This window comes from Manis pentadactyla, chromosome 6, assembly GCF_030020395.1.
Source record: "Manis pentadactyla isolate mManPen7 chromosome 6, mManPen7.hap1, whole genome shotgun sequence".
Classification (NCBI taxonomy): Eukaryota; Metazoa; Chordata; class Mammalia; order Pholidota; family Manidae; genus Manis; species Manis pentadactyla.
Genome location: NC_080024.1, coordinates 34322934 through 34444829, shown reverse-complemented (window position 1 = coordinate 34444829; position 121896 = coordinate 34322934). Strand labels below are relative to the sequence as shown.

At 41.7% G+C, this 121896-nt stretch overlaps 1 protein-coding gene across 4 annotated transcripts; it reads left to right on the top strand.

The window, feature by feature from the left end:
* Nucleotides 1-2562: 2562 nt before the first annotated feature.
* CDK15 (cyclin dependent kinase 15) lies at nt 2563-77409 on the top strand. Of its 4 annotated transcripts, none has more exons than XM_057503688.1 (14): nt 2563-2809; nt 3518-3667; nt 3868-3962; nt 8198-8277; nt 17925-18019; nt 18731-18793; nt 26130-26253; nt 27873-27993; nt 39086-39179; nt 43256-43319; nt 56925-56973; nt 61265-61404; nt 71330-71472; nt 73845-77409. In XM_057503688.1, exons 1-13 carry the CDS (start codon nt 2687-2689, stop codon nt 71437-71439), a joined length of 1308 nt encoding a protein of 435 aa, XP_057359671.1. In that variant the 5' UTR covers nt 2563-2686; the 3' UTR covers nt 71440-71472; nt 73845-77409. The 4 variants fall into 4 exon arrangements, 3 of the variants coding, with proteins under 3 accessions (XP_057359671.1, XP_057359670.1, XP_057359672.1); XM_057503687.1 differs by having other exon boundaries at nt 3865-3962; XM_057503689.1 differs by lacking the exon at nt 18731-18793 and having other exon boundaries at nt 3865-3962.
* The last annotated feature ends 44487 nt before the right edge of the window (nt 77410-121896 follow it).

Sequence of the window (121896 nt, the reverse complement as noted above, 5' to 3'; positions counted from 1 at the left end):
GTATTATTGATATACACTCTAATGAAGGTTTACATGAAAAACAATGTGGTTACTACATTCACCCGTGTTATTGTGTCCCCCCCATACCCTATTGCAGTCACTGCCCATCAGTATAGTAAGATTCCACAGAATCACTATTTGACTTCTTTGTGCTACACTGTCTTCCCCATGTTCCCCCCGGATTATTTTTAATGATTCCAACAAACTTCCTATTATTCCTCATAATATTATCTGCTGAATGCTTATGATGAGCTACAAATTCTAGAAAGGTTATAATTAGGCCATAATTCCTAATAATCCAGCTAAGTTTAATAAAGACAGAATACAAATGTTAGAAAAAGTGCAAATTCACAGCTAAACATAGTAGTTTGATACATACAATTGAGAAAGGAAAAATGACTCCAGAAATGTAAGGTGGGAGATGCTAACTGAAATTATCAATAACCTATAATTTTACTGCTAATTAAAAAATAGCTACCATTTGTCTTAACACAGGTTCCCTAGAAATAGAGCCTGCAACAAAAGCTTACATGCTAACTCTTAATTTTGAGGGGGAGGGGTCGTGTGCAATCCCAGGGAAGTAGAAGTGAGGGGCAAGAGGAAGTAAAGTAGAAAAGGAGGGGAAGCAGATCAAAGCATATTTCTGAGCTGGCCTCATCTCCACAATAAACATTGCTGGTTTCAAAATGTTGGAAGTGTACTCCATGGAACTTCGTGCACTTCTCTACTGGGTCACCTGGCTTTTGCGGGAAGTGGCTTGAGAAGCCAGAGCTTCTGTGGATCCATTCAGGGTAGTAGCCAGGCACAGGGGTCTCTCCCTGTCAGTCAGCTTCACCTGTGGGGGCCCTGTGGTCTGTGACAGCAAGAGGAAGCAGTAACAGTGGCCATGCTTTAAGACAGCCCAGTGGGCTGCTGCCACTATGAAGCTAACCAGGCTGCTGCGGTAAGTCTGGCCAACCTAGAGTGACTCAAACGGTCTGATTCACAATTCAAATGAGATCACCTAAGTCTTCCATCCTTATTCAGAAATCTTTGTTAACAAAAATAGTTTGGACAGAGAGCTAGAAAATATCTTAGGAAGTCATCAATATTTTTCCTTGACTTTAACCAAGACCATAAATTATTTTATTTTTGAAAATTCTGAAGGATATTTTGCAGTTTCCCTCAGTAGTCCACCCAATATCTAAATATGCATTCTAAACCTTAAAAAAACCAGGTTATTCTATTTGAGCAATGCTTGACTTAGGTGAATAACCCCTAGGCTAATAAAAATGCCAGCCATTTAAAAATTCTAAAACTTATAATTATTAGAGGTTGATGAAAAACTCTCAAACCTGGTCTGAGAAATAACTTTGTATGATGAAATTCACCATCTCCTTTTAGGAAGAAATCAGCACTTCTCATAAAATATTATAATTACATTATGATAATTTCTAATGGAATTAAATATTTTGAGAAAATAGCTTCTCTCACTCTCTGTTGATTGTTAAGTCAAAAGCTTAATAGTCTTTGACCAAATACTTTTTTCTGTATTACTGCGCCTAGTCACTATTTACTAAATTTCTTTGAGTGAATCTTTAGAATTGGCCTGTTTAAGATGTCTTGTGGCAATTTTGAAATACAACTTTAATACATGCTTATAATTAAATTATCTGAAAGGTGTTTATAACCATTATGAGGTTCAGGTGTCAAATATACACAAATACCATTGTGGATAACAGACATTAACTTATTTTTTTCCCCTTAATGATAACAACTGTGTGTGTGTGTGTGTGTGTGTGTGTGTGTGTGTGTGTATCCTACATTCTATTTTACTCTTATTAGTACAATAACAAAATATAGGGGCAATAACAGAAGTCTATGAAAGAAAAAAGTTCTGTTCAAAGACTGCAAACTAGCTGGAGCTAGTTCCTGATATATCATGTTATTAATGTAATGAACTAAACATTAATTATATTTATGAGGAAGGAAGAAGTCAGGGAGAAAGAAGGAGATACTTCATGCAAACTCCTCTCCACCACTGGGTAACATTGTTATTTGTATAGTAAGAACAACACAGGTGCTCACTAGATAGTTTCTGAATTGATGAATGAATGAATACCCCTCTATTAGAAAGACTATTAGGTATACTGTTGTTTGGAGGCGGAGAGATGGAGTAGGTATCTTCAACTTTCTTCCTCTTCAATGACTGTGGTTTCTTTGACTAGGAAAAGTTGGCTAGGTTGCAAATTTATTTTAAAGTCCGAAAACCAACAGGGTCTCAGATGAAAGGCAGGGAGAAAATACTTCTCAAGATGTCTACTTTAGTACCAGGGAAGCCTAATAAATATCATTATCATTTACCAGGTTAAGCAATATAAATTCATAAAAACTATGTATGTCAACAGCACTAATGTGCGGCTGGGATAAGAACTTTCACTGTGCCAAATTTTATTCTGTCCAATATTTGCTGCCCTGTTTTCAGTTGTGCACATATTATCGCAGGCAGCTGCCTTTCCGATGTATAGTTTCTTGCACTGAGAAGGAAAAACTGCTGAAGTCATGAGGCTGCTCCAGCAGAGCCCTCATGTGAGCCATATGAAAGCTCTAGCCTAGCTGACCTCTGGCAAAAAGGGAGTGAGCGAGGACAGGAGAGGCACAGGGGAAAAGGTTCAAGTGCTGGTTTTCTTCTTGAACCTAGAAGATTATGGGTCAAGAGCTGTGTGCAAAGACTCTCCAGCCTGGATGCAGCTGCCATCGCTGTTGGGAGGGAGCCGATGCACACAGCTGTCAGAGGAGTGTGCCTGTGACCATGGAGTCTGCGATCGAGGTATTTGTATCCCAAGAGGAGCATCTTTCTCTATTGATAAACCACGGAGTTCAGAGACTCACTTTCTGAAGCAGGGTCTGATTTTTCTGTGGTAGGTCTAAACCAATAATAAGAAAATTCTGTTAAAGTCACAGAGAATTTATGGCTGTTGTTATCAAATTTGGGGATTTTATTGTAAACCAGAAGGGGAAAAAAATCCTATGCTGTAGAATGCACAAAACTCACTTGACTTGAGGTAAAGTATTACTCTCTTGAAATCTCTGTGGTACCAAATTGCAGAACTGAGCCTTAAAAAAGCAAGCTGCAGTATCGTATGCTATGGATTCAAAATTTCAGTAACTACCTCCTGGTTATTAGCAATGCTATACTAGAACATTATTCCCCAGAAGAGATAAGAGGATATGGAAAAAAAAAAAAATCCTGAGTTAAACAAAAATTGGAAACCATCCATCAAAGAGATTTAGGTTAACCTAAGTGTTAAAGAGAGATTTTTCAGTGAAGAAAGAATGTAGTGTTTCTGCAGTTGATAGCATTATGGTCTTTTTTAGGGATCTGACTTTCAGGAAAGGACTTGCCCTATGAGGGTGTAGGAAGCTTGAAAAACATTTGAAGAGTAAAAAGCAGTCAAGTAAAGAAAAAATGGTTTATGCAAACTGCCGAGTCTTGACTTTGCATATATTTTATTCCTGTTCTTTCTTTTTCCTCCAGCTAACAGACCTAAAAGAAGCATCATGTTCCATGACTTTATTTCACCCCAGGGGACTTCAGGCAGTCCATGCCCGGAAGTTCAAGAGTAAAAGGCCACGGAGTAACAGTGATTCTTTTCAGGAAGAGGATCTGAGGCAGGGTTTTCAGTGGGTGAGTGAGCAGCTGATGTTGATCAAGAAGAATTTAATGTGTGCTTGTCTAGGGAGGCTGGCTCTCACTTCCAGGGCACTGACTGAGCATACACACTCTGATAATGCTGCCTAATTTCTCTGGGGAAAAAAAGTCAACCCTAAAAAAAGTGCTCTTTCTTTCTTTTCCACCTCCTACCCCTCCCCACTCCCCTTAAGCAGAGGAAGAGCCTCCCTTTTGGGGCAGCCTCATCTTACTTGAACTTGGAGAAGCTGGGTGAAGGTTCTTATGCTACAGTTTACAAGGGGATTAGCAGGTGAGTGACTCTTAGCTGGGAGAGACTTTAGAGATAATGATCCTGCCCCCTGATTTGACTTTATAAAACCAGGTGACACACAGCTGAAGTTTGGGACCTGTGCAAGACATCATAGTCACTGGGGACAGACATGATGATTTAACAGCCTTGAAGAAAAATTAACTTTCCCTCCCCAGTTAAAATTAGCCCACTAAGATGTTTATCAGCTCTTCTCTTTTGTTCAATGCAAAGTAGACTCTATCTACTACTGACCCAAAGAACAATTACTGCTCTTCATCTGGTGGGAAGAGCAGTTGGTAAGGTGTCTCTAAAGGGTTTTTCATCCCTCCCTTAAACACAACAGATGTTTGCATGGCAACAGTGAGCTTGCTCCTTCATTCTCCCACATTGCCGTCAGGAAGAAACTGAAGCTGGTTTCTACAAAGTATGACATATGTGAAAAATGATCAATCCTTGGTTTTCTACACTTGCAAAATACACAGAAGAATGGCTGAAAAATAAAAAAACTGTTAATCCAAAAGCCAAGTGCTCATTTTGGCACACAAACTCTGTTAAACGTATACGAAAAATCCATGAAATCCTCTGCCTTTTGGTCATGGTAGGAAAGACAGAAAATCTGATTTAATTTATGTTACCCCAGTGGAGAAAAATAATGGCTCAGTAGTGGTTAAATGTTAATTAAAAATGTTTTATATAAATAGGACTAAATATTTATTATTTTGATCTTCATACTTGTGTTATTATTTTTACTTGTTAAAACAGGATTTTAGGGAAAATAGCATTTAAAATAAAATCCCCAAATAAAATTTAAAATATGTGTGTAGAAATAGGATTTAATTCACTTCCATAGACTGTCTTAGAAACTGAGACTATTAAAGATTTTCTCCAAAGAACTCAGCCTAGTAACAGGATGCAAAATACATGAGAAATATTTGTCCAGGTGCACAGAGATATATGTATAAGTGTGTTTATTGCAGCAAAGTTTATAACAGAAAAAGTAAAATCTTGGTGACAAATATCCATTAACGGAGGACAGGCTTAATATCCACCATACATTGAAATTGTGTGTAGCCATCTGAAGTATGAAGTAGATGAACTACTATGAAAAGATGTCCAGTATTTTAAGAGAAAAGAAGTTACAGAACAGTATGTACCCTGTGATCTCGTTTAGAAAAAAAGCACTCGGATGTACTATACATGTATAAATATGTATGTGCACAGAGCAGTCTGGAAAAATACACACAGCTGTTAAAAGTAGATACTTCTAGTGATTGAAACTGGGGTGAGGAAAGAAAGATCACTCACTTTTCGCTTTATTACAGGCATTACATTTATAATTTAAAAACAAGCTAAAAAATATCATAGAAATAGATGCCCAAAAGGCATTTGATAACTTCAACATCAATTTCTAGTTTAAAACTCTGAGCAAGAAAAGGAATAGAGTGATAATTTCTCATTATGATTATTATGATGTAGAATATGCCATATCAACATACTTTTTGTTTGTTAAATACTGGAGATATCAGCATTAAGTTAGATATCAGGCAAGAATGTCCATTATCCTTTATTGTTAAAGATTATCATAAATCTTATAGCTAATGCAGTGAGGAAAAAAAAGACTGAATATCATTTTTGTGGATTAAAGAATTGTCTACCTAAGAACCCAAGAGGATCATCTAAGAAACCATTAGAAGTAGTAAGATAGAATAATAAATAGGATGATCAGTCATAAAATTAAAATATACTTAGCAAAAGTTGTCTCATGTATTAGCAACAGCCATTTAATAGAAAATGTAGTAGGGGAAACTACTCTCACAATAGCAACCACAAAAAGCTCATGAGCATCAAAAATGGGCAGGATTTATATAAAGCTTTACTAAAGGATGTGAAAGACTTGAAGAAAGAGCCAGACAGGCATTCATTCATTCTATTAATATTTATTAAGCACCTACTATGGCCCAAGCACTATTCTAGAGAACAAAGGAGACAAAATTCCTTGCTTTTATGGAATGGACATTCTGTTGGGAGTGAGACAGGCAATAAACATACTAGTTAAACACTTAGTTTGTCAAAAGAGTGAAAAGGGATTTGGAAAAGAATAAAACTGGGAAGTGGCATATGGAGTGCCAGGGTGGGTGGTGGATTGCTGTCTTAAATAGAGCAGTGAAAGGAGGCCTCACTGAGGAGGGAATGCTTGAGCAGGGACTGACAAAGGTGAGGTGTTCTCTGCGTGCTCGTGAACTGCAAGACAGCTTCCTACAGAGGGAAGAGCAAGTAGCAAATCCCTGATGCAGGGACAGACCTGGCTTTGGAGGGAGGATGGAAGGGGACAGGACAGGGAGGAGCTGCAGTTGCAGTAAGGTAGCTGCTTGGGGTCTTGGAGATCATTTGGGTTAGAAAATCAAATAGATGTCATTGATTCTCTATGAGAGTTTCAATGTATCCTAAATGAGTTCAAAAGCTACAATAATTAAAATAGTGCAGCACAAGCATAGAAAAGACAGATCAAAGAACTATGATTTTTAAAAGTCCAGGACAGTCACAAATTCAAGTATTAGTAAGATCCAATATATACTCATGGTGGCATGTCAAATCATCTGGGAAAAGAAGACAGTCCAAGTAATGGAGGGGAGATGATTGTTGGCAATATGGGAAAAGTAAGTATACAATATGAATTCCTCATAGATTAAGTAGAGAAATGAAAAAGAAAACATATAAGAACTAGCAGAATTGGTAAAGGACTTCTGTGTCATCTTTGGACTGGAAAGGTCTATCTATATAGAACACTGAAGTCAGAACCCTTTGTGAAGATTGGAAGTGTCCCTGGTACCCCAAGTACCACATATGTTCTAGCACATTGTATTGATATACCACAACTTTTAAAACTATTCCTCTATCGTTGGACATTTCAACTATTTCTTTCTCTCTTTTGTTTTTCTGTTGTGACTATCACAGTGGAGGATATCTTTCATGTGTTTGAAATTTTAAAAATCTTTATTAAATAAGTTTATTGGGAAAAATTCCTGGATATGGTACTTTTATGGCTTTTCCTATGATTATCATGCTGCATTTCCCCCCAAATGTTACCAATTTACAATGCAACCCACAATAAATAGTACAATTTTATTGCAAAAAAAATCCAACCTAAAGAATTCCTAATAAACTATAGGCTTTAGGCAATAAAAATACATTGGTATTGGTTCATTAATTTTAACAAATGTGCTATACTAATGTAAAATATTAACAATAGAAGAAACTGGCTGCGATGTATATGGAAACTCTCTGTACTATCTTCTCAATTTTTCTGTAAGTCAAAAACTGTTCTAAAAATGAAATCTCAAAAAAACGAAAACAAAAAACCCCTGCCCAGTGTTGGTGAGGTAGTCCTGGAAAAGGCAACCAGTCTCATGGCCAGTAAACGGTGTGATCACTCTGTGGTGTGATTTTAAATTCCAATTTAAAAGCATTTGGAATTGGCTAAACACATTGTAGTATATTTGTATTATTAAGTATCACATAGAATAAGAATGAATAAGAGAAAGTTAAATGGAGGAAAAACAGGTTATTAATAACATGATATGAATCCCACTGCATTAAAAATAACATAGTTATACTTGTGTTAAAATCTCTGTTCTCTGGCACTTACCTTACATCAGTGAACACAAGAATAAGGGACCAGTAGGAGGAGTTGAAGAGAGAGAAAGACAGTTGGGCCTGGGCAGATCAGGTAGCACTTAGGAGGTGATTTAAGAAGTTGGCTTTTTCTCAGAGTGCCATGTGGAGATAACAGTGAGTTTTGAGCAGAGATGTGACTTGTTTTAATTTTCACTTAAAAAAGATGTCCCAGGCTATTCAGTTGAGAATAGATAGTAGGCATACAAGTATACAAGCAGGGAGACTTTTTAGAGGTCACAAAAATAATTCAGATGAAAAGTAAGGATGGCTCAAGTAAGTACACAAAGAGAAACAAAAGGAATAATGTACACCAGAATATTATGAGGATGGATGAGGGGGCGGTTCTGTGCTTTTCTGTATTCTCCAAATTTTCTCCAGTGAGTATATATCACTTGGCAAAGAGAAAAAAATTACTTTTAGAACTTTGATTTTGAGAAAAGTGTAGATTCATATGCTGGAATGTATTAGGAAGGAAAGCTACTTTTTTAAAACTATCCTTAGTATAAATTGCTGCTATAAACCTCTCAATAAATGTGTGCCCTTTCCCTTGCTTCTTCTAGGATAAATGGACAGCTAGTGGCTTTAAAAGTCATCAGCATGAATGCAGAGGAAGGAGTCCCATTTACAGCTATTAGGGAAGGTAACATTTTTAGAGATTTCTATTTGGAGTTGGCTAACCACATTGTAGTATATTTGTATGATAAAATATTGTCATTATTAAACATCATGTAGTACAAGAGTGAATGAGAGAAAAAGTCAAATGGAGGAAAAACAGATTACTAATAATATGATACAAATTCCACTGTATTAAGAGATCTGTTTTAAGTCCTTGATTTGGTAACAGATTCATTAGTCTATCGATTTTTTTGATACGTCTACAAGTAATATGATAATTGCAATTTTATTCTTCATACCAGTTTTCCAACTATATTTACACTATAATTTCATTATTTTTTCTTGAGGAAATTAAGATGCAAAACTATTTTATTACTTAACCAAGACTGAGAACTCAATAAGTATTTACAAAATATGATCTGTGCATTTGGTCTTATGCTAAGTGCTAAGGCTGTTATCTGTATAATTCCAGAAAAATCCATATAAAAGAGAAAAGAAGTAATATAATCACACAAATTTCTCAGTTACCAATGTGTCTGAAAACAAGTTGTTTACATAGTATTTAAAAAATAGTCTGGGGAGGCATGTATGTTGAATGTTGTCCCTATATTTTCTCTGTACCCTGGGCAATATTGCAAGTAGGTGAAGAATCTGGTGTCAGATGGACTTGGGGTTGAATCTTAGACTTATCAATTATTATTGATGTGACCATCAGTAGATTACTTTACCAATTAAGACTCAGTTTATTGCAGAAAGAGGATAATAGTACCTATTTCATTGAGTTGTTATGAGGATTAAATGAAAATATACATATAGAGCGCTTATCACAGAGGCCATTTTCAGAGTTCTATAAATGTTGGCTGCTATTAGTCATTGTTGTTCCTTTCCCTTAGTGATGTCTTGTTCATCTTCAAGATAACTAATCATTTATAATATAAAAATCAAGAAGCCAATATAGTGAAAATAAATGCAATTTTTGACCTTTTAAATGAGCCATGTGAAATAAAATGATAGATTGCTATCCATTTCAGCAATAACCCAGAGAAATGGCTCTTCCCTGGCCTTTCTTTCTGTCCTGTTAACAACTTCTTCTTCCCTTTTTCATGGAGCATGTATTATGTACAGAGCATATTGCTGGGTATTGTGAAGGATGAGAAGAAAAAGCCCTAATCTTTGCTTTTTACCAATTTCAGTCTTAACAGAGCAGATGATTCAAGTTACAAGTGTTATAATGGAGGTAAAAAGACATAAACTAAGATAACGAGAACCAATTAGTATTGGTGGTGTGGCTAGTGAAGTCAGTAGATTTTGAACTGAGCTTGGAAGGATGGGTTATGCAAACAGGCATGAAAAAAGTAATTCAGCAAATGAGTTTGTAACTGAATTCGATGCTATTTTCAAAAGTCTTTCTGAACCCCTGGGAAATACATCAGTTTGAATTTGAGTAGGAGAGCCATTTAGCTGATGGGTTAGCTGGGGATTCATCCTGCTAAGGTCAGGTGCATTCTGGAGGAAAGCATTGTTTTAAGTGTTTAATATAATAAAAGCTGCATTTACTAATGTACCTATTAGTGGTTCCCATGAAAGGATGATTAGATTTAGAAAGACCTGTGTGGATAGGTTAAGAGTATTTCTGAACATGGTAGAAATCCCCAGGTCACCGGACATAAGGGGAGGGTCTCTAGGCCCAACTTGCCCCAATTTCATGGTGTCACTTTAGTGAGTTTGAGCTTGCCGATCGCTTCAGGACTGGCTCACTCAGATTTTGCCCACAGCCCAGTGTTTCAGGTTGACTTATGACTTTAATAGTGAAACCTTTTGCCAGTTTTGCTAACAGATGGTTCTCAGCGTGGTTCAGAAAAGCTGGATCTGTATTGTTCTGTACGCTAAATGTTTCTTTTATTGCGTATTTACCAAGGAATTGCCTCTCTGTCACAGGTGTTTCCAATTAAATTAAGTATTCAACTGTGGACTTTCTTGGTTTTACAGACTTACCTTACTGAATGCTGTGCTTGTATAATATTAAAAACCACAAAAGGATTTTTTACACTTTGGGGGTTGTTAGGCATCCAATTTCCAACAATGAACGTTTCTGTTTCCACCAGTGTAAAAGCTGGAAGCTCTTGTTAGAGGAGCCCTCTCCCCCAAGAAGATATGAGGCCTCATTTGAAAATTTTGGCACTGTCCCATTTTTCCTGTAAGAACTTTAAAGATGTGAGACCAGAGAGACAGGAGGTTAAATGAGAAGGGATGGAAAGCAAAGTAAGAACAGCTGGAGTTCATTAGTTAAAATTCAGGGTCACTAGCTCAAAATGCAACCGAAAGCCATGTGCAGAAAAACTGAACGAGTAATGCAGATTTCTTTAAAAAGACTTGAAGAAGGAATTACTTTTCCTGAACGGTTTGGCTGCTCTGATGGCCAAAGCTTTATCAATACATCAAAGAGAGATCAGCCTAAGATTTACTGAGTAGGATTTTACTACAGGTACAGTCTCTTTCTATACAAGTAGAATACATGTGGCAATTAATCTGGTCATTTGGCATGCTAAGTTGACCTTAACATGCTGTGTCGCCTGAACGTTCAGCACTGGGCAAGTCTACTCTGGATTCAGTGAGACCTAAAAATGACAATGGAAAGTTCTTGGGGGTAAAAGGGTTTATACCTAGTTTTCTGTTCGAGGTGGTAGGTAAAGCGTTAGAATCCTGTCCGCCTTAGGGCAAGTCTGCAGGCAGCAAGCTGGTCTCTGCCTCTGGGTCTCTCCACTGCCTTGTAGCCCTGCAGCCCCACAGCCCCTGGGTGGAGCTCTTTCTATAGACTCAGTGATAACTTGTTGCCCACACGTGTGCAAGCATGCATCTGTGAGCACTGCACATTCCCAGTGGGCAAGCAGACCAGGGTCAGGTGAGAATTCTGGCCATGGAACTTTCATTTTCTCTACACATGAAATATCATGAAATTAGCAAAACTATGAACAAAACTAAGGGAAACATATCTAAATACAGGAGCCAGATACTTTTCATGTGTTACCTCTTCCAATCCTCTTAGCAAGCTTTGGAGATAGATATTGTTATTCTAGCATGTAGCTCTGATTCAACTCAAATCTCTCTGATTCAAAAATCCATACACTCTCTATGCATTCATTCTACAAATATTAATTGAACACCTACAATGGCCACACACTCTGCTGGCTGTTAGATACACAGTAAGTAATGCAACCAACAAATAGGTTCCCTACTCTCATTTCTTTGCTAATTAAAAAGATTAGTTGCCTTCATAGCAACTTAGAAAGTCTTTCATAACTTGCTTTTATTTATATTTTAAGTGTTTATTTTACAACTTAGAGAAAACACTTTCACTAGAATAGGCTAACATTCTTAAATTTTATATAAGAACACACTCCCAAGTTTTATTAAACTGTGTACCATTCTTAATAATAAGCATTATTTTAAACATCTTTCTATAAAAATGGAAATGTTTGGTTTAATCCCAGGATTTTCAGCCTGTTAGCAGTATTTGTTTAGGAAGCAGTCATGTAACTTTTTTGAGAAATAGGCATCTGATACAATTTTCCCCCCACATTATCTTTTTTTTTTTTAAATCCTTACATCAACTCTAGGAAGCAAAGTATATTATTTTGTTGTACAGGATGAAAGATTACAAGCCTCAGAGAATTTAGGTAACTTGTCTGAGGACTCAGAACTAATAATAAGAGTTGTTAGGTATTAGATTCCATTCTATTCAATTCAAAATCCTTTCTACTTTATTATGATAAATTTAGAAACCATAATTCAAGCATTTCTCTTTTAGCAACAGTAAAAATAAAAATGCTTTTTGATACATTTTGTATAAATGTTAAGCAAAATGCAGAACATTTTTAAAGAAAATAATATATAACATATAGTTATCAATTCTGATTCCATCATGTACCCATAATTGCCTTGTTGAAATTGGAAACAATTTCAGCTGAGGCTCTTTTAAGATCATTCTCTAGTAAAAACATTGCAAAGTAATTATTTCCAGTCATATAGGAGAAAACTGAGCCAAAAATAGACAAAGGAAGCTCTCCAAGGTCACAGAATGAGGTAGAGGGTGCCTGTTAGAACTGCTGAGTCAATGGTTACCACAAATAGATTGCAGCAGGCCTGGTTGACAAGTTGTCCTTTGAATGCAATCAATCACAGATACATCACACTTACATGTGCATGGTTACATTTTTATAAACAAAATGATGCCAAGGTGATAGTATGTGATCAGATTATAATTCCAAATATATGAGATGATACTTACCTAACATTTGTCTTTATATTTATCTAAGTTTGTCTAGATGGTGTATTTTCTTGGAATGCATAACTTGACTCATTGATTTGATTTGTGATACCCAGGCCCAGGAGAATGTAACTATGGACTCTTTTTAATTCAATGCCCAATGAGGGTTTGGGGTGGGAATTGGCACCATTATTGACTCTTACACAAACTCATCACAACTGTGTGGTCTTCATTAATTCACAAGCACTTATTGAGCACCAAATGCCAAGATTGCACTAGATGCCAGAGATGCAAAGACAGGGACAGGGATGATCCGTGCCCTTAAGGAGCACACAGCCTAGAGAGGGCTGTGACACTTGTCACTCATGTATACATCTGTACCCTAGGACTCTGAGAGCCAGGCTTGCTCTTCCTTGTCATTGTCATCTTTTATATTTCCTTCTAAACTAAAGCAGAACAGAGCAGAGTAACACTAAAACACCATGACCCACTGCATTTGCAAAACATCAATTTTCCTAAAATTTCACTAAACCACAATCCCAATGGCCTTAACAAAACCAAGAATATTATCATACTGCAAGATGAAATGATAATTTTTTCTAAATTGTTAAATACCTTACATATATGAGAATCAAATTAAATTCCATTTAACATTCAACCAGTTGGTCATACTAAACACTTTTTTGGACATTTAAAAGAATTATTTTGCATTTTAAAATGAGCTGAATAATGTTCATTTTGTGGGTCATTTTTCCTGATTACGTTGTTTTCTTCTGATTTTCTCTTTGGCTTTCTGGATATTGTCATGATCATACCAAGTTAATAAAGACAGAATTCTTACAACAATGCCTGGCACGTGGCAAATGCTAATGAGCGTTAGCTATCGTCATCATCATCATCACCATCATCATTATAAAAGTATATTGGAAGCACTGAAAGAAATTCCATTGTGATTCTATTTGTATGGAGTTTAAAGGCTCCCTAAATTTATCTGTGTGTCTTTTCTTTGAAAAAAAAACAAACACAAGAATAAGCATACTTAGAACATGTGAATTATAAAAACAACAACTTTACAGGAATCAGAATGGTCCAATTTTAGGACCTTTTTTTTTCCCCTCTCAGTTGGCTTTTGCATCCCTCTGCTGATTTGCCTGCACACTATATCCTGCTTGCGAAGCTTATAAGGCAGCCTTGAAATTAGAAGAAAGACCTTTCCTTCCTGGGTGTGAAACACACTCATCTAAGTCTGTAGGCATTTTATATCCCACTGGCTGATGGACCAAGCAATATACCAATACCATGAGATAAATGCTTTAAACATCATTTACTCTTTCATGTAAGTTCCATATTATTACTCATCTAAAGTCACAGTTTCCATATAAGTATTTCAATAATTCTAGGGTGTTAAAAAAACAGTAGAAGACATGGCTGTCACACATACAACATTTACAATCTAATAAGGAAGACAACTGAAATAAACAAGGAATAAAAGCATCTTCAGTCTATGCCAACAAGTTACAGGTTTAGAAATTATATTGGGCAATTACTATTGAACCACTAGCTCAATAATAAATATTTATTGAATGCTTATAGTATGCCAGACATTGTTGTTGATGCTGTAGATAGAGCATTAAGCAAAAAGAATGAAAGTGCTTGCTCTCAATAAAGTTTATATTCTTAAGGATGGAGATAATAAACATATATATGTCAAGTATGCTAAGTGCTGGAGAAGAAAAAAGCAGGGTGCATGGGTAGAGGATCACTGGGGTGGGTCAGGGTCAGGGGATGCTATTTCATTGAGAGGGGCCAGAGAAACCCAGACTTTCTATGTATCATTTGAGCAGAGACCTGAAGGAAGCAAGGGAGGAGGCATTTAGGTAGCTGAGATGAGAGTTAACAGGCAGAGACAAGGGCAAGTGTAAGACCCGGGGAGGAAGTGTGTTTGAAAGTGTCCAAAGAACAGCCAAGGGGCCAGTGTGGCCAGAGCCAAGTGAGCTGACGAGGGCAGGGAGGTAACAGGGCTGGCAGGCCGGCGGAAGTCCTTTGGATCTTACTCTGAGTGAGATGAGAGACCACTGGAGGGTTTGGAGCCAGGAGAGATGTGCCCTGACCCCTGGTTGAGAAAGATCTCAGTTGGCTGGCTGTTCTGTAGAGAAGAGACTTTAGAAGGAAGAGAAGATTAGCTAGGAGGTATTTGCAATAATTCAGCCAAAACATGATGATGGCTTGGTCCAGGATGGTAGTAAAGAAGAATGTAAAAAGGGAGGATTCTGGACATGTTTTGAAGATATTGGCAACAGATTTGCTGATGGACTGGATGAGAGTGTGAGAAGAAAAGTTGAGAGAAGTTGCCATGTAATATAGAGTGGTGAATCCTCATCAAATGGAGCAATGGTTTAGAAAGGTTTCTTTGAAGAAATTGTGGATCAAAGGTAAGACAAAGTAATGCAAATATAAGTGAACAACAGAGAAATGGCAAAAATGACACTTTCCCTACTCCTATGAAACACAAATTATCATGAAACTATGTGAAATATTTACATATACTTTTAATAGTGAACCACATCTTGAGTAGATACTGTTCCTTGAGCTTTTTATAAAATTATAGTGTGATGCTATCATGACTAACAAAACATACCACCATGGTTTTAAAAACAAGCGTAAAGAGTTTTAGTAATATCATATTTAAGTGAGACTAAAATTCTATTAAAAATAAAATTAAAGTATTTTAACAATATTCATAGCAATAGCAATTTTAGTTGCCATACATATCCTTTTAAATCTAATTTTAGTGCATGCTTTGTAGTGCGTGCGTGTGTGTGTGTGTAGGAGAGAAAAAAATGAACATAATTTACAAATAAAAATACATATAAAATGCAAGCATTCTCAACGGATGGTCAGAAGTCATTATAATTGTGGAAGGTGTTGAAAACTCTAGCAGAAACATGACAAACAAAATTTTAAGATATTAGTCTGGGAGTGGAGATTTAGTGGGGTTCAAGGTGAAAGGGAGAAGCGTGAAGTTAATGGCTGGGATATTAATTCTAATTTGCAAATGTGGGATGCTTTACATTTACCAAGCATTCCTCCACGCATGGGATCTGGTTCCATTCTCATGCCAACCCTGTGAAGTCAAATCAGAAAGTGTTAACTCTTTTTCATAAGGAATGAACTGAGGCTTGGGTTGACATACTCTGCTGAACTCACTTGGATAGAAAGTGACAGGGCCAGGATTCATATTAGGGTTTCTGGCTCCACAGTCAGTTCTATTAAGACACTTAATAAATATATTTGATAAATTAAGTGCTTAGTCTTGGTTGAGTGTTGTACTAGATGGTATGGGAGCATCTGAGAGGCAAAGTCACTCTCTCTGTTCTCATGTAGCCTTCAGTCTGGAACTAGGGATGTGAAATAGATGCCCTGTGAAACTGCTTCCACATTTACAAAGCAATATACTGGTAAAAGTGAAATAATAAATTTAGCTCCCAAGGATTCAGGGGGCAAAGAGTAGAGTATTAGTCATCAGAGCAAATCAGGGTTAACAGGTGTAACAGGGTTTCTTTGATGGTAAGAGGTTCCCAGCTGAACTGTCCTAAGAAGGAAATTTCACTAGCTCAGATCTGATTAACTACCAGCTATCAGGGCCCAGATGTGTCATCAGGAATTCAGCCTCTCCATCCCAACACTTTTTCTCTGCCTTAGTTTTATTCCCAGACATGCTTTCGCTAGGTGTTGGTAATCTGGCCAGAGCAGTTCCTGGCTAAATCCTACAAGCTCAGCTCTCACGGTGGTAAAAGAAAGTACTTCTTTCCTGATGGTACCAGCAAAGTGGGGCTCTCCCAGGCTTGGATTTTGTGTCTGTCATTGAACCAATCACTGGCTAAGGGGTACTGTGCTCTGGTTAGTCAGACAGGGTCACATGCCCAGTCTTGAGTAGGGGTGGGCTCAGCCCCACCAGAACAGCATGGACTGAGGAGGGAAAGGATCGGTTCCCCAGAGGAAAACAGAGGCACCACCACTAGAAGCGAGAATAGCTGCAGGGAGTGGAGGGGGCGGTGTGCAAACCAGCAGCAGATCGTTACATCATTACAACAGGGTAAGATTCCTGAAGGAAGTAATTTTGTTCCAAAATTGGAAGGGAGTTTCTGATCTTTCAGAATTTTCTGGGCAAGAGTTGGTACAGGAAATTCATGATATGCAGAACATTGATTTCTTTTTTATTAAGGTATCATTGACATACAATCCTATGAAGGTTTCACAAGAGCAACATTGTGGTTACTACATTCCCCCCTATTATCAAGTCTCCACCACATACCCCATTACAGTCACTGTCCATCAGCGTAGTAAGATGCTATAGAATCACTGCTTGTCTTCTCTGTGCTGTACTGCCTTCCCCTTGGCACCCCCCCTACATTATGTGTGCTAATCATAATGCCCCTTAATCCCCTTCTCCCACCCTTCCTGCCCGCCATCCTCAGCCCCTTCCCTTTGGTAACTGCTAGTCCCTTCTTGGATTCTGTGAGTCTGTTGCTGTTTTGCTGCAGAACATTGATTTGAGTTTTATACTTAACTTCTCCTGTCCTTTAAGTCTTAATGATTTCTTCATGCCAGAGCTGAGACTTATCATCTCCTTATTGGGCCTTTTTTTGTCTCCTAAAGGTGGGATCTGCTCATCTTGGAGCCTCCAATGAAAGCCTTTCAAACCCCTTCCAGCCACTTACTGGCCTTTTGCAGTGACTTACCTTTAAGGATTCCTTTAGTGACCTCAGCCCTCCCCACTCCCAATTCCCTGGGCACCCCAAGTTTGGCCCTGTCCCTTTTCAAGTTTTTATTTTCTCCTTTCAACAGAGGTTTGCAATTCTCCCTTTAAGAAACCCCCTCCATTCTCTATTACATTTCAACAATTCTACATCCTATGTTCTTATCCCTGCCTTCCGCTAATCACATCCATGGATCCTGATGACCCCCAGTGAGACTCTGAATTTCCAAGAATGGTCACATGTTGCAAAGTCCAGCTCCAGGAAGCAGAACACACCATTTCCTGCACCTCCAATAGCCTTTATCTCACCAGGCCTTCTCACTCGTAGCTCTGAAGCAGAGATGGTACAATTCTGAGAGGAAAGCATTTGCAAAGTGCGCTGAGCGCTTTGATGAAATTGATTAGGTAAATGGAAACATATTTTTTGCAACTACTCTAGCCTGTAACAAAAATAAGTTTATGTAAATGCAATGACTCACCATTTAACAAATAATTTTATATATTATTTCACAACAAAATATTTTTTTCCAGGAGTAAAAAGCCAGAATGCTTGATTTGAAATGTTTAGAAACTAAATACTGCTATATCTTTAAAGAAGTACTTTCATTATCAATGACTGATTTAACATTTTATTTAATTTTTCTAGCTTCTCTCCTGAAGGGTTTGAAACATGCCAATATTGTGCTCCTGCATGACATAATCCACACCAAAGAGACACTTACATTCGTTTTTGAATACATGGTGAGTTGCCCCAACATTTTACAAGGGAAAAGCCTAGGCTTGTATAATGAATCTGTTAATATTTTATGGCATGATGAAACTTTCATTACAATGTGGAAAGTGTCATGGAAATTTTCTTTATTATGATTAGTAGAGCCTATTGTTCTTATGCTCATTCTTTAGTTCTGCTTCTTTACCTGCTGTATTTGCTGTCTTTTCCTCCTCACCAGCAATAATAACTAAGCACTTTGAGTTTGTCTCCTAAATTCAACTTTTGCACTTATATTTTAATCTGTTTTTAATCACTATCTGAGCAGAACCCAACATTTTTCATTGACAATAAAGACATAAATCACAAGGTTTAAAAAAATTGTATTCAAGCTTACTAAAGAATAACTCATTTTTGTGTTTTTGAAGGGAAAAACTATTCAAATGTTAGCAGAAATAAATCATAAAGTTGTGTACCTGTCTTGTCTCCAAAAAGAAAGATCCCTGTGTCATTGAGTCCACTGGCAGTCCTTTAAAATGAGCATCTTTCTAAGAGCAGCCAGTTAGAAAGATACATTGTATTTGACCTTAGCAGTGAGGTCTCAAAAAACCTGGTTATGTGCCTTTTGAATCTCATTCTCAAAAATTCTGAACTTTGTAATATCTCTGACAGTCAAGTCTCTGGTTAGCTTTGGGACACTGTCCAAGTACCACTAACATTGCTCTCTCTACCACTTTGTGTAGCACACAGACCTGGCCCAGTACATGTCTCAGCACCCAGGAGGGCTTCATCCTCACAATGTCAGGGTGAGTATGTGGAGGGTCAGGACTCCCCCTGGGCTTGCCCACAGCAGGAGAATTTTGAGACAGACTGCCATCGCAAAGCAAAGTCCCATGATACTAAATAAGAAGATGGACATCATTTGCATTCTAGAAAAAAATTTTTTAAAATAAAGAGAGCTGCCCCCTCAAGATATGGAGCAATGTCTAGTCATTTTCTGGGCAGCCTAATCTTGTCACTCATTGCCGTCATGCAGATGTGTCTTTAGAAGTATAAACCAATTAAAAATAATTGCTTAAAAGGAAAGGAGTGAAGCTAGGCCTCCATCAAATACATACCTTCTTAATGGCAGACTACTGGTCTGTGATAAAGTTTGTGTCATACCTATAGTTCCCTACTAGCATTAGCAAACAGACTGCCTTTGTTAGATCTTAATCAGTTACCCTTTTACCTGTTGTATCAGATCCTATTATATGTGGGACCAACTTCTGTTTTTTCAGTCATTGGAATAGAAATAATCAACTCTTAACTAGCTGTAATTCTACATCTGTTATGAATTTTAAAAACTGCTTGTATTTAATACTTTTCATTCCCCAAGGTTTTATTGGTATTAATTAATTGATTGACTCTTAACATAACTATGTATTTATTTATGATGTACTCTTTCATTTAACTAATATTTATGCATTCATTCATCATTCAAGAAATATTTATTAGTACTTAGTACTATATTAACTTGTAAGGTTTCAATAATGAATAAATTGTGTTTCTTGTTTCCAGTGAGCTTAACACCCAGTAAGATATATGGACTTAAATAGGTAATGAGAGTGAAGTGATAAGGGCTATGGCCATGTTGACTAAAAATACTATGAAAACTCATTGTAAGGGGACTTAGTCAGGTCTTGGAAGCAAGGGGGAAAAGAAAGTGTGAGGACAGGAGTCAAGGAGAGTAAAACATTTGAAAAGAGCTAGTGGAGAATGGGAAACAGAACTCAGTAGGGAAACCACGAAGGAATGGCTAGTAGTGTGTTAAGGATTCTGGGGAGGATGAAAACCATTAAATTATCTGCATGATCAGGGGATTTCTTTTTTAATGGCAGTGCCTAGTAATTCTAACAGAGGATAGGGAAAGTAGATAGCTGGATTGTTGCAGAGTTGGGGTTTTGCCAGACATGTGAGTGGAAAAGACAGTTGGGCAGAGAGTTGAGGAGATTGTCAAGAGAAAGATTAGAGTGGTGGTCAGTGGGTTCTCGACTGAGTCTAATCTGAGGGAAGGAAGTGATGATAGGCAGGTTGCTGATAGGCAGAGAACAGAAGAGTCAAGGAACTAGAGGTGTTGATTAAATAGAGGAACAGTTGGAGAAAGAATAATAGTGGGAAAGATGGAACATTTTCAAGCTGGAGTGACTCTCACACCAGGCACTGTGCTAAATGCTTGGAAGGATAAAGAGACATAGAAGACAGGATACCTGCTCTCAAAGACTTACAACCAAAGTCAGGAAATAAGAAATATACATCAATACCATTACAGGACATTTGAGGAAAATGCCAAGTAAGAAATAAGACCTAATATTGTAGATGTGCAAAGAAGAAAAAGATACCTTCTCACTTTAAGAAGTTTCATTAAGCCAGATCTTAAAAGAAAGACTGCATTTCAAGAAATTAGAATTAGGGGAAGATGTTACAGGAAGAAGGAATGTTTTCAGCAAAGGTACAGAGCAGCAAAGAAGATGTGCTTAAGGAAGAGGATCCCGGAGCCCCAGACTGTTATGATTGGAGGGACCACTGTGTCTTTCAGTCTTCAGGTTCTAACCCATTAGTGGGACATGAAGTAAATTTGGTGAATAGTAACCAATACTTTAAAAACTAAAATGGAATGGGTAAGAAAAGAATAGAAAATATTGGAGTATATTACACTTAGTAAGAATGTGTATTATTTTATACAACTTTTGTTCTAGTTTAAACTCTACCTATATCTCTGTATGGAAGTGAATATTGGATTCGTATACATTTCTTACTGTGAGTTGCAGGTTTAAAAAAAGTGTAAAAAAAACACCGGACTGGTCTAATTTCCTTATTTTGCAGAATTAAAATTCAAGGTTTGAGGAGACAAATATTTTGCCTAAGGTAATGTGCATCTCTGGTCCTGTTGACTTGAAATATAGAACATATTAGAGAAATGGGATACCAAAGTCTGGGGAAATAGATAAATAGATTGCATAGGCAGCTGAGAGCCTTACCTTCTGAGAGGTGAATTTTATTCCTTAGACAGTAGAGTCATCAAAGGGGTTTGAGTTGAGTTGAGAATGACATGATCAGAAGGAAATTTATGTGGTCTGTGGGATAGATTAAAGAGAGGAAGTTGGAGTCAGGGATTCTAGTTAGGAGCTTATTGATGTGGGCTAGCCCAGGGCTTCTCAAACTTCAAGGAACAAACACATGACCTGGGGATCTGATTCAGTGAGTCTAGGGTGAGGTCTGAGCTTCAGGATTCTAATATGCTCCAAGGTGATAGAGATGCTGCCAGTTGGGGATCATACTTTGAGTAGCAAGGATCTAGGCAAAACAAATAAAGGCCTAAATGATAGTAGTGAAGGTACAAATGGAAAGGAATGTGAAAAATAGAAATGAAGGACAGGTTAGCCAGGACAAGGTGACTAACTGGATATGAGCAGGGAAAGAATGAGGCCAAACATCACTGATTTTGAGTTTGTTTGACTAGGAGAATTATAGCTCTATTAGCAGAAATAAAAGAGCAGACTTGGAGAGGAGGAAGAGGGTCCTGTTTTAGACATGACGAGCTTCTAATTGAGGTGGGAACCCAAAGGGAAATGAGCAGCAGGCAACTGAAGGGGAGATTGGAGCCGGAAGGAAGATAGGATGTAGATTTGAGGGTTATTGGTGCATGAGTTTGTAGTTGAAGACAAGAGAGTGGATAACAAGAGAGCAAATACATAAAGCCAAAAGGACTGGTGATAGGACTTTTGTCTTAGGGGATGAGGAACAGGACAGCAAGGGACAAAGGGAAGCAGCTTTTAAGAATGTGGAGGATCCAGGAAAATACATTTTCATAGAAGTCAAGGGAAGAGACAGTTTCAGGGAGGGCATGGTCGAGAGGGTTATAAGCACCAGGAATATAGTTGAAAGTCATATATACCTGCAAGGGCTTTGTGGGTTTGTGAGGGATACCCTAATAAACAGAGGAATTTATTAGGGATATATGGAAGTAGCACAAAGGAAGAAGTTTTCCAGTCAAAGCAGGTGGGAGTAGGGATTACTTCCTCATGGCAGGGGCAGCAGTGAAGAATGCTGAGATGCTGAAGTGGACGCAGCGAGTCCAAGAACCGAAAATGATTCAGTAAGGCTGGAGTTTAGAATTAACGGAGTTGGGTTAGAGATGAACCTGGAGAGGTAAGTAGCAGCCAGATGTGAAGGGCCTGGCTGCGTCATGCTGCTCCATATGAGGAACCATTAAATGGTTTTAAACCCAGAAGTTATAAATTCAGTTTTTCTTCATGAAAGCTCACTCTGATGACACTGTGGTGCATAAATTGGAAAGAGGCAAGACTTTTTTTTGAAATGTTACACTCCCCTGACCTCATTCTTTCCTTTTTTTTTTTCTACACCCACCCCAGACTCTCATTTCCTTTAGTTATTCCCTAAGTGTGGGTGCCTGTTAGGAGTCCAGCCTTGACAGTGAGGCTCGTCAGGATGACAGTGGGGCAGATGTGAAATGATGACAGAGGAAAGTGGTTGTCTGTGTGGTCAGCTACTGAGCCAGAATCAATGAGAGACTGAAGAGCCAGCAATAATTTTTCTAGCTTTGAGATGCTTGTAGATGAATGATGGTGCCATTTATGAGATAGAGAAACAGAGAAATCTAAAATAGATTTTAGAGAGACATAGTTAAGTTTTGGACATGCTGAGTTTGAGGTGATTATAGAATGTCCAGGTTAACTTTAGACTATATGGATCTAAAGTTCAGGAAAGGGATCTGAGTTGGAGATAAAAATTTTGAAATAATCAGTATACAGTTGTTAAGTGAAGCAGTATCAGTGGATAAGGGAGAGTATAAGGTGATAAGAGAAGGTCAAGGATGGAATATCAATATATTAAAGATCAGTGGAAGCAGTGGAACCTATAAAATAAACAACAGCAGAGAGGTAATAGAAACATTAAGAGATGGTGTATCAAGGGGAGAGAGAGCTTCAGGAAGGAAGATAGACAACAAAGCCAAACGCTGCAAAGAGAAGGGATGAAAGGCAGCCATTGGATTTCCATTGCAACAGGCATCAGTGACCACAGTAAAAATATTATGAGTGAAGCAACCATGGCAGAAGTCATCTTACAGGGGGATGAATTTCACATTTTAGAGGGCAAACAGTTCCATCCAATGCCCCAGTGTGTGGATGGGAGAGAGGGGCTGAAGTGGATTTGAGAAACAGATCATCGGAGCTGAGGAGGGTAATTGGACTTGTTCTCATGGGTATTGATGTCAAGGAGGCAGCTGTGGTCCAGGCGTCCTCATCCCAAGTGAATGATGGAGAGTGGTGGGAAGTGCCGTGGGTGACAGCGAAAAGGAGGATAGAGGGAGACAGAACTGGATGGCATGCAAGTCCAAGAGGCAGGGATCTTTGCTTGAGGAGAAGAGAAACAATAGCTTTGAAGGATATTGGGGGGTTGGGAGGCAGTGGACCCCCATCTCACAGTGATTGAAGGTAAGACTAAGTTGTAGAAAAATTAGCATCCACTTGAAAATGCTGTGTGGGAGCAGTGAACTCGAGGTCTCACTTAAGGGAGGGAGCCAGAGGAAATGCATCAGAGTTTGGGATGTAGGGAGTTTTTAAACCAGGAGTGAGGAGTGAGGAGTGAACCACGAAAAAGGTCTGGGAGAGGGAGGAACGGTGGATACCAGGGTAAATGAGAAGCAGCACAGAGCAGTATGGAGATGAGCTTACGTGGAAAAAAGCACCGTCAGAGAGGCTTCTACTATGAGTAGTGGTCATGGAAGAGAGGTTGGGAATCAGAGTGAGGTTAGCCTGAATCGAGTTTCTAACAGAACAAATCTCAGGGATCCCTGGTGAGTGGAAGGACTCAGATTCCCTGCAGGAGTTGACTGACTGATCTGATTGTGTTTTTGAGGGACTCCTACCCCAGGTGGCACTAGCCCAGTGGAATTATTTTTTTCCCAAGACCTTCACTGTATTGGAAACACGACTAACCCCTGGGGTATGGGAAGCCTCTCTGGAAAGAGTCACCTATGATCTGGCTTGATGTTGCCTAAGAAAACATGCTTGGGTTGGGTTATATCAGTAGTGAAGCTTTGGCTGTGTGAAGGAAGGATCCAGGTTGCAAAGCATTAAAGAATGAGTGGGTGGTGAGGTTAGTTAGCAGAGACTGCAGTTTTGAGAAGTGTAGCTATGAAATATCATATGAAATACATTAATACCGCAGGGCTTTACCATTTACAAATGCTTGTAGATGTATGTGACGCCAGGGAGGAAAGGAACTGAGAAGCAAGAATGGGGAGGTGGGTGTGACTAATTAGTGAGAACAGCTTCTACTTGGGACGTGAAAGCATTCAGCCTGGCCTGCTATAAAGCTCTGTCTCTGGCTCAGCCAGCCGACGCTTTCCTTCCCTGGCATGTTTTGATTTTCTGCCTTTTCTCCAGTTTCTCAGGATGGTGTAGTGGAGTCAGGCAAGTCCGACTTTGACTCTTTCTAGACATGTTCTTAAAGTTTCCTTGAGCCCTATTTTTCTCACCTGTGTATTGAAGACAAGCCTATCTTCCTCCCAAAGTACTTTTGAGAATTGCAAAAGGTGCTATGCATTCAATAAATGTTTTTTTCTCTTTCTTTCTTCTATCCCTCACCTGTCACCATCTTTCTATCTTTTGTCCCTCTTAGTACCTTCACATTGAAAAACATATTTTTAAGCACATATTATGACATCTTATCTTCTACCTGCAATTTTTAGTTGGTTCTTTATGTTGTCTTTCCTGTGAGCGTTTATGTTTATAACCGATTGGAAAGTTTAAATGTTGGTATAGGAATTTTCTGTTTGGTAGCTTAGTGGTTTGATGAATGGTGAAGTGAATCATGTGTGAATTGGAAGCACCAAGAAGAGAAAGCATTGGGAAAACTCATAGAGACAGCAAATGTTTGAGGTGGGAGTCTCAAGAAATTGTTCACATTCTTTCATGGCTTATGAAACCTGCTGTGGGCCTGCATGGAACCGACATGGCTGTGGTGGCTGTGCTGGGCAAACTCCCCAAGCTCCTGCTCTGGTCAGACCATGATGCTCATCAGCTTGGCTTCAAGGTCTCCAAGGCACTGTCAGGTCCAGCACAGGCCGCAACGCCTCTGAAGTGCCTGGTTTCCAAGGTGTGATGGAAAAAGTGGATTTATCCACATAGCTTTGCATCTGCTATTTTGCCTGCATTCCCAGAATGCTGGATCGGGCCCTTCCTTTCTGAATTGCCATTACATGTTCTCAGTTGGCATAGGTCTTTGTAAACACTAACACTGGTGTTTGAATTCTCAACTGCCAGTGGCCCTGGGAGAGAGCAAAAGACTCTTGGAATACTAAGCATTCTTTTTTTCCCTTAAGTTTCTCTATTGGTGGGAACCTAATATCATCTCTGGTTTCTGTGCCTTATGACCACATGCAACATTTAAAAATTTGGACCCAGAATATATTACCCCCCTTTCTTTCTTCTCTCTACTGTTTATGCCTTATTCCCTTTTGGTTTGGGGGGAGGATCTAATTTCTTTCCATCTCTCTCCCTCTTAATCTATACTGTATATTCCCTCAGTTTTCAACTTTGAACTTAAGACTTTAAAATAGGTTTAAAAAGATAATGGTTCCTTTATTTCCTAAAGCCACCTAAGAATATATTGCTCAGTCTGGTCTCCTTGTGTTATGTTTTTAAGGGGTTTCATATCAGAGACTCTGGAATACTTAAGAAGTTGTAAACCTTAGAATATCATTTTCAGGTCAACTTTGATCTTATATGCCAAGTTCATTGGTGGGAAAGAAAAATTAAATCTTTCACATCTAAATCAGTAACTAGTGTTCCAAAGGAAACTTCAAAGTCTCCCTTTAGATTTTTGAGGAAGGATAATTCCTTCAGTATCAAAGAAATGAGAGGTCAGGAAAAGCCAGAATCCCTTGATTTAGGACATGGTCTACTTACTTGACTTTCCTTGTCCTTTTTCCCCCTCTGAATGTAAAATCTTCATTTTTTTGGTCCCTCAAGGGACACTTGTACAATGTTCTTTCAGATGGCTGTTTCTGATTTAGAGGCGAAATCAACCCATAGTGTCCCAAATCTGCTTAGATAAAGTGTTCATTCCTTCCAGCTTTTCATGTTTCAACTTTTGCGGGGCCTGGCATACATCCACCACCACCATGTTCTTCACAGGGACCTGAAACCTCAGAACCTACTCATCAGTCAGCTGGGAGAGCTCAAACTGGCTGATTTTGGTGAGTCTCCCCTCGAGCCTCTTTCCAGGCTGTGAACAATGATAGTTTTGTGTGCAGATGTTTAAAGCATTGGCTAATGCTGGCCTTTGAAAAGTGGAGGCCAGGAACATGATGCCCTCTGTGAGGTGTCAAACAACCATATAGGAAGTGTGAGGCAAGAAACAAGGTGAGACTGGTAGCTGCTTAGGATTCTGCCAATCCCCAGTCTAGTCAGACACTACACCTTGGGTGCCCCTACTACTCCGTCGCCATTTTTGATACAGAGACATTTGCAGAGTGAACTGTACCTAGTAGGTTTCCCTAAATCTAAGTGGATGTACAAATTCTATCAGAACAGATCAAGGTCATCCCAGGAAGATAGGATATAGACATTAACCCCAGATTGTAGGATGGATTCCTGCTGAATGGAGGTTCCTGCTCACCCATGTATCTACAGAGGCATGACCATATGGGTACCTGAGGTTTTTATTCCCATCAAAGTGGTGTGGATTTCTCCTGAGTACCACTGTATCTTTCCGTTTTAGCCATAACATAATTTATGATCGTGCGCACACATGTGGGTTTGCATGGTGATGTCTTCTCTTTCACTAGGCTGTAGGCATTAGGAAGGCAGCCTGCGTCCGTTCTTGCTGATCATTGTTCCCTGTGTGCCTGGCACAGTAAGTGCTCAATCAATACTTGTTGAAAAAACTGGTTCTGTGCAAGCCGAGGAACCACTCTTCTCTGGCAGGTGTCACATGGTTCTCTAGTGGCAGTACTTTACTCTGAAACAGGAACTTCCATCTGGACATGTGAGCATTTAACAGACGCTCATCTATCAATTCACCACAAAAGAGAACTCATCTATTGAGTGTTTTTTCCGGTTGTAGATCATGTGGTTCTATGAGATAAGTAGCTGACTGACATCAGAAACCTCATTTTGCAGAGGAGCCCTGGAGAGTGACTTGTCTAAAGTCCCACCAAACTAATTCGGATCAGCAGTCCCCATCCTTCACTCCTGGGGATTCCTGGACTGTGAAAATGGAGGGTGACTGTATTAGCTGTGAACTGAATTCCATTGTGCCACAGAGACCCACAATTACAGATGTGTAGACACCCTAGAAGCTTAACTTTCTCTTGCATAGCAGTCTGGCCTAAGTAGTCAGGGCTTGTATGGCGGTCCGGTGGTGTCCTGGCCCAGGCTTCCTCCATCACGGGACCCCACCTTCCCTAGGTTTTCACCCCAGCTGCATACTCAAGATGGTTGCTGCCTCCTTCTCCTGACAGCCGGGAGGAAGGAGAAAAGGGAAGAATGCTTAATCTCTCCATGAAGGGCATGATCTAGAAGTTCACACATCACTTCTGTTCATATTGCAAAGGCAAGAATTTAGTCACCTCATTATACTTAGGTGCCAGGAAGGCCACATCTAGCTCAAAGTAAGCCAAACTTTGAGAAATTCACTTGACGGAGAGGTACATAAGGATCAAGATAGTTGAGTAGCTCTATTAGCAGCGCCTGAAACATGCTATTATTTTAATAAAATGTGTTTACTGGTCATACCCTCCTTGGTAGAATGCTTCACAGTGGCTCTTCAGGAAGTCCCAGGCCAATGAATTCTGTACTTTTCCTCTTTGGTCAGGTCTTGCTCGGGCCAAGTCCATTCCCAGCCAGACCTACTCGTCAGAAGTAGTGACTCTGTGGTACCGCCCTCCTGATGCCTTGCTGGGAGCCACTGAATACTCCTCTGACCTGGACATATGGTAAGAGCTAGTGCCAAGAAAATGTGACTCATCCTCCTACCCATGAGGATTGCCTTATCATTTGTGTTATGTTTTTAATAATAATCCTAATAATGGCAATCACATTTATCTATGGAAACATAAAGTGCTTTCAAATACATCATCTCATCTGACTTTTAAAATCATTCTATGAGTTTTTACAGTTAAAGTAATCTTCTGAATCAGCTTTTTGCCATGCTTCTCCTCCTAATTCGTCTCTCCAATCCTTTGTCTTTTCCTCTTGTTCTCAGAGAAACACACATACACTCTTAAACTACACACATGCACACACACACACACGCACACACATTGTTTGCACACTCATGCTCATGCATGCCCACATACAGTTCAGAGCTTGGTGAAAAAAGTATAAAGACCAAGACTCAGTAGACCTGATTTTCCTGCCAATTCCATTTCTAATCAGTTACTGTGGATTTTGTTATCTGGAGATGTCCTGTATTGTCTCTGTGTCTCTGTTTCTTGGTTTTTAAAATGAGGGTAATAAACTCTCCTCGTGAGAGGTTAAATGGAATTGTAGTGCAAGTAAAGAAGCAAGTAGATGCTATAAAGTAGAACCGCATCACTGGGAAGGCTCTTGGATTAGTGGAGTGCTGTAGTGAATATGAGATCACTCATCCTCCTAGAGCAGTGGTGTTCTGTTACGTGAATCTTAGCTCTGGAAAAATCCAGTCATTTGGGGGCCACAGTTAGATGTGTGGTGATTTTGTAGTCATAGCCACCTCTTCAAAGGTAGCAAAATGTGTGAACTTCATAATTGCTTGAAAGTTCTTATGTAAACATAAGGCCCTGTTTCTAAAAAATTAATAACAGATTAAAAAAATTAAAATTACCTAAGTGTCCATCAGTAAGTGAATGGATAAAGAAGATGTGGTACATATACACAATGGAATATTATTCAGCCGTAAGAAGAAAACAAATCCTACCATTTGCGACAACATGGATGGAGCTGGAGGACATTATGCTCAGTGAAATAAGCCAGGCAGAGAAAGACAAATATCAAATGATTTCCCTCATTTGTGGAGTATAACAACAAAGCAAAACCGAAGGAACAAAACAGCAGCAGACTCACAGACTCCAAGAAGAGACTAGCAGTTACCAAAGGGAAGGGGGGTAGGGAGGATGGGTGTGGAGGGAGGAAGATGGGAATTAAAGGGCATTATGATTAGCACACATAATGTAGGGGGGTCACAGAGAAGGCTGTATAGCACAGAGAAGGCAAGTAATGACTCTATAGCATCTTACTATGCTGATGGGTAGTGACTGCAATGGGATGTGGATAGGGGGGACTTGATAATAGAGGTGAATGTAGTAACCACAGTGTTGCTCGTGTGAATCTTTCATAAAATTGTATATCAATGATAACTGAATAAAAAAATAAATAAAAATAAAAATAAAAATAGATTCAGAGAAAAAAAATTAAAATTACAAGGCTAAACTAAGCTTTTGGATTTCCCGAAGAATTGAGAGAGTTTGCAGAGAAGTGTTCCTCCAATGTGTCTGGAGTCTTTGATTTCCCAGTACCCTGTGCCATGTCTAGAAATATCACTGCTAGTCAAAACCTTCCTGAAACTGTCAGCTCTCATTGCTTGACCCTGTCACTTCAAAGGCCTGTGGCAGGCTCTGGCTTTCTCAGCCCTTAATGATCACTTTCTAGCTGCGCTTCACAAATGAAACCTCTATTCACCACTTTTAAACTTTGTTTTATTATGGAACATTTAAAACATTCAAAAAATGTGTGACATGTATATACATCAGTGGCTGTGCTGGCCCCTAGTGGGCAGAGGCCAGGGATGCTATTAACATCCCATAATGCACAGGGCAAACCCCTCCCCCCAGCAAAGATTTATCCAGCCCCAAATGCCAATAGTGTTAATATTGATAAATCTGTGATTAAGAAGCATCATAAAATGAATTCCAAGAACCCAATACCCAATATAATAACTAGAACATAATCAATACTCTCATATCGATGTGTGCCCCTTTCTCGTCAAACTGTCTCTCCACCAGAGGAGCTTCTATCCTTAATTTTTTTTTCTTGTCATCATTCCTTCACCCCCTTAAAAAATAGTATTTTTACATTTTTTAGGAAATCTAAAAAATACTGTTTAGTTTTACCTGCTTTAAAGTTTTTATAAAAATGATACTATAATATTTTTAGTTTTCTGTGATTTGCTTTTTTTTATTCAGTATGCTTGTAAGATTCATTCATGTTGATCTATGCAGCCACACTTTATTTCCTGTTGATGGGCCTTTCAATTATTTAGTTTGTTTTGTTTTGTTTGTTTTTGCTGTTATGAATATCCTTGGTACTTTACTGGTTTATAGGCATTTTATATTCTGGATACAAATCTCTTATCAGTTATGTGTGTTACAAGTAACCTCCCCCAGTTCATGGCTTCTGTTTTTGTATCTTTACATTGTCCTTTTGAATTTTAATATTGCTGACCTTATCAATCTTTTCTGTTATGGGTAGTCCTTTTGTTTCTTGTTTAAAAAATCCTTTCTACCCTGAGGTTGGAATGATATTGTCCAATACATTCTTTTAAAACTGTAAAGTTTTTCTTTTCTCTTTAAATCCTTACTATATTAGAAATCGACTTTTGCCTATGCCACCAATTGCCTCACCCTCATTTCTTCAGTAATCTGCCCTATCAGATCTCCCACATACCAAGTTTCCATAAATGCATAGGTTGGTTTCTGGGCTCTCTGTTCTGTTCCACTGTGGTCGATTTCTCTGTCCCTGTACCAATACACCACTGTATTAATTTCTATAGCTTTATATAATGCTACTTGATATCTGGTAGGATAAGTCTCCTCACTGACTTCATCTTCCTCAGGAGTGTCTTGGCTATTTTTTCCCTTTAACTTTTCATATAAATTTTAGATTTAGTGTTTCAAGTTTCATAAAAAATCCTAGTGGGCTTTGCATTGGAAATACATTGAAGTCATAGAACACGTTGAGGATAATTAACACCTTTGTAATAGTGTCTTTCAATTTTTTAGACAGGGTGTATCTCTTCATCTGTTTACTTGGTCTTTAATGCCTATTCGTAAAGTTTTAGTTTTCTCTCTAAGCTCTTACAGATCTAGAGCAAATGTCCTTATAAGTCTATTTCTCTTATTTATTGTTTCTTTTGTTTCTTGAATATGGTATCTTTTTTCCATGCATGTTAGATTGTTTTCGACAGTGATATGATATGCTAATTTTCCTTAGAATTTTGTTTGTGGAAGATTTTTTTTTTGAGATCTTGAATGAGATGAGTTCCCTTGGAGAAGATTTGCATTTAATTTTGTTAGATGCATTTTTTTAAAAAAGAAATTTATTGTTGTATTTTATGTAAGTGTTGATCTACCACTCAGATCTTAGATTTCTTAATGTCATTCCCTACTAAAAAGAACTAGGACTTTTTGGAGAAATGGCCAATTCTCAGGCTGGGGCAGGGAAACCATGAGATAAGCCAGGGATACCTTCTTAAGCAGAACAATTTTTGTAAAATGATCAAAAAATGATGGGCGTATGTTAAAAGGGTATGGGAAACAGCTGGAAGAGATTTCCCGCTGGCCAAAGCTGGTACAATTCGAGCATCAAAGTAAATAATGAGAGTAATGGATTATAACCCACTGAATAAAGTAAGAACATGTAAGTTAATAATAAAGATAGATAGCTAAATGGACAGACAGATAAGAAGGGACAATCCCCCTTCCAGTAGAATGCCAACTAATACCTTGGAGAAGAAATGATAGAATTAGAAAACCACTCTTTTGTAATATAGTAATGATTGGTTCTCACAAGAATCATCAGTGTTAAACTAAAGAGGAAATGTGATGAGGACTAAGATATTTACATTGTCTCAAAGTACCTCTCCACAAATTACTAATTAATTGCAAAGGAAGGAAATAGTAACTTTATAGTAGAGACACTTGGCAGGCACTGCCTTAACCAAGTGAGGAGAGTTAGTATTATCAATAATGGAATTAACTGACATCATGTGTCTCCTAATAGGATGCACTGAGAAGGATACAATATAACTTATGTGGTTTTCCTGCAAAAACAAAAAAGGAAAACCCCTGAATCAAATGATAAACTCACTTTGAGGGATATTCTACAATGTAACTAGCCTGTACTTTTTAAAAGGGTTGTAGGGGAGGAAAATTTTCCTTTATCCTCTTAGGTTTAGTGAATGGGCCTGTGAAATAAACTGACAAAAGACAGGTTAACAGGAGAAAAGCAGACAAATTTTATTTGACGTTAAAAATGTTACGTGACATGAGGTAGCTTCATGGAAAGAAGATAAAACCCCCAAAGGAGCAGCTAGGCTTGGAGGCTTTAATGGCATTCTGACAAAGGACGATCAATCTGTAAAGAAGTGACAAGGGAAGGAAAGGAGTTTCTGGACTCTTTAGGGGTGGTAAATTGTGGGAAGGTAAGTATATGGGGGACCGTAATGGTAAATAAGGGTAACTTAGCAAGGGTTATTTATGTAGATTCTTCTTGGTGCCATCTCTGTCTCTGCTAAGGTTGTCCACCTCTCCTCATACGGCAGGGTGAGGAGGGCATCTTCACAAGGGGAACTTATACCATCTTTCAGGCAGATGGGGGAGACAGAGAGCTTGTCCTGTGTTGTTTTTTATTTTTATTTTGTCAATTGTGTTCAGCTAGAACTAATCCTTATACCACAGTGATATATTTTGGGGTAGCATATTTTGATCCCCAATAGGGCCAAGGTTTTGAAAGACAAAGAAGGACTGAGGAAGCGTTCCAGATTAAAGGAGACTAGAGAGACTAAATGCAATGCATGGTTCTAGATTGGATCCTGACGGAAATACTGCTAAAGAACACTACGGGGACAAGAGGTGAAATTTAAATATGGACTATGGGTTAAATAGTAGTATTGGATAAATGTTAAATATCCTGATTTTTATAATTGCTCTGTTGTTATGTAAGAGAATGCTTTTGTTCTTAGAAAATACATATGGGAAGTACTTAGAGGTGAAGTCATATTTAGTAGGGGTGAAGTCATGATCTGCAATTTATTTTCCACTACTTCAGAAAAAAGTAGATAGATAGATAGATAATAGGCATATAGATAATGATACTTAGATACAGAGAACATAATGAACTGAAACAGGCAAAACATTGGCAACTGGTGAATCTGTTTGAAGGGTATTAGAGAGTTCTTTCTACTACTATTCTTGCAACTTTACTGTAAGTTTGAAATTATTTCAAAATTAAAAATTACCTCCCCCCCCCAAAGTGAGAAAAACCTGGTGTTTCACCAAAGATAGTCTAAGAATCACTGGCTTAGAATGTGATCAGTGTTTGCAGTTATTTCCCATGTGTTTGTGAAGAATGTGTATTCCCAAACTATTTGGTACACACTACAGGTTTTGATTTTTACCATGTTCCAAATTTTGAGGTCGTTAATTGTGTCATCCAAATCTTCTTTATATCATTTTTGTCTTTCACCTATCAATGAAAAGTGTGTTGAAATTATTCACTGTATTGTTGATTTGTCATAATTTTATCCATTTTTTGCATTGTATACTTTGAAGCTATTTTCATTAAGTGCAAATAAACTTCAAACTGTTCATTATTCTTTCATGTATCTTAGATCTTACTTTTGGAATAATTTTCCTGTCTTTTGAAGTAAATCTTCTAGAATTTTATTTAGTGTAGGCCTATTGGTGGCAAACTGTTTTTGTGTCTTAAGATAAACTCTCATGGTCGAAAGGTGCTCTTGCCGGGAGGTAATAAAATTGATGGTTATTTATTTTTTTTCCAGAACTTTGAAGAGATCATTCCCCTGCTTTGTGTTCTGTTGGTGTTGTGAAGTTCACTTTTAGCCTAATTATGGAGAAGTTTGCTTTAGCCTACTGTCTTTCTTTTTGCAGGTGATCTCTCATTTTATTTGGGTGTTTGAAAGATTAAAAAAAAAATTTTTTTATCATGGATCTTTCACTATCAGGTGTCTAGTGTGGATTTCTCTTTATATACCCTGCTTGGTATATATGGTGCGTCTTCCAATGATGAACTGTCTTTCATCAGCCCTTTTCTTTTTGAATGTTGTCTCTCTTCCATTCTCTTTTTCTGGAGCTCCAGTGAAAGATTATTAGACCATATCTTTCTATTACTCACAGTTCTTATCCTCTCCTTTATAGTTTCTGTCTCCTTAACTTTCTCTACTGCATTCTGGGTAATTCTTTCAGCTCACTTACCAGTTGTTTAAGTCTTTCTTAAACTATGTATCACTTACTTCTTTACTGTATATACAAAAATGTATGTTATTTCATTGATAAGTATTTCATAAATTTAGCTATGAAGAATAACACTTACAAAATGAAAATTCAATTGTAAGTTAAAATTATTGTCATTACTCTTATTTATTCTATTGTTACTGTTATCTGCCCAGTAAAACTCAAGAAGTAATGTAGAAATAGAACAATAGGCATCTTCCTTGAGCTTACTGTATTTGTTCACTGTACATAATTGTTAGGCCTTAGGTGTTTATATTGAGATTCCTCTTCCCATTTTTTTTTCTTTTCAGAGTGGTAAGAGGGGAAGTGCATAGGGAGAAGATTCCAATTGACAAAGGAGAAAAAAGGGGAGAAATCCTATCTTGCAACCCCATAGGGCACCAACTGAATGCCTTTAGAGGGGGCATACGACTGTGGGTGAGCATTAGCGCCTTTGTCTTAAAGAAAATAATTATAGTATACAGTGCAAGAGCCTCTTGTTCACAATGAGCCCTGGAAGCCACAGGTCAGCAGAAGGACCCAAAGCAGATTATGGCAAATAAACAAGTAGGACATACGGGTTATTCCCAGGACTTCCAGCCAGCATTCTCTAATCTCCCAACATCTTTTCTTCTCTCTTTATGTAATATGCTTGAACTTAAAAGATTCCATTAACTACTTCAGTGAGGAAAATTCCTATTAGGATTTTTTAGGATGGTTTTTAGGACGATGATTTTTTTTTGTTTTTGTTTTTGTTTTCACTTTTTTGTACTATGTTCAAAAGTTACCACTTTCATCATTTTCAGATGCACAACTCAGCAGCATTGAGTGCATTCACATTGCTGTGCAGCCATAACCACCATCCATCTCCAAAATGGGTCGTCATCTTCAACTGAAATTCTATACCCATTAAACCATTACTTCCTATTACTCCCCTCAACCCCTGTCAACCCTTATTCTACTTTCTGTATCTATAAATTTGACTATTCTCACGTAAGTGGAATCATACAATATTTGTCCTTCCATGTCTGGTTTATTTCACTTAGCATAATGTTTTCAGGGCTCATCCATGTTGTTGTAAAGTGGGTTTTAAAGAAGGATTCATTTTGACACACAAAGTCCTCTAGTCAAAACTGACCTCAGGCAGGTGCTGGTTTTAAGACTAAGGAAAGTTGTCCCTGCCCTAGAGGCTGCAGATTTCTTGCTACAAACTTCCAAATGTAAAGAGCGGCCCAGGGGAAAGGAAACGGAAATGTCATGTCACTGCCATGTATTATATTGTTCTGAATTAATTTCAACAGTGAAAAATGAAATACTGATTCATTTTTTCCAACAACACTTTTATATGCTTCTTACACCTCTGGAAAACCTAAAACTCATGAGATGGTTTATTTCCCCAGAGATTGCCTCAGGAATTTGAGGAATATTTTTCTCTCTATGAAAGAATTTGTTCATGCTTAGAATAGAGAAAAGGTTAGGAAGATAGCCAGAAAAAGCAGAAAACATGTAAGCTGTTTCCTCTAACTTAACTGAAGAACCACAGTTGGAGCAATAAAATGACCCCGTGTGTCTCTGCTTTCTGGAAGGTTCACTGTTTGATTCCACCAAGTCTTTTTTTCCCCTGCATGTGAAGTTCCCCTTCATCTACATGGGCTGCCCCACGGGTAGCTCCACAGAGCAAAAATTGTCTGAGAAGCCAAAGACAAGCAGGGTGAGAAGAGCCACAGGAATGAAGATTTAAGAACAAAACAGAGAAATAAAAAGAAATAGAAGCTGGTTCCCTATTTAGACCTGAATGTTCAGGATATTTTAAGTGTTTGCTTAAGGCTAGTCTGAGGTGGGCAGAATAGATGATAGCCACACAACTTGGGTAAGAAGTAAATCAAAAGTATGAAAGCCATACAACTTGTATAAGAAGTAAATAAAAATATTAAAGTTTTGAAGAACAAATTTAAAAATAGGATGATGAATCGTATAGTTCTTAAAGAACAATGCTTACACCTAGAAAATACCTTTCATCTTTCAAACGTAAGATTCACGGACTTATTTTCTTGTCAATGCATTGATATTTATGGTATTTATGGATATTCCAGGAACTGAAGTAGAATCGACTTAGGAATTGTTTATCTATGTTTTAAGTTCATCCATGCCACACAGGTGCACACGCACACATGACATGTATAGATAAAAATACGCAACCTTAGACTCTAGATTTGTTTGGTGAGAAATATTTTAACCTGCCCCCAACTGAAGCTTAAAAAGAAAGGCTCAAGAGAATGCCTATAAGACACCAACCATATAAATACAAAGGAGAATTTCAACCAAGTAATATCATTTTATTATGTAACACAAACATCTTTTGTTACTTTGTTGTTCTTGCATAATGGCCTTAATATCCAGCTTTCTCCAATATATTTTACATAATTTTGTATACCATCCTGGTGTACTAGAAAGTAAAGGACATTAAGAAATTGTGTAAAAAGGACATCTTGGTTCCCCACAGTCACTAATAAGAAAAAACATGAAAAGACAACAAGCTTTTTCTAAGCACTGAATGCCTTCTGAGGGGAAGGGAAAAAGGGGACTACAGGTTTAAGCCTAGCGGTGATTCTGATTTTGAATCCTACTGATGCCCTGGGGCCTTCTAGTGGGTGGAGACCATTCGAGGACGTTCACCGACTCAGTATCTAGCAACCAGGATGCTTTTTAAACATTTGACAGTTTTCCATTACTTTGATTCTCCTCCATATGTTGCTTAATTTATACCTTTTATATTTGTTGCTTTAAAGAAACAAAAAGAAGATAGATATTTAACTACAAACTAATGAGGAGCCTGAAAATGACAAGAATTTTAAAAATTCACTTCAGCTATTCACCAGATTCTTAAGTTATATTTGTCTGATCAAAATTCTTGTATCTTGTGTCTCTTGTACATGAAAAATCAGTAAAAAGTAAATCTGGTGGCCATTACATCCAAATTGGCTTCTTTGAAATTGGGGATAAAAACAACCTGATGTTTCAGGGAGGAAAAAAAACTGCTTGAAAAACTTAGGCCATCTTTCATTTATATATACATATATATATATATATGTATATATATATATATATATGTATATATATACGTATATATATATATACACACACAAAATTCTAAGAATAAGCTAGTTGATTATTATAAATGCAAACCAAATATTAGGTTATAAAAACAGGTTTTGTCTCTTTTGACATGAGAAGATACAGCTAAATTTCAATCTTTAAAAAAACTATTTATTCTCTTCCCAAATCAGACACAATATAAAAATTATCCTTAAACTTGTTTATCAAGAAATCTTTCTCCTACACAATTTAAAGTAAATTAAATAGTACGTGTCTACAGTCAGATAGGAAAAGTAAAAACTTATCATGTGTAGTAAATACATATGAGTAATATTAAGACCATATTTAAAATGAACTTGATAATAAATCTCTAATAATATGATGATCTATAATAAAATATTTTTCTTAAATATCTCTCTTTGTCTGCCACACAAAAAAATGTTAAGTTGATTAAGGCAATTTGCAAAATCATGTGTTATGGTGAAAGGGATTTGGAGTCAAGTACTGAACCATGGGGATAATCTCTGTAATCAGTCACCTGCACCATTTTTATCACTCAAAGACTTATAAGAATAAAAATGTGCATTATTAGCAAAATAAATCTTACTCCTTTCTGGGAATTCCTTACTACTGGAAATACCTTTCCAGTTTGACTAGATAGGAAAGAAAATTTATATTTCACCCAATTTGATCTATCTTAAGAAGCACATTCTCTCTTAAATCAGGATGGGTCTTACAATCAACAGCATCTTACAATAGCCATCAGCCAGGTGGCAGCTGTGACTATAGTCACCATTGCACATGTGTGAACATCAAACATGCCAGCATCAACAGTTGCAGAATGGGTGGCAGCACTTGGAAGAAAGTTTTGAAGACAGGAGAGCTTTTTTTTCCTTCTTCTTCTTTTTTTAACCCCTAGGAACCAATGGCTGCGGAGAGGGAGTGAATCAGATATGTTTGGCAACATTCTTTAAGCAAGAGTAAAAAGTAGACTAACTCTACATAATTGCAAGGTCAGCTTAGGAGCCCAATATCAATCGCTCTCAGTTTTTTTATGGATTACTTTAAGAAATGCTGCATCATCAAACTCCTCATATATAGGACAATACTGTGGATAAACACAGGCATCAGAGTCTGAGTCAAATGCTCCATGCAAACAAGTTTTAGGAGTACCTAAACCAATTTATTTCACTTCATGTTCTGTTTTTTGCATGTGCAAGTATGATATATGATAAAATAATCTAAGTTTTTAGATACTTTTGATGTATTGTTTTTTCATACTTAGAAGTATGAAAGAAACATTCTGATCATGTCATAGTTAAACTTGGAGGGTTTTTTTCATTTCTTAATAGTACATACAATAATGGTGCCTTTTACAGTGATAGCATCTAGATTCAGAAAAAAGGAGTATTCAATTTGGAGATTCAGTACTTCCCCCTCTTCCCATAAAATGGATAGTTAATGAACTTGAATGAGCTAAAATGCTTGCTATCTATCTTGTGTTCCTAAGTGCTGGTTGCATTCCATTTTAACAAAAAGCTGCAGGCTGTTCTTATTTTTGTTGGACATAGAGACTTTTTTTTCCTCATGTAGGAAAAAAAAAGCATGTAGCCCCTATTTAACTGTCCCCAAAGTTTTTCTTGGGAGGAGGTATGCTAGTAGTTCAGGTCCATATGTATGGTTTCCTTGAAAGTGTCCGGTTGACTCTTGTTTCCTTTGCTAGGGGGGCAGGCTGCATCTTTATTGAAATGTTCCAGGGTCAGCCTTTGTTTCCTGGAGTTTCTGACATCCTTGAACAGCTGGAGAAGATCTGGGAGGTAAGAGAAGAATTCCTCTTAAGGAGAAGAAATGTCTGCATTTTGAGCTTTGACTCAAATTTGCCTTAGAGGTGGACGAGGCAATCCATCTGTGCGAGATATTAAGGTTACCGACACTGTGGTATTTGTCACAAGTATAAGCACCTTGGAAATGAGTGGTTAGGAAACCCCCTGGTGTCCTGTAACAGCACTTGAATCTACCTGCTCCCCATCATTATTGCCTCAAAGCTCCCAGGGCAATTTCTGCCCTTACTACTCAAGCACAATCCTGCCCTGCCACCCCCAGCTCAAATTCACCCATGTATTTGGTCCTGGATCTTTGTCAGCTGAAGAGAAGACACTGTATTTTCATAGAACCCTAATAAAACAAAGATTTACCATGTTAGTGTGAGAGAAGTATACTATTTATTATGACCCAAAACCAGTTCCTAAGGGGTCAAGGTGCTTTTGTGTGTGTGGTTCCATTTTTTCATTAGTCATCCCTACCTCATTTGCACCATGTTGTGTTTCCTTTTTATGTGTCTTCTAGCTTCCATGCCATGTACTATAGTCATCTGTATATTTCCCCCCCTTTTTTAGAGGTTTTGTTTTATTGTGGTGAATTATACATAAAATTTACCATTCTAACCATTCTTAAGTGTACAGTTCATAGGTACTAAATATATTCACAGTTGTGAAACCATCAACACCGTCCATTTCCAGACCTTTTTCATCATCCCAAACAGAAGCTCTGTACCCACTAAATAATCACTCCCATCTTCCCTTCTACCAGACCCTACCTTTCATTTACTTCCTGTCTCTCTGACTTTGCCTATTCTAGTTATCTTGTAGTAGTGGAATCATACAGCATTTGTCCTCTGTGTCTGGTTTATTTTACAGAGCATAATATTTCAAGGTTCACCATGTTTTAGCATGTGTCAGTGTCTTAAACTGAGGGGTTTTATCACTGCTTATCCTGGTCCTGTTCCCTCTCAAGTTTGCTTGCTTCAAGCAGGCATCTGGAGCATCCTTGCTGACAGCCACTGATGTGGGTGTCTTGGGAAATATTGCCAGAGTGGGGTTTTGTGTGCAGGGGAGGAAACTTGTCTTTTCTCGAACTCCTCTATCTTGATTTAGTAGCCCCAACAGGTAGAGATCACAGTTTTGTTATCACATCTACGTTTACATGCTCTAGAGGAAAAGGTGGGGAAGTCACCACATTCAGCTGTGTGTTGCCTACTATGGCTCAAGCAATTAGAAATTTAAACTTTACAAATAGCTCCTGAATTTGTATTTTATTAAATCTGGTCTACACAGATGAAAATAGGAAAGCTATTTTGGGTTCTGTGATATTTGATGTAGGAATTGCTTCTTTCAAAGCAACTGGTCCATTCCAATCTCCCAACCTTTAACCACAAGGTTCCTCTACATTTATCCTGAAATCTCACTTTTAGAAATAAAGATAACAATGAGAAGTCCTGAATCTTTATTTTACCATCTTTCTGGAATACCTCTGTGTGTGTGTGTGTGTGTGTGTGTGTGTGTGTGTGTGTGTTTATATCTGAATATCTGTTACCTGTTTCTGATCAATTTTTTAGAAATTTAGTTCTTTCAATAAGTGTTTTTAGCAAATAAACCTCAATACAGTTTTAATACCAGAATAAAATAAACTATGCAGTCTTTAAGTCTATTAATCAAAATGCTTTCAGTTTCCATTCCAACAAAGGCAGAAAACAGCCCCCACAGCCCACTGTGGTTTCAAACATAGCACTCACGAGCTGCTTTTTAAGAGCCATCAGGGAGAGAGTAAATCAACAATTTTTGGTTTTCAGTTTCCCAGACAGTGAAATGGAGATTTAGTGATTTTCTCAAGTGCAAATGAACTCAGTAACTTTCAAATAGGGGCTGAGCATCAAATTTCCAAGTAAAGAGTATTGAATTTTTGTTTAAACTTTTAAAACCCCAAGCTTAAAGCTTTCAGCATAATATTAAAAAACTTTTGGTATCCATCTTGTTGGCTTTAATTAAACATAATACAAAATAACTAACAATTCTGGTAACTTCCACCTTAGAGAAAATATGATTGTGGTGATTATTTATTTCTTTGATTGCTTTCTCTTCACTAGCTTTGCTTTTTCTCATTGTGCTTTGCCAGCCAACAGAAGCATATGGGTAAATGGGAATCCCACCCACAGGCACATCAGTGCAAATACATAAAATGGGAGGTTCAAAACAAAGAATTAACTTCCCATCCTCTGGCCCTCTCCCACAAAAGAAGAATTCGTCCAGTTGGTTTTTCAAAATGGATTCCAGGATCCCTAGTGTTCCCTCAGGTTCAGGGTAGTTGATAGGAAAAGCCTATAATCATCTCCATAGCTTTTCAGTTTGTTTAGAGAATGGATCAAAGAAAGATTTTACTGGGTGGCACAATTTTTTTCTTCTATGAGGGAAAATAGCACTTTGGTGTTTCTTGTTCGAGACAAGCTCAACAGGCGCCACAAAGTGTGCCTCTCAGCCAGAGTCCTTGTCAGCAAGCTGGGAGATAGTAAGATTCTGGATTCCCCATTCATTATCTTTCATTGTTGGTGTTTGACTTCCTGTCGTAACAATTGGACTGGCATCTATATCCAGCATTTTACAAATAGATACACTAGATTTTTTTCTATAAGAGATGCCTCTAAAAAGAGTTATATTGAGATAATGCTTCTAAGAGCATTACACTCTTATAGTGGTGTAATGAAAGCTACCAGTATTTTACTAATATTTCAAAAAACAATGTTATTCTAGCTCCCACATAGAACTGACACTGGGATGGTATGATTATCTTAAAAGAATGGTAAGATGATGCCTACCAGAGAACTCACAGTAACAGCATTATCCAAAATCTGACTTCATCCAAAATTTTGACTTTATACTCCCAAATACTTTTATTTTCATAATAATTAGAAACTAGAGCTTCAGTTTGGTAATCTAAAGCATAAATAAGCTCTTTTTCAAGGGATATTGTTACTATTACAACCCACCAGTTAAAAACCAAATACCTTATTCCAAGCTGCTGAGCCACAGAGAAAATGAACAGATGAGATGAATTTGGTAGAAAGGACTAGCTAAGTTTGGAATCATATTTAGTCAATATTCCACTGCCTAAAGGTCAGCAATCTGAATCCTTCCTAATTTGAGCACATCGGGAAACAGCTGAGTGCCCATGCTGAGGCATAATTTAAGCTAAATGTCTCCTGTTGAGATATACATACATACATACATTTATTTATTTATTACACAGTCACACACACACACACACACACACATATATATAAATCATCCTGTGCATATATTTGATGCAAGGCAAAAAGACACTCAGTCATTTCTGCCTCTTTATATCCCCAGCTCCCAACGTAGCATCTAATCCATGGTGCTCATGTAATAGATATTTAATGGTGAGACTAACTTCAAACAAAGCTGTATGATCTGCCTCAGAATAACAAGTGAGTTAGTGAAAACACAGTCTCAGGACCTATAATATGGCTCACCAGACAAACAGAAGCAATAGGATATTTAGAGGTATGTAAGAAGAGATTTATTATAAGAATTGGCTCATACAGTTGTAGAGGTGAGACATGCTGTCTGCAAGCAGGAGACCCCAGAAAGCTGGTGGTATAATTCAGCTGGAGGCTCTGATGTTCAAAAGCAGAAGATGGATGTCCAAGCTCCAGTAGAGAGAGAGAATTTGCCCTTCCTCTGCCTTTGTGTTCTGTTGGGGCTCTCAACCTGTTGGATGATACCTGCCCACATTGGTGAGGGTGGATTTCTTTACTCAGTCTACTGATTCAAATGCTAATCTCTTCCAGAAACACCCTCACAGAGACTCCCAGAAATAATGTTTTATCAGCTATCTGGGCCTCCCTTAGTCCAGTAGACACATAAAATTAACCATCACAGAACCATACGAATACACTATAGTTTTGCCCAAGAAACTACAATAAAGTTTCTTTCTTGTGTGTATCAGCTGGCATAATGGGATGTATAGCAATTTTTTCCCTCTTCTTGCCTAACCTGTCCATGTCTCCCCCTTCACCTTTGTCTTTGGCTTTGTATAGGTGTTGGGAGTCCCTACAGAGGATACCTGGCCTGGAGTTTCCCAGCTACCTAATTACAATCCAGGTAATATTGATTTGAGCTTCTGAATGATTTGAGAATTAGCAATGTGAGAGTATTGTCCACACAAACAGTGTCCTTTTATTGTTAACAGTGAAGATAGGTCTAGATGAATTTTTAGATTTGTATATTCCTTGACTAATCGTTTTACAAGGATACTGAAATAGTAGCTGAGGTTAGGTCAGTTCTCCAATTCTATAAAACACAAGTAGGAAGCTGAATAAGAACTTGAAATGACTGTTACTGTGGGTTCTACATTCATTTCGAAATACACAGTGGCTCAAAAGAGCAACTCAAAAGGTGATCTCAATTTTGAGCCCCATGACTATTGTTGACTTTATTTGCTAAACTCTCGTACCTCATAAAGTAAAAAAAGAAAGCTAATGCAACAGAGGAGAAGTAGAGGCTCACTAGGCATAGGACAGTCTAGGTGTGATGTCTCTAGATTATACAAAACAGTACCTGTTATCTCTAGACCTAACACTTGGCCATTTTCTGTCACACAGTTGGTCCTCCAAGACTGGCTCCTAGGGGTGGATCTGGAAGTGTTGGAAATAGTGCCCAAGGGGAAAGTCTTTGCAAAATGGTCCCAAGGCCATGTTAGACAGAACTGATTAGTCACTTCAAGGACATTGAGACAGAAGGGAGAAGACAGGCAATGAAGTACAGGATGAAAGGCTGTATCAGAGGCTAGAGAAGCAAAGCTGGACTCTTGCTGGCAGAATTTAAGGGGAGGTAGCTATGTACAAGAAGAACAAAATTAGGGTGAATATGGCCCAAGTCAGATTTTCTAGTCTTTATATTCTTAAATGATCTCATTACTAAAAATAGATTTTCTCTCAATTGTTGTCATTACGAACTTTGGTCTGAGATTATTCTGGAAGGGTTTCATGAGAGGAAGAAATTGTAGGGAAATTAAAAGGGCAATTAAAGGAAACAAAAGACACAGGAGGCTGGGGATACTTTTTCTTTTCTCTTGATTCTAATACTTTTGCTCAAGCAGCTCTACATAAGGATCAGGCAGCTTGAACTGACCAGGACTATGGAAACCTTACAGCAAGCTAAAGACTAACTGTAATGTCATTTCTGCTGCTTTGTAAATGACCATATGCATTGCTAAATGGCCAAAAGGTTCACCATTTCTATTTTGTTCAAGTTTGGCACCTGAGAAAAATGCCACTTTGTGGCCACAGGGCATGGAATGGTGCCTTTCCCTTTAGCCTGAGATAGGGGAAAAAACCCTGCTTCTTGAAGAGCCCATGGTCCAGTCTACAATAGGTCCTATTTCCAGTTGTCATGGCTTCTAGGAGAGCCTCGTTCTCATCTTTTCCAACCCTACCTATACCTCTTCCTACCCATTCTCTCCAGAAGAAATTGAGGCCTCTCAGCTTTGTAACATGGTTGCAAGCAGAAGTTCAGGGTCACAGATGGTTATAGAAGACAATTTGGATGATGTCAAAACGAAGCTGCCCTGGTGAGCGTATACTGTCCTCCCAAACTTCAAACATTTGGGTTTCAGGTTGGTTCAGGCAAATAAACAGTGATCATATAGAATGCCATGGTGAGAACAATCATGATAGAAACTTGTCCAGAATGCTTCCCTGCCAGATGTGTACTAAATAAGATAACTGGGTTCCAATAAAACAGTGAGAAATATGTTGCATTTCTCATTTTGCTGTTGCTTCAAAGTAATGTGCAATTTTTTATTTATGAAGAGAATTCTCCAGGCCTAACATCAACAGGATTCACAGTTTGTATTGTTTTTCTAGTGAGAAATCAATTTAATTCAAATAAGTCAACAATTTTTGAGCACCTACCATCTTCCAGGTGCTATGTTATGTGCTGGGTCTGCACAGATGGTATGGTGTACTCTGGAGTCTCTAAGAGCGTGGATTTGTATTCATTCATCCCACTCTCTCACCAGTCCTCCTCATTAGATGGGGTGGAGAGAGTCTCATTTGTGAGCCTTGCTTGGATGGCTTGGGCAGTGTGTAGGTGTGGGCCAGGCTGAGTATATGAAAGGAAGGGCGTTTTAACCTTAGGTGTCTAACTTTGCATTTGTAAATCTTGAAAGTCCAGTGTATCTTGGACATGGGTTAGTACTTTGGTAGCTTAATCATAAAGACTATTTTTAAAAGGCCATCTGAATAAATAAATAAATAGGCCATCCACATCTGTGTTCCAGGAACACCTGTATGTGAATCAGGAAGCCCCTGTGAGCCACCTCCCCGGGAACCCCATCCCCAAGCTGCTGCACTGCTTCCACACACTTGAGTTCCAATAATTCAGGGAACAGAAGAGGAGATAGGGGCCAAAAAAGTGTCATAAAGGAGTACTGTTAACATCATTCTGGATGAAATTCCCATTCCTTTCCTTTTCATTCTAAGTAGTAGTAAGGGCCCCCAAACTTTGAATTCAGTCATACAGCAATTTTGAGGCAGCCGGACAACTCAGAACTTGGGAGAACCATCCAGTGTCCATCTAGGCCCACTCTGCCCTTCCCAGAGCTTGTCTGCACCATGTCTAGGAGGACAACAGTTTCTGTTTGTACAGGTTTAAAACAAAAAACAAAAAAAACACAACATCTTGTGTAGACCCAGCTGGACAAGTTCCTCCGACTAGTTACCTGTTTTCTTGGGATGCCGATGAGCAGGGTTGAAGGTATTCTAGCCATAAATTCAGACGCTTGTGCCTGATTAAATCTGGGCAAGGGAAGAGAGGTGTATAATTTTAGACACTGGCCTGCCTTTCTTTCTTTTCTTTTCTCCCTCCCTCCCTTCCTCCTTTCCTTCCTTCCTGCTTTCCTTCCTTCCTTTCACTCCCATTTTAAGCAAGCTGGCTGAGAACTCTGTGTCCTCCACTTCAAAGGGCCAGTTGTCTTATTTTGATGTGGGCAGATTGAGAAGTAGACTTTAAAGTAGGCTTTTTTGTTTCATCTTTTCTCCTGGGATAGCTTTCAGAGCACTATCTCCCCGTGTCAGTGAGGGGCTCCGACGAGCACAGGTTCCCAGGCTCTCAGCAGATCTTTCCCTAACAGGAATATAAAAGTGAAATATTAAAAACCCTGGAACGTGAACTCCATCTGTGGAGCAGCCAGTGGCCTGCCTGGTTGCACCATGGGAAAAAATATCTCCTTGAAAAAACGAGGGAGGAGAAAAAAAGTGCTTTGAGTAAGAGTTTTACAGGTTTAGTAGAGCATAGTAACATCCCCTCAAAGAAGTGGGTGTTGCTCTGTGACCCCCCAAAATGCTCCTCCTTTGACTCAGCCGCCAGAACGCTCACCCTCCCCTGGCAACACACCCCCTTTTCACAAGCTAACTGAGATGCCTGTGATTGGCTGAACAATAAACTGGTCACACTTGCTAAAGGCCTGCCATCTTTCACACAATTAGCCAAGACACATTAATCAAACTAGCGTGAACTGGGGCTGTGCTGGCCTCCAGCAGTGGGGGAGGGGAGACGTTTTGGTGATCTTTAGTAAGAGTCCACAGGAAGCAATCATAAAGAATGGCATGCTGGACGGGATTCCACTATGACAAAATCCAAAAAGGTTTACAGCCCCAGCTGATGCCTTACCTGGGATGTCCTGGGTTTGTGGGAGAGAGGATCCTAGAAACTTGAAGGAAACAGGATAGTGATCTTGGCTAAAATCTGCTAATACAACGCAGTGGTGTGCATTTAAAGGACAGACGCTTGTAGACATTTTTACAAATTCCCTCAGCCCTCTTAGCTTTCTCTCCTGCCTCCAAGAAAATGCACTCAAGAGTCCTTCCCTTTTGAGCTCACACCCTTCGGGTCCAACTGGAACCAATAGGAATAAAGCATATAAAAGAAGTAGAGAACCATTTAGAATCAATGAAGAGAAGTATTGACTGCAAGGTGTTGGTCCTAAACTAAGCATTTGGATGACTTGAAACATACTTAATTTTGAGAGGGAAAAAACAAGTTAACATTTGTACTTTCAGTGGTAATATCTTTTGACTTTTCTTTTCCAAATTCCCTTCAAATAGATTTTCCAATGGCAATATAGAGCTAATAAGATCATACCTTTGAGACCAGTTTGCTACAGAATCATGTAAAGCTTTTAAGAGAATCAACCAAATATTTAGACATTTCTCAGCTAAAGTAAACGGAGGCCTGACTCCTCTGGAGGTTGTCCAGTCACCATCTCATTAGATGCAAAGATCCTGTGATAAAGAAAAACTTCTTTTTCTGCCCACATGATTGCAGCCCAGTTGTGGTTTTTAATGTGCCACTGATTGTTTAATCCGACTCCGTTTGCTCCACTGAAAGGGTCTGTCCTAGCTGTTTGCTTCCTTAAACACGGTTTGTGAAAGCCCTCATGCTGTGTGAGCTCAAATCCCAGCATTAATGTACTGCTGGGTTCATTTCACCACACTCAAAAGCACTGAGTTTAAATCCCTCTCAATTCCATTCGAGGCACCAGAAGACTTTATCCTTCTCCGCTAATGGTTCCAAGTTTACATCTAGATACTGGGGGTCAAGGACAGGAGAGGATTTAGAAATAACAGTGCATGACATTAGTCAATGCATTTGCCAAATTGGCAATTAGTTCCTGAAGTGCGTGCAAAGCATTTTACTCCTGTCTCTTTGATGCTTGTTCCCATTGAGAAGGGACTGGAGTCCACAGAGGCCTCCAAACTTTTAAAGAAATATCTGCTGAAAATCATGCCTGATCTGTGACATGAGCTCAACTGCAGGGAGGCATCCGGGATTATCCTGGGGCTTTCAGCCCCAGAAAAACAACACTGCACATGGAAAGATTTTTCCACTGGAGGAACTTAGTGAAAATCAAAAGGCAGGAAAGCAATCCTGAAAGCCCTGCAGGAACCCAGAATCAGACGTACTATAAAACATAGGCAGAGGGACCCTGCTGACGCCCAGTTAGTTTCAGTTCGCCTGCTTTTTCAGCCTTTGACCACCAGGTGGAAGCAAGAAATAACAGGGACAGAGTACTGACATCTGACGGCATTATATCCTAGCTATGTAGCCTTACTCCTGGAATGTTTTATTTTGACCTGAAATCCAGTGTGAGAGCTCCCCTTCGTCTGACACCACTGTGGGACAGGTGACGATTATAACCCCAAACGATCCTTGTCCCTGTCGGACTGGTAAAGAGCTACCAGGCTTTGGGCTCAAAGGAGTTCTGAGCGTGTCTGTATTTGCTGTGAACACGGTGTAAGATGTGCATCAGCATCGGCTCTGTCATGTGAGCTGTTAGCTGAGGGAGTTATTCAAAGGGCTGAACTAAGGGGAAAGATACTAATAAGAAAAGTTTTAAATCATCAGCTCCTCATGGAATGGCAAGTCCAAACTCCACGTTGTACTGCCTGGGGCACTTTGAGGAAATACTGATTTCCAAGTTCCCTAATCTGCAAAACAGGAACAATCATTTAAAAAGTGTTACCTATGTGCCAGTCATAGGATGTACGCAATTGTACCAGGGTCCATGCTGGTGGGAGGGGCACAATTTTACACAGGAGGAAACAGGCTTTATCCCAGGTCCACATGGAGGTAGTGCCCAGATGACGATGGGTCATTCGCATCCCAACTGTGTTCTCCTTGCATGGACCATGTTGTGCCCCTCTGTCTCATTTTGCAGGACAGCTCTGAGAAATAAATGTAATTATTGAATGTCACCTTCCATGGTGCCTAACTTGTAGGTGCTCAATGAAAGTCAGTTCCCATTCTGTTTTACACAGCGTGAATGTTCACTCAGCTGCCCGGTGAAGGTGCCAGGGCTCAGACACAATGTGCTTGAGGATTCTTGGCTTTGCTCTAGCTGTCAAGCATCCCTCTGAGCGCCAGAACTGACTTCTGTTTTTGCTTGCTTGGGCCTAAACTTTACCTGAATTCACACTCCCTAAAAGCTGACCCTCAGTTTTCAAACTTCTACCTAAGTCAGTTTGAGCTGTTAAGGCTGCCCTTTCTGGTGAAGGCTCCACTCTGCTCCCCTTACTTGAACTGCCGTGAGATGCCTGCCCACTGTGGATATGGGAGAATGCTTATTTTCGGCACGCTTCATAATGGGTATCTGGGAAGCGCTACTAGATCACAGAGGCATTAGTGCTGTCACTGTTGATTTCGCCCCAAAGCATGGTATGGTGGAAAGAGGGCTGAAGTTCTCTGCAGAGCAAACTTGACAATGTCTTATATTTCTAGTGTATTACACATGCCCTGTAAATGGTGCATAATTGTCAATAAATATTTGTGAAATGAAATTAGTGGCCAGGAGTTCCTGGGTTCTAGTGCCAATTGCATGCTCTGGGACTCTAACAATCCTTGTCCTGTGTGCTATGCCCAGAAAGTACATGTAAGTTATTAACCTTATTACCGAATAATAATAACTACTGTTTACTGAGCACTAACTGTGAGGTAGGCATTTACATACATGATTTTACTTTGATCCACAGGAGCCCTATCAATAGATGCAATGTTATCATCCCTACTTGATAAATGAGAGAGGAGAGGCTTAGGGAGGTGTCTTGCCCAGAGTCACCTAGCCAGGAAAGGGTGACCCAGAACCTGTTGGACTCCAAGGTGGTGCTCATGGCAGTATTCCACTTTACCTTCCACTATTAGAGGGCAAATATGATGATTTAACAATTAAAATAATGCCCGAGACTGGGGATCAGCTAATAACCCTTTCTAAGTCTGTTTCCAAATGATTATGTCCATCCACCTAGACTTGATTTTAGAATCTGTAAGCCTGGCAACATGTTTCTGGAATGTAATATGAGTGGCGTCTCTACCCTGGGACTCCACCAGCCCTCCCTTACTTTACAGCTTACGAAGCTACCAGCGTTCACCGAATCTATGAACCCTGAGTGGGCTCATTACTGTCGCACTTCTGCAAGGCTGCAGAAAGCTCCTGAGGAGTTACTAGTAACGTCTTTATTAACGCATCCCCCAAATCAGTCAGTGAAATTCATTTAGATACACAGCCCACTTTGATCTTCATTAATAGTTTTTCCTACTTTCTACAATTTATTTTTAGTTTTCTTATCTTTAATTTATTTGGTGGCAATTACTAGTTTTTTTGAGGGTGATTAGATGATCCTAAAGCAGTTAAGATTAGGAAAAATTGCAAATGAATGAAAACAGGTAAAAAAAATTCTTTAATTTAATTTAATTAAAAAAATTTTTTTTGCCATGTTTCTTCCCAGTTCAAGAAAAGGAGCCATAACATTCTAAATATCACAGAACTGGCTTAAACCAGAGGCTCCTTCCCCACCCTCATGGCCAGTGCCCTGTTCTATCCATTTCTGTTAGACATCGAGCAGGATATGTGTGCAAGTGGGCTTTCTTGAGTTACTTTTCCATTTTAAGAATAAGGCTTAGTAAATTTATTTCATTTTTATTTTTCACAAAATTACCAATTTTTTGCTCATTCAACAAATATTTATTGAATGCTGGGTGCCAGGAACTGGGAGAATCAAGAATAAATAAAGCACTGATACCTGTCTTCAAGGTATATAGTCTAGAGGGGAAAAAATAAACAATACAATGTGAAAAGTATTATTATAACAGCATCCCCTGGGTACCTCTAGGAACACTAGGAAATAGGCTTCCTTAGTCTGGGAAATGTAAGGACTTGGTCTCAAAGATGACTAAGTGGACTTTTTCCAGGTGAGCAAGAGCGTAAGGACATTTCAGACAAAGGAATGTGATACAGAGGATGCGAAAAGCGGGTATATTTAGTACTATAGCAAGCAGGTAAATTGCTCAAGGAAGCTTAAGTGTTGGCTTGGTGGTGGGATTTTGCTGGAGATTAACCTAAAAGGGTAGACAGGGACCAGAAGGAGACCAGAGGTGCTTTGTAATCATCCTAAAGATTTGGACTTCAACGATAAACAAAGAGAAGGCATTGGATGATTTGTGGCAGGGAAGTGATGTAGCAGGATTTAAATTTACAAATTGCTTACAAGACCATATGCAGAATTAAACTGGCAGTGGTTGAGACCAGAAGCAATGTGACAATGCTCTTGATTGTGGAAGACAAAGAGAAGTCTCAACTAGAGCAGTGGCGATGGATAGGGAATGGAGGCAACAAATCTAAAAGGCATCTAGGAGGTAGAATCAAGGGAAGGTTGTAACTGATTGGACTTGTATTGTGAAGGAGAAACCTATTTCCAGAGGGTGAGGAAATGATAGCACCATTTTCTGGCATAGGAAAGAAAAAGGAGGAGGGACAGGTTTGTGGGGAAAGTAATTAGAGTATAAGGTTTGAATGTTTTGAGGTTAAGGTATCTGCAGGACTACCAAAAGGAGATAACTGAAAAACATTTCAAAATATAAGGCTGTGCTTTGGAACCACACTTACTAGGGTGAGCACTTAATAATGTGGGCCACTATTGAATCATTATGTTGTTCACCTGAAACTAATTAATATAGTATATCAACTATACATTAATAGAAAAAGAGAAAGAAAAAAAGGAAATACAAGCTTGTGATTACAAGTATTCAATCAAGAAATACAAAAATTGGAAGTCATCTGATGTAAGTGGTATTTAAAGCCCCAGGTGTGAATTTAATTGCCTGAGGGAGAGTGTTCAATAGAACACTATGAGAGAGCCCTGGGGAACCAGTACTAAAGGGTCAGGCAGAGGGAAAGAGGTCTTGGGAAGCTGAGAAAGAAAAGCCATTGGGCTGGAGAGGACCAGAAGATAATACTGATCATAATACCATGGAAATCATAGGATCATAAGCTAATACCATGTTTGTGTATTCCCAGTGCTGAGCAAATGTGGTAGCCTTTAAACATTTGTAGAGACTGCAGGGGAGTGGTCAAATGATGCATCATTAAGTCCCATAAACACCCAATGATCTGATCAAGTTATAGCTCAACATCATTTGTGGGGGTGGACAGATATTAGGCACCATGCTGCCCCTGGGGGATGGGAGGCTCCTGATTATGACCTCTCCCTTCACTCTCTCCACTCACCAGGAGTAAGGCCTGGCCTCCCCTTCCTCTACAGAGACCATTACTTTAAGAACAAGCTTCCGAAGATGGAATAATTTCTTAAACCCAAAGGAAGTTTTGATGCAGGATTAGAAAAGTGGTAAGTTACAAAGATGCGTTGGAGAGCTAGGCTCCAGTGCCAGGGAGTGCGGCCCATGGGCACCTCCTACTTTATTTAGCCTCCTGATGATGACACCCAGACAGGAGTCTAAAGCCTGGTAAAGTGCAAAGCACAAGAAGAGCCAGTTTTAGACTCCTTGAGCCAAAGGCTCAGGAAGCAAGCAGCTATGGGGGTGTGAGTGTGTGCATTTGGGGTGGGAGTGTGGCGGAGGTAGGAGGAGAGCCACAGATTTTTGCAATGAAGTTTTAAAGTTACTGCCTGAGATAGTGAAATAAGGCTAACAACATTATCAACTATTTAAATATATGGTATCTCAAGAATGCATTGTATTCAGGAAATTCCAGAGGTGTAGTTCAGTGGACCCACTATAAGATAACCTTAGGGTGATTGTGGTAAGACCATAGTAAATAGAAAATGTTTTATCTTGAGCTAAGACTCAAAATGGTCCTGGTGATGTATCAATCAGCCAACAAATCTCTGTTGACTTGAATCAGCTGTGAAATGAGCTTTCTTAGCATTTATGAAAGAATGCATTATTTTACTATAGTAGCAACAGTTCTGCCTTCATTTGGGTCTTACTCAAATATTAGGAAATCGAAATGTTCAGCTTCTTAAGTTTCCTTTCACGATTCGCTTTGCTTTCCCTGCCTCTAATTCCAATTGAACTCAAATGAGAACTCTTAAAAGAACTGCAGATGGAGAAGATGGAGAAAAGTCTGGTCTAAAGATTTACATCCCCTTTGGAATTTAGCTTCTTAGAAACATATTATTTTAGAGGGTACTAAAGCCGGAGAAAAAGACTGCTCTTGAAACAGTGCTGTGTAAAAATGCCTATCTGCCTGTGGCTCATGCTTTCATTGATTGCTTGCAGCTTAACTACTGGGAAAAATCAATGGAAAAGAGGCAGGGTCATTCAGCATCAGGTTACCTGCATGAGAGCGGGAGGGCAGGCCACAGAAGGGCTTTGGGCCCTGGCTTTGCTTCATAACAGCAACCTGATGGTGTCCTGGACGCATCCGTTCCTCTACCTCAGCTGATGTAGCTAAGAAATCGATGTGGGAAGAGAGTCGGGCACAGTCTATGCAAGTCATGGAACTTCAAGTTCAGTGTTGTTAAATTAACATTATCTCCTGGGCAACTCTTACAGGTCATCCTTTGCTGGGAGATTTTATTAAGGACTGATTTTTCCCTTGTCAGGCTTCCTCTTTCACATCCTTGAAAAACATTTATGTGTGCATCAGACCCTACGTTCCACCATTTTTATAGGCATTGGTTAATTGAACTTCCACAACAAGCCTGCTTGAGGAGATGAGCCTGACAGAAGTGTGTGTGAGTTGCTGGTGAGGGGTCCACCCTGCCCCCTTGCTCGGCCAGCCCCCCTCTGCCTCAGCTGGTGCCACACTAGAGACGTGAAGACCACTGAAAACAATAATAACAGCACAACACAGGACCGATGCTGGGCCCTCCTCAGGCTCGTGAGTCAGATGCTGTCGGGTGAGCCAGGGCCCCCCTTTGGTTCAGAACTCTCCCGGTTGATGCTAGTTCACAGCTTGGCTTGAGAACCACTGTTAGGCCATGCTACCTCTCCAAAATGAGAGGTAAAAATCAGAAGAAGAAAAAGAAAAAGGAACGGGACTAATAGTGAGCCCCAACTGCACACCAAGTGCTGAATCTTATCTGATTCTCCCAAGTAACTGGAAAAAGAATTCCCATTTTACAAATTTGGAAACTTCTGAGTTACTTAACCAGAGAGGTTAAGTAATTTTTCCCAGATCCCAGAGCACAGCAGCAGCAGAAAGGAAGATTTGAGCCCAGGCTTGTATTCATGTTACTACATCACATAGCTGAGAACATGCCTCTGGCCTACACTGAAAACTCAAAAGACATCAAGCCAGGCTTGTAAGAACTCAAGCATGGAGCATGTTAGAGTTTCAGTAGAATGAAAGCAAATTATGGAGGGTTTCCAAGGAGAGCAAGTTGGCAGAAATGCCTGAGAGGAGAGAGAAAATTAGGTACATCAGACAAGAGAGCAGCAGAAATAAAAGAGGCCCAGGGTAATGAAATACTTATATTATCCTTACTATCCTAATTCTCCCAACCCTAGGCGGTAGGAACTATAATATCTCTCTTCTGCAGATGGGAAAACTGAGGGCCGGTGAGGTTACACAAAACCCTCAGATTACACAGCTGGTAAGTGGCACAGTGTGGATACAAAACCCAGGTCCAGCGTTCTAACCTCACACAGTTTACAATGCCCATCACTTTGAAAGGATGAAGAAGAAGATCAAGGAGGATTTATTTTGTTTAATGCTCTGAGGCAGGCACTTTGCATTCATCTTCTCACTGGATCAATGAATTCAGTGAATCACTTCATCCTTGTGAGGCAAATACACTCTCTTTATCTGGGTTAAGGAAACAGGCTGACCATCATTAAAGTATTTTCCTTAAGGCCTCAGTGAACATGGAGCAGCAGTTTCAAACCCTAGATTCAGTGTTCAAATCTTAAGTCAGCTAATTCCATGAAATGAATTCAAGTTAGAAACAATATTAAAATACTGAAGGCTAAAAACTGCAGTGCGTAGAGCTTCACGATAGGAAAAACAAAACATGGGGGAACATTGAAATGGATTTCATTAGGTTGATTGTAAATTGGGGTATGACTAAATGAGGAAATATTTTAATTTTGTTTGACCAGGTAAGAACTGTAAATAGGCAGCAGAAAGTGGTTTGGAAATAAACATTCTAAACCAATGCCAGCTATTCTTATCTTTACTGGTTATTTGAATTTAGGCACAATCATCTGAAGAGAGCGTAAACAGCCTGTATATACAAGTGCTTGCCTTAGTGCCCACCTGGGACTATAAAATGCTAACAGATTGGTGCACATTCGATTACATCTGACCTTGAAAACACAGTTTAAATCATCTTCTTTGAACACTCCTTTCACTCTACAACTCTTAACACTGTAAGTTCCACTTTAATTGAACTTACTTTTGAAGTTACAAAATAGTATGTGCTTTTTTTATAAAAATAAGTTTAAAAAAATAAGCATAGAAGGAAAAAGGGTAAGCCCCTATAGCCCTTACCACTCTCAGGTGAGCAGCCTTTCAGGTCTTTTTCTGTGCACATACAGACATGCATATGTCAGTACTATCAAAATCATTTTTAGCCCAACTATGATTAAATTTTTTGTTCAATAAATAGTCCTGGTGTCTTCCATTCCTATAGGAGACAGGAGGTCTTTTAAAAACTAAACAATTAGATTTCAGGCCCATGAAAAGTATAGCACAGAAACATCATTTTAAATGAGAGTTGAAATACTCTTTTCTGTTTGGAGTAGGAAATAGAAGGATTTGATATGGAGAATCACATTACATCCCCTGTAACTCCTCTTATCGCCCTAATATAGAGTAAGCATTTAATTAGTATATCTTGAATGAATGAGAAATTGTCCCCTTTGAGGGTGGTTTTAATGTGGGTTAAATAGTGTAAATACAAAGATAATAGAAACACAAGTATTCACATGTAAATGTTACAGAGTGCTCCAAGGAAAATTACGATCTTAATATCACCCATTTCGATTATTCAAGCCAGAATTCACTTCCCTCTTTTACTTGAAGTGACATATTTAATTAGTCCCATTACTTTTTACCACTTTTGAATCTTTGAGATTCTACCCCATCATTCATCACATGACTTTGTGTGTGTGTGTGTGTGTGTGTGTGTGTGTGTGTGTGTACAAAGGTACACTTTGTTCTCTCAAATGAATTTTAAGCTCTGCAAGTGTGGGGAGGATTTTTTCTTCTTTTTTTTTTACTTCTTTTGTATTCTCCCTAGCACTTGGTATGTGATCTGCACATACTAGATGTTAAATAAACATTTGTTGACTTTACTGAATATTGTGACTGTATTAGTTAGCTAGGGCTGCTGTAACAAAGTACTACTAACCGGGTGGTGGCTTAAACCACAGAAATATATTGTCTCACAGTTCTGGAGGCTGGATCTGAAATTGAGGTATTTGCAGGATAGTTCCTTCCAAGGGCTCTGAGGAAAGGATATGTTCCAGGTCTTCTTTTTCCTTGGTTTGGGGATGGCCGTCTTCTCCCTGTGTCTTTTCACATAGTCTTCCCTTATACATGTCTATTTCCGTGTCCAAATTTTCTCTTTTCACAAGGTCACCAGCCATATTGGATTAGGTCCTACTTTATGACTTCATCTATTAATTAATTATATCTGCAACTACCCTATTTCCATTTAAGGTCGAATTCTGAGGTATTTTTAGGTCTTTGACATATGAATTTGGGGAGACACAATTCAACCCATACCAGTGACCCCCACAGAATGATAAAAATCCAGAGTGAGAAGAGGCCTTAAACACCATTTAGTTTCTGAATTTTCTCTTACCCCTAGGCAAGAAGAGGACTTGGGGTTTTAATATTTTAATATTTTTGGCAACAGAATTTTAGGGTTGTTTTTGTTTTTTAATGTGTCTATGTATGCTTTCCAGAATGGTTCCCACTGCCTAAGCCTCAGACCCTTCAGAACGTCTGCAACAGGTGAGCACCACCTTGGAAAGCTTATGTTTCAGCAAGGTTGAAGGGACATTTTCCTGGACCTTAGTCCTGAACATTCAGATCCTGAGCACCCTAACTTGGGGGCCCTAAGGCCCAGGAAGATCCCCAGGGACAGCCAGGCACCTGTGAGTCTGTGAATTTTTCTCTATGAACCATTTTACTTTCAGTGAGATTGATCATTAAAATTGTTTGTGCCCCTCAACCATGCCCAAGGCCCTGAGAATGAGGGAATGCTGGCCTGTAAGAAAACCTAGTGGGTTTATTATTCTCCAACACAGAGAAACCACATAACATCATTGAGTGGCTATTGGGGGAGGGGGGACAACTTGATTCACGGAGGTCATGCTTTCCCAGGCCCTTTCTACGCAGTCTCGGCTCAGACCAGGGCAGACTTTTATTACCAGCTTTCAACAAATCCCTAGTTTCTTTTACAAAGTAAAACAGATAATAGAGACATTCCCGGAATAGTTAGCTAACTAAGCTGTGCCAGGCAACCTCAGGGCTAAGAAGAACTCAGTGTTTTCGGACAATGACCAATTACAATAACCAGTATTATTTGATCTGAGAGTAATTAGCCGAGGCTCTGTTCTTTTTGCTTCAGTGAGGAGGCAAAAAGGGCAGTGAGGAAAACATCAGAGACAGGGGAAATGAGCTCAAATGTCAAAGGAAAACATGCTCTCGCAGGTGGGGAGAAGGGGACAAGATCCTCACTGAACATCTGGATGTTGTTCTTCTCTGAAAGTATAATAGGGTTTAACCCCACCAGATTGTTTGATTTTTCCATATTTAACTGTTCACATGCCTTAAAAAGCCTCCATGTAGAGTGCTATCTGAGCACAAAGAGTAGAATAGGTTGGGACAGAGCACTGTGATGATAGAGCTCTAACCGATGATATTTGAATAAAGAGCACTATGGACTGCTGAGGGCTCTCCTGTTGGGAGGGATGGGTCCCCTCAGGACATCCACACACTCCACTCTGATTTTCAAGCGCTCTGTATCACCTGAAACTCCCCATTCTGGAGACAGGTTAGGGGAACTGCTGTTCATCATTACATTCAAGATAGGCAAACTTTCTCTTGCCAGTGCAGTCAGGCTCCCTAACCCCTGGCTAGAGATATTCAGAATTTCGTGCCTCCCTGTGGCTTTCTCCCATTTCACTACTGGCTCCCAAAATACATGGTGATTCCCACAGCCACCTACTATGCTGCAGCTGTCGACCCTGTCGCACGGCAGAAGGAAGTGCCCCAAGTCCCCCGCTGCTACCCTACCAGTCCTTCCTTCTAGGCCGAGGGGGACTTGGATTCACTGAATATCCCTCTGGCTTTTCCAACCACACACAACACCCACCACCCTTGCCCATTGCCTTGCTCCCAGCAACACCTTTGCCTTAGCTCAGACATCTGGCTTCTCTTTGCTCAGATCCTCAAAGCAAGGAGTAATGTCTAGAGATGTGCTGTCTAATACAATAGCCACTAGCCACATGTGGCTATTTAAATTTAAATTAATTAAAAGTAACTTTAAAATTTAGGTGCTCAATTGCACTCGCTGCATTTCAAGGGCTCAATAGCTACATGGGGTCATGGCTACCATATTGGACAGGGCAGAAAAAGAATATCTTTGAGATCATTGGAGTTCTGTTGGACAGCACTGATCTAGATTATCACATGAGAAAATCCTTGGCTTGGAGGATGGCTTTGTTGTTGAAAGAGGACTAAAGTTCAGTGTGATGTTTCCTACGTGCCTAGCAGGGTGCTGTGTGTATTACTGCTTTTATTCCTCACAAATCTGATTCCCATTTCAAAGAGGAGGGAACTGAAGCTCAAAGATGTTAAGTAACTTGGCCAAAGTCGTCAAGCTAACTAAGTGGCGGGGCCAGGAATCATCAGCTACACAAGTCTCTGTGGCCCTGTCAGTTGAGTCAGGTTGAATATGTGGTGAGTGAAGAACAGCGAAGGTGTCTCTGGCTTTTCTACAAGATGCCTGCAAAGTGCAGAGGACCCCTGCACGGGCTGTAAGAGCACCGCAAAGCTCTGCCTGGGGTTTGATGGTGACCTGATTCACGGGAGCCTGGTGAAGGCACACTCACTTGTTAGATTGACTGGAAAATTATAGGACAGTTTCTTTGATGCCATTTCTTCCTAGTGTTGGATATATTTGTTAGTTCGGGTGTCTGCTTTACCCTGTCCTAAAGTGGAAGCATTAAAAAAGTACCCACTCTCCTGGAACAACAACAAAATGTCCTTACTGAAAAAACTGATGATATTTGAATAAAGTCTGCAGCATAGTTAATAGTATTGTACCGATATTAATTGCTTAGCTTCGATACATTTACTATGGCTATGTAAAATGTTAGCACTAGGGGAAGCTGGTGGAAGATAACTCTCTGTATTACTCCTACATCTCTTCTTACAGCCTAAAATTACTCCAAAATAAAAACAAATTGAAAATAGAATTGTCTGCTCAGTACCTGCCCTTTTTATCTTCCTATGGATCTGGGAGAAAATGACAAAGACCCCAGATGAACTAACAGCGGCCAGCCTTGCACTGCAGAGAAAGCCCTTCCACTGTCCAGGCCGCTGGCAGCAAAGGCAGGCCTGCTGGAGCAACACCAGGCTCCAGTGACTTGTACCAGCTTCCCTGCTTCAAAGCCCTGCTTCACAGGCCCTGAAGACTGTTATTTGGGCAGGGGACCCTGGATGGAGAAAATATGTGCCAGCTCTTCTTCAGGCCAAAAGCTAATGAGCAGGCCTCCAGCTGGGGTTCCCTTCTCCCCTGACTAGCCTGGAAATTGGCAAGGGCCAGGGATTTGCAAATTTCTTCTCTGTCATATGTCTATGAGGCAATTACTCCTGAGTTTGAGGGTAAAGCTATGTGTTTGTAGAAACAGTTTGCTGTCATGGGAATCAGATACCTGAAAGTGTTTTATGTAAATCTTATGCAAAAATTAGGCAAATTAGAACTCTGGGCCAGACTCCAGCAATCCTGCATCGTGGCCCTGGGGAGGGGCATCAGGGTGGTACTTACATTTGACATTAAATAGGCCCATCTATTTTTGCTTAGTTGGGGATTTGCATGGCCATGAAACTTAATTCTGAATGTCGGATATCAGTCCTGTTGTTAAATGCCCCTGGATTCTGTGGTTTTTCATCACGTGGCTTTCCACTTGTAAACTGTCTTTGGCTCTAGACATGGGTGTACTTAAATGATTGGCACTAGATTAACGAAGACTTTCAAACATTATAAGAAAATAGGACCCATGAAGACCCACAAGGGCTGCAGGATCAGCCCCTCCCTCCCTCCCCAGCTTCATATCTGCCCCCTCACACCCTCTTTGTCCCAGGCCAGCCAGCAGGCCTGTCTTCCCCTCTTTAAATTCATTTTTTTCTCCCTCCCACCTCAGCCTCCCCTGGCCTACTTCCTTACCTTTCAGGCAAATGCCACCGCCTGAGGGAGGCCTTCCCTGACCAGCTCCTCCCATTCTAAGTCAGATATCTGGGTCTTTTTCTTCACAACTATACTTATGCATTTATATGATAATTTGATTGTCTGACTTCTCTACTAGACTTCACTGCCAGAAGGCAGAGTCTTGCTTGTACTTCCCAGAGCCAACCACCTACTAACACATGCTAGTTGCCCAGCTAATACATCTGCTCATCTCCAAATTTATAATTCAATAGGAGGTCAACTTAAGGATTTGTCCTCCCTGTAATTTGAACAATTACCTCTCTTCCTTTGCTCCATCTCAGGGGGACCCAAGAGAGCCTCTCAGATAATAACCCTGAGGGCTGAGCTTCAGAAATGCTGTAAATAAGGGTGTTTTCCACCCATGCTTCACCCTCCAGTATCCCTCTCCTCCTCTTCCCCTTCGAGGGTTCTATGCTTGCCGCCCTTGAAGCATATTTCCAGTCAGGCTTTTCTGCTTGGTGGGGGCTGCTGTATCTCTAAAGAAGGATCCTTAGTTATGTATTTTTTGCTTCTATAATTATAATTGTGGGTCCTTTATGTATCCATGATGTCTGGAGACATGGTGGGGGGAAAGGGAACTGAATGATAGAATGCTGAGATTTTTCCCTTCATCTCAGTAACAGGATAGGTAAGAGTTTCAGTGCGGAGGTTGTATTTCCACTTGCCATCAACTTTACTAATCCTAGAAAAATTCTTTTTGCGACACTCTTCTAGTCATCTCTTTTTCTTTACTTTTCTTCTTTCCCCTTAATTTTTCAGAAGGGAGGCCTCTGGAGAAACTCTGTTTTTTCTCTCCCACTTTGCTAGGTTGGGCAGGGTTCCTGAAGCTGAAGACCTCGCCTCCCAAATGCTGAAAGGCTTTCCTAGAGACCGTGTCTCTGCTCAGGAAGCCCTGGTCCACAATTACTTCAGTGCCCTGCCATCTCAGCTGCACCAACTTCCTGATGGTGAGTGATGGACTATGTGTGTGTGTGAGCACGTGTGTGTGTGCACACGCATGCATGTACACATTTAAGTCTCTGTGTCTAAGCATTTTCTCTGAGCACCGGAGAATCATAGACTTTGCAACCAACCAGAAGTGAGCTTAGATGTCAGTTTACCTGGCAGAAGCAAGATGGGACCCAACCTTGCCTGAGTTTTGTATGAGATTCTCCGGAACTGGAAAGCTCTGGTGGGTTGAGGTGTCACAGACCTCATTGTAATGATCCCAGCATTTCACATGTACATGCTTACACATAGAAATTGAATGAGGTGAAAGTTGCCTCTGAGTTGTTTGCTTTTGCTAGCATCTGCCTGGAGAAGCAGAACCAAACTTCCTAACAACCCCCTTCTCTCTTTGCATGGAGCGTAAGATGATAGGTAACAGGGATACATCACGAGAGGAGAGCTGGGCCTGTCCTGATGGGTAATCTGATGCTGCCGAAGGAAGTACCAGGTGGCATGCGGGGCGGCAGTGGGGGCATCCTCCCAGGCTGGACACCCACGGGAAGTACAAGTTACCCTGAGATGGGCTTTGCTGCCTGGGCCCGAAGTCATCCTCCAATCTGAAATCCGCTGAGGAGTCACATGGCTGGAGCGCTCCTCATGTTTCTCAGAGTGGCAGGAAGGGCTGATGGAGGATATGGGCAGTGTGGTTGGGGCCCAGCTGTTTAGGCAGATTGTTCTTAGGTGGGGTTTCTGTCAAATATCCACTATTCAACTGAAGACATTTTTTAGAAGCCCTAAGCCAGAGATAAGAAATCTAACAAGGAAGGTCTAGGGGCTCAGTCAGAGAAGAGGGCATTCAGAGGGCATGTGGCTGGTGAGGGTGGGGACTGGTCGGGAGCTGCTGCCCTGGAGGTTTAGACACACAGTCTGACCAAAGACTGCAGGGTTTGCAGACATGGCCCCGCTGTCTCCAGGACATTGTCCTGCAGCAGTCCAAAGCTCTTTGTTTGGGACATCTTGAGGCATTTTATTATGAAAGTGAGTCATTTAGGATCTCCAAAAATAACCACAATCATACAACTCGGGTTAATGTCTTACTTAACCCTCTAAGAAGAGTCAGTTATCAGTATTTATTAAGTTGCCTTTAAGTGTCAAGAACACATTAAGTGCCATAAAAATTGAGGAGAAAAAAAGAAACTTGTCGTTGACCTCAAGGGTCCTAAGGAGTGGGAGGAAAAGAGGGTGAGGAAGAGGAAACAGGGCACCCTCATACACACATTAGCACAAATCACATCTAAACAGCTGAAGTCTGTGCATAATCAGCTGCAGATGTTCAGGGAATATGTGTATGCTAAAGGCAATTCTTTGGAGAACTAGAATAACTCAAGTGAGATGGACTGGACTGGAGGTGAATCTGGAGTGGAATTTGGAAGGAGGGGAGGGTCATTGTTTGGCTATGGCTGGAATAAAAGACATTCTAGGCAACCTACAATTCTTACTCCCATGCTGCTACCTCACCCCTGACTTAGTCCTCCTCTGCCCTCCACTTCCCGCCCGATTCCCAATTCCCTCATCCCAGGCTGAGCCCCTAGATCCTCCTGCTTAGCTTCCTTCTCTCAGGCTCAAGACCTCTACCTACCACTTCCAGCAAGTATACACACCTGGGGGCGCACACACACACACACACACACACACACACTCACACTGTCTCTCTCCATTTCCCTACTGGCCCTCCCCCAGGATCTATTAGTCTACATACTGAGACCCACTGGGGACCTTTTTGGGGGGCACCAGCTTTTGCCTGACAAGGAATAATTAGGAAGAAATGGCCACTGTCCAACCAATGTGTTGTGAGAAGCTTGGGTCTGATTCTGCCTGGCCGTCCAAAGCACAGGCACCAACAGAGGGGCTCTGCAGCGTGTCTCTGCTTGTGTGGTGGTGGGGTGGGGGAGTGTGCTCATGCTCATGTGCGGGTGTGACAGAGAGGCCCATCTGTATTCCTTCTCTGTTCACCCAGCCACAGAGCCAAATCTACTTTGACACTTTTAGAAAAATGAAAAGATGGAATCTTGCAGGAGCCTGCCTGCACTGGGGGGGGAGACGAGGAGTGCTCGCAGCAGGAGGGAAGTTGACTTTTCTTTATACATATAGGGGTTTTTCCATGCAGAGTTTAAATTATGCCTGATAAAAGGACTTTCGTGGATGTTTCAGTTCTTTCAAATTCTCCTGGCTTCCTCCCAATTAAATGAGGTTTGTCAAAGCCACAGGGCTCTGCTGCTGCCTCGGCCGACAAGCACTTCCTGCAGCGACATCTCAAATCCCCAAGGGAGAAGATGAAAGGGCCAACGCCAAGAGACAGGGAGGGGGGTGCGAGACTGGGTGTGTGTGTGTGTGTGTGCGCGCGCGCGTGCGTGAGAGAAGGGGTGCAGAAATGGGTTCAGAAACAGACTGACAGATAGGATGAGTCGACAGGGAAGGTAAAGCTACCAGGAAAATTGGAAAGAAAAATGGAGGAAGAGAGAAAAGCAGTGAGGACCAGTTTGTGTACCTTGATGACAGGGCCCTCACCAAGGACACATCTGCTGAGGGATGCAGGCCCTTGGCCTGGCAGTGATAACCTGCTTTTTCACTGCTCATAGCAATGAACCTGTATTAAGAGTCTCCTTTGCAGGCAGGGAGCACCAGCCCCCAGTTATCACAGTTCCCATTCTGTAGGGACATAGAATCTCCATCCCCAGGGTGGGCTGCCCCAGGCATAAGAACTGTGAAAAAATAAGACATGCTCTTGTGAGGAGTTAATAAAGAGCATTTCTCTACCATAATTATGCAAGAAGTCCTGTTCTCTGGTGGCATTTCAGTATGGAATCATTTAGGAGCTTATATTTATATCCTATTATTCTGGTTTTATTCTGCTTGCAGGATAACAAAGTTGTCACTTTAAAGTATATTCTGTTCTCCCTTTGGTCTGGAAGATGCTAATTCTTATTGGCTGCCCTCTGAAGGAGACAATTTAAGCATGAAACCTGTGGCTGGGAAATATGTGAAGAGTGCAAGGACAGCCTCAGTCCCAGTGGAAGAAGGGCAGAGAAATTCCCCACAAAATGCAAGAATTGCTTCCATCCATCCATGTCTAATTTTCACAAGGCTGAGAATCCTAACGATACTTTCTCTAGGTCGTGGCAGTAAGCTTATGGCCAGAGGAAACTGGGGGGTTACTTGCCATGAAAATCCAAGGATTCCAGGATTAGTTCCCTTTTGGAGAGTACTCCTAAGTGGAAAGCATGAATATTAGAATGGCAAGCATGTGGGAACTTCTGCCAAGCCCTGACGTTTTCCCATATTGCCTCTTGAACACCTGAAGAAACATTTGTTGAGGGAGAAATTATTGGTAGTCTCTCTCAAAACACGCCCAACAGCAACCTAATTGCTTTTGCAGATGGCCAGGGAGCCGTTCTTCCCGCTCGGTCACCGGCTTCTGGCCACACTTGTGGTCCTCAGGGCTGAGACAGCAGTGAAGGATGTCAGCTGGGGCAGCTCGGACCTAAAATTAGGCCCTTGGCAACTCTCTAATCTTAGCTGCAGGTTCACCTTCTGCATTTAGTTCCTTTTGCCCTCAGCTTGAACTTGGGCTCTGGAAGAGGAATGCTGCGCAATGATTTGGGGGGTGGGAGGAGTAGAAAAGCATTGAGCTGCCCCTTCTAGAAGCTGGCTCCACTCGGTTCTTTCAGGGAGCCTTCCAAATCTTACCCTTGGGAAGTTAAGACTGATTTTGGAACCTGGCCATTTTGAACCACAGACACTGATCTGCAAAAGTATTTTTTTCTCTGGGGCAGTAAATGCCACGTGATTTAAGAGTCTGGTCCTTAAGCCCCAGTCCTTGATCGTCACGACATCAAAGGCTGCCTCTCTCTGTGGGTTGGTCACATTTTGCTTTCCAAATCCCTGGCTTGAGTCTCTTCCATTCCTTCCTGGACTAAATCCCCCTTCTCCTTTAAAACAGGTTTCAGCATCTTAGGAAAAAAATCCTAAAACTTAAAAGCTTGCAATTGCTTCACAACCAATTTTGTGAAAACAATTTACCAGAGCCCTTCTTGTCAACATATACTTTCATATTTGTAGGGATGGAGGAAGGCGTGGCCTTTGCCCCTACTCTCTATCACAGCACTCTAATATTTATGCTCTGGAAGTTCTTCAGCAGGACCTATGCATATACCCCATTAAAATATGACTAACTTTTTGTTTGGCTCCAATAAAAAATCTTTAGGCCTTCTTTGAATATTATCTTTTTAATGTATTTGAAGGTCCCTCAATACCACTTTTTCAAAGCTCGCTTCTCTAGGCTGAATTCCTTTGACCTTCCCCTCCCCCCAAACATAGACTCCATTTGTCTCACGTTTTAACCATTTTGTTTCATTATCCTATTCTGAACCTTTGCCAATTATTTGGCTTATCTTTGAGTCTATGGTCCCAGGGTAAACTCAGTTTTTTAATATTGTGGATGAATTATGTTCCAGTTCATTCAGCTGAGAGTCTATTAAGTGTAATATTGAGAGATACTAAAATGAATTAGTCATGGACCCTGTCCGCAAAGAGCTTATAGTCTTTAAGGAAATGAGACAAGTATATAAACACAGCTACAGATCAGGTGTGAAATGCTCTGGGTGGTCAGAGGAGGTGAGGTTAATTTCACCTAGGATCTAGGATGGCTTTGTAAGTGAGTCTCAAGAGACAATGGGATCCAGCTCTTTGGGGAGGGAGGACACCCAGGAAGAGGAATGTCATCCTCCTCCATCTGCCTAACATTGTTGGGAAGGTGCCTCCTTTTAATAGTGGCACAATCCTGACTCATATTCCATCCTAGTTTTTACTCCTTTTTATTTGTATACCTTCTTGCAACAATTTAAACACTATTTAACATGTTTTAGTGAAATTTAGCACTTTGTATGCTAATGATTTCAAATCTATTCTGTTTATTACTTTTATTGCCTAATCTTTGCAGAATTTAACCAGATTATTTTGTCGTGCTATAGGCTAGGTTTCAGGAGTTGGGGATGGTGGGGAAGAGAACAAGGAGAATCTGAGATGGTCTCTTGACTTTATTCTGCATCTAAGAGTTTGTAACCTAATTCAGACACTCTTTCTACCTTTTAAACCCTCCATTAATCAGGACTTAAGAAGCAGTATATCAAGAAGCAAGTTAGGGAGTGTCCTACATAACACTCTTCACCTTCTGTGCTCAAAGTTGTCCTCAATCCATTCCAATATATTGGTAAGATGTTGGGTTGAGACCTGGCATATGGTGTTGCATAGAGTTGTGTTGCTGGAAGTTGGGTAAACCAAGTCCCTCAGCCCCACAGACCCTTTACACTGGTTAAATTTGTTAGTATTATGGGCTGAAAAAGTCTCCAAGTAAAGATAAACCCCTCAGGAAAGGGAGACACTTTGAGTGGGAAAGGATTGAGATGTACTATTACAATATATTCATTTTATAGATGAGTCCCTGACACCCAGGAAGCAATAACAGTGGCTGCCATTTACTGGGTATCTATGTGCTTTACATAAACTCTTATTCAATCTACATACTAGCTGGTGATGCTGGAGTTATTAGCCTCATATTACATATTAAAAAACTGGAACTGAGAGAGGCTAGGGAAATCGCTCAAAGTCATACAGCTAGTAAGTGGAAGAGCTAAGATTTGACTTCAAGTCAGTCTCCCAAGTCAATCTTCCCACTCCTCGCTGCTGCTTGCTAACATTCACGTGGGAATTTAGCAGCAAAATGAGGATTAGAACCAAGATCTTACGACTCCCAGTCCTGTGACTGTTCCACTGTCTCATGCTCTATGTTTATTTAAAAACCTTCCTGGGAAAAATTCCACATGTTCTCAAGTAACATGTTTAGTATCTCACAATTAAGAGGGCTTAAGTTTATGTTTAATAGAGACTCATACCCCTGACTACTCCTTAATCTGCAATGTCATCGTGTTTCTGTTCTTTTTTTAAAAAATATACAGTCACCCTTGGGTTTTAAGATTTCTTAATCAATCCTGGTTATTTTTTTGTTTTACTGTAATCCAATTTTATAAGAAAAATCTCAGGAATCTGGTGGAAAATTGGGCAAAGGCATAAATAGCAATTTATAAAAGAGGAAACAAAAGGAGTATACCAACACATGGAATAAATAATTTTACCAGTGATTAAATATATACAATAACTGTTAATTATTTTTTCCCTCAACCTAATGACTCCCAGTGCTGATGAGGTTGTGGTAATATGATTCTGATAATGGCTTAAATTGGGGCAACCTTTACAAAGCATTATGCCATACATATCAGGAACCATAAAAATGGGCATAACCTTCAGCCCTATACTTTGGTTTCTGGAAAGCATCCAAAGAAACAATTGAACAGAAAATATATATATAAACTAAAAATAAAAGAAACTATCTAAATATTCAACACTAGAGAACTAATTGGACAAATTGTAGTATATTGTCTCAGCATACAGTATTATGTGACCATTTAAAATGATAATTCACAGGAATGTGTGGTAATATGGAAATGCTTATGCTGTGACATGAGCTAAAGGAAAGTGGGATACATAACTGAATATTATAATGTACCTGTGAAAATGTATTATGCATATCAAAAAAACTGAAAAGCAATGTACAAAAATAAAGTGCTCTTCTCATTTAGGCGCCTTGTGGGTAATTTTTTTCCATTTTCAAAGTTTTCTTTAATGTTGATGTTATATTTATTGCCTTTATTGTTTATTTGAAAGCATGGGCTAAGACAGATTGTACAGGGAGTTCAAGCTCTGGATTGAGAGTTAAAAGACCTGCATTTTCTTCTTTTTTTTCCCCAATGTAACATGCATTATTGGCTTTCACAAACCCCACTTAGTCAATCTACATAATGGGTTAGCACTCTTTTCCTTTACCCTAGATTGACAGAATGTTTATTTTATTAAGCTTTTAATTCACTAAATGCAAGGGTTCTTATAAATGCAGTCCTGGGAGAATGTGGTGGGAGGGAGAGGAAAAGATAAATAGGCACTAATTAATTTTAAAAGGAAAGATCATCTGCTTTAATCGGAAATGCATATGTTCTGTGCCCCTAGTTAGCGTTTTAAGTGCACTCCAAGTTAGTTAGCAACCTCAACTTAAAGCGCTGTGTGATCCTTCGGGCTTTGAAGATATGAAGCCTATATACATACACATGAGCTAAAATTACCACATAGTCATGAGGCTGTGTGCACTCTGAATAATTAAACGCACTAAGCAACTCCAGCTGATGGATTGATGATGTGTAAGAGTAGGGCAAAAACCACGTGACAAGGCAAATTACAAGACATTTTGAAATGATGGTTTAATTTCCAAGCTTTCTTTTCAACTTGCGCTTTCTCCTTTAGCCATTACCGGCAAGTAAACTGAGATTTGATTATCTTGTTTCCTGTGAAAGGTTACTTACCTCCTCAATCCCATTAAGTCACTTTCTGCACTCCAGTGCACTGAGCCTTCACCAGGTTATCAGCCCAGGAAGAGTAAATGGAGACACCAGGATCAGATTTCTAAAGGAAGGAAAGTTAAAGCAAAGTTTGAAAGGGGTGACAGCCAACAGCCAGGAGCTTAGGAACTCAATTAGACTGAAAGACAACTATCTCATTATCTCGGTCTGAAATAATCTAAATACTTAAGAATCTAAAAGTTTTAAATAAACTTGTCCTACTGACTGTCTAGATGACTGAATTTCCCTTCTCAAAAAATTTTAAACACCCACTTTCGTATTTATTTATTCTGAGCGCAATGCAGCTGTGATAATTACGTTGTCAGATTCAGTAAGCTAATGAGGAGTCGGCGGAATGGAAGGGTTTGCGTTTGTGAGTTTGCCGCAGGAGAATAGCTCTGCTGCTTTTTTCCTTCTTTCTTTTCCTTTCCTTTTTTTTTTCCCTCTTGTTTCCATTTTCTTTTTTTATGAGTTGGGAAGGAGAGTTGGGCAGCCCATGGCCACACTGGGATCCCTTTGATTAACTGGTTGCCTTCCCAGCCCTGTTCTGCCAGGTAATGTTTCTCTCTTTCCCCTTCTGTCTCTTTTTTCTTCTCCTTCTTCCCTCTCTTTTCCTCCACCTCCAACTCCTCCTCTTTCTTCCTCTCCCTCTCTGCCCCCCTTCCCCTTCCCTCCTTGCTTTTGAGGAGCTACTGCTTTTGAGGGGCAACAAAGCCTCAGGGAAATCTTCATGCCACTGTCCCCAAGGCAAGAGGACACTTCTCCCTGAGGGAAGTTCCCAGATGGTTTGGACTCAGTTGATTTGAGAGTAATCTGTACTGTTCACGTACTGTGTGTTTTAGCTGTAGACTGGTTGTGCTACTACATGAGCTAAAAGAAAGGAGAATAGAAAAATGCCTGTTATAATGTAGCTGCAAAGATGCACTATGGATATCAACAGAACGTGTTGTCTCCCTTTCCAGCCTAGCAAATATGTAATTCCAAACTGAAAGAGTCAGGGCCACAGATTACTCCTGGCATGCAAGGCAGAAGTCCAGGCCAAGGGAGGCAGAGCCCACACTGCAGGTTTATTTTTTCCCTTTGGGTGTGAGCAGCTTTTAGCAAATAGGATTACTAAGGCATTTTATGCTCTCAGTGCACCAAAGCTGGAAGCTTCTCTTCTTGTTAAATTGTACAATATTTAGAGTGACCCAGGTTGTGCAGATTGTGAGCCTTGAAAAAGCAATACCCAAGTGGTAGGATGCCCTGAGCAGGTTTTGTGGATGTGCTTTGGTGACAATGTGGCTGTTGCTGTTTTTCTCAGATAGTATCTATGCTGATGCTTGTAACAATGGCTACTCGTTATTAAAAATATATTGTGTATCAGGAACGACCTAAGCTGTTTTGCATGTATTATCTTCCTTAAACTTAGAGCAATCTGTCAGGAAGCCCCATCTCCATTTTGCAGATAAACCCCTTAAAATGTGAACTTTTAGAGGTCTTGGCTCATAATTTTAACACAGTAAGCACTTGGGAATAACACACACTTAACAAACACAGGCATTTATAAAAATGCAAACTGCCAGCATTCTGAACTAAATAAATACATAAATCAGAGGGTGAAGGTAGTATGTGTGTATATATATTAGTGTGTGTGTGCGTGTGTATATATATACATATATACTCTCTCTATATATAATATATATTTCAAAAATTGTTTTTTTTAACAAAAGTGGCACATTAGAGTCTATCTAAATAGATGTCTAATGTACCTAATGTAACAGGATTTGAAACTTTCCAGAACATCTAACCCAGTGTTATGCTCATTGCCTATCACCACTGGGACTAATATCTAGACTCAGCTTGATATTAATTCCCTTCACCATCTGTTCCAACCCATTTTTCCAAATGTATCTTCTAGTCTGTCTCGCTCTAACGCTGCAAGACAGCGTGCAATTCTCTCCAACACTTTCCTCTCTCTGTGCCTCTGCTCATTCCAGCCCCTCAGGAATGTCCTCCCTGGAAGGCCTTGGCTATTGAGAGCACAGTCATTCTTCAAGGCTCAAAGGGCACTTGTCCATGCTTGTCCCATGCTTGCTGGTAGTTAGGAAAGGGGCTGTCATAATTCTTTGTTTGCACCTCACTTTTGGCCCTTTTTTTTTATTAATGTGTATGTGTCTCCCAGTTCTGTTCCTAATTTTGCCTTTTCACCTAGCATAATGCTTTTCCCAAGTATTTGTTTGGTAAATATGCAGTGAATTGTATTCAATGGGAAGCCTTGACAGTTATTAGTAGATTCAGTAAAGTGAGTTATCCTTGAGTCAGTATAAACTACTGGTGCATAAGTCTGGCTCATGTTTTGATGTCTCTTCAGGTGACAAATATTACAACAGACAAAAAGTACACTGTGAAAGATCCCAGGAAATAATGTGTTGGTGCATTTCTCTTTTCCTCCCTGCAGAGGAATCTTTGTTTACAGTTTCAGGAGTGAGATTAAAGCCAGAAATGTGTGACCTCTTGGCCTCCTACCAGAAAGGACACCACCCAGCCCAGTTTAGCAAATGCTGGTGAAAAGAAAGGGGGATATCCTCAAGAGTCTTCCAGGTAAGTGGTCCCAACAGTGAGGGTTCAATGGACAGGATTGAAAGTTGATCACTGCCAGGTGGAGAGGGCATTGTTCATGGATTCAGAGCACCTCTGTTCTGTGTCTGGCTCTCCATTCCCACTTTGGGACAGGTGGCCTCGCTTCTTCAGGATGTGAAAGGAGGATGATAATGAGCATTCCCTGTCTCTCCCACTCCCAGAGGAGAGGTAAGACTCTTAAGACTTACAGGTCATCATAAGGCCTTCAGCGGACACATGTGCCCACTGGCATATTGTATTCCCTTAACTACATAGTTCTCTCTGTTAACTGATAGGACAAAATCAGAGGCCAGGGTAACCAACCATCCCCATCTACTCAAGACAAGGAGTCCCGGGCTGTGGGACGTTCAGTGCTAGAACAGACACAGTCCTGGGTAAACCACAGGAATGCAAATTACTGGCTGGCCTGCCCCCAAGTGGCACAGAATACCTGGTTGAGAGTCTGGCCCCACCCAAGAGAAGGTCTTAGAGGCCTATGAGAATCCAGTCATCACTGCCACAGTCTTCTTAGGCTACTCCTCGTACACATTCCACACGGGTGATTACAGGTAGTGGGCTCATTCAGTGTGGGTTCTGGGAACCACTGGGGTCTGATGGGGAGGCAGGAGCCATCCTCAGGTGTCATGGCACAGCTGCTCTCCGGAGCCTCCTCAGTCAGGCCAGGGCAGCCTGCCTTCCGAGGTAATCTCGAGGCGGAAGGAGTGCTGGGGAGGATTTTCCCAGAGCTACCATGCCCAGGAGGAGTTCTGCTGGTAGACACAGGAGCCAAGTGGGACAACTCTACTATAGTACAGGCATCCCTTTATGTGACAGGAGCACTTCCCATACTGGGCCGTCCATGGTGGGTAAAGGGAACAGTAATCTAGAGAGAAGAATCAAGGTGGGACCCATGCACAGAGCCAGCCAGCCGACCAGCTACATGCCAAGCAAGCCACAGGCATGAGACTGATTTGGCCACCCATTTGGCAACCATAGCTAGGCCTTGCTTCATAACAGAACCTTTTGGGCCTAATGGTAACCACTGATATACTCCCACCCCCACCCCCATGCCAACATCATTCATATGGCAGGATTCAGCTCTTTGCAACTCTCTAGGATCTCTCTTTGGCTGTTGTTATTTAAAGACATGTACATATCAAGGATGTCTGCCTTCTGGACCTTTTAAGAGCATTTTATTTTGAAATTTGGAAAGATAAGAGAAGTTTAGAATTATACCTATGGAATTATATATTTAGAATTACAATAGGCAATACAATAATATGCTATTTCCCAAGCAAAATATTTTCTAGAGCAGAAATTTTACTGTGTAATTATGTCAATCAAATGCATTAGTTATGAGAATAGGATGTGCTTTAGCTACAACCTGTAAAGTGAAGGACTTGCCCTTCATAAAATTTTCAAAGACATTGATGGAAATGGTCCCAGATGATGATGCCTCCATAAGCATTATTATTATTGTTGTTGTTTTACTAAGCAACCAGAAGGGAGGGAGATAACCATAACCTTCTGATCTACAGTGACTTCCCACAAAAAAATCATTGCTTGCAGATGTAAATTGGTCACAAAAGAAAATCAGTTAAATGCAGCATGTCAAACTCGGTGCCTATGCCATCAGTTGGAGAAGGGAGGAGGCAGATTTAGCCTCTTGGAGCAATCTTATGCTATCCCTCAGCCCTTGGTACTAATGTAAGGAGATAAAACGCATGGAAGAACCGCAATAGGGAAAAGCTCAAGCAATTAAACTGTTTAATAAATGGCTCGGGATCAGCAAAATCTGGGAGTGCTGGAGTTAAAAAGACTAAAAGTGATAATCACAAGGACACTTGGGGCCTGTAAATTTTTTCCACTAAATTGAATTTATGTTAAAATATTCATTTTTCAGGAGATTCAAAATGTAAATTGGAATATCAGGGCTTGTAACTGGCAGCAATGCCTCAAAATTAAGACTTTTAAAGCTCTTCAAAGTGTCAGTTTCAGGCATGGAAAAAATGTATACTAATGTCTATGATTGAGAAATAGAGGGCAAGTAAAATGTGCTGGGTACAGACCAAGTGCCAGACAGTTTGCACAAACTATTTCAAAGCTTGGCGTGTTTTGAACTGTGGGGTGTGGTGAGGAACAACTGTAGTTTGTACATGGAAGATAGATTTTGATTATTTTAACAGTTTTTAGTTCTTATTATCAGGGGTAAGATGCTGCCTCTATTATAATTTATTATCACTTTTTCTATCAATGTACATAATTCCATCAGCAACTTTGCAATAATATTTAGCACATTTTAATCTGTACATTATTCATTATTTTGATTTAGTTTATTCTTCATTCACTTCCAGGTCTCATTACTGCTATTTCTGCTTTGATTTGCTTCAGCTTACTAAGAAGCTTCAAGTCAAACTCCACACTGGACCAGGAGTGCTATACCATCACCTGTGTCCTGGCATACTTTAAACATGATGTCTGGGGCAATGGTACATAATACTTGCAGAAAAAGCAATGAAAGGTTATTGCTATTGTCATCTGCCCAAATTTAACAGTGACGAGCTCAACAATTAGACATAGACTGAAATACTCTGGACTTCTGAATAATTTCATCCATTTCATTATTTGACAGCAAGATCCCTGGGCCAGAAGGGCAACAGGACAGATGGGAGACTGACAATTGAAAGAATGTGGAGGCAGAGCTGATGCTTACAGAGGCCTGTCACTCCTGCGTCCGTGTACGATTTTCCCCAACAAAAGGACTTCTGTGGCAAGGAGAGGATTAGTCTAAAGTTTAGAAAAGTCTCCAGGGAAGATGGTTTCTTGGATAAAGTTGTCAATGAAAGGACTCACTTAAGACTCTTCATTATGATTTCCTAGGGGGCATTTCTGCCTTCACTAACTACTCCACCGCAGCCAGATTTTAAGCATTTGGATTGAATTGCAGGTTTGAGTTAAATTTCAGGCTGTCTCCTTCTCCTGAATCCTAATTGTCCATGATGACAGCAAAAGTGATGAGGAATCTAAGCTCTGATTTGATAGTGGAGATACTGAATAGACATATAATAGCAAGTGTTCCCAAAGATGTAATTTAAGCCCTGTTGCATTATCAGGCACATATGTGTGTGCACACATGTAACCCTCAAGTGAAATGAGAGATCTGTCTTGGCTAACACATGTATCATTTTCTACAATGACTCCTAAAAGAAACCAGGTAAATGCAAGTTACTTTGTCTAAGGATCGTCTACTCAGGAAATGTAATAACCTAGAAACTAGAGACCTCTATATAGCCTTTAGAAGAACAAGGAGGGACTAAATAAGAATTTTAAAAAATAGTACCTGTTCACTCGAAGTCTGAAGTCTGAGATGGAAGCAGGAAAAATGCATTCAGGGGGTCCAAAGAAATCTACCTTAGTGATTAGATTTTAGTGATTTTAGAATGGCATTTGACAAAGCCTGTCCATATACACCTGAAAGATGAAACTGTAGGGGCTGGATGATGGGGCAGATGTGTTCAAAGACTGGTGGCTATTCAACCAAGAGAGAGGCTAGTAGAGGCTAGTGTGATACAAGGTTCAGCCTTGACTCCCATTCTGGTCAAATGTTTTCATTCATCACTTGAATAAAATCAGAGAAGGTGCACAATTTATTCATACATCTCTTTGAAGCAGGTACTATTATTATTATTATTATTATATTACTTCCATTTTACAAAAGTAGAAACTGAGGCTCTGAGTAGTTCAATAAGTCCTCCAGAGCAGTACGCCAGAGTTAAGGTGCATATTTGAGGTTTGACCATTTCCAGTGTCTGTGATCTTTCCAATAATCACATACCCATCAAATCACATACACAAGTCTTGAAGAGGCTGCTGATGGTTAGCACTGGATCATGGTTCAAAGCATTGAGATCTTGCTAAAAGCTAATATGTACCGCTACTTACCTATTAGAATGACCAAATTCCAGAACACTGACAACACCAAATTGCTGGGAGAAATATGGAACAAGAGGAACAAACTCTCACTCATTGCTGGTGGGAATGCAAAATAGTACAGCCACTTTGGAAGACAGTTTGGTGGTTTCTTACAAAACTAAACGTACCTTTAGGATAGATCCAACGACCACATCTCTTGGTGTTTATCCAAAGGAGTTGAAAACTTGTGTCCACACAAAAAGCCTTATTTTATAGCAGCTTTATTTATAATCACCAAAACTTGGAAAAAACTAAGATGTCCTTCAGTAGATAATGGATAAATAAACTGTGGTACTTTCAGACAATGAAATATTATTCGAAGCTTAAAAGAAAAATGGAGGCATGGAGAAACTTAAATGAATATTACTAAGTGAAGGAAGCCAATCTGAAAAGGTTATATACTATGTGATTTCAACTGTGTCACTCTTGAAAACGCAAAACTGTGGAGACAGTAAAAATGTCAGTGGTTGCCAGGGGTTGCTGTAAGGTAGTGATGAGTAGATGGAGCACAGGGGATTTTTAGAACAGTGAAACTATATACAATATAATGGTAGATAACACGGCATTATAAATTTGTCCAAGCCCATAGAATATACAATAACAAGAATGAATCCCAATGTAAACTGTGGACTTTGAATGATAACGATGTGTCAATGTAGGTTCATTGATTGTAACAAATGTACCACTCTGGTGGGAGGTGTGGATAAGGGGGAGGCTGTGCATGTTTAGGGCCTGGAGCATAAGGAAAATCTCTGTAATTTCTGCTAAATATTGCTGTGATCCTAAAATTGCTTTAAAAATACAGTCTATTACAGTGACTGCAATGTCATGTTTGTGGGGAGGGATTTGATAATATGGGTGAATGTCATAACCACATGTTGCTCATGTGAAACCTTCATAGGATTGTTTATCAATGATACCTTAATAAAAAAATAGTCTATTAAAAACAAAAAAAGCTAATGAGTAAAAAGCCAAAATAACATTTATTCCTATCAAATTTCATCTGATTTAATTCCTTACACTTGAGGCTTAAAATGTCAACAAGGTAAGTGAGGCTGTTACCTAGTGGAAATTGGCACTTTGAAGTACAATATGAATTAATGGTACTTCTGGCTGCCCACAAAAAGTACTGCTAATATTTTTGATGATATAAGTGACAGAATAGGATGGTGTCCCAGAAAAGGGAAATGGTTTTTTCTCTACTGAACAGGTCACATCTAAATTATTGTTAAGCTTAACTCTACCCATCACACTTTAAAAGAAACATCATATTAAAGTAAGTGTGTATTGTACATCTGTTAGTATACAGATCTAATCCTGTTTAATCCTCTAAACAAGACTAAGAAGTAGGTGTAATTATTCTCGGTTTTACAGAGAAGAACACAGAATGTTGAAGTAGCTGGGATTTGATGCTCAGACTCTGTCCCCAAAGTCTGTGCTCTCCCTGCCCCCAGACCCAACTCTGTGCTGTGTGCTCTGGAGGGCACCCAGTAGAAGAGAGGGCATGGAGATAAGGCACAAGGAGGAATAGCCCCATGAGGAAACCCAGGGCGATGTTCTTGTGTAGGCAGACACCTGACTTTTAAAAACACAATTTTTGTTTAATTTGGTGTGTTAAGTTATTTTAGTGATGCTTACTTATTCAGTCACTAGTGCTATTCACCTAATATTTCTGTCTCCTTGACTGGACAGCACTTCCTGGCCCTACAGTGCACACACAGGGCTGTATGAGTAGTGACAGCCCATGAATTGTGAATGGAAGTAATATGTGTCACTGCTGAGCCAGGCCTTCATTTGATTGTCAGTGCAAGAGGCTCCAGATCTCTGTTTTTCCCTCTGTTACAGTGACCAGAGCATTCAAGATAGTTCCAGAATGAGGAGAGGTAGAACAGAGTCCCCACATGATATTTGATGAATGTATAGTGTAAAAGAGAAATAAAACTGTGTTTGGAGCCACTAACATTTTGGGGTTATTTGTTACTGCAGTATGGCCTAGCTTATCTTGACTAGTACTGGGCCACATAAAACATAGACGTGCTCTGTCCAACATGATAGTTATTAGCTGTGTGTGACTATTCAGTTTAATTAAGTTAAAAATTCAGTTCCTCAGTCACACTAACTGCCTTTCATGAGCTCAATAGTCATGTGTGGCTAGTGGCTACCATAAGGCACAATATGGATATAGAACATTTCCATTATTGCAGAAAGTTTTGTTGAACAGTGCTGACACAGAGAGGTAAGATTTTTATGAGAGTTGGTAATATCTTCTAACATTTTTTAATATTTTGAAGTGCACACTAATACCACCTTGGAGTTATCCTTGAAAAGTTCTGCCTTTTAAAAATGAAATCTCTGGGAGCATCCAGGGGAGGTTACCTTCCAGAAGGAAAGAAATCTCCCTGAGCAGTTACATTTCTTAGAACCAAAGCATTCAGAAGGTCCCTTCCTGAAGGTTACATTGACACAGAAGATTGACAACTTTTTGTTACTCTTGACGCCTATCACAAATGAATTCCCAGAGCAGTTTTATTTTAGTCTTTCCTCTCTGAACCTATTCACATTTTCTACTTCTAACTCCTTTCCATCCCTAAGTAGGTTAGTAGGCATCTGGTATAAGCTCTGAGGTGCTCGGTAATGAATTCACCCAAATTTGTTAGCATCCTTGTAAACAATTGCTTCTATTGTAAGAACTGTCACTAGATAATACAAGAAAATCTTCTGGGAGCCCAAAACAGAACCAAGAAATAAAATAATACTTCCTATCTATTCATTAATTCATTCAACAAATGCCTGGACACTAGAAATAAAAAATGGAAGTTCCCCCGAGGATCTTAGAGTCTAATGGGAGGTAGGTGGGAATAAATATAAGATCCAATGGCACCATATCAGTCTGCCTGATGTACAGAGATGACAGTTAGTCTTTGTCTTGAAGTGAGAGTTTGCCAGGCAGGCAATCGAGAGGGTGAAGAAAGGATCGTCCTGTGTGAGGGAAATACAAAGCGGATAGGATGTTTTGGCTGTAGGGAATTGAAAACCTCAGTTCAATGGCTTAATTCATGAGGATTTCATTTCACATAAGAAGTCCAGAAGTAGGTGGTTCCAGCATTGATTAATTTGATGGGTCAGTGACATCAACCACCCGGGTTCCTTCCGTCTCTCTCCACTGCATCTTCCGTGTCTTCCGCTGCCTTAACTCCCAGGTCGGTTCCCCTCATGGCCACAAGATGCTCCTGGGTGACAGCCCCAGGCATCAAATGCAGGTAGGACAGTGTCCAATTGGAAAAGAGTGTTTAGCTCCCTGTGTGCTGCTTTTTCAAAGAAAGCACAGTGCTCTCCACATTTAGTGATCGAATGTCACATATCCACTCCTAAACTACTAGCAAGGGAAATCAGATGGTTGTTTCAGAATGGTCAGAATTTACTCCTGATGTGAAGCTGGGATCATCTTTCCCGAGGGGCAAATTCCTGAATATTCAGTTTGCTTCTGAATGAGGAAGAAGTGGGGAATGACTGTTGGACTGGCATCTGGTAGAATCTGCGACAGCAGCTAATTGACCGTGGGGCCTGGGAGTGCAGGGAGCGGGGCTGGGGGTGAAGAATGGCTATAAGCTTTCCTGCCTGGGGGCCTGGGTGACTTGTTATTTCATTTATAGTCAGGTGATCAGTTTGGGAGACAAGGTTACCAGCTCATTTCTAAACATCTTGAGTTTGGGGTGTACATTGGACATTTGCAACAGCTGACCTGGGACCAGGCTGTGAGGACTGGCTGTATGTGGGCACCACCTACATACCAATGTCCTTGAAGTCCCAAAGGTGTGATTGCTCAAGAGAACATATACAAAAAGGAGAGGAACAGGGTGGGAGAAGCAAGAATCAGCAAAGGAGACAAAGCATGAGCGGCTAGAAATTGGCGGTTTGGAGACGTGGGCAGAAAACTAGAGTCATTCTGGGTGACAAAAGTTAAGAACAGTGTTCCCCCAGAGAAAAATGCCAGGAGGGTGGCAGACCATGGATTTTGGGCGGTGCTGGTCACTGGTTGCTCTAAGTGAACAATCTCTATGCAAGGTGGTCGTAGAGAAATATGATGAATTAACAAGAGCAAGGTAAGGAAGGAGAAGCAGGGAATGTCTTTCAGAAACCATCACCAAAGGGTGGAAAAGATGGAGTGCTGGCTTCCACAGAGTGTGGAAGGACTGAGAGGGCTCTGGTTTTGTGTAGCACAGGAAAGATCTGTGCATTGTTACAGACTGAAGGAGAAAGAATAGGTCAGAGGAATCCATGGAGAGTCTAAACACACTAGGCATGCTCCCTCCTTGGGCTTCTGCATGGCCCTTCCCTCTGCCTGGAGCCCTGTCTCTCTACACAGCCAACTCCCTCACCCACTCCCAGCCTGCACTCCAAAGCCACCTGTCCCCTTTGTAAAATGGAGATAATAAGAGTATCTCATGGAGCTGCTTGTGAGGACTAAATGAGTTAGTACATTCAAAGTATTTTAAACAGTGCCTGGAAGATAGTAAGCACTATAAAACATAGCTAGTAGTAGTGGGGCGGGGGGCTGCAAGGGGGTAGTTATATGGGGGTTGTAGTAGACATAGTAACGTGGAAGAAAAAGGGACCAGGGAAATTAAAGGAGCCAAAGCCACAGGGTTCTAGGCAGCCAGGTAAGGCAGGAGTCCAGGAGGACAATAAGAAGCCAAGGTGAAGAGTTAGATTGGGGTTTGGAATGAAGCTGGGGGAAGAAGGGCAGTAACACCTGATTCTGGTTGGTTGTGACCATGGTTTACCATGCTGAGCCCAGCTGGTTAGCATTGCAGGCACTTTTCTAACAAAGTGAACTTGGGTTTTTTATTAACCTCCTGCTCTAGGAAGCATTCAAAAATGAATATTCATGTTTTAAACTATAGGTATTTTTCTCTCCAAATTCTAATTCCTGCAAACTTGTATGCAATATAATAATGGCGCTGGTTTTTCTGTCCTCTCTGAGATATTTTTGTCTTTTTTCAGTTTTGTAATTTATTATGTTTAAACAAATTTATTATGTTTGAAGAAAGATCTAGGGGTTTCAAGGCAGGAAATGCAAAAGGGGAGGCTAATGGCACTAACAGAGCCCACTGCAATGGCCCTGATGGGTCGTGCATGTCTGGAAAAGACAATTCCCCAAAAGGATGGCTGGGGAGGGCAGATAAAAGACCTAAGCTGGGTCATGTGACAGGTGTCACTTGAGTAACGGTATTGGGGCCAAAGATAAAAGCCCACTCCTTCTGGTCACATGATACAGCTTCATTATGCTCCCAGCAGGGGGTTACAGAGTCTGGATGCCATTTTTACTTATTTATTTATTTGTGTTTTTCCCCCCTTATTCTGTGATAATGAGAAAATGTTTAAACTCCCATCCCTGTGTTTAAGCATTTCTCCCTGCTGACAGCAGCGGGATACCCCTTGATCAACTGTCAGATTGGAAAGTGCAATTTTTCTGGAAGGTAAACAGCATGTTAGCTGGTGGGAAATAATTTTCTGTTTATTGGTAGCTGTTAGTCCAGGAGTGATGGAGCTCTGTGACAGCACTTGTCAACTGAGGAATAAGAAGCAAGTTTGGAAATACCTTTAAGATAAGCTCTGACAGTAGGGCCTTACTATTTTTTCATAGGAATATACTCTAAAAAAGTTAAAATGGGCAAAAAAAACTTTTCTTATGTTACCAGCTCCTGGAGAGCCTTCTAGCAAAACTGACAGAATGAGGGGCCAGCTCATAGAATGCTGGAGTTGGAAGGGTCCTTGTCAATAACTAAATCCAATCTCCCTTGTTTACCACTGGGGGAATTGAGGCTCAGTCAAATGTCTTGGACCTTCTCACAAAATAAGAGGAAAACATAATACCTACCAATATGATACACAAATAAAGGTTCTATTTGCTTTTCAGAGTCATGTGTAAAAACAAAGGGAAAAAAGCGGACAAAGTTTAAACATTTAACCTTCATATACTTAACAACCAGGCTTAATGGCTTATGTATAATGTGGACTTTCTTGCAGAGTGACTAAAAAGACATCATCCAAGTCTTTTGTGAATTAAACATACTGTCTTCAGAAAAAGATGGCTTCAATAGTAGTATATATTCTCAAGCTATGTATGTTCATTGTCCATTTCTATCTTGAATTAGGCTAAACCTGAAGTCCTGATTTGTCCCAGAATTTGCCTCACTTCTTGCTGACAGCTACAAAAGCATTTCCAGCTGTCAACTAGGCACCTTCACCTAGCTGTTTCCAACAAATACATCAAGTCCTCCATGTCCAAACAGCTTCTCCCCGATATCATAAACAAAGCAAAAAGGTCTTCTCCTTTGCCTTTCTGAATAAACAGCATCAGCATCCACCTATTTGCCTGACCCACATGGTCCCTACCTCCACAATACCTTCCAGTCTGTTTTCTCCTCTCCATCTCCACAGCCAGGCCACAGGCCTGTGGTTCAAAGTGAGGTCCCTGCCCCAAGAGCATCAGTGTCACCTGGGAAATGGTGGGAAATGCACATTCTCAGGCCCCAAACCAGACTTGCTGATTCGGAAGTTGAGAGTTGGGGCCCAGGAAATCTGCATTTTAACAAGCCTTCCAGGTGATCCTGATACACTAATGTTTGAGGACCACTGCCCTGGTGGTATTCCCCAGGTGCCCAGTGGTCCCCTAACTGACTTCCAAGCCACCAATTCTTTCTTTTCAGTGGTATTCTCTCCACACCAGTGGTTCTCAACCTTGGCTGCACACTGGAGTCATCTGGAGAGTTTATTAAAAACACCAGTGCCTGGGTCCCAATCCCAAGAATTCTTGTGGAATTGATCTGGGGTATAGCATTAGGCATCGGGATTTTTGAAAGCTCCCCATGTCATGCTGATGTGCAGCCAGGGCTAATAATCTCTGCTCCACACTGAGACCAGGGCTATCTTGTTAAAAGACAATCAGATGATGTCACTGTCCCTCCTAGGAAAATCTCCATCAGTCATAGGATAATTCTGAATGGGGCTCTTCAACGTGGCCCCGGCTGACCTCTCCAGCTGGCTCCATCATCCTCAGGTCTCACTTGCTTCGCCTACAAAAGCCACATGGAATTGCTTATCATTCTGCAAATGCAGTATTCTATTCATATCCCCAGACTTGTGCACTTCCGATTTCTTCTGCCTGGAACGTCCTTCTTCCTTCCGCCTGGTGAATTCCTATTCATCCTTCAAGACTCAACTCAAAGGTCACCTTGCCTGACTGCTCCAGCCTACAGTTAGTTGCTCTCTCCTCTGGGATCCCAGAGCATTCTGTTGCTATTACATCATAGTATTGGTTCCATTTCATAGTAATTATGAGTTGATTCTTCTCTCTCCTTCACCAAAACTGACTGCAGCAGGAGCAGGTCAGATGCATGCTTAGCTGTTTAACTTCATCCCCAGTATCTAGTGTAGGTTGCACATTGAGAAGAAAGTCAATGAACGTTGGTTAAGTGAATGAATTAAAACATAATCAGCAGCACTTACTGCCTTCCACTGAGATGCAGTCATGGTGTCATTCTGCTTTTCTTTCCAGAAAGTAAAGCCCATATAGCTTGTATTATGTATATGATGAGGAGTCAGCCAGACTTACATTCTGTCACTTGCTAGCCTTCATTTCCTAATCTCTGAAACAGCATCAATAATACTTACTTTGTAGAGTACAAGAATTCATGTATAACACCCAGCAGCATGCTTGACACAGAGTAGGCACTAAATAAATTAAAGTTTGTATTATAAGTAAAACTGACTGAAAACAAAGAAAACTGAACTGAGCAGCACATCTGTTTATACATCTGTCTCCCGCTTCAGAGTGTGAGCCCCTGACAGGCAGAAACTGTCTTATTTATCTGCATGTTCCCTGGGGCTGAGAACCCAGTAGGCATTCATTAATTAATTCAGTCACTCACTCAACACCATTTATTAAGCTAATGAATGAAATGAATAATATTTGGATTCAAATGACAGCTTGCTGTTTGGGGACATAGACAGACTCACACATTTGCCCATGTTACAAAACAGAATCACAGTTGGCAGCTGGAAGGTATCTTAGAGATCATCTTTAAAGCTCCTTATTTACAGGTGAGGAAATGGAGATAACCAACCAGGGAGGCCATTTTAATTTCAATATTTAATGAAGAATGTTCTGGGTCACAGATTGATGTTAACCAAATAGGAACACAGGTCCATGTTTGTAAAAGCTGGCCTAACACTGACTTGTTGAGTGAACAATACTAGACTACAGCACCTGACTTTTCATGTGGTGAGAAACTGGGAGGTTGAGAAGAATTTAACGGGAAAAGAATCACTGGTGGCAATTTGTATTTTAGCTGATATAATCTCACAAATAAGCCTCTTTTTAAAAAATGAATTGTCTCAATAGACGTGTCCTTTCTTAATGTCACTATGTGAGAAAGCACTATTTGTGTGTGTGTGTGTGTGTGTGTGTGTGTGTGTGTGTGTGTGTGTTGGGGGGAGTCCCAGGCATGAGGGGGGTCAGCAGGCAGCCCCCCTGCCCCAGATAACAAGCTGTTCTCCAGGAACACGTGTTAGGAAAAGTGCTTGATCAGAGTGCCAACTTGCAGAACGTGTAGGGACACTAAGTGCTTTTGTCTGTCACCTCCTCCACCCCCACTGGAATTCAGCTACAATCTGATGCGAACACTTTGCCCACTTGCAGGAGAATTTCCCACTATCAGTAAGGCTGTTTTCATACTTAGGTTATCACCAAAGGCTTTCAGAACAGCTGTTCTGCTTCCCCCCTGGGAGGCATGTGTTTCTCCAGGGTAGGGGAATGTGGGACCAAAAGCTACTCTGTGCAGAAATGTCTGTTAATTGAGATTTTCATTCACATTTAGTTTCAACCTGTTTCCCAAGCACCAACTCTGTGCTCTTCATTTGTCTCACATGAGAGTACAGAAAACTTGGAATGGGTATTGACAGATAAGTGAGTGAGCTGGGTTTCAAGCGCAAACCCAGCCCATGTGGTTCCCAAGCCTGAGCTTGAAACCCTACTCATGCTGTCCTCACGTCACTATGAAAAGGACCAACAGGCCTTCATACGCAAAGGTTAAAGGTGCCAGTTAAGGAGTCGGGGTGCCTGGGTTTGAATCCTGACTCTCAGCTTTATAGCTGAATAATTCTGGGCAAGCATCATGTGCTTATTTAACCTCATTGGGCCTCAATTTCCTCATCAGTAAAAATGTGTCTAATAATAGTACCTTTCTCTAAGGGGGTTATTGTGAGGCTTGAAAGAGTCTGACCCACCAAGGGTGTTCAATAAATGATAGCTTTACCTACTAGTATTACCAAATCACCAAAAATGCAATCAACATTACAGATTTGCTCCCAGCATGTGTGTTTGTGTGTGCACAGTGCATCAATGAGAAGAAACAATAGCAACTATTTACTGAGGACCTGATATGTGCCATGCAGTAAACTAGGTGCTTTATGTACATGACCTTGTGTCTTATGTATATGACTTTATGTATTCCTTGTAGTCATCCTCCAAGGTAGTTAATATTAGAGTCCTGCCATTTAGATGAAGAAAATGAAGCTCAGAGAGGTTGTGACTTGCTTGAGATAACAGAGCTAAAACATGATGGAGCTAAACTCTGGTTCCAAGACTGATTCCAGAATACGTGCTTATATCACTAAGATACGATGTCTCTCCAAAGTAATAAACCTTAAAAAAAAATTCCAAGTCATTACCTTCAACTGTATAAAATCTAAGAAATTGCTTTGAAAGGTGCCAACTTATCCCATCAATGCTGCCATTGTTCTTACTCTTTGGCCCCTCGGAACCATCCACAACCCTCACAAGAAAACCAGTTTCATTCAATTATATCAGCCTCATCTTTTAATCTAAAATGGTATTGCTTAACTTGATTATTCACCTTATTCCCCAGACTTTGATCTAAATGAATTTTGGCTGTTGTTAAAAATCAAATCCACCTTTAAAGGATAAGTATTTGGCCCATGAAGATACTCCAAAGAATGCACTTAAGTGTCTAAAAAGAAACAATCCAGAGTGTTTTTAACAGTATCTTTGGAGTAAGTGATTTGTCTTCCAAGGAGACCGCTTTGAAGGGGAGACTCATGTGGGATGCATAACCTCTGGTATGTTTATTTAAAACATACCTTAAATTTCCTTATATATGTATATATTCACAAGTTACTTGCCTGAAAGCCCCAGACATTCAACTCTGCTAAGACAGAGGAAATTCATCAGATCATTGAATCCTTTTCAATTGTGTCATGCCTGGACTTTTAAAGCTTTATTCAATGGATTATAGACATGAGCAAAAGGGCTCACTGAGGAAAGGCCAGGGACCGCCCCACGCATCCAGAGATGGCAGCTAGTGGCTAGAGAGAGAGTCTTGGGCTCTGAAGAGATAAATGTGAATGTTGGACAGTTTTTTTATAGGAAGTCAGCAATCCTCTAATTCACAGGGAGCTGCCCTGAACTTAAATGCCTCCCAACTCCTAGAAACTTGGTGTTGCATCTGATCCCAGGCAGTGCAGGGTAACTTTTGACAATATTTCTCCATGTGCCTCTTATGTGGCCTGCCATTTGATAATCAATTTAATGTCAGACATATGGGACTGCCTTTCTCAGTCTCCACTAGTCAGGGTGGCTAGCCCAGCCCAAAGACAGTCTAACGGGTTAGTCATGACATCAGACTCTACTGAAATTCCTCCTTTCAAATTTACTCAAAGCGCAGCCCTACTTTTTGCAGTAGCATAACTTTGGTTTCTTTTTGTCACTATTAGTTTTGCCTACACTGCTGCCCAGGTCCTCCCAAAGCCCACTCCACCCCCTCATCACACTGTGCTCTCCACATGTTCGCCACCTGAAATTCCCCAGATGGCAAAATGTATACAACATTCTAATTGTACAAGTAAGTCTGTCTTCACTTACTTCAGCCTGGTTCCCATTTGTCTTATCAGTTAAATGGTAAAACTTTGATTTGTGTGGTAGGCCAGAAGAATGCCCCCCCCCACCCCCAAATGTCTACATCCTAATCCAGGAACCTGTGAATATGTACCACTACCTGGCAAAGCGGAATTAAAGTTGCAAGTAGAATTAGGTTGCTAATTGGCTGACTTTCAAACAGGGAGATTATCCTGGATCACCCAAACTTAATGTTATCACAAGGTCCTTAAAGATACAAGTCAGAGGCAGAGGAGGTCAGAGTGCAGTGATACAGACCTGGACCCACTACTGCTGGCTTTGAGATGGAAGAAGCCACGAGCCAAGGAGTATGGGCAGCTTCTAGAAGCTGGAAAGGGCAAGAAAACAGATTCTCCCCTACAGCCTCCAAAATGGAATGCAGTCCTGCTGGGACCTTCATTTTGGCCCCGTGAGACCCATTTCAGTCTGATGAATGACAGAATTTAAGATAACAAACGGTGATGTCTTAAGCCACTAAATTTATGATTATATGATTTGTTACAGAAGCAATAGGAAACAAATACAGTTTGCTAGTATCTAAAATCAGAAAATACAATTCACTGACATTTTTTTTGCCTATCACTTTCAAAAAAATATCCAAATCTCAAGAAAAGCTTCAATAAACCACTTACTTTTAAACAAGATCTTAGATTGGGTTATCTTGAAACAGACTCTGGCATGGAAAGTTGGGGGCCACAGGTTTATTGGGGAGAGCTCTTGGGGGATGCACCTGTAAGAAGTGAGGACCCAGCAGAGGGTGATGCTGGCCTCAATGCAGCAGCATCTTAGGCCCTAGCTGATCCTACAGGCAACTCTGGAGCTAGGGCAGCCCTTCAGAATTGTCCCAAATTAAGGCAATGGGGCTGAACTTCTGTAGCCACATCATCCAGTCTGGAAGGGAATTATGGCCTTGGGCCAGGCAGTTTCCGGTAGCCCTAGGAACACAGCTATGAGTCATCAACAGCTGCCATTCCCAACTGCGGGGGGACAAGTGGGTTGGCCCTGGGAGGGGACCTGGGAAGGCACTATAGTATTTGATGCAAGCAATCAGTATTTCTAGGGAATATCAGATCTACTGAGATCTGTCTATATTCCATCTTGTCTTGATACAATGGATATGAAGAACTCTTATTTGTCTGGTGCTTTTATGTAGCAGATACTATGCATCAGGACTTTACACTCATCATCTCTAACTCTAGCAAAGTAACTACCAATTTGTTCCACTTTACAGAGGAGAACACTAAGGCTCAGAAGCTCAGACTGGTCAACTAACTTGTCCCAGGCTATCCACGCAAGTGGCAGAACCAGATTTTGACATCAAAGTCAGTCCACTTAATTCCCAGTCTGCCACAGAACCACATGGAGTAAGTCCTCAGGAGGCAAATTAATGCTTAGAAACATCAATCTGACACCACAAGATTCTTGGCTCTCAAAAAATATAAGATATGATTGCTATACTCTGCTTCCTAAATAGGAAAAGGGGTCCCAAGACCAATTGATTAAGGTCATAAACAGTTGAAATGACCTTCTGGTGGCCCAGAGGGTTGGGTAGATCAAGGTTTGTGCTACATCCTGTCAATCCAAGTTAATTATATTTTTGCCCCACATTATACATGGTGAATCAGGTCATAATTTTTACATATGCCTCCATGTTCTCTTTCCAAACAGAAGCTCCTAGGGGAAATGCATCAGGATGGTCTACCTTTTCTTGTACAGCCCCTAGCACTGCAGTGACATAGGATAGCATACAATAAATACCATTTGATGATTTCTTCTCTTACAGTCGTGGCCAGACCCCAGCTAACAGCCTATAACACGACATCATTCAGTGTAGCACTCTCTCCTGAGGGTTCTGTCTAGAAAACATGGTGCTCTGAAAAACACTGCAAAAGCTGCTATTTAATGAGGATCCTGGTGTCCCGTGATGGATGCTGTACAGTCACAGACTGGCTCGGGGGTTCATAGCCATGTGAGCCCATTAACAGTGTCTGGTTCTGGGGTAACATACTTCAGATCCTGGAAAGGAGAAGGTGGTCACCGGAGTGCAAAAGTGAAAGCGTTTATTATAAATAACACTGGGTGACCTGGAGTAAACACAGCTGTGCCCCTGTGGTGTCTTGTCAGTGGTGCTCCCTTAGTAGATTAAAGAAATCCATGTTTTATGGGGCCATCATTTATTCTGTATATACACCACAGAAGGCTGCTTTTCCATCAGACCTTGCTCGCTACATGGAAGGTTTCGGGTCCTGGGATTGTATGAAGCCAAGAGATGCTTCGCTAAAACACGTATTGTTGCTGGTTCTAATATTTTCAAAGGGTGATGAGGATCAGTTCTTATTGGTTCCTAAATGATTTACACAGCATTTCTGGCTCTGCTGTGACTTGTAGCTGCCTTACTGATTTCTTGCAGACTCTCCCTGTGCACCCTTTGGCACCCTCCCCTGCATCTGGGGTGGGTGGAATGAACATGAGACTTTATCTAGGAAGATTTGGGGCCTGGCTCTGTCATCAACTAGCTGTGGGGATTGGGGCTATTTTTTTTAACTCACTGAGCCTTATTTTTCTCATCCTTAAGTGGAGACAATGAGCTCTGCTTTCTGATTGTGCTGAGTTGGATCTCAGTCCCCAAATGAGGGGTCAGAGTGGAAAGGGAATAGCGGTACAGAGTAAATTGCTGGGGGAAAAAAATAGAATATAGGTCAATATTATTATGCTTATATAATATTATATTATTATATATATTAATAAATACAAATACTTAAGCATATAAATTAAAAATCACACAAGGTTTGTTTATAGAGATATTATATATGTATATGTGCCTATACATGTATACATAAAGCCCTCATGTGATTTCACATGTACACAATGGGGACAGCAGTATACACATAATTTACACTACCCTTGTATTGGGGTGAGCTTCCAGGGCCACAGCATGGGCACTGCTGGACTTGTGTTGTAGTAGTGGTGGTAAACCAACAGCCACATGGTGGTTTTCTCACAACACTTCCATCCCTTCTCCAACCACTTCCTCGTCATTGGTCAGAATTAGATGTAGAGAAACTGTGCCTTCTACAAACTGAGATGATCAAGAATTTTCCTCAACATTTAAGAAGGCTATCCTGAGTCAGAGGGAGGAGACATCCTAATTAGCATGTGTGTCTACATTCTACACAAGTGGATGTTTTTAGAAAAAGCTTTCACTAGAATGAAACCAAACTCTTAAAGGTTCTGTTTATACATGAACTTGGCTGCCTCTCCTCCATTCCAAAAGAAAATAACAACATATAACCTACTAAAATAATGCAGTTTTGCTGTCACAAGCTCAGGGCCACTGAATGTTTTTCCCATTCACTTCTGTGCCGAGGGCCCACTATGCGTCAGGCATGTTGGTAGGCCCTGGAATTTATAAATCTCTGGGACATCACCCCATGAGGTGCTCACAGGGACACTGGGGAGATGTAAAAGCCGGCAGAGCATGTGTCAAGTGATGAAATTTGTACAGAGTTATGGGCACAAGTAACCTACCTGGGGATCCAGAGAAGGCTTCCCAGAGGCCTTAGCTTCCTAAGAAGTGGGCTGAATTTTGCCAGATAAGAAAGAGTGGATGGGAGCACAGCACACAGGACAGAAAGAACCAAATCATGAAGGCATGGAGGTGTGGAATTGCACAAGAGGACTAGACAGCAGAGCACACCATTCTGAATGACCAGAGAATAGAGGGTGTTAGGGGAGGTGTCAGGAGATGACTTAGCAAGGTAGGCAGGGGCATTTTGTGAAGAGTTGTACCTATTTTGACTTTACTTTATAAGCTTGAGGGCTTGTAAGTAGGAGACAAGTATGATCATGCAGTGAGGTACCCCACTGAGGACTAAACATATATTTTTCCCTTTTTTCATCAGCAAGTTAAAGGCTGTGGGGATGGACTGAGACATATGAGTCAAATCTTTAAAAATCAGATCAATATTTAGTTGTGTTAATTACCAGAAGATCATAGGGCACTGTAGGATATTATTTTATTATCACTACCAGGGCACACACTTATGCAAACACACAAACACAATACCACTTTAACTTGCCACATTAAGATTTGCTTAAAACTGGAATGTATTCATTTCATTAAAATTTTTTCTTGAATATAATGGCTTTGTTTTTAACACCTCTCTTGAGATTCGCACACTATAGTCACATACTGTACAATTCACTCATTTAAGGTGAAGAATTCAATGACTTTTGGTATATCCACAGAGCTGTACAACCATCACCACAATCAATTTTAGAATATTTTCATCACCCAAAAAAGAAATCCCATGGCCCTTTGTCATCACCTCCTAACACCCATAGCCCTTAGCCCTAGGCAACAACTAATCTATTTTCGCTCTTTATAGATTTGCCTATTCTGGACATTCATATAAATGAAATAATATACTCTGTGGTCTTTTCTGACTGGCCTTTTCGCTTAGTATGCTCTCAAGTTTCATTCATGGATATATCAGTACCTCATTCCTTGTTGTGGCTGAATAATATCCCATCATGTGGATATAGCACATTTTATTTATCCATTCATCAGTTGGTGGATATTTTGGTTGTTTCTACTTTTTTGAATAATGCTACTATGACCACTGATGTACAAGTTTTCATTGGATATAGGTTTATATTTCTCTTGGATGTATACCTAGGAATAGAATTGCCAGGTCTTATGTTATTTCTATGCTTAACCTTTTGAGGAATTGCTGGACTCTTTTCCAAATCGGTGATACCATTTCTCATTCCCACCAGCAGTGTACAAGAGGAAACTATTCATTTCACTGTCAAATTCTCATTAGCTCTAAAGGAATTCCCCCTTGCATAGGAGGACTGGCTCCTGGCCCTTAATCCTGAGGGAAGCAATAGGAAGTGTTTGCCGCAGCTGCCTTTGCTTTCGGCCCTGCTGGGAACTGGTTTTAGAGTACACAGGCCACCCCCTTTGTTTCAGGCAGACTCCACCTCTGGGACAGTTGGAATGGAATGCTTGTTTCTTTGGAGTGTTTTGAGGAAGAAAATTCTTTGTGATCCTTGGAATGGAATAGCATAGTTTTATGGAGTCTGTTGGTGGTGGTTGCCACAACAAAATGAATAGCTGTAATAGCTAAAATTATTGAACATTAGCCTTGGAAGGGACAGTAAAGGGACCACCCAGGCCAGGCATGGTAAATAAGCCCAGCGCACAAGGGCTTTCGTTGTAGGTGTGTGGGTTTATGGAGTTGTGTCCAGGCTCAGGAAAAGGGCTGGGATTGATTAGCAATGCCTGCCCTGGTGACAGAGGTCAGCAGTGGTGGCACATAAGCTACCTATTTGCTTTCCCTGACTGAAGCCAGCCACAGAACAGCAGAGGCTGCAGCCAGGGTCACACAGCTAGTTAATGACAGGGTTGGAAAAAGAATCAGTTCAATGTCTTTCCTCTGCACCAGACTGTCCCCAGTTCTGAAAAGTGCCTCCTAAAGGCACTCGTGTTCCAAGTCAGCAGGTCAGTTTCTATAGTGCTATGTTCAGACGATTCTCACCAATGCCTGTGGGAATTACTCCATCAGGGTAACTAGTTAATGATTATAAAGGCTTGGCAAATGCTAACTAATAAAGAGGGGCCATTCCCACCTCCTGAACCCCCATATCTCCAGCGCTCATGTGGAACGCCCTTTGAAGTGCACAAACTTGATGCGTTTGTACACAGGGAGTGTTGAGGGGGATGGGTTTGGACCAAAGAAAAGAAGTTAAACCCCTTCTGGTGTGAGAAGGAAGGACTGTGTGTGTGCTTTCCACTTGAACAAAGAGAAAAGGAGCTCCATATCCAGTCCATAGATATCAAACCCAACGGTCATTTGGGGGGAGAAAAGTGATTTTTCTAAAGGGGAGAAATGAATATTGACTAAAAAAGATAGCTATTTTTTAAATCCTCAAATCCACTTGGATTTCATTAGGATATAAAATATGCCTTAGTTTCTCCTTTTCCACTCTACTAAGGAATTAAATTACATACCAACAAAACATTACAAAGAAAAACTCAGAGGCCTTTTGTAACTCCTATCTTTTCTTTCTTCCTAAATGAAATTGTATAAAAATAATATGAAATAACATGAAAATGATATGAAAATGATCTCCGTTTTCCTTCTGTCTCCCTCCTTCTTCTTTTTTCCTCCCCACCATCACTCGAGCACCTGCTCTATGTCCTGCATTATGTCAGGATGCAAAGGAGTGAGCTGTGTTCCCCAAGCCTGAGGAGCTCGGCAGGGCCTGGGCTGTTCCCTGCCCAGGGCACAGCCACAGGCTCTCCCACAGCCCAAGGAGGAGGAAGAGACCAACAGCCTCCAGGGAAAGGGGAAGGTCGGGAAGGCTCCCGAGGACAAGTAGGTGGTCAGTGGGCAAGAAGCGAGAGAAAGCATTGCATAGTCAGGATGCACAAAGGCATGGAAGGCTTCTAGAACTGCAAAATGTTGAAAATACTGGAGCCAAAGGTGGATATGGAGGAGGGGCAGTAGAAGAGCAGCAGGAGGTGAAACTGGGAGAAGGGGCTTCTCTTCCCAGGTCTCTGGGGTGAGCCTGACTCCAGACCCCTTCTGTGGAAAAAAACCTTGTTTTTTTCATCAAATTCTCAAAACTCAATGCATGCAGGCAGGGTGTGTGGGGGTGCATGTGTGTGAAAGAGAGAGACCACATTTTATTTATCCATTAATTTTTTGATGGACATTTGAGTTGTTTTCACTTTGGGGCTATTATGAATAATGCTGGTATGAACATTAAGGTACAAGTTTTCAAGTGGCCATATATTTTCATTTCTTTGGAGTATAGAGATATGACTAGAATTGCAGGGTCATATGGTAACTCTGTTTGACATTTGAGGAACTGCCAGACTGTTTTCCTGGTTACCTTTTAAAATCTGAATTAAAAGGTAACTTTAAGCCTTCAAAATATATGACTTGCCACCAACAATTGTACACAGCAAACTGAGCTTCTCAAGGACTATGTGTTTATTATCATCAAATAGCAAAACTAAAACAATACAGTGATAAGTTTGATGTTCTTAATTCAAGGGGAAAAAATCCATGGATTTGGGGAGTACAGGGCCCCACAGGCAGTGGAGCATCTTCCCAAGGGATTTTGGGCAAGAGTGAATTTCACAGTATATGAGAGGCGACGAGAGGCAATGTGGAAACAGCACAATTGGCCAGGAGGCTGGGGATTTCCTTATAAGGTTAGCAGGTCCTATTTTCTAGGGTAAGCTAAGCCAGCTAAAGCTGAGCTGGAGGATCACGATTGCCGTTACTGTTCCTGGACAGTGAGGTGATTCCTGTTAACTAGGCTGACGTAGGTTTAAATTTGTGGCAGGGGCAAAGGCCTCCATTGTGTGGGTCCTGAAACACCAATTAATCATTATATAAGCAGGGCAACTTTTTATCCCTGCAGTTCAGGACTGAAACAGCCTAGGACTCAGGGAGCCAGGGTCACAGGGGTCTAGGCCTAAAGGGACCTCCATCCTCCCAGAGGAATCCCAGGCTGGTGCCTCAGACTCACAGAGAAGTAGCTTCCTTCCTGCCTGGCCTAAAATCTTTCCTTGATTTTATACAGAAGTACTGACTTTCCTCAATGCTCACATTATGTCCTCCCTCCCGCTAGACATTGACACATGTCTATGGGATCAATTAGGTTGAAAGCAAAGGCCTAGATTATTCTGGGGCTTCTCTATTCCTGTAACAATCCAGGGATGTGAAATATACAGCAAGTGAGACCCTCATCAGGCTCAGAAGATCTGGGCAATATATCCTTGACTGGCAAGGTTCCAAGAGCCCAAATTGGAGGGGACAGTGGAATGAAAAAGGTGTCATCAAGCCAGGCAGCAAGGCTGCAGTGGCAAAAGGCTGATCCTGCAGAGTTGATTGCCCACCTACTACGTGCCAGGTGCTCTAGGTACAGCACCTCATTTATGCCCATTTTTACAGAGGAGGAAACCAGGAGCGCAGAGATGGGAAACCAAGAGCTCAGTTGCCCCACAGCAGTAGAAGGCAAAACTAAACTGAAGACAGTGGGTCTGAGTCCCCAGATTGGCTCAGAACTCAGCCACCCTCCCTGTGATCTGGAGCGTGGAGGCTGGAACAGGAGTGAGGGCCTGGCTCCATTAGCCCAAGCTTCCATTCACCTTCATTCAGTGGCCTTCAAGCACCAGCTCCTGGCCCTGCCCAGCAGAGCAGCTATCACTGCTATTTTGGAGGCAATCATATAATTTTAATGACCTGCAAAATCTCCCCGTGAGAAGGGAGGGAGAGTTGAAATTATGGTCAAGCAATTTGCATTGCGAATCAAGTTATCCTCCCTCCTGCTCTCCAAGAATATGCAGAAATAAATGCCTCCTAATGAACCCTGGGGGGATGAGGCTTTGAAATGAAATCTGCTGCAGGGGTAAAGAGTTCCAGGCAGACTGAGACCCAGCATGAAGTTGGAGCAGGAGGGCCAGGGCCATCCCCTTCAGAGGGAGGAAGAAAGGAAATTGGATTATCTTGCTAGCAGTTGGTGTTTTTCTCTCTCTTAGAACCATAGATGAGAGCCACCATCCTTCAGATGGGGGGAATTCAATTTAGCCCTATTTAACCAGCCGGCTTCTCACTCCACTCCTACCTCCCAACCCTGGCCTCACTGACTAGCCTCAAGCTCCTTCCAGACTCCCTGGGCCTTCATAGACCAGAAGCCCAAAGCCTTTGACTTTTCCAAAACTAAAGAAGACCTCTTAAAGATAGATAGATGATAGACACATAGATAGAGACAGACAACCTGTCTCTCTGAAGCCAGGTAGCCTTCGGTTCTGGTGCCCACCAGGAAAACACCACCCCTCCTGCCTGCCCCGCTGCCTCCAGGCTCCGTGTTTATTCAGCACAGTGAGGTGTGTGCGTAGGCAAGTACGTGCTTGCAGGAATGAGCCGTGTGGGGGCTGGCCTGTGAGCCAAGTGGTGTGGGTCTGAGGGCATATGGATGTGGTATTTGTGTGGGCTGGAGAGTGTGGTAATGATGGTTTGCATGGACTTGTGAAAGAGAAGAGGTGGGGAGGCCCGTTCACAGCCTGGGCTGGGGAGGTCACAGGGATGGGCACACGCCCAGCCTGGACAAAAGCGAACTGCAGAAGATCTGCAGCTCTGTGTCGGCTCCACCTCTCTGCTGCCTCCTGGCCCTAAAATTCCCTGGAACTGCAAACACATCCTCCTGATGAAGATTTCTCATCTTTTGCTGCTGGCCTTGCCTGAGAGAAAGCCTGGAAGCCAGCAAGCCCCTGGTGGGAAATGAGGACTTGCACTGTGGGGCAGGGCCTCTCAGTGGCTAAGACAGATGGTGTGTCCGTCAAAGCTGCTTTCAAAGCCAAAGTCCTCCCATCAGAAAGAATAAAACAATTTGTTCTAGCCCCATATTTCCTCATCTGGAAAACAGGGCTAGTAAAGGACCAGCCTCAGTGAATTGTGGTAAACATTCATGTGCTAATAAATGTGAGTTATTATTAGGGTTAAAGGGTTGGTAACTGCTCAGCACTTTAGGATCTCATTATTGCAACTGGGCTTGGGATAAGATGATTCAACTGTTGTAAGATGGTCTAAACAGCAGGCAGAGGCCTGTGGGTTAGGGCTATATATACCCAAGAGAATAACTAACTTAACCAATGTTACAAGGAAGCTCTCTTCTGGTAAGTGTGATTTCAGGATTTCCTTGTTGGTGATGGCCCAGTGTACATATGTTTAGGGAATTTGTCTACATTAAAATGCCCCTGAAAAAAAGAGGCTGGGGGGATGTCTGTTATAGATTAAAATGGGACAGAAGAGTCATAATCAAATATGACTGGGAACATTGACTAGATTCTGATTTAAATGAATCAAATATTTAAACATTATAGGATGATCAAGAAAATTTGAACACTGAATGGGGTATTAGATAATATTAAGGAATTGTTAATATTTTTAGATGTGACCGTGGTATTGTGGTTATGTTAAAAGACCTGATAGGATTTCTCTCTTAGAAAAATACTGAAATGAGTGAAATGATAAAATGTTTTGGATTTAGTTTAAACTTACCTAGCTGGGTGCGTTACCAGCTGCTGCGGTGGAGCCACCGGTCTGCAACGCTGCGTCGCCTCCAGCTCTCCAAGCTCCAGCCAAAGAAGAGGGTAAGTAACGAGGTCTCTGTGCCATGGCTCATACAACAGACTGCCTGCAAGTGACCCGTAGTAAGGCACCAAGGAAGCAACTAGCTGCAAAAGCCGCTCTCAAGAGTGCGCCCTCTACTGGACGGGTGAAGAAACCACATCGTTACAGGCCCAGTACTGTGGCACTCTGTGAAATTAGACGTTATCGGAAGGAAGTTCATTGAACTTCTGAATCTCAAACTTCCCTTCCTGTGAGAAATTGCTCAGGATTTCAAAACAGATCTGCACTGCCAGAGTGCAGCTGTTGGCACTTTGCAGGAGGCAAGTGAGGCCTGTCTGGTTGGCCGTACTGAAGACACCAACCTGTATGCTCTCCATGCCAAACGTGTGTAACAACTATGCCAGAAGACATCCAGCCAGCATGCCGCACACGTGGAGAACATGCTTCAGAATCCACTATACTGGGAAACATTTTGTTCTTTAAATAAAAAATTATCTTCTTCCCATTACTGGTCATTCTGAACGTTAGATATGTTTTTTTCCATGGGATCAAAAGGTACTTAAGTATAAGATTGCAAGTGGAAAAATAGAAAACAGAAATCAGGTATTGGCAATTTTTCCATTTTCATTTATGTGTGAATTTTTAATATAAATGTGGGAACATGAAGCGTTAATGCAAATCAAAATGTTGTAGTGAACAAGTTTCAGCAGTTCAACTTTATAGCAATTATAAATAAGCCTGTTAAATTTTTCTGGACAATGACAGCATTTGGATGTTTTTTAAAACAAGAATTATGTTCTTATTGATGACAACAAAATGGTGTTTGTAGCATTTTTATCATAGATTCCTTCCATTCCCTATACTTTTCTGAGTTATCCTATATGCAAGTACATGTTTTTAATGTTGTCTGTCTTCTGTGCTGTTCCTGTAAGTTTGCTGTTAAAATACATTAAACTATTAAAAAAAATAAAATAATCTAGCTGGTGGGGGCAGTTTGGGAAGCAGAAAGAAGCAGATAAAGCAAGATTGGCAAGGTGATAGTTCAAGGGGCACCATTATATTACTTTCTCTAATTTTGTGTGTTTAAACATTGCCAAAATTAAAATATTAAGAAAAAAAAAGAAGCCTCCTCTGGAGCTGCTACTTGGAAGTGGCTTCCACCCTCCCACAATGTCTGCAGGACAAGATGACTGAGTCAGGCCCTTGGACCAATGGGGAGGGGCCTGGCTGAGCAGTGCTTTCTAAGCCCTATAAATCAACCAGCACAGCTGAAGCCATTTAGTAGGAAGCTTGTTAATCAGAAAAATCTGTTTTAAATGGGTCATTTTTATTGGGAAGAGGGAACTGGAGGATGATGGAGAACAGGGCTGCCCTGGCAATGAGAAGGTTTTCAACTGGTGCCAAGCTCTCCCTCACAGGCAAGGATTGGATTGCATTAACTCTATTGCAACCTCAAACCTTTTCCAGGAGGGTGGTGAGCCCCAGGTGGCAGCAACAAGACAGGGGGACGGGCCTGGAGAATGTGCAGGGGATGGTGCTATTAAATTGTGCCTCCCTTTAGGTGTGAGCCTTCATTCCCGGGAGGCCCCCAACCTGGGGTGTAGCATAGACGCTCATGCCCCACCAGGGCAGAAAGGGGAAGGAGAAAGCAGTCAAAGCAGAAGGAAGGTTTTAGTAGGGAAACCTGAGCCAAAGAGGGAAGTGGCCTCCTGAAGAAGGACTTTGAAGGGGAATCTTAATGGAAAAGCCCCAGAAGGACCCTGAGAAATAACCAAGACAAGGATGCTTGTGGTTAAATCGCACTGGAAAGTGGTTTGCAATGATAGGTGCCTTGGTGGGTCACATGACTCGGATTGCTCAGCCCAAGGGCTGCAAAGGCCCCCGCACCTGAGTTCAGGGGCTCTGAGGTAACAGGCCAAGGCCAGAGGTCTGGGGAGAACTATGAATTCAGCTTTCTCTCCTTAGTTTGCCAGCGAGCCAGGGCTGCTGCAGGCGTCTGGGGAAGAGCCCTAAATTAGGAGTCAAAAACCCAAATTCCAGTACCAGTTTTGCCATTTCCTAGTGGTAAAACTGGGCAATCGCTCCCTTGGACTCTCAGCTTCTCAGCCTCAGTTTCCCTACTGGCCAGGGGGCTACACAGTGCCTGCTTCACAGGGTTGCTGTAAGGTCTTTTACAGTGAAAAGTGTGCAGTATTTGGAGACAAGGTGCCACGAAGGCCCAAGCACAGGCTTCAGCAACTATGAGCTGTGCACCTTCAAGCGGGACAGGTGTCTGAGCCTCCATTCCCTCTGAAACATAGGAGAGGAATACCGGCTTAGCGTGAAGTCATAAAGAGAGAAGGAAAGTAATTGGCTAGGCCAGGTAAACACCCAGTAATGTTAGCAATTAGCGATAATGGCATAAGAATATAAATGAGGCTAACTGTGGGGCGTCACTAAGCATGACACACAGCAGGCACGGGGGATGAAAGAAGGAAGCTCAGATCTTCCCAGACTTTGGTCATCTCTGCCTTGCCCTTGCGTACTTTGTTTTCCTCTTTTCACATGGAGCCCAGAACTGCCTGGTTGAGGCAGCACCGTTCTGCTGTGGCATGCAGTAGACTTGGTGGTGTCCACCAGAGCAGTAAGGCAGCTGGCTGGTTGAGATCTTTCTCCATAGGGGGAGTGTGTGCAGAGCCTGTTTCAATGGCATGATCCCAGGTGTAGGAGAAGAGATAGGGAGCTTAGAAGTTGGAAAACAAAGGCAGAATGTTGTTTTTAATCTTGAGTTTAACTGGGTAGCTTTGAAAAAATCTTCAACATGAACAGTGATTTGTAGGCCAAAAATCTTAGCAAAAAAAAGAGTCTTGTTTGTATTATTAATACTCAGGGTATATATGGATCTTTAAGTAAGGGTGTGCAGAGAGTCATCTTTTCAGAGTGGTTACTGACACTTGTGGTTACCTTGTGGTTACTAAGGAGACAGTTGTGACACTTCTCTTGCTAAATTAAACCTCATCCACTTCACCCACGTTTGTTCTTGGCCCCCACCCCACAGTGACACCCCTCCCTGCCCAGGCCTCCTACCTGGCTGGTCCCCATCCCTCCCACAGAGCAGGAGGTGACCCCAGCCGGTTTGAGGGCTGTTTTCCTTCTGTCTGCCCCACGGGTCCCCTGATGGTAGACGCCTAGGGTGTGAAGCCGCACACCTACAAAGTTGGCCTTCTGGTTTGGGAGGCCTCAAGAGGAAACCAACAGTCCCTCCATTTCCTGTGGATGAAGTATTATGTGATTGAAGCGAATCGCGCCCTCATTCCTCTTTCCAATTCACACACACCCAGCCCAGCGGCTGAGAGTTTACGAGCAAGTGACATCAAATCACGGCTGGGCTGAGACCCCAGAATTTAAAAATAGGTATTTGGACTTCCAGATGCTTGTTTGCCTCCTTCCGGCTCCATCTGCACACTCCCTCCCTTCTTGTGCCTTCTCAGGAGGGAGAGTCTCGGGCTGGCATCAGCTCCCAAGTACAAAAAAGGTTAAGTCCCCTTTGCGGGGATTCTACCACCCACTTGGTTTCTTGCTGCTGTGTTCCTATTGCTTTTCTTCCACTTTCTCTCTTGCAGGCTGATTACAAACTCATTGAGTTTGAGAGGGTTTGTGTCACAACAGCTCTTCCACTGCCAGCTGGGCACCAGGCATGGCCTACGCAGCCTGTTGGCGTGATGAGCGCAGGCCAGGGGGCCTCACGGGACCAGAGCGCTTTTACATGGAGATGAGCTGCCTCTTGGCTCCCCCTGTAACTAATCATCACTGTTACTGAAATATTACTACTTCTATTACAACCACTAATGCCCCAAATGAGGAACAGGCAGTTTGGGGTAACATTAAACACAGGATGGTCACTTCTTATTTGGGATCTCCCAGACCACCCAGAGTACATCTGGGGAACCCCAGTGTGCTTGTAGGGTCAGGTCGCTGCCTCTGTTAGAGGAGCTGGAACAGTGCTGAGATCTACCTGTCTCCTGTTCAAACCAGGGCTTCCCTGATGAAGGTTTTGGGGTACAGAATCTGAAAAAGAGTACTTCCAAGGGAGTGCAAAGAGCATGGGCCTTGGGGTCACCCAGCCTGAGTATGAGTCTCATCTTCACCCCTCACTCACTGTGTGACCTTGGACTATTACTTGTGCTCTCTGGACTCATTTCCTCATCAAGAATACCCAGGGTTGTTATGAGTGCTCAGAGTGACGGAGACACCTGGTTTGCACAGTGCCTGGAACCTGGGGAGGGCTCCAGATGAAAGCTATTCCAGTTATGTTGACCTTGGTGTCTGATGCTCTTCCCAGAGCCACACCCACCCCTCAAACACACACACCATTAATGAAGTAACTGGCTTGTGATTTACATTTCCCTCCCCACCAGCCCTAGGTCCTGGGAAACCAGATGGAGATCATAGTAATGACAACCAGCATTTCCCTTTCTGGTTTATAAGGCGCAAACACTGCACTCTATACTATTTAATCCTCAGGGTTTATAAGGTGCAAACACTGCACCCTATGCTATTTAATCCTCAGAACCACTTTATGGGGTGTATGTGTATCCTTGGGGTTTTTTTGGAAGAGTAAGCTAAGGCTCAGAGGGGTTAAGAGAGTTACCCAGGGTCTCACAATTTACAAATGGCAGATCTGGGACTGAAATTCAGTGTTTCTTTCTCCCACTCCAAACTCTCCGTTGCCTAGCACCCTGCCCACACAGGGAGGCAAACACTTTTAATCCCCCAAACACCGTTACCACCACCTGACCCAGAGCTATCTGCTAGAGAATTACCTTACTTATTATGACAGTGGGGAAAGAGCTGTCAATGGGTTACCTGTCCCAGGTAAAATATTTCCATTTGAATGGGGGTTTTCTGTTAACTAGGCCTCAACTCAAAGAATCTACTGTAATGGGGGTTTTCAGGTCTTGTGAGATGAGTTACATTAATCCCCTGGGCAACTGCCTTTTCCTTATATATAGAAGACTCCACACACACATTGGGCTGTGGCCATGGGAGATAAATGGAGATACTGCACAACTGCCCAGCTGCTGGTAATCTGTAACTCAGCAGGGCAGAGCCTAAGACTTATCTACATCTTCTCACCCAGCTAGACTCAGCCACCAGGCCAGTTTAACCTTAAGGGGCAGAGCTGAGGGAATTCTGAGCTTTTCAATGACATCCACATCTTTGATCTTAATACCACTGTGTGAGGTTGTTTGAGGTAGGTGCTATTTTCCCTCCCATAGATGAGGACGCTGAGAGATTCAGAAGGCTGAACTAGGGTGCCCAAGGTCCCAGACCAGCACAAAGCAGTGTCCAGACCAGTCTGGCCCTTTCAGATTGATGATTCCTCACCTCCTTCCTAGAGACCCTGCACTCCCTGTGTGTTTAGGGGATGGAGGTAGGCCCTGGCCCACCCTGGCTCTGCAGATGGAACAGTGAATCACAGAGACTGGTTAAAACCCAGAGACCTCCCTGTCCACTGCCACACTGCACTGGGGTGTGGACCCTGCAACTCCACTGTGATGTGGGTTTGGAGAGGTGCCAGGGGCAACTCCCTCCCCAAATGGAAGCAGTGAAGAGTAAGCCCTAGTTATCTCTGTAAGTGGAAGAGGAGGTCAGGGATGGACCTAGTTATGCCTCCAAGAATGTGAAGGGTTAACTGTGTCTGTCAATTTCTCTAGGACAGGGCAAGAAACTGGGAGTTTAACTCATAGCAGGAAAATTCAGGATAGCCAATAAAGGGAACTTTCAAACCATGAAGGCCATGAGAAGTTGAACCAGATTCATAGGAAAGAGAGGAAACCACTGTTTGGGAGAGCTGTAGGAAATAGGTTAGCTGCTAGGCTAGGGGGCACAGCCAGCATGGAGATGAGGACACTGAAGTCCGGGATTCCTAGATTTCCTTTTGAGCCTTGTGGCTAAAAATGGCTAGAAAACACCATATAAACAGAAAGTGTAACTACACTTATTTTTAATTGAATAATCATTGCTTCCAATTTGGGATGATTTCAGCAATGCTTCTTCCGTCTTGTATTTCTATTTTGGCTCTCTGAGGGAAATTTGAAGTTTCCTAGCAATTTATAATTTTAACCACAGTTTTCCTGAGGCAGTAACTTTATATGGGAAAGCAGTTCACTCTGAATCTTGAATTTTTTTCCTGTGGCATAATTTGCCATCATACTAAACACACATGTCATTATCTCATAAGCTCATAATTGCTGAGTCCTCTAACCCTAATGTCTCCAGAATTGGTGGTTCTCCTTCAAAGGACACATCATTGCAATACCAGTACAGAATTCAGGTTTGCCTCTATGACAGGTAGAGAAGTTTAAAAAAAAAAAAAAAGGAAATTACCCCCAGGAAATAGAGACAGAAAGGATGCTCTTTGACCCTGAACCTTGCTGATTTCTTCCTCTTGGATTGGAAGATCTTATTCTTCATATTTGCAGATAAGGGTGCTGACCTGTACCCAGAGGACATGTGCTCAACAGCTTTTCATAGACAGCAGAAATTTATTTCTCATAGTTCTGGGGGTTGGGAATTGCAAGATCAAGGCACCAGAAGATTTGTTGTCTGGTGAGGCCTGCTTCCTGGTTCATGGATGGCTGTCCTTCTCACTATGTCCTCACTGGTGGAAGGGCAGGGAGTTCTCTGGTCTCTTTACAAGAGCACTAACCCGATCACGGAGGGCTCTGCCATCATGACCCAATCCCGGTACACTCTTGTCCCCTCTCTCTTGTATTTAGGAGATGGCTCTCAGAGAAACAAGGCGAGTCTGGGGGACCAAATCACCAGCCTGCAGAGCTAAATCTGTGGCCTTATTTCACCCTGAGTTAGCCAGACAGCATGAATAATCCATAAACTGATTGAATCATCCATCCAACTATAGTACAGAATAAGAGCAGTGCTTCGCAACCTTTCCCATACGTTGGCACACACAGATGATAATACAAGATAATGATCACACACAAATAGTAATCTGGTGAAGTTATTTGCAACTAGGTGGCTCCAGCCATTCGGGTATTGCCTGGACACCCTGTGGCTGAAAGGCCAATATTTAGTGCCACCTGCTGGGAGGCTCCCGAGTTAAACAAATGGTTAGCGCAGAGGGGTGCTGGGTGGGAGAGCGCTCTAGACTTAGATGGCTTGGATTTGTGTCCCAGATCAGTCACTTACTATGACTTTATTTAATCTCTCCTTGCCTCAATTTTCTCACAGATGTCATGGGGCTGTTTTAAGGATTAAATGAGTTAACCCTGTACAGTGCATAGAAGAGTGTCTGGCGTGGAACAAGACCCAGATAAATGGTGACCGCTGCTCTGACTGCTGTATTGGCTGCAGAGACAAGCAAGCGGGGAGTATCATGCTCCAAATGCAGTTAGAAACTGTCGTCAGGTGATGCATTGCTGTCCCTAACCCTGTGCCTTTTGTCTTCTTGTCTCTCACCTCTTCTCTCTCCCCATCTCTAAGGTGGCTGTGGATGCCCAGGAGGTATCAGTAAAAGAGAAAAGCATTGACCTAGCAGAAGGAAATTCATATCCCAATCCTGGTTCTCCCACCCACTAGTAGGATCCTGCTGGGTAAGTCCCCTCACTTCTCAGAGCCTGGAATTCCTCACGGATTGAGGGACCGTGGTTGCCCAGATGACCGCAGAGGCCTCTTTCTGCCCTGATATGTCATGGCTGTTTTGAGGTGAAGTACATGGTGTGGTATGAGGGGTGCATGGTGGCTGCTTCCTAAACCTACAGTAGTGATATCCATGATGATTAACACAAAACAAGTTAATGTTTCCTAGGAATCAAAACACCCAGCATATCCACACCTGTAATAAGAAGATACCTTTAATTTGCCAATGTTGCCCTCCCATTAGCTAAATTCTAAACTGGAGCTCTTTACCTCAAGAATGAATATGTGTGTATGTTTCCTAGGTAACATCCTATTAGCTTCATTATTCAAAGCTCTTGAAAATAACAAGGCTGCATTTTTTTTTTCAAAAATAGTAATTCAGACATCCCACTTGGGTCTCCTATCCAATTAATCTGAATTAGTAAAGCATGTTCATTTTTGCTTAGATGAGAACATTGGATAAATACACAGAGACATATTCATCCATGAGAAATACATAAAAAATGTCATTTCCCAGCATCTGGGGTTAGTCTTTCCTGTCTCCTTCTTGCTATTAATAATTCATATTTTTGCCCCAAATTTACTCTGAAATAACAGCCAGAGCAGCATTTCAATTTAATCCCAATCCTGACAAGAACAATCTCCCACCTTCAGGCTTTGAGGAGAATTTTTCTCTCCCATTATCTTTCTTGCTTCCTCTGGGGAGATGGTCCTCTGAAGCCATTTCTCACCTCCCGCAAACCAGCTGTGCTGCTCTTGCAAAGTCCCGCCGGAATGTCGTAGTGAAGCAGAGCTGGGGCAGAGCTGTGCGGCCTGAAGAGTTTGGGAGAACAAAGCTCCGCCAAGCAGGGTCTTGTGGTTCCACTTTGTTTCACTGACATAAATGCCCTTTCTCCATGATGCCCAGCCCAGGCCTGTATGAGAGGACTTTCCAGGAGTTTGGAAACCTGCCACAGGCTCAAAACACTGTCAATCCCACCCAGTGCATAGGACAATGTCTTTGAAGCTTTGAGAGAGCTCTGACCTGCCTCGGTATGGATGGGCTGGATGTCTGGAGCAGAGCCATGTCCAAAGAGGGCATCCTCAGAGCTGTACCAGGGCCAGCCGCAGTGGCATTCGTGGACTTGCATCCTAGAAGAGGAGGAGAGGGGCACGATGAACGTGGCCAGGACTTTCAGTGCCTGCTGCCTTTGACAAACAGTGATGGTTAGCAGAACGATTCACCAGTAAAGAAAACACAACTCACTGGCAGCCACAGAGCCCTTGAGAAATGTAGTTTGTTTCCCCCGTGGCACAGTCCTTGCCAATGCAGAGAGAATGAGGCTCCTGCGTGAGACCTGGCCTTCCCCATGGCTAGGGTCCTGTGGGAGGCTGAATAACGGCCCCCAGGAAATCCAGATCTGACCCCTGGAACTTGTGAGTGTGACCTTATATGGCAAAAGCAACTTAATTTAACGTGATTAAATTAAGGCTCCTAAAATGGAGAGATTATCCTGGGTCATCTGGATGGGCCCTAAATGTAACCACAAGTGTGCTTATAAGACAGAGGCAGAAGGAGATTTGACACAGACAAGAAGGGGAGATGAAAACAAGCAGAGATTGGACTGATGCTCTTTGAAAATGGAGGAAGGGGCCAGAGGCCGAAGAATAAAGCAGCCTCAAGAGACTGAAAAAGGCCACAAACCACATTCTCCTCTAGAGGAACCAGCCCTGCTAACACCAACTTTGGCCCAGCAAAACTCATCTCAGACTACTGGCCTCCAGTACACACCAGAGGAATATAAATTCATGTTTTAAGCCACCAGGTTTCTGGTAATTTGTGTCCACAGCAATAGGAGACTCAAAAAATTCCCAACTGTGGGGGATGCCCCAGCTGCAGGGCCTCCTTTGATGGCAGGGAGACCCCTGAGAGACCAAAAGAGTTCAGGGAACCCCTGGGCAGACATTCCCACAGCCTGAACACATGCACCTGTGACCGACACAGGGCATGCTGGCAGGGATGCTGGAGGGAGATTGACGTTATTGAGCACCTACTATGTGCTTCACTGTTCATATATTGCCTTATTTAGCCCTCACAGCAACCTTGTAAAGTAGAAGCTAGCATGTCATTTTCTGATGAAGACATTAAGCTCAGAGACTTCAGGTCATTTGTCCAAAGATACAGTGTTGGTCAGCAGCAGTCCCCAGACACATTTACTTGGGCCTTTCCCCTTCCCTGCCCTGCGTACCCCATCCTTGGGGACCCTCCAAAGCAAAAGACTGGGGAAGGCAATTGCTATGGCTATAGTTCCAAGGAGTTCATTCATTCTTCACCAAAGACTTTGCCAGCATCTCCCAAGTGTCAGGAACTACACTGTGGGAAAGAAGTGACTTTCTGCCATAGGTCGCTTACAAGCCAGGAACAGACTTTTACAAGACAAGTTATGCTGGCATTGCCCTCTGAATAGTCCCACCCACCACCCCAGGCAAGGACAATTGGCACAGAGGATCATGCATAGTCCACATGAGAATTATCTTATTTTACCAAGAAGAAGCTAAAGCTTGGCCTTGTTGGTGACTTATCTAAACAGAGGGAAGAGCAGCTGAGATTCTTTGTGCCAAAGGAGAGGCCACTGGTTTGCAGTCATAGATAGTTTTCCTGGAGGTGTGTGTAAGTTTGCACTGGGCCCCAACACTCCCTGCACACCGAGGCTGAGTGGGGGTCAATGCTTGACCAGTTTAGGGCTATAGACTATGGCCTGCAACAGTTCTGTGAAACTTGTTCCAGAGGTTAGCCTGGACTGACTTCTATTGTATCAGTTTCTATGAGAAGCAAGAACAGGTCCTAAAGCTTGCACCTATACCAGCTGCGACAGACAGGCACCACTGGGTTTTGACTGGGTGTCCCCCACTTTACATCCTCTCCCAGCAGTGATGCTGATTTTGTGTCTCATTTGGTCTTCTGTTTGCTGTTTCATATAGGAAGCTTTCAGCTGCAAATAACAGGAAATCCAGTCTAAACTGGCTCAATTAATTGAGGTGTTTTATTTGCTCCATTTAACTGAAAAATCTAGAAGTAGGAATGCCTTCTAGGGAGACCTGTTCTAGTGCCTTAAATAATGTAACCCGGCCTTTTTTCTCTCTATTTCTCAGCTTCATTTTCTCATCAGACTCTACCCACATAACGGTCTCTTTTAATGACCCCCCAAGGTGCTGCCAGTACCCAAAAGTGAGTCTCGTTGGCCTTGACGGGCAGGCTAGGATGATGTTCCTAACTGGCAGCCAATCAAGAATGGCCAGGAGAAAGGTAATGTGCTGATGGTTTTGAGCAGACCACATGCTCCTTAGTTAACACTGGGGGTGGAGGCACTTAGGTGCACACAGCTGAGGGGGGGAGGAAGGGTGATTCCCCCCAGGAAACTGGGGATGTTATTAAGGAGAGGAAGGGGAGAATGGCTAGATACTGGGGAGCCAACCAAAGTGTGTCAATGAAACGTTTATAAAACGAATAGGGTTCTGTTATTGTTTTGATGTCAAAAGAACAAATTTTGTACCCTTCTTATACTTCCTTGGAGTGAATATTCTTGCAAGGGCTTCCTTAATTGGGTACTTAGGATATCACATACTCCTTAACACTCCAATGAACAGATCTCTTCTTTATTAAGGCGGCAGGGCTTTGAGATGCCAGCTCTCCCCTCCATTCCCTCTGTGCTTCCCCTAAGAGAAGCGGTGCTGAAATATTGCCCTTGATTAATCACAGACCAATTATCTAGTTTGTGGATTATCAGGATTCCTCCTTTTTCTTCCCACATCCTGCCTGCCATTTAGCCATCTCCCTGCTCATTAACAAGCCTGCTTGAAAAGATAGGGTAAAAAAAAAAAAAAAAAAAAAGGAAATAGAACTCCAGGTCAGCCAGTTTAGTTCCTTACCAACCCTGGTAAAATTTTTGAGGAGGAAGTTGAAAAGAAATGATGACAAGATTATCTTGAATTTCCATGATCTTTGGTGACTCCTTCCCCACGCTCCTTCCACCCCTACCCCCATCTTCCTTAGAATGACTGAAAACAGCTGAATTCTCCAGAAAGGAACTTTCCTTAGACATTTCAAATGGTTCCATTCTTGTTCTCATTTTCCCAGAATCTCAATAAATAAACTTAAAAAAAATAAATCAAGACCGTTGTTTTTTGAGACCTGTTGAAAGAGTAACTCGACAACCCCCACTGCCCAAGTTGAGAATTCACACTGGCCGTCTCTGTTTTCCAATGAATAGGCATCAAATAAGCACAATAGCCCTTACTAAATCAAGTAAATAAAGTGAAGGGGGCGGGGGGCTAGATGGCGACCCCCAGCAAGCTCCTTCGCTAAGCATCTGACCACTATTTCTACCCACCACCCATAAATCCTGATTTCTCCTAACTCTGGTAGGCTGCACAGGAACTGGTAATGCCCTCCCAGGTTTTTGGTCTCCTTACCAGAATTTAAACAAAAAGGAAAGGATATCTTCTCTATTCTTTAAAGAACTTCTTTTCCCAATATCTAAAACCAAGGCCATTTCCCTTTGGAAATTTGTCTTTCCCCTGACCACACCCAGTGGAACAGAGACTTCCAATTCAACTACTAGATGGGAGCAGTGACAGTAGTTATTAGAAAGATCTAGTTCCTTCATGCCGTAATGTGAGAATAATGTGAGAAGAGGCTTTAGGTTCAGTAATGAAATGGGAATGTTTTCAAATCCAGGACACCAGTTCCACATTCAGCCTATAAATCTTTGTAGAAGGTAGGGGATTGGGGACTTCTCTTACTTTGTTTGGGCTGCAACTTAAAAAAATAGACTTGGTGTTTATAAGCAACAGAAATTTATTTCTCCCAGTGCTGGAGATTGGGAAGTTAAAGATCAAGGCACAGAAGATTTGGTGTCTGGCAAGGGCCTGCTTCCTGGTTCATGGCTGACTGGCTCTTCTTTCCCTTATGTCCTCATTGGTGGAAGGGAAAGGGAGTTCTCTGGGATCTCTTTACAAGAGCACTAAACCCATCGTGAGGGCTCTGCCCTCATGACCTAATCACTTCCCCAAAGCCCACTTCCAAATACCATCACACTGAGGATTAGATTTCAATATAGGAATTTTGTTGGGCACCCGCACATTCAGTCCATAGCAGTCCTGGCACTTCCTGTCACTAGCTATATGGCTTGGTCCAAGTGCCTGCACATTTATAGGCAGAGAGTTAACACATTGACAGTCCCCCAGCAAGCAGCCTATGCCCTTGGCTAAGTTAGTGGTGACTGTTACAGTGACAGCATGATGCAGTGTTGGCCTCACAAACAGAAGAAACTGGACTCCAGATCCACCTTTGCACCCAGCCCTGTGGCCAATGGAGAGAAGGAACAGCCTCTCTGGGCCTTAGTTTTCTCATCTGGAAATGTGAACTTCAATAAACCACACAGGCTGTTCTGAGGGTCAAATGCACTAATGCCCATAGATGTGTGCGAACTACACCCAAATATGGATAAGGACGACCATGACACATGGGTCCATGCCTTCTTCCTCATGGCCACAAACAGTAAGTGAATAAGCTTGGGAGGAGGGCACAGCCCACACTGGAGCACCCACGCTGCCTTCCCTCATGAGGATAACTGGGCCCATGGAGATCCGTTTGTTTCTCTGCTCAAACATGCTTGACCTCACAGCTGCCTGTACCCCCACAGAGGGACAAGCCATCTCCCCACTGCCCGTCACCGACAGTTCCTTCTGCCGACTGAGGGCTGATAACATCTGCCTTTAGCTGTATGATTTCACTTGCTCCTTCTCCTCACTACTGCCCTAATAATCAGCACCAGGACTATGTAAAGCACTTTTCATGTGCAACATTATGTGATCCATATTTTCAGGTGGCAGTATAATAATTGTTATCTAATTTTTACATGGGAAGAATCTGAGGCCCAAAAAAGGTTAGCGACTGTAACTTTCTCAAGGCCACATGGCTAATAAGAGACAGAGACAGGGCCAGGTTGCAAAACTACCAGGGCCCGCCTGGCTCTCTGAGTTCTCTAATCATTGAACTTTACTGCCTTTCCATTGCCTTTGCCCGGGCGGCAGGGAGGGGCCCCAGAAAGCCCAAGTGGGGCCCTCAGGCCTACCTTTCTAGGCCCTAAAGAAAGGCTGGAGCTCCCTTCCTGGACCCTGGTGCCTCCTCCTCAGGATGGCTGGTCCTCTGAGCCCCCGTTTCATGCACGACCTCTGATGAGAAGCCACTGCCCTGTCCCCGCCCAACAGGCTCACAAATGAATGGGCGCCCAGGGAGCGAAGGGATCCTTCTGTTGGCCAGGGCTCAGGAACCTGAGGACGAATTGCCCTGCACGCAGCTTGTTAGAGGCTGTGCTGGCAGGCAAGGAGAGCAGCAATAGAATCAGCCAATTAAGCAGCCAATGGTGCTGAACTAAATATGACCTTGTACTTAATTGTGGATGTTGTTTCTCAGCAGTTCCTCACCAATCTGGGGTTAGGGAACAGAATAGGATGGTAAGGGGAGGGTGAGCAGCAAGAGGAGGGTCCTATTTGTTGGGACAGTCTGCTCACAACTCCTCTTTCTTTCTTAAGGGGACAGTAGCATCACAGATTCAGTGATGTCCAGCACAGGAGAGTGAGGGAGGGGTGGCCAGTCTCTTGGCTGTAGCCCAGGGGTGGCAGGCAGATGACGAAGGGACAAGGCCTTGTCAGTTGAAACATTTCCAAACAGCCCGAGACCCAGACTCAGGGCCACATCTAATGGGGTCAGGGGACGATGCCAGAGGCAGGAGCTATGCTTTAGAGAGCTCACACACAAATGGAAAACTGCTGTTGCCTCTCTCCACATGTCATCAGCCTGGTGATTAGGGAGCCCCTTGGTCCCCTCCATACTTTTTCAGTAAAGTACCTGGAGCACCACGTTCAATGTGTGAAACTGAGAGCAGTGAGGTTGGGGGCTCCGATGGGGGGCAGGCGATAATGTCTACACACCTAGTTAGGACCAGCCGATCTGGCTGCTTTCCTAATGCCTCTGTGGCAGCCAGAGAGGTGTGCTGTCAGGTCTCTCCTCAAGAAACAACCTGCCATCCAGCTGCAAGGAGTTCAGTGAGCTGATAGCCTGTACCTTCAGGCCCCACCTCAGCTCTGCGGCTGTTCGTCCCTGGGAGCCCCCAGCCAGTGAGCATGGAGGGTACTAGCACCCAGCTGCCTCCGCCAGTGTGGGGCTGCTCTCCTGGGCAGACTCAGCTCCGGAGCCCCTGCTCGGAGTGACCCTGTGGGGTCTGCACTGTTCTGAAGCTCTTCCTACCCAGTGCTGCTCCCTCACCCTCTGATCTTCCATAGGCATTACCCGCCTATGAGTCTGTCCAGGCTGTCACAACCAAGCACCACCGACCGGTTGGGGGCTTAAACAACAACACATACTTGTTTTCTGACAGATCTGCAAGTTAGAAGTCCAACATAGAGGTGCCCTGAGGTTTGATTTCTGGTTAGGGTCCTCTCCCTGGCTTACAGACAGCAGCCTTCTTACTTTGTGTTCACATGGCTTTTCCTCTGTGCACATGGAGAGAATTTCTCTTCTTACAAGGGCTGGTCCTACAGGATCAGGGCCCCATCTATATGACTTCATTAACCTTAATTACCTCCTTGAAGTCCCTATCTTCAGACACAGTTATACTGGAGTCTTGGGCTTCAACATAAGCATCCCCAAACTTGAGATATTCTAGTCAATAAGGGGGAATATGTTACAGGCTGGAGAAAGCTTTTTACCTCCCAAATGTGAGATTCTGCATTTACAGAATCTTCTGACAAAGCGTAGACATTGGTTGAGTGCCTCCGTGAGTACAGTGCCAAAGATAAGAGGTGTGTAGCCCTTCTGGGGAGCAGACAGTCCATTTGAAGTGGGGTTACAGCAGGGCACCAGAGGTACAATGGGCAAGTGAACCCAGAGAAGGAAGAGATTAACTCAGCTTGGGAGAACTCCAAAGGACTTCTTGACACAGCCAGCACTGGGGTTTGGCCTTGGAAGGCAGGTAGGGTTGGGTATTATAAACAGAAGAAGGGCAGAGATCTAGAGTTGGAAAAATTCAGAAGGATTCAAAGCATGGATGGTGTTCTCAAGACAAGGCTAGAATGAAAGGATGTGTTTAGATGATGAGGGATTTCAGATGCTCAGATATTTAGATCTTATTCTGTTGGTGTGGGGGAGCCACAAAGAGATGCCGCCATAGAAGTAATGTGATCAGATCAGGATTTTAAAAGTATAGATTCTTGGCAGGACAAAAATGCAGAGATTGGAGGTGGGTAGAACAATTAAAGGCCGTTCTAACAGCAAAATCAAGAATGATAAGGGCCTGACTAGATCAAAGAAGTGGCCGTAGTAAAGAGGGATAAGACTGGAGATTTACTGTGGAGGAGAGAATGCCCCACAAGACTGGACATGGGGCGAGGGGAAGCAGAGAAGATGTGGGGTCATGAGTCTAAGGGACCTACATAAGGACCTTGGAGCAGGGTTGGATCAAGGAGGAAGAGAATGGGTAGAGACACACCAAGGCTGAGAGGAAAGCAGTCGGACATGGAGCTCTGGAGTCTAGCGGAACGGCGAGATTGGAGATTCAATTCTGGAAGTCATTCCCACTGCCATCGTCACACTTCCAGTTCATGTGCTGAAAAAGAGAGAAAGTGAAAAGTATAGAGGACCCGAGACCACATCTCGGGACAGCTTCCCCCTACTGGAGCGCGTGTCCTGGGAATAACAGCTATGATGTCATCAGAGTGTGGTGGGCAGAAAGCTTTGGAAAGAGTGCCAGGTACAAGGGGATGGTCACAACGTCCGTGCTGTAGAGAGGTGACATCATGAAGGATAGGGACACGGGCCCTAGAGAGACTGTCAAGAGGAGACCACCGGGTCTGCAGAGGAGGTGGCCTTGGAGAGAGGCGTCGCGGCAGAGCTGCATGGAGACGACAGCCTCGCTGGGCTGAGGCTTGAGCCACACGCAGGGACAGGAGGGCGAGAGTGCTCACCCCTCTTTTGGGTCATTTGTTGAAGGGCAAAAGGAGAGAAGGCAGTCTAAGTTTATGTAGTAACAAGGCCCAAAGAGCTGTTAATTTAAGAACATAAAATTATTAACATGTTTTATTTGAAAATAATTTCAAAAGTGCAGAAAAGTTGCAAGAATATAAACTGGACATAGAATATCTATCTTTTTACTTAAGTTTACCTGTTGTTAACATTTTGCCCATTTGTTTCATCATTTGCTCTCTCTCTCATACATATATATGTATATCTATGTTTACATAGATATACATGTATACATATAACATATATATGTAAAATATTTTTCTGAATCTTTTAACAGTAATTACATGTATCATGGCCCTTTACCTAGAAATATATCAGTGTGGATTTACCAAGAACAAGAATATTCACTTAACATAACCACAGTGTATTATTAGTCAGTAAATTTAACACTGAAAAAATCCTTTTTTCACCTGACCCAGTAATGTCCTTTTGTGAAAAACAAATGGTGTTTCCCCCCTAAACTGAGGTAAGTGTATAAGCTGCCTTTCTTCCTGAATTCTCAGTGGCTGTAGGCCCTGGGAGTGGGTAGGGTCTCCTCCATTAGCAGCCACTTAAGTCATGTATCAGTTGCCAAGGGCCCTAGTTTCTGAGAACGCAGGCAGGATATGGGTCTACCTAGGACGTGAAGAGGGTCAATGGCAGAACTGTGTAGTAGTAAGTTAGGCTGGTCTCCTGTCTGCTGAACTCCTGGCCTGTGTGTTAGAATTCCTTTTCATTTCCCTTCTCAGTTTTACAAAAGAATAAGCATTTTGTCAGTCTTCTAAGCCTTGTTCAGCAGCGTAAACAGTTCTTTGCATTGGCTCTGTATTCTCTTTGGGCAAAGGATGCATTTCTGAGTCTATGCTAATATACCCATGTTGATGACAATGGATCCTTCCTGGAATCTAAAGCCTCTCTAGGACTTTATTATTTGCTTAATGAGCACCCACTTACCTTTCTTGGGTGATGGCACGTTTCCTCATTTCCCCACAGTCCCTTGCCTGTGAAGGATACGCACAGTTTTCATCCTTTCTGAGGCTGCTTAATTCCTGAACTGGCTATTTCTAACTTTGAGACAGAATAGACTTGGTACTTCATGAACTATAAACACAAAAATCAACCTGAGTAGGCAGTACCAACAGGTATTTCTGACGTGAATACTTTCAGTAGGATTATTTGGCAACAGAAATTTGTCCTTAGTACCTGTCTTTGTGGATCTTGTCAGTCCCTGAGTGTCACACTGGTATTCTTCTTTTTACCACATGAAAATTACATATCCCACTGTATTTCCTATTTTGTGTTGGCTGCTGTAAATCCAGAGCTACGTCTAGTACTCAGTTACAACAAATTTATTAGCATAGTTTTTTCTTATTTTATATCTCCATTTACCAATAAGAACATATTTTGTTTTTCATATGTTTTCATCTATATATTATATATATATCCATTTACTCTATCTCTGTGGATGTCTATGTATAACTATCTTCATATGATTTTATTGTATATCTATCCTCAACATTAAACATCCTAAAATCATTTTTGGAAGCAAATGGCACATGCCTAGTAAATAAATCGTTCCTTACAGGACACTTATTCTGGCCATTTCTTCTACCTATTCCACACATAAAAGCAAGTCCAAGACATTTTCCCTCTGCCTGAACTACCTCTCCCGGTCCTGCCTATAAATGGCCTTGCCACAGAAGGAGATTTGGTTTGGGGCAGGAGCTCTTGGTTAAAATAGGAACTTTTCTCCTTGGTTGCATCCTGAGGACTTGTGTTTATGTAACTTCTTCTGGGGAATTCTAGTCTTATGCTGACAGAAGCTAAAGGGAATGTTGGCCCAGAGGGGCATAGCCTTCCAAGCTGATTTCTGTAAGAGAGACTGAGGGAAAGCCTGGCCTTGGGGGGGCCAGTGCTCCCCAAGCCACGCAAAGGAAGAAGAGGGTGGGAGGGCAGCATCTCCTCACAGGTGACCCTTCTCTGTACGGTGTGGACTCAGGCCCAAAAAGTGTGACCAAGGATCAGGCACAAGCAGGTCTATGAGGAACTTTCAAGGTGTGTTCCCTGTAACAGAGAAAACATGGCAAGAAAGATACTTTCTCTGGTAGTTGATTCTAGAACAAAGTCTACACTGGCTTTCTGCATGTTTCTAAGAGGAACCAGAGAAGTTATAAAATAGCTATATAGGTGGAGTCATTTCTGCCTGTCTCCACTACAGAAAACAGTACTAACCATAGCCAACACTAGGCCAGACTATGCAGTGCTAGGTCCTGTTCCAAGCACTTGCACATGCTCATACACACACACACACACACACACACACACACACACACACACACATCAGCCATGAAATAAGTATATTATTATTATCCCCATTTTACAGGTGAGGAAACTGAAACTCAGAGAGGGTATAAAATTTGCCCAAGGTTACACAGCTAGTAAGATGGTAGAGGTGGCTCTTGTACCCCAGAAGTCTGGCTTCTGAGTGTGTATTTCCTACCCCTCTACTCTATTCATCCAATGGCCAGCACACAACTTTCAGACAGCCCTGGTCCCATGCAAGCCATAGGAAACAGAGTTCCTGAGTTCCAAGGAGGGTCTAATATTGGTCTCAAGTCCCTGAGAATTCCGGAGAAAACTTGTTCACTCGAACTACACTAGCCCATTTTCTTATTCATGGGACAGAGGTAGTGTAGAGAGAGCCGGTCTAAAATCTAGTTTTAAGACTCTTTTGAAGAATTACAGAACCAACACTCTTCAAACTTCTAGAGGAAGGTGAGAATTTAGATCACTCATTCATCCAAAACACGTAATTAGGGGCCTACTACACGCCATGTGCTTAGCTGTGTTCTAGAGAGATGATAAAGAGGCCTCAGGGGCCCCTGCCTTCAGGACATTGGGGTAGTGAGGTAGAGAGGTAAGGATGGTTCACCAGATAGGGGAAAGCCTGAGCTGGGGCTCCCATCCTACTATTAACCTGCTGTGTGACCTCACCTAAGCCCTATGACCTCAGTTTTCAATGGCTATAGAGTAAGGGGGCTATAGAGTAAGAGTAATATCTGAAAAGAGCTTCTGGCTCTAAAGTTTGATTCTAATGGTAGTTCCTCTTAATGCTTTAGACTAACGTTTATGAACATCTTCTGTACCAAACATCGAGATAGGTTTTGTCACATGCAGCTCTAATTTTTCAACAGGTGTCAAAGACAAATGGCATCAACAATTAAGAAGATGATTCTATTCAGGCTAATGCAATGAGGGAAACTTTCATTAATGAGGAATGTATCAAAGAAAAGGAAGGGGCTTGAGGTTTTACAGAGGCAGGTGCATAAGGGAGTCAGCCCCAAGGCTTATGGGAGTCACGTGAGAGGATTAACTCAGGATATTCAATGGCAGACAGGGTAAGCCTTTGCAGTTACCCATTTCTGGAACACAAAGGCGGGGAGGGATTTCTTAGCTGTCTCTGTTTCCCAGGAACATAGGGCTTAGGGCCACATACTTCTGTGATGCACAAATGTATTACCAACGGGTACCTAAAACCTCAATGTAAACATGGAAAATCTTCCCAAAGTATCTGTTTTTGCTTGAAATTATGGGGGCATTATCATTATTTTATATAAAACAAACACTTGAAGAATGAAAATACCTATGATTTTAAAGGTTCAATCTTAAAGAGATTTCATCCTTGAAGTAGGATCCTTAGGCTACTCAAGTAGGGCCCTCTGTCCCTCTCAACCTTTTGGGGTACTTCTCAAGAAAAGTTTGAGAAGATGCTAATCATTTATTCTCTTACTGAATTCTCACAGCTCTGATAATACATATGTTTTTTATCAAAGCCTCATGGAGTGATGCTATTTATCTTTTCTGTCATGTTTTGTTTCTTCAGGTGCCTCCATAACTGTCATTTTTCTAAATTCAGAATTTTTTAAATGACAAACTTTTTATTTAGGAAACATTGCAAAGATAGTACAGAGAGTTCCTGTATGCCCTCCACCTACATGCCCATTTCTGCTAATGTTACATCTTACAAAACCATGGTACATTGGTCTAAACTAATAAAATTAACATTGGCCATTACTATTAACTAAACTACAGACCTGATTTAAATCCCACCAGTTTTTCCACTAATGTCCTTATACTTTTCTAGTATCCAATCCACAATTCCACACTGCACTTAACATAAATGTCTTTTAATTGACTGGAAGGGTCTTTTATGAGGCCTACTAAGTGCCAGGCATCACCCTATGTCTTGGGGAGTCAGTGAAATCAATAGTCTTGGGTTTATGAGCATATAAAGGACACTGTAGGGGAAGTGGCTTATTGTCTGCCCTGTGCTACACAGACGTGAGGGTTTTTTATTACCAAGGACTGTGTGTTTGGATCTGAAACCATTTGGCAATTAAGTGTGCCAGCTCTGGTATAACCTCTAGTCATCAACTAGTGGGACCTCAGCTCTGGAGGTGGTTGGGTTCCTTAACCCCTGCCCAGCAACTCTGGGCAGCATTTCTGAGCCCATAACATGACCTCTATCAGTCTCTGTGTTGGGCTGGCCTCCGGAACCCAGTGGTGAAAGGTTAGCACCTTTGAAATCAGATAAAGGGCGTCAAGCCACAGCTGTGTTTGTTTTATAAATTAAAGGGCAAATCATTAAAATGATTGTTTTCCTGAAAATAAAGAGATTAAACAGGTCTGCCTCGCTCCTCTTTTTCCAGTTTGTCTCCAGAGGACTTGTGTTAAAGAGCAAAGAATTATCTCTGTTTCCATCTTGGGGGCTGGGCTGGGCCCCATAACAATTATAATCTCTTATCTGAACCCGCCTGGAGGCAAGGGGGCCACTGAAGCAGAGTTCTTTCCAGTATTAACTGCCCTTCACAAGGATACAGGAGAATAACTTAGCCTGTTCCTTTAATGTTGAGTGGGGTTGGGGTGGGGGTCAAGGTGATTCTCAAACTCCCCTATTAAGTACTTTCTCCTTAACTGTCTTCTGTGGAAAGTTTAGTGTGTGTTGGGAATGTAAGATTTTTAATACACAACAGGGGAAAATAGGATAAAACAAGCATGTGAGAAGTACTTGGAAAATCACCTGACACATTAGTTATCATTATTCTACTGAAGAAGCCAAGGAGAAACATTTGTACTTAATCTGGAAGGCAGTGGGGAGGCTTCAGGGGTTTTTAGGAAGATGAAATGGTTGAACCGGAATGGTGGTCCTCAAGGAGCTTACAAACTAGTTAAGTCTTCAGTCGTGGACACATAACAAGATACAAAGTAGTGAACATAGGAAGTATAAGAACATAGTTAGGCAAAGTCACTTAGCCAGCATTCCCCATGGAGGAGGCAGCCCCAGCCACCAGCAACTGGGTGAGGAGCTCAGTAGGAGCAGGGAGATGGTTCCCCTGCCTTTCCTTCTGTGACATTTGATCCCCTCCCTGGGGCCTATATTATTTGAGGCAGAACTTCCCTTTCCCCTAAAATGAGCTCAAGCTGGGCTATTTCTGTTTCCCACCGGTATTTGCAGGTTTGAGCCACTCTGGCTGTGGCAAAGGCTTCAGGTGGGGATTCAGAACAAGAGCAGGGCAGGTGCCTCTCTGGGCTTAAGAGCAGCTAGCAGCTGAGGGGTACGCTATAGTACTGCACTCCTGGAAGATAACCCCTCCATGGTTCACCTGAAGGCAGTAGCCACCTGGGCAATTGCTTGGTTTTAGCTGAGCATTTGACAGTTGTTTGTTTGCTTTGTGCTTTTTAAAAAATATCAGCTTTATTGAGGTGTAGTTGACCAAACTGTAAGATATTTAAAGCATACATTGTGGTCATTTGATATACGTATACATTGTGAAAGGGTTTTCCCATATCTAATTAACTAACACATTCACCACCTCACATATTTATCTTTTTTAAATGAGATCATTTAAGTTCTATTCTCAGCAAATTTCAACTATACAATGTTGTCATTGTATAGTTGTATATATATAGTTATCATTGTATATATATATATATATATATATATATATATATATATAATGTTATCGACTACAGTCACCATGTTTTATATTAGATACTCATGTTAACTTTTTTTGGAATGAAAAATATCATCCATACAAAAGAGTAGTGAGAATAATACTACCTAATACAATCAACCCCCATATACACCTCAACCAGATTCAATAATGATCAGGATTTTGTCACATTTGCTTTATCCCTTTTTCCTTTCCCCCTTTACTAAAATGTTTTATTTGAAGCAAATCCAAGATAGCATGTCATTTTAGCCCTACACACGTTAATACACATCTCCAAAAGAAAGACATTTCTTCCACAACTACAACACTATTACCATGTTCAACCAGATAAATGATTGGGTATCTTGAATATTAAGCCTCTCTTTCTGACTCTAAGAAACCATACCGCAGGATTAGAATCAGGGCCCCCTTACCCTGATTAGAATTGGGAAAAGCCCCCTGGCCCCAATGCTGTTTGATGGGGAAGAAATCCTAGCCACAAACTCATTCTCCAAGTCTCAGTCCAGAATCTTTGCCTGCTTTTGCAGAATGGACATTTCCCCGCAACATCAGCCATGTGGGTCTTGCACAGACATGGGTGTTCTTCTATCCCTCACCCTAAAAGCACCCCCCTAAAACAAGAGCTTAGGCTTTCAGCTACAGGAGTGTTTTCAAACTATAGAGGGTACCTGAATCATCTGGAAGACTTGTTGAAATACAATTCTGGGCCCCACCCTCAGAGCTGCCAACACAGTAGGTCTGGGGCAGGCCTGAGAATTTACATTGCTAACACATTCCCAGATGATGAGGATTTTGCTAGTCCAGGGACCACACTTGGAGAGTCACTGAACAACAGTAAACCACATAAATGGATCCGGAGCCTGCACTGCAGCCCTCCATGGCCTGCCTGCCTGCGGGTTCAGCAGCACCTCATGCTGGGGGCCATCTGTGTGCAGGCAGGATCCCTGCATCACCCTAGAGCTGTTCTCACTGCTGACATACTCAGGCCTCGATACATCAGGTCCCGTTAATTGGGTTTCTGCTGCCTTGGTACCCAGTAACTGGGGCCCAGCCTTGGTCTGCCATGACTGGGCTCCTTACCCGGTACTCCGACCAGAATTGCCATCCTCCAATCTGAGTCTCCTTCAGTTGGTGACCTCACAGCAGGCTCTGGACTTGTCCCAGGGCTTGGCTCCTTTCTCCTGTCCCTGACAGGCAGGACAGTGGCTCTCCAGATCAGGAAACTCACCCCAGCTGCACTTAGTCCACTTCTCAGAACAGCTCTTGTCCTGAAATAAGTAATGCTGGGCCCATCCCCCTCATCTCCCAGAGGGGTGGCTCTTGGGGCCCAGACCCCTTCTGCACCAAATCTACTGTTGGCTGGCCAGCTAAGTAGTGAGCCAAACTTACAAGCCCATTAATCTCCAGACGAGAACCTGTGGATGAAAACTGTGAAAGGAGGTGTGAGGGTTCCACCCTGGAAATGGAGATCGGTGGGTCCAGCCAGTCAGCCAGCAGACATTCACCCAGGGCCCACAAGGACCAGGCACTGTTCTAGACACTGGGTGCCACAGAGAAGCAAGGGGACAGAATCTCTGTCCTTGTGGATGTTATATTCTGATGGAGGAGACAGATAATAAAGAAATAAATAAGTGAAAATATATAGCAACTGTGTAAAATGTGGGTGATTATGAGATTAATGGCACATCAGGGTGAACCTGCCACTGAGGACAGGAACCAGTTACCAATCAAATTTTCCCTTTGCTCAAGTTAAAGCAAAGTGGGTGTGCTATTAAAGAGCTTCACTGTATATTAAATAACGTTAATGAGAAAATGCGAAGAAAAAAATAATAAAGCAAGGCAAGAAGATATAAAATGCTAGGGGCCGGGGGTAGTTAAAACTTTAAATAGCTTGGTTTATATAATAAATAGAATTCTTCAGTAAGAAAGTGCTCTGGGGGTGGGGGCATAGCTCCCCCCATGTGTGTACAGAGAAACCCAGAAACACTGAGGAGTCGGAAGATGCAAATGTAAAGGTGAGGAGAGGGAGTGTTTCTGAAGAGACACCAGCAAGGGTTCGGCCTGGAAGGGACCAAAAACAGATCCTCTGGCATCCCTTCAGAGAAGGAAGGGGACATTGCAGACAGGTGGAAGAAGCCGGGAGATGACTCAGAGTTGAGGAGAAGCAATGTGTTCTCAGAGGGTACTTTTTCTTGGCCAGGTCTTAGAAGAGCAAGAATTAAGTTAAGCCAGAGAGAAAGGGCTGAGGAATGGAAAGGGTGAAGACCCGTGAGAAGGAAGGGTGATTTGTCTTTGGGGAAAGGTCCCTGGACTCCCCCTCGGACCTCAGATGCAGTGTTACCCACAGATGCCCGAGGGAAACCAGCGGGAGACAGCCCTGGCGAGCCCCCGGGGAGGCTGGCCCAGAGCAGGCTGTGGTGATGGACAGGCTGGAAAGGGTGGCAGCCAGGAACTGTGGGCCGTCCCGCCCCCTTTGTCTCTCCAAAGATGTGTGGGAGGCAGCGAGTGCCAGAGGTTTGCTCAACTCCCGAGCAGCTCCCCTGTTTCTGTTTATTCTTCTTCCTCTAATGATATGATGAGTTCATGGTCCCCAGAGGTGCCAGG

Excerpts from the sequence above, each read along its gene's own strand:
- CDK15 (XM_057503687.1), top strand. The coding sequence starts at position 2,687 with ATGGGTCAAGAGCTGTGTGCAAAGACTCTCCAGCCTGGATGCAGCTGC. Across the intron at positions 3,963-8,197 it reads GTTTACAAGGGGATTAGCAG|GATAAATGGACAGCTAGTGG; the intron begins GTGAGTGACTCT and ends TGCTTCTTCTAG. Across the intron at positions 27,994-39,085 it reads TCCTCTGACCTGGACATATG|GGGGGCAGGCTGCATCTTTA; the intron begins GTAAGAGCTAGT and ends TTCCTTTGCTAG.